The 116,521-nt window shown below is 54.2% G+C and overlaps 1 protein-coding gene across 2 annotated transcripts; it reads left to right on the plus strand.

Moving 5' to 3' along the window:
* The first annotated feature begins 20,240 nt into the window (after positions 1-20,240).
* Positions 20,241-89,718, plus strand: LOC142023880 (dual specificity testis-specific protein kinase 2-like). Of its 2 annotated transcripts, none has more exons than XM_075015292.1 (9): positions 20,241-20,331; positions 50,814-51,010; positions 58,591-58,712; positions 58,859-58,907; positions 59,966-60,115; positions 67,201-67,374; positions 68,484-68,567; positions 80,717-80,803; positions 84,295-89,718. In XM_075015292.1, exons 2-9 carry the CDS (start codon positions 50,825-50,827, stop codon positions 84,394-84,396), a joined length of 954 nt encoding a protein of 317 aa, XP_074871393.1. In that variant the 5' UTR covers positions 20,241-20,331; positions 50,814-50,824; the 3' UTR covers positions 84,397-89,718. The 2 variants fall into 2 exon arrangements, with proteins under 2 accessions (XP_074871393.1, XP_074871392.1); XM_075015291.1 differs by lacking the exon at positions 20,241-20,331 and adding an exon at positions 50,463-50,702.
* Positions 89,719-116,521: the final 26,803 nt, after the last annotated feature.

Below are 116,521 nucleotides of genomic sequence, written 5' to 3' on the forward strand. Positions count from 1 at the left end.
AGCCTGGTGGGGGCAGCACTCGGGGGGCAGCCCCCTGCCTGCTGCTGCCCACTAGGACTGTTGCTTGTGGTAGTGTCACCCCATCCTGCAGCCTGTTGGAGGTGGGGGAGCGCTCTGGGGGCTGACTCCAGCCTCCAGCTGCCTCCACCTGGCCCATCCTTGGGGTGGGTGAGCACTTTGAGGGCTACTCCCAGCTTCCAGCGGTTCCCTCCCTCCTGTTTGGTGAAGCGCTCCAAGGGCTGGCCAGGCTCTGGGGGCTCCCCCCCGCCACATCCAGTGCCCCCTGCAAGCTACAGACAGTCGGGGGGGGGATGGAAACCAGGCACTGGGGGCTGCCCCCCCACCTGCAGACCCCTCCCCACCACAGTATGTAGGCTGTTGAAGTGGGGGCAAGGCCCTGGGGCATGTCCCCAGCCTCCAGTGGCCCCCATTTGGCCTGCAGGCTGTCTGTGTGGGCCGTATGGGGGAACAGCAGTGGCTGGCCCAGAGCCTGTGTAGAGAGACCCAGTGGGAGGCACTAACTGAGCTTGGCTTGGGCTCCTGAGTGCCTGCATAGAGACTGGATTGGAGTGGGGGTGTTGGTAGACCACGGGGTGTGAAATAACAGAGCTGGTTATGGGCCACTGTAAACAAGCAGCTGAACAGGGACCCAAAGTAAAAGCAACAAGTGTAGAGTGTGTCTACACCGCAACTGGGAGCAGGCCCCGCAGCCTGTGTCGACAGACTTGTGTTAGCCAGGCTCGAGCTAGCCTGCCAAAGGTAGTGTAGGAGCCTGAGTGAGTCCCCACGTTAGTGCAGTGTCCACATGGGATGTGGAGGGATGTCTGCCCTGCACAGATTCCTCTGGGGAATTTAAGAGCAGCAGTGAGTCTTGGGGGGCCCTAAGGATGCTTCTGATGCAGGGGAAAAACCTGTGAGATGTGTGGTGTTCCATAAACCTTTCACCCCTTTAAACCAGTTTTGGGCTCTGGCTAAGCACCCACACCTGCTCCTCTGGAAGCCCTCGGCAGATCTCACGGTGAGAATCAGAGTAGGCTTTAAATACCCATATTTTGCTCATATTTTCAGCAGCTGATTCTGGGCCTCCAGCATCTTAACCTTAAACGTCCTTGATGACTATTACCAGGATTGGACATTTTTCCAGGCTGTAACATCAGCCCTGGGAAAGCAACCTGCTGCGTATCATATGTACAGCGCTTAAAGGTGCAGCTTCAGGCCCATACATGGCTCTTGACTTCTTCTTTGGTTTGCCTGCTCAGCATGGCGCACACCTATAGCACTGCACGATATCACCACAATGACAGAGATGGGTTTAATCACAACCACTGCTCCATATTCCCATCTAGATATGACCTTTGTGTCTTAAGCAGTCCTCTGCTGGTAGCTGCTTTTGCTGTCACGCTGTGGGGTTCTCCAATGGGGCCCAGGCTTTAAAGGGATGGTCACTCCACAAGTGAAAGGTGCTGACTATAGGTAAATAAGCACTGCATTCTCCTTAACGAGATGCCTGAGGCATGGCAGCCCCCAATCTCTAAGAGCAAAGAAAACCTTTCCATATTGGAGTTCAAGGTTTTGCTTGCAAAACAAGTTCCATACGTTTAGCATTTGTCAGTCTCCATGAGAATCAAACTGTTTGTTTAGGTCCGACTCATGGGTTGACATTTAAAGCTCCCAGTAGGGCTTGTGTCTGGCTGCAACAATTGTTGCGTTGCTACATCATGTACAATGATATTAAGTCACTCAGCTGTAGATTATGCTGCTGTTGCAAGAATTCGGTCCCAATGGGAAGCCTGAAAATTCACGAGTGTCATAGCCAGTGCCGCAAATGTTTCACAGGAAGGGTTCATCGGTTACAAAATCCATTGAGAACATGCTAAAACCGGACAGTAGTGACAGAACAAAGATAAACCGAGGTTCCGTCTCCACTGAAACGTCATACTTGCATGTCTTTTCCTTCAGCACATCAGTCCCAAGGAGAAATGCTTTGCTTTTAGCTTTATAGAATCACAGAACACTAGAACTGGAAGGGATCTCAAGAGGTCATCGAGTCCCGTACCCTGACCTCACGGCAGGACGAAGCACCATCTAGATCACCAGAATCATAAAACGCTAGGACTGGAAGGGACCTTGAGGGGCCATTGAACCCAGCCCCCTGCCCTCATGGCAGGACCAAGTACTGTCTAAACCATCCCTGATAGACATTTGTCTAACCTGCTCTTAAATATCTCCAGTGATGGAGATTCCACAACCTCCCAATGAGTGATAGCTTCAAAAGGGAGCTGAGTGTCAAGGGGAGATTGTCCAGCTGAGAATTTGAGCCCAGCAGGCTGAAGAACATTGTGTCTTATTTAGTCCCTGAACTATGGAAAGGCTGAGCGGGGTGTTTGTCTCCTCAGGAAGGAGTGGACTCATTTCATAGAATGTTGGCTACAATCCCCAGGCACTAGGCCTGAAGAACTCTGACTCTCAGCTAGTCTGTGGGGAGGGATAGCTGAGTGGTTTGAGTATTAGTCTGCTAAACCCAGTGTCATGAGCTCAATCCTCAAGGTGGCATTTAGAGATTGGGGCAAGGAGGCTGCTTGCCATAAGGGCAGAGGAGTAGACTGGATAACTTCCCAGGGTCCCTTCCAGTCCTAGGAGATGTGTATCTCCAAATATAATTTATTTTTAATCTGCAGCAAGGGAGGTTTAGGCTGGACATTAGGAAAAAGTTCCTAACTGTCAGGGTGGCCAAACACTGGAATAAATTGCCTAGGGAGGTACGCCCCCAGTCACGCTACAAAGATGTCTGCAAGAGAGACCTCAGAGAGGCAGACATTGAGCTGGACAACTGGGAAGAACTAGCAGACGACCGCAGCAGATGGAGGCAGGGGTTACACAAGGGCCTTCAGAAGGGCGAGATGAAGGTCAGACAGCTAGCAGAGGAGAAGCGAGCGCACAGAAAGCACAATAAGGACTTGCCAGACACCTACTACATCTGCAAGAGATGCAGCAAGGACTGTCACTCTCGTGTGGGTCTTCATAGTCACAATAGACGCTGTAAATTAAGTCCTCAATTGAAACTTTAAAGGGCGCGATCCATAGTCTGTGCAGACTGAAGGATGCCCACTGCTAGAGATATTTAAGAACAGGTTAGATAAATGTCTATCAGGGATAGTCCAGACAGTGTTTGGTCCTGCCATGAGGGCAGGGGGCTGGACTTGATGACCTCTCAAGGTCCCTTCCAGTCCTACGTTTCTATGATTCCCCAGCAGAACTGTCCCATCCACAGGATGAGGTGGGGCAGTCATGTCAGGACCCATGCTTTTGGGGACCCACAGTGGCTGCCTCAGCCCTTCTATGGACAGGATGGGGGAGGATTACCTGGTGCCAGGCCCTGGAATTACCAAGGACCGGTGGTTACATGCCACAGGTGCAGCGGCAGAGGGTCACCTTGGGATTGTCCACCCATGAAAATTACAAAAACAACAACATTCAAGACAGATTACACATGATTTAGTGCTGGGGTTGGCAAGCAAATATCAAGAAGAGACATTTTTTTAAATTCATTAAAATGCATTAATTCAAGAGCCTCAATGCAGATGAACAAGAGTGGGTCCTTAATAAATAAGATCAAACTATGCTTTTTTGAACCCGTTTTAAGAACAGTGCACACACAGTGATTTGTAATGCAATACATGTTTACTGCAGACGTTCACTGTTTATCGAAATTAATCAGGGGTTTTTTTGTTTGTTTGTTTTTTACTTTTCAGTTGTAGCATCAGGAGCCACAAAGAAGTACTTAAAGAGCCGCTGGTTGCAGATCTCTGATCGTGTGTAGAGTGTGATGCATTGCCTGGGTTGTCTGATGGTGTGGCTACTGCCTTCTTGGAAATATCAAAGGCACCACTAGAGGGCTCCTTCAATAAAGGACCAGAATTAGTTCGCACTTTGTTTCAGAAGAGGCGCTCACGCTCCTCCTGTGACACTTTTGAACAGTAGAAGTTCATCATGCATGGATGTGTCTAATTATTTTAATAATAACAAAACACAGGGATTAGGGTATCCCAAGTCACTTTACAACCATCAAACCGAAAGCAATGGTACGAAGGCATGTCTAAAAACCCCCATGGGAAAATCAGACCAGATTTCGCTGTCTGATTTTGAGCTGGGAGCGGATTCCAGAGCCACTGATGCGTGGCTGCTCAAAGGCTTCGCTGCTTACAGCATTTCAGGTCACCAGTAGGCATGTGCCCGATAATCAGCCAAGTCAGACTTGAGCGAGCCACTGGGGGCAAGGGGACTGGAAAGAAACACTAGGATGATGAATAGTAACAGAGAGGGAGCCGTGCTAGTCTATATACTATCAAAACAAAAAGCAGTCAAGTAGCACTTTAAAGACTAACAAAATAATTTATTAGGTGAGCTTTCGTGGGACAGACCCACTTCTTCAGACCATAGCCAGACCAGAACAGACTCAATATTTAAGGCACAGAGAACCAAAAACAGTAATCAAGGTGGACAAATCAGAAAAAAAATGATCGAGAGATTTGCTCTGGAGAAGTGGGTCTGTCCCACAAATGCTCACCTAATAAATTATTTTGTTAGTCTTTAAAGTGCTACTTAACTGCTTTTTTGTGTTGATAGGATGATGAAGTAATTAAGTCTTACAAGTGAAGGAAAGGACTTTGATGAGGGTATGAAAATTCATTGGCATCAAATAAAAGGTTTTCAAACAGGAAAGGTGTGCTGGTGCATGGGATGTTTAAGTGCCAATAAGAATTTGAGCTTTTGCATTCAGGAGATCTGAAAAGTCTGATTTGTAAGTTATTGGTAGAGCCTCATTCCAGCACGTTACCACTGGGAACTCTGTTTTGGCAGTAGAAAGGTGCAGTGGGAGGGGAAAAAAAGGGTTATATATATTTATGTGGAGTGGAAGTATAAGCACATTATACGACAAGGGTGATTTGGATTCACAATCAGTTCAACAGTGGGAATTATATTCTGAAGCATTATGCATTGTTGTGTTATAAGGATTATTGACATTTTCTATAAGGTGAGGCCACTACAGCTGCCAGTTAGTTACATGTCTGTGATGAAGACAATAGAACTTGTAAGTTTAGGTTTTGTTAACTGGTATACCTGGCCAAGCGGGAGCCAGCCTAGAGGAACACCACCCTCCCCACCACACACTTCTATCACCTGGGTCCTCCCACCTGGTGTTGCTTGGGTCCTTAGCTCAAATAAGAGTTTTTTTAAGTACAAGGAAAACGTATGTGCTTTAGTTAAATGACCGTATTTTTGAAAAATACAGTTATTTTTATGAAGCTAATTTTTATTTTAGATTTCTTCAAAACTCTTTTCTGTAAGGTTGATTGGGAAGCAATCCTGCTCCAGCTTCATGTTTTTCTTCTTTTTTTTTTGGCTCATCTTCGTTCAGTCTCTTTCAACATTTGCTCAGTTACGTCAGTTTTGAGGATTGTACTTGATTTGGTGATTCTGTCTCTTTTCTCTTTGGTTTTCGGAGAAGCAATCCCATTCCAGGCACATCCTGTTTTCCTGACACAACCAAACCCTGACCTTGCTTTACATTATAATAAGAGGAAGCTGTATACTGAATTTGGTGGTCCTACCTCTTACCATTTAGGAGACATTCTTGATTAGACAAACAAGCTCTCTGAAATATTTAGTAGATTGTAAGCATGCATACAGCCCCGTTGAAGTCAATGGGATTATGCAATGCTTAAACATAAGCACAGGCTGAAGCACTATGCTGGATTTGGGTCTTGCACCGAGGTAGCTGCTATCTGATCAGCAATGACAACTGCCAATAATTGCTTATTTAGTCTCGGCCTTCCTTCTGGTTCTAAAAATAGACAAAATAATCAATACCAGAGGCCCTGTGACGATCACTGCTTAACCAGGCCAGAAAGAGTTATCACTGTCCCCTCCAAAAGCAGGGTGACTAACGTGGCGGGATGTTTTAAGAAAGCAGTCACAATATTCAGGATTTCCCAGAACATGGAAAGTGAGGGGCACAGACAGGAGGGATGACATACTACAAACTCACCACTTGGGGGCAGTGAGCACAGGGAACAGCGCTACAGCTCAATGAGCGCCGGAGGCAGCCGCAGCAGCAGAACACTGGAGACCGGGCTCGCCACCCTGCCGGGGGAGGTAAATGCCCTTCTACCCCAACTGCCATTTCCACCACGCCCACACCATTAGCCCCCAGTCGTATGCATAAATCATATATTTTTTCTTTTTATTTACCAAACGGGGGAAAAACCTTGGTTCGCTTAAATACCTGAGCAACACTGGGGCAGTTTACTAGCAGCACACTAAAAAATTATACAGAAATAAAGGTTTTGTAGAAATTACCTTGGGGGATCTTGCTGTAATATGGTGAGTGAAAAACAATATTCCAAAATATCCCAGTGTCTTCAGAGTTTTCCAGTTAAGTCTTATATATATAGTCTAGTGCTAATGAAACAGGTTTTAGGTAACAATAAACTCCTCTTCATGACACAAAGTTCACAGCAATGTCTTAAACATGTTCATAATTAGTTTCCTGTTGTTTGCAGCCAAGGGCATGCTGGAATATGTAGTCCCTTCCCTGCTCCAGGGCTGGCTCTCTAGGCAGGGAGCTGGACATGGAACTACAGCTTCCAGGGTGCCTTGGGTTCCCCCATCATGCCCTGCAGGGTCCCCCTGCACAGTGCCGCAGAGAGGAAGGTAGAGATACCAGACATGGAAAACACACACACTGTGTACAAGCCTGAGACTGGTCCTATGGCTTAGCCACACTTCAGCAATATGATTGCTCAGAGCTCCAGTACAGTCTTCCCCCACCTTACGAGGGTAACTCATTCCTGAAAAACTCCTCTTAGGGCGAATTCTTGTAAGTCGAATATATAATTACCATTAATTTCAATGGGAAAAAATGTTATGCATTCCTGAGCCCCAAAATTTACACCCATTTACACTAAAACAACACCAAATCCCATTAAAATGAACACAATTACTTCAATAGTTAACATTAGTTATCATAACACAACCTAACAAGGCATTTTCCCTTCATTGATTACTCTGCAATATGTCCGTTTACCTGCAGAGACAGGGGAACGGAAATCGAACAGCGCCTGGGAGGGGGGTGCAAAGCCAGGTAGCTGCCCACAGCTGCAGAAGCGGGGCCGGTGCAAAGAGGCAGGCAGGGCAGAGCAGGGCATGGGGGGGCAGCCTGGCCTGAGCACAGCTTAGGTTAAGTGGGGAGGGGGCAGTGGCAGGGGCTGGCTGTGCAGGGAGCTAGGCAGGCACAGGAGGCCCCCAGTTGGCAAGGGGCGATGCCTCACTCGTGTGGGGCTGCGCGGCGGAGAGGCCCCTCCAGCAGCTGCCGAGGAGCTAAATGCAGAGGAACGCCACAGGTGGCAAGTGGCGCCCGAGGCACAGCTGCGCAGGGCAGGTAGCGGCAGCCCCCTAGCCACCCAGGGAGCGAGCGGCAGGGGTGGGGCCAGGATGGGCTGCCGCCCAGCAGCCACGTCTCGCAGGAGCACCTGAGAGCCTGCGGCCACCGGCTAGGCTGGTATGCACCACTGATGCAGAGCCAAGGCGGAGACCCAGACCAGCCACAGGTAAAGGCTGGGCCAGGGGCTCTGGGAAACCTCCGCTGGGCATGGCAGAGAGACACACTGGCCAGGATGCAGCTGTGGGCAACTGTTGCCTGGAGCTGCAGCCTTGTTCCCGCTACAGGGCGTTCGTGTCCTACTGAGGCACGCAAAATTGAAATCGGTCCTTGTAAATATGAGGAGTGCCTTGTAAGACGAGGTAGGGGTTTTACATCAAACTCCTTGTAAACTTGAATTCTCATAACCCAAATGGGTGTATCTCGGGGTATGACTGTATATGGAGGGAGAAAGGCCAGTTGAGCATCTTTGGGTTAAGCTTAGAAACAGAAGCAACAGAGGCGATGTTATTTTTAGTGTCTGCTATAGGCCCCCAGATCATGTAGATGAGGATTTCTTCAGACAATTAAGAGAAGCTTCCAAATCACAGGTGCTCGTTCTTATGGGAGGCTTTAATCACCCAGACACTTCTTGGGAGACCAATACAGCAGCACACAGACAATCCAGGAAGTTTTTGGAGAATGTTGGGGATAACTTCCTGATACAAGTGCTGAAGGAACCGACCAAGGGCCATGTGCAGCTTGACCGGCTGCTCACAAATAGGGTGAAACTAGTAGGAGAAACAGAAGTGAGTGGCAACCTGGGCTGCAGAGATCATGAGATGGTAGATTTCAGGATTCTGACAAAAGGAAGAAAGGTGAGCAGTAAAATATGGTAGGCAACCAGCTTGGCTTACCAGGGAAATCCTTAGCAAGCTTAAACACAAAAAGGATGCGTATAAGAAGTGGAAACTTTGACAGATAACTAAGGAGGAGTATAAATATATGGCTGGAGAACGCCAGGGATAATCAGGAACGCAAAAGCACAATTGGAACTGCAGCTAGGGAGGAATGTGAAGGGCAACAAGAAGGCCTTCTACAGGTATGTTAACAATAAGAGGGCTATTAGGGAGGGTGTGGGGCCGTTACTGGATGAGGGAGGTAACCTGGTGACAGATGATGTGGGAAACACTGAAGTACTCAATGCTTATTTTTTGCATCAGCCTTCATGGACAAGGTCAGGTCCCCGACTACAGCACTAGGCAATGCAGTATGGGAAGGAGGTGGGCAGCCCTTGGTGGGAAAGAATGGGTTGAAAGCTGTTCAGAAAAGCTAGATGCACACAAATCCATGGGTCTGGATTTAATGAATCCAAGGGTACTGAGGAATTGGCAGATGTAATAGCAAAGCCTTTGGCTATTATCTTTGAAAACTCATGGAGATCAGGAGAGGCCCCGAATGAATGGAAAAAGGCAAATGTAGTGCCTGTCTTTAACAAAGAAAAGGAGGACAATCCAGGGAACTATAGACCAGTCAGCCTTACCTTGGTCCCCAGAAAAAATCATGGAAGGAATCCTCAAGGAATCCATTTTGAAGCACTTGTACAAGGGGAAAGTGTTGAAGAGTAGTCCACATGGATTCACCAAGGGCAAGTCGTGTCTGACCAACCTGAGTAACTTCTATGTTGAGGTAACTCGCTCGGTGGACGTGGGGAAGTCAGTGGATGTGATATAGTTTGACTTTAGCAAAGCTTTTGATACAGTCTCCCACAACATTCTTGCCCATAAGTTAAGGAAGTGTGGATTGGATAGATGGACAGTAAGATGGATAGAAAGCTGGCTCGATGGACGGGTCCAACGAGTAATGATTAATGGCTCTATGTCTGGATGGCAGTCAGTGTCAAACAGAGCACCTCAAGGATCAGTTGTAGGGCCAGAACTGTTTAACATCTTTATTAACGACCTTGATGAAGGGGATGGATTGCATGCTGGATTGCATGCTCAGCAAATTCGCAGGTGACAGTAAATTCGAGGGTCAGGTAGATATATTGGAGGGTAGGGACAGGGTTCAGCGTGACCTAGATAAATTTGAGAATTGGGCCAAAAGAAATTGGATGAGGTTCAACAAGAAATGCAGAGTCCTGCACTTGGGATGGAAGAATCTCTCTCTCTCTCAAGGTCCCTTCCAGTCCTAGTATTCTATGAATCCCAAGCATTGTTACAGGCTAGGGGCCAACTAGCTAAGTAGCACTGCAGCAGAAAAGGACCTGGGGATTACAGTGGACGACAGGCTCGATAGGAGTCAACAGTGTCCTTGTAGCGTATTGGGGTGCATTAGGAAAAGCATTTTCAGCAGAATTTATAGAATTTATTATTCCCCTTTACTCGGCACTGGTGAGGACACATCTGAGTATTGCATCCAGCTCTGGCCCCCCTAGTATAGAAATGATGTGGATGCATTTTTAGAGTGTCCAGCAGAGGGCAACAAAAACAGTTGAGTACATGACCTATGAGGAGAGGCTGAGGGATTGGGGCTCATTTAGTCTGCAGAAGAGGAGACTGAGGGACAATTTGATAGCAGCCTTCAACTTTGTAAAAGTGGGGGGCTCTAAAGAGAATGGAGAGAGACTGTTCTCAGTGGTGACAGATGGCAGAACAAGGAGCAATGGTCTAAAATTACAGAGGAGGAGGTGTAGGCTGGATATTAGAAAAAACTATTTGGAATGCATTTCTGAGAGAGGTGGTGGAATCTCCATCCCTAGAGCTTTTTAAGTCCTGGCTTGACATAGTCCTGGCTGGGATAATTTAGTGGGGGTTGATCCTGCTTTAGGCAGGGGGCTGGACTAGATGATCTCCTGAGGTCCCTTCCAGCCCTAGGATTCTATGTTTCTGTGATTTAGTTGAAGGCTTTGTTGGCCGCAGTTTTGGCCCAGATTTGCAAGGTATTTGAAGGGTATCTTTGATGATTTGGGTCTCAGATCACAACTGTGCCTATGCTAAGCTATTCCCACTAGCTGCAGAGCTCACTGACCTGTCTCATAGATCATGAAAGATGGTGACTGTGGAGCCCGTGGTGCTGTCCAGTTCCACCCCATCAGGAAAAGGAGACTTAGATTAGGTCTACAGTGGACATAGAAGTCGACCGCAGATACACAATTTTAACTATGCCAATTGTGTAGCTAAAATTTATTTATCGGGGGGAAGATCAAAGGGAGCATTTCTCCCTTCAACCTTCCTTATTCCTTGCCTGTTATGAGGGGCACGGGGTGGAGTTTGACCCCTCAGAATGCCATTTTGCAGCACCCATGCTTAGATGGGTGAATGGGCAGTAAACAGCTTTAAGGCCAGGTATCTGGTTCCTATTAAGCACCTTATTTAGTATTCACTTCTAAATATTGCACTTCGCTGTCCTGTGAGCCTGCTTGGAAACCACTTTGCCCATTAGCATCTCTCCCAGCATTTTTGGGGCTGGTAGCTCTGCTCCTTTCATAATTTACTCTCAGAACATCAGAGACTTTTTTCCCCTCCTAATTGAAGTTCTGCAGAGTCCTCACATGAACCGATGTAGTCCCTAGCCCTGAATTAATTTGTCCATCATGGTGTCTTAATAACTGTTGTCCGTCGTACCCTGGAAATTCAATTCCTGGATATAAATGATTGTGTCTTAGCCATTTGATATTTTATAACTGGGACACATTTTTCACATGCAGCCAGGAAACCACAAAGGACAGAGAAGAGCAGAAGGTCAGACACACGCCTGTGCAACCTCACTGAAATCAGTGGTGTTGTGTGTGTGTGAAGGAAGGCAGGAACACTGGACCCAAGGACCTACTGAACATATGAAAATCCACGCCACTCACACAGACAGTTGGCAAGGATGTGTTTGGCCTTATGGATGCAGGTAGCCACTGGAAATCTCACACCACTTCCCCAGTGCAGCAAGGATGTTCCTGGTGCCAGATTCAATACATCTACATTAATACAAGTTGAACCTCTCTAATCTTGCACCCTCGGGACCCAGCTGGGGACGGGGGAGCAAATTTGCTGGACCATGGGAGATCAATATTGTCTAGCAGCATTACCAACATTTCCACCGCTTACTGGGAGCTTAAAAGATATTTAGGGGTAAATTACAGCTAAAGAACAGCCCACAACACCAAGAGCCAGGACAGGTGGCTGTAAACAAAACTTATGGGAAGACAGGAAACTTGGCCACACCCATGATAAGTGGTCGCCCAGCTAACTCTTTTTCTTGGCGGTCACTTGATAATGACTAGGATGTCTTCATGTCATCCTCCTATATGTGAGTCCGTTGATGGCTAATCAGCCCAATTCTAGAGCTGCAGATCTTATCACAGAAGGTGCAGGTTTTAGTAGCTGTTGGAGGGGCACAAGGCAGGTTTCAATGTTCTATTCTTCTTCTCTGCCTGTCCTCGTCTGCGCTGCAGTGGGACCTCTCAAACTGCACCACCCCCTCACAGATTACCACTCTCCACTGGGGACAGTCTTGGGCAAGGTTCTCCCAAGTGTCAACACCGATGCTGCACTTTTTCATGTGTGCCTTCAGCATGTCCTTATATCACTTCCGCTGGCCCCCCACACTCCTGTTTCCTTCCTCCAAGTCAGAAAAGAGAATCTGTTTTGGGAGGTGCTCATGAGACATCCGAGACATTGGCAAACACCAGTCCAATGAAGGTGTTGGTGAATGATAATGGCTTCAATGTTGGTCATGTTTGATTCTTCCAGGACACTAGTGTTCATGTGCCTGTCCTCCCAAGAGATATTTAGGATCCTCCTGAGGCAGTGTTGATGATATTGTTCAAGTGCCTTCAAATGACACTCATATGTTGTCCAGGTTTCACTGCATGGCATACAAGTAGCTTTGCCTTAGGATAGATGTCCCGGTTCTCAAAGACCCTTTGTCTCAGGCGGGTGAAAGCAGAACTTGCACGACTCATACAATGCTGGATTTCTGCATTAATGTCAACTTCAGTGGAAAGATGACTTCCAAGGTGTGGGAAGTGGTCCACATTTTCCAGCAGTTCTCGGTTGACTTCAATAGGCAGTGCATGAGATTGTCCCATAGGTGAAGGTTGGTCTTTTGCATGTTCAGTGTGAGGCTGAGATTCTCGTATGCTTCAGTGAAGGCACTTAAGATGGTCTGAAGGGCTGTGGGACAAAGAGCAACAACCATGTTGTCACCTGCGTACTGGAGCTCCATGATGGAGATCACAGAGGTCTTGCTTTTAGCCTTCAGTCTCCTGAGATTGAAAAGCTTCCTGTTCATTCTATAGACAATCTTCACACCATCTGGAAGCTTGCCATCAACGAGGTGAAGTGTCATAGCGATTAAGATACAGAATAATGATTTGGCAATGACACAGTCTTGCTTGACTCCCATTTTGACCTCAAAGGGATCACTTTGGGATCTGCTTTTGCTCAATACCGTGGCAGCCACATTGTTGTGAAGCAGCCCTAAAATGCTAATGAATTTTTTGGTGCAGCTGATCTTTGAGAGAATGGACCACAGGGTGCAATGATCAACTGAGTCGAAGGCTTTGGTCAGGTCGATGAAACCCATATACAAGGCTTGGTTTTGTTCACAGCATTTTTCTTGCAGTTGCTGGGCAGTGAAAATCATGTCCACTGTTCCTTGAAATGGTCAGAGGCCACACTGCGATTCTGGAAGAATTTCTTCTGAGAGTGGCAGAAGTTGGTTTGCGAGAATTCAAGCTAAGCTTTTCCCTGCTGTTTTAAGTAGGGAGATGCCCTTCTTGAAAAGACTGATGATCAGTGTGTCTCTGAAATCTTGTAGCATCTGCTCTGTGTCCCAGATCTTGAGAATCAGGAGGTGGGGCTGTTTGTGGGACTCTGGCCAGCTCCTTTGAAGACTTTGATGGGGATACCATCTAGTCCAGATGCCTTGCTGCACTTCTTTGCTTTGATGGCAGCTTGGACCTCACTCAAGGTAGGAAGTTTTGCAAGGTTGTCTCTAGGCAGTTGCTGAGGGATTTGGTCAAGGGATTCTAGGATGACAGTGGAGGGGCGGTTCAAGAGCAAATTATAGTGCTCCCTCCAGTGAGAAGCAACGGCTTCATTGTCTTTCAGGAGTTGGGTACCATCCTTTGATCTCTGGGGATTGATTCCATGGTTTCTTGGTCCGTTAACTTTGGTAGCATTGAAGAAACCTCTTGTATCCTTGATGTCTGTGAGATGCTGGAGTTCTTGCGCCTTCTCAGTCCACCACTGGTTTTTCAGAGTCCTTGTTTTATGTTGCACTTCTGCCTTGGCACAAGCTTCTCTCTTCGTTGTGCAACTGATGTCACTTTGCCAGGCCCTAAAGCTTTCCTTTTGGCCTCAATCAAGCAGTTTCCACAATGTTCTCACCAAACTAATCCTGATGCTTCCTGGTCTGGTAGCTAATGGTTTCTCCACAAGCTCCAACAATGGCATTCTTCAATTGACACATGGTGTTCTTCCACATCTTCAGGGTGTACTGTCAGCAGCTTTCTTTGGAGCACTATCTGGAAGTCACTTCATGTGATGGGGTCCTTCAAGCCTGGCACATTGATCTTTCACTGGATCTGTTTCCTCTGAATTCTCTGTTTGGTGACACTCCTAATTGCCATTGTGGATTGAATGAGGTGGTGATCGGTCCAGCAGTCATCAGCACTAGTCCCTGCATGTGTGAGAAGGACATCACACCGATCCCCAGCATGGCTGATGACATAGTCTATGAGGTGCCAGTGCTTCAATTGAGGATGCTGCCTTGAGGCCTTAAATTTGTTTTTCCAGCGGAAGAGGATGTTCACGATGATGAGCTCGTGTTCCACACATTTCATAAGGAGGATCACTCCGCTAGAGTTGCTGTTGCCAACTCCTTCTTTGCCAAGGATGTCTCTGCCAGACACCTAAGAACATAAGAACATAAGAATGGCCATACTGGGTCAGACCAAAGGTCCATCCAGCCCAGTATCCTGTCTGCCGACAGTGGCCAATGCCGGGTGCCCCAGAGAACATAAGAACATAAGAACATAAGAACGGCCATACTGGGTCAGACCAAAGGTCCATCAAGCCCAGCATCCCATCTGCCGACGGTGGCCAATGCCAGGTGCCCCAGAGAAGGAGAACAGAAGACAATGATCAAATGATTTATCTCCTGCCATCCATCTCCTGCCCTTGTTATGAAGGCTAGGGCACCATACTTTATCCCTGGCTAATAGCCATTTATGGACCTAACCTGCAAAAATTTATCAAGCTCTTTTTTAAACCCTAATAGAGTCCTGGCCTTCACAGCCTCCTCGGGCAAGGAGTTCCACAGGTTGACTGTGCGCTGTGTGAAGAAAAATTTCCTTTTATTAGTTTTGAACCTACTACCCATCAATTTCATTTGGTGTCCCCTAGTTCTTGTATTATGGGAAAAGGTAAATAATTTTTCTATATTCACTTTCTCCACACCATTCATGATTTTATATACCTCTATCATATCGCCCCTCAATCGCCTTTTTTCCAAACTGAAAAGTCCCAGTCTCTCTAGCCTCTCCCAATATGGGACCCTTTCCAGGCCCCTAATCATCTTAGTTGCCCTTTTCTGAACCTTTTCTAATGCCAATATATCTTTTTTGAGGTGAGGAGACCACATCTGCACGCAGTACTCGAGATGTGGGCGTACCATAGTTTTATATAGGGGAAGTATGATATCTTTTGTCTTATTATCGATCCCTTTTTTAATAATTCCTAACATCCTATTTGCCTTACTAACTGCCGCTGCACACTGCGTGGATGTCTTCAGAGAACTATCCACTATAACTCCAAGATCCCTTTCCTGATCTGTCGTAGCTAAATTTGACCCCATCATGTAGTACGTGTAATTTGGGTTATTTTTTCCAACATGCATTACCTTACACTTACCCACATTAAATTTCATTTGCCATTTTGCTGCCCAATCACTCAGTTTGCTGAGATCTTTTTGTAGTTCTTCACAATCCCTTTTGCTTTTGACTGTCCTGAACAACTTGGTGTCATCTGCAAACTTTGCCACCTCACTGCTTACCTCATTTTCTAGATCATTGATGAACAAGTTTTCTAGATCATTGATGAACAAGGAGAAGGAGAACAGAAGACAATGATCAAGTGATTTATCTCCTGCCATCCATCTCCTGCCCTTGTACTGAAGGCTAGGGCACCATACTTTACCCCTGGCTAATCGCCATTTATGGACCTAACCTGCAAAAATTTATCGAGCTCTTTTTTAAAGCCTAATAGAGTCCTGGCCTTCACAGCCTCCTCTGGCAAGGAGTTCCACAGGTTGACTGTGCGCTGTGTGAAGAAAACTTTCCTTTCATTAGTTTTGAACCTACTACCCATCAATTTCATTTGGTGTCCCCTAGTTCTTGTATTATGGGAAAAGGTAAATAATTTTTCTATATTCACTTTCTCCACACCATTCATGATTTTATATACCTCTATCATATCGCCCCTCAATCGCCTCTTTTCCAGACTGCATCTCTTCCGACCCTGGCGCTGAAATCCCCCAGAGAATAATCTTGTCTTATTTGGGGATGTCTTTCAGGTCTATGTCCAGCTGGATGTTGAACTCTTCCTTCACATCATCTTCAGCGTTTAGAGGTGGTGCATAAGCACTGATGACAGTTGCCTGTTGGTTTTTGACAAGCTTCAAGCGGAGAGTCAGGAGATGCTCATTGATGCTGACAGGAACTTCAGATAGGCTCTTTGTCAGTTTGGTCTTGATGGCAAATCCTACTCCATGTATTTGTTTTTCTTCCTTCGGGGTTCCTGTCCAGAAAAATGTGTACCTTCCGCCTTCTCTTAGCTGTCCTTCTTCTGGTCTACGCATTTCTGCCAGGGCAGCGATATCAATGTCGAATCATCGCAGCTTGTGGGTGATAATTGCCATGCGTCTTTCAGGTCGCTCTCTGTCTGGATTGTCCATTAGATTCCAAATATTCCATGTTCCAAAGTTTGCTGGTCAATTACCACCACATGGAGGTGAACCCGCTGGACATGGCTATCCAGTCAAGGGGACTGAGGTGGACTATGTTTAGGGCACCTTTTCTAGCTCCCTCCCCATGTGAGGTGAGCACAGCGGATTCTAAATAGGGCTGCTCAGCCATGAATGCAGCAGCCAGACCGTTCTACCACCTCAGTCCTCTAAATGGAACAACCGATACATCCATCCATCGCCTGCATGCTGGTTGATGACTAAGAGCTTCCAGATTTCACAATCCTGCACCCATCCCCTGTCGCCAGTTGCCGTAGAGCTTAAGTTGAGGAGAGCAGCACACAGAGGGAGATGCCCGTGCGTGACCTGTTTTAACGTGCGGGGACTGTTGCACTGTAGCCACCACACAGTTCTTGACAGATAGAAAACTCAGGTCCAATGGCGTGGAGCCCAGGACAACTGGGAGTCTCCTGTCTGCTGCAGCCTTCATCTGCCTTCCCCGCCGTTGCAGCATTACCTTTGCTCTCCTCTGCCTGGTCTGCTGTTGAGGACTTTTAAGGTCGTTCTTTGTTGGGACCTTCCCCCTTGATTTTCCCGCCATGGGTGACCGTGCTGGGGGCATGAGACTCCCTGTGGCTCACTCGCGGGTTCATTGGAACACACAACCCCACTCGCCATGACAAGGTGACGATCTGGAGAATGGGGCCAGCGAACTAAAATGATGCCGGATTACAGACATTGCAGGATGACAGTGTACCAGATTAGAGAGCTTCAACCTATAGTTACCCTTTATTTTAGACACATGTATTTGTCCCCACCATGCCCGTTGCAAAAAGGCGAGTCTAACCCACTCAGAGCCGTACCGTATGGCTTGGCTCCCCTTCCGTGAACGCAGCAACCAACATGAAATAACTATAAATCAATACAACTAAAATAACACTTCACACGTTACTGTTTGCATCGAAGTAGTGCAGAGGCCAGGAGGAGCTGAGAGATTTTGCTAGGAGGCAGGGGCAGCACCCAAACTCTCCCCCTCCACAGCTGTTAGGGTTGGCTGTGGGCCAGATTAAAAGGCTTGGCGGGCCAGACCCAGCCCACAAGCTGGATCTTGCCTGCTCTTGCCCCAGGTAAATCTATGGAGTTTGTTTGTCTCACCGTCTGGTGATGAGCACATTCCACTAGACACAAGAACTGGAGGTATGCTGGTGATTTCACCTCTGTCCTCAGCCCCTTCCATGGACTCGCTATGCACAGCACTCAGGTGTTCGCAGCTGCTGGCACTGATTTATTAGAGATTCTTGGGGAGAGGGTGTGTCAGTGTGTTACAAGCAAGGTAAAAAAGGCCCATTCCTTCCTAGCCAGCTATTCAGCAAACTGGAACAACATCCCTGGGGAAATGTTAAGAGGAAGAAGTTCCAGACACGCCAGTGCCCTGGAACAGCAGTGGGGTAATTACCTAGGCAATCAGAGACTAGTAGGGCGGGATAGAGGTGGAGGGTTTCCTTAGCTTTTGCTGCCCAGAAAAGGCAAAGTGGGGGCACGGAGGATGGAAGGCAGCAGCAGGAGGGAGAGTCACCCAAACACACCGAGATGCATTACGCAGGAGGGTGGGTGCATGGCTTAGTGGATGGCCTTGCATTTCTCTGGCGGGGGGGTGCACTGTATGGCGGGAGCAATGGAAGTGTGTGTGGTTCTGGGTGGGTTATGGCCCTCAGATGGGTGAAGGGGTACAGTGCGGTGGTAGATGCTGAGTATATTGCACTGGAGGCAGATGCACTGGAGGATTGATATATTGCTTCCAGGGATGGCTGCACTGCAGTGCTGGGGGGCAGGGGGAAGAGGCTTGCACAATGGAGGGGCACTGGAGGATGACATGGGCACTGACGGGGAGCTTGTTGCTCTGGGGTGGCTGCATTGCTGTGGTCCGGGACTGGGGCGGCATTGCAGAGTGTGCACATTTCACTGGTTGGGGCTGCTGGGGGCGGGCGGGCGGGAGTACTGGAGGCGGGGGTGCATTGCATGGGCAGGGGGGTGCACATGGAGGATCGGTGTATTGCTATGGAGTGGATGCCTTGCACGGCCAGGGGTGCCGGGGGGGTGGGGTGCCTTCTATTGCCAGGGGTACCCGGGGGGGGCACCTTGCATGGCTGGGGTGCCCGGGGGGTGGGCCACCTTCTATTGCCAGGGGTACCCGGGGGGGGCAACTTGCACGGCCGAGGTGCCCGGGGGGTGGGGTGCCTTCTATTTGCCAGGGGTGCGCGGGGGGGCACCTTGCACGGCTGGGGTGTCTGAGGGGTGGGGCGCCTTCTATTGCCAGGGGTGCGCGGGGGGGCATCTTGCACGGCTGGGGTGTCTTGGGGGTGGGCCGCCTTCTATTGCCAGGGGTACCCGGGGGTGCACCTTGCACGGCCGGGGTGCCCAGGGGGTGGGGCACCTTCTATTGCCAGGGGTACCCGGGGAGAGCAACTTGCACAGCCGGGGTGCCCGGGGGGTGGGGCGCCTTCTATTTGCCAGGGGTGCGCGGGGGGGCACCTTGCACGGCCGGGGTGCCCAGGGGGTGGGGTGCCTTCTATTGCCAGGGGTACCCGGGGGGTGCACCTTGCACGGCTGGGGTGCCGGGGGGTGGGCCGCCTTCTATTGCCAGGGGTACCCGGGGGTGCACCTTGCACGGCCGGGGTGCCCGGGGGGTGGGGTGCCTTCTATTGCCAGGGGTACCTGGGGGGGGGCAACTTGCACAGCCGGGGTGCCCGGGGGGTGGGGCGCCTTCTATTTGCCAGGGGTGCGCGGGGGGGCACCTTGCACGGCCGGGGTGCCCGGGGGGTGGGGTGCCTTCTATTGCCAGGGGTACCCAGGGGGGGCACCTTGCACGGCCCGGGGTGCCGGGGGTGGGGCGCTTTCTATTGCCAGGGGTACCCGGGGGGGTGCACTTTGCACGGCCGGGGTGCCCAGGGGGTGGGGCACCTTCTATTGCCAGGGGTACCCGGGGGGGGCAACTTGCACGGCCGGGGTGCCCGGGGGGGTGGGGCGCCTTCTATTTGCCAGGGGTGCGTGGGGGGGCACCTTGCACGGCTGGGGTGCCGGGGGATGGGGCGCCTTCTATTGCCAGGGGTACCCGGGGGGTGCACCTTGCACGGCCGGGGTGCCGGGGGGTGGGGTGCCTTCGATTGCCAGGGGTACCCGGGGGGGCACCTTGCACGGCCAGGGGTGCCGGGGGGTGGGGCGCCTTCTATTGCCAGGGGTACCCGGGGGGGCACCTTGCACGGCCCGGGGTGCCAGGGGGTGGGGCGCCTTCTATTGCCAGGGGTACCCGGGGGGTGCACCTTGCACGGCCGGGGTGCCGGGGGGTGGGGCGCCTTCTATTGCCAGGGGTACCCGGGGGGGCACCTTGCACGGCCCGGGGTGCCAGGGGGTGGGGCACCTTCTATTGCCAGGGGTACCCGGGGGGGCACCTTGCACGGCCAGGGGTGCCGGGGGGTGGGGCGCCTTCTATTGCCAGGGGTACCCGGGGGGGCACCTTGCACGGCCCGGGGTGCCAGGGGGTGGGGCGCCTTCTATTGCCAGGGGTACCCGGGGGGTGCACCTTGCACGGCCGGGGTGCCGGGGGGTGGGGCGCCTTCTATTGCCAGGGGTACCCGGGGGGGCACCTTGCACGGCCGGGGTGCCGGAGGGGGCTGCCCTGCTGCGGGCCGGGCGGTGCCCGTCGCGCTGCGATGCGATGCGGAGGGAGCCGCGCCGCGCCCAGCCCTCGCCGCCCGCCCGGCGGCAGCAGCAGCAGCAGCAGCAGGAGGAGGAGACAGGCCGGCGCTGCGCTCAGCCCCGCGCTCCCCCCGCTCCCAGCGCCGCCGGGCTCGGCTGCCGCTCGCCTGCTGCTGCCGCCGGCGGGAGATCCCCGGGGAGCGGCGCCTCGGCCTCCGCCCGCCGCCGGCCCGGTCCGGCCCGGCCCGCAGCAGGTGAGTGCGCGTCCGCCGGGCAGGAGGGGCCGGAGGGAGCGGCCGGGAAGGGGCCGGAGCGCGGCGCGCGGGCTCAGCGCCTCCCTCGGGCCGGGGACGCGGCTCCGCCCGCCCGGACCTCCCAGCCCCCGCCTCGGCCCCTCCGGTCCCCTGGGGGGTCCCTCCTGCCCGGCTCCCTGGCCCTGCCCACAGCCCGCCGGGCGCAGGCGGAGCCCGGCCCCAGCCCGGGAAGGGCAGATGCTCCGCACGCCCGCGCCCCTCCCAAGGCTCCACTGAGCAGCAAACCGCGGATCAGCCAACCTGCTGCGGGGCCGTCGGTAGGTTTCAGCGTCAACACGCCCGTGGGCGGCCCTGGGTGGCTCGCACAGCCGGGGGGCGATGGGTCAGATTCAGTCCCGAGGCGTGAAGAGTTCAACGTCCATTGACTTCAGAGGGAGCCCCAACCCCTCCCCCCCATGGTTTGCTGCATTGTTGCGGAGGGCCACTGACTGCAGACAGCAGCTGTCTGGGTGCTGGGGAACCCCGAGGGCAGGACATTTTCTTCTCTCAGATCGAACTTGGCTTCTCTGGCCACTGAGGCATCTGCCAGAGAAACGCCCATGTGCTGGGACTGGCTCGCTCGCTCAGGTCCGGGAACTAGAGGTCACCATGCTAACGACTAGTAGCCAGGCCCTCTCGACAGTCCAGAGAGGCCTGGGCCACTTCCAGCCTTCGAGGCCCCTGGCCATGTTAAAGACACTAAAACGTAACTATTCCCTACCTTCCACCACACACTTGATCCATCCCCAGCGGCTGGTAGTGGTTTGTTTATGTCATCAGCTGGGCTGAGAACGGGTTCGTCACAGTTTAATTTTGTGCCATCAGAACTGACATATTTTTACTAATATTTGTGAACATTTTAACTCTTTAGTATGACAGGTTTTATCTGATATAGATTTTGTGTCTTTTACTGAATCACATCTGCGATTTGCTTAAATTGGCAGCTCTAAACAGAGGTTGGGGGCTGCTTCAGTCTGACAGAGATGCACATAAAAACAAGTTGTGAAACGTCAGATGCCAAAAAATTAACAAACGTCTAAAGCTGAAACCCCTTCGAGCTTGAAGTGAAGGCCAAATGGTCCTCCTGGCTTCCCTGCTGATTGGCTCTGATAGTAGCTGTAAATGCTAACCAGTTGCCCCTGGGCTGGGAAATAGTTGCTCTATAGAAAGATGTGTGTTTCAGCTCTGGATGGAGCAGTCCCTGTACTGAGGCTACACCTGATGGGTGTGCCGTGCGGCTTATTGAATTAATTAATGTTTTAAAAGTACTTATTGAATTAATTAGTGTTTGAAGAGTACTTAAGATCTTTGCCTGGAAGAGGTTCTACAATGGTAACATTTTATTTTTGTCTGTTAAAAGCTGCAGGTGAGTTAGTTCTTCTGCAAACGGGCCTTTGGTCCCAGGGGCTGACTTTGTACTTTCCTACAAAGCCTTCTGAATGGAAGAGAAACTCTGCCAGGGCAAGGCTCAAGAAGCATATTGGGAAAAGGAGGGCCTTGATCCTGTCATTCCAGCACAGCCTGACTGAATTCAGTGAGAGTTGAGCTCATGTTAGGCTGCAGAGGGGGAACACCAGGGATGCTGTCCTGGATTAGGCCAATGGTTCATCTTGCCTAGTATCTCACCTTCAAGAGTGGCCAGTGGCAGCTGCTTCAGGGGAAGGGCTTGAAGCGTTTTCATCGCTGCAGAGAAGGAACAGCTAACAGGAGGGAAAGTGTGTTTGTGAGCCTACGCGAGTAGCTTTGTGCACGGGTGTCCTTTTGCAGCAGAATGCCATTTGTACAATTCCTTTCACTCGAAGTAACTGATTTGCTGCTAATGTTGACTGCAGATCCTGTGTCTCACGCCAATGCACATTTCAGCACCGAAGGGACAAGGAGATTCCTGCACATTTTATTTGTTTGCGGGAAGTTTCCACAGCCCAGCTTGTTTGTGATGGGCAGCTCATCACAGACATGACTCACTGACCTCATTCTGCCGCAGAGGAAAACAGGGCCAAGTGCCCAGTTGATTGTGGTACAAGTGACTGCACATCAGCTACCCCAAATTACTCGGGCAGGAAATTCCAAAATAGGTTTGTGAGTGTTCACCCAGGGCTGATGTTCACTGTCTCAAACCCAGCCTTTCCCACACATCGAAGATGGGAAAACGTGAAGCTGGGACAAACGGACACTGAGCGTGAGGAAGGGGTGAAAGGAAAGAGGATTTTGCCTCTTTATTGCTCGTATTTAATATCTCTATTATGCTAATGTCCAAAGGCCTCAGTCAGGACAGGGCCTCATTGTACTGAACACTGAACAAACACATGGGATACCCTGGTCCCTGCTGAAAGCGCTTGAAATCTAATTTCAGACACAATGCAACAAGTGAGCATAATAAACAGTAGAAAGGAAGGAGAGAAGAGGGAGTGTGGTGGGGCTAAGAAGGAGTGATTCCATGAGATCGCGGTTGCACAGCTTGATTGAATTGCCCTTCCTCTCCTGGGCATGAAACTTGCTCCTCTCCCTTGAGTTGACCCATTTCTGCTTGATGTGTTTCTCCACCCCTTGGGAGGGATTCAAGGCAGAGTCTGACTCCCTCTCTTGCCTCCCAGACATGTCGTCCCTTCATACCTATGTGGAAGGTGATAACTTGTGGGTGTTCCTGGCAGTCACTCTCTGACCTCTCTTGCCCTGGGGGTGTTGTCACCTTCTCCTTGTTTCTTGAGCTCCTGCTCTTTTCCCTGCTCCCTTCTCCCCATCTCTCTGGTTACCCTTCTCTCTACTTCTTCCCCCAGAGTAGGGCAGAGGAGGCAGGATAGGAGGCAGTTGAGAGGAAGATCCCAGCAGAAAAAAACCTCTCTCTCTGGACAGTCACTCGATAACGAGTAGGACGTCTTCATATCACCCTCCTATCTGTGAGTCCATTAGTGGCTGATCAGCCCTATTCTGGAGCTGCAGAGGTTACCACAGAAGGGGCAGGTGTTGGTAGCGGTTGAAGGGGCGCAGGGCAGTTTTTTATGCTCTGTTCTTCTTCTCCACCTCTCCTTGTCTGCACCGCAGCGAGACCTCTCAATCTGCGCCACCCGCTCACGGATTACGGGTCTCCGCAGGCGATGGTCTTGAGCAAGATTCTCCCAGGTGTCGAAGCCAATGTTGCACTTTTTCATGTGTGCCTTCAGCACATCCGTATATCACTTCGGCTGGCCCCCAACGCGCCTCTGTCCTTCCTTCAGCTCAGAAAACAGAATCTGTTGTGGGAGGCGCTGATCAGACACCCAAACCAAGTGACCCGTCCAATGACGTTGGTGATGAATGATAATGGCTTGAGTGCTGGCCATGTTCGACTCTTCCAGGACTTTACTGTTCACGCACCTATACTCCCAAGTGATATTTAGGATTCTCCTGGGGCAGTGTCAATGGCATTGTTCAAGTGCCTTCAAATGATGCGTGTATGTGGTCCAGGTTCCGTATGCGTATAGTAGCATTGGAACAACCACTGCATGGCATACAAGGAACTTTGTCTTTTGATAGATGTCCCAGTTCTCAAAAACCCTTTGTCTCAGGTGGGCGAAAGCAGAACTTGCATGACTCAGACAGTGCTGGATTTCCACATTAATGTCAACTTGAGCAGAAAGATGACTTCCGAGGCATAGGAAGCGCTCCAGATTTTCCCACAGTTGTCCATTGACTTCAACAGGAGGTTCATGAGATTGTCCCATCAGTGAAGGTTGGTGGAGCACCTTGGTCTTTTAGATGTTCACTGTGAGGCCGAGATTCTCGTATGCTTCAGTGAAGGCACTTAATATGGCCTGAAGGGGTGTGGGACAAAGAGCAACAACCATGTTGTCACCTGCGTACTAGAGTTCCACGATCAGGGTTGTGGAGGTCTCGCTTTTAGCCTTCAGTCTCCTGAGATTGAAAAGCTTCCCATTCAGTCCATAGACAATCTTCACACCATCTGGAAGCTTGCCATCAATGAGGTGAAGAGTCATGTTGATGAAAATGCAGAACAGTGATTTGGCAATGACACAGCCTTGCTTGGCTCCTGTTCTGATCGCAAAGGGGTCGCTTTGAGAGCCGTTGTTCATCAGTGTTGTGGCAGTCATGTTGTTGTGAAGCAGCCTCAAGATGCTAATGAATTTTTTGTGGCAGCTAATCCTTGAGAAGATGATCCACAGGGTGCTATGATTGATTGAGTCAAAGGCTTTGGTCAGGTCAATTAAACTCATGTATAAGGCTTGGTTTTGTTCACAGCATTTTTCTTGCAGTCGCTGGGCAGTGAAGATCATGTCCACTGTTCCTCTGAATGATTGGAAGCCCCACTGAGATTCTGGGAGAATTTCTTCTGAGCATAGCAGGAGTCAGTCTGCAAGATTTTGAGCTAAGATGTTCCCTGCTGTTGCATGGAGGGAGATGCTACCATAGTTTCCACCTGACTCGTGCTGAATGAGAGAATTTGCCGGACCACAGGCGATCAATATTGTCTAGCACATTGCCAACACTTCCACTGCTTACTGGGCTCTTAGAAGGCATTTAGAGGTAAAATTACAGCTAACAGCACAGAACACTGAGGGCCAGGACTGGTGGCTACGCACAAAATGTAAGGGACCACAGGAAGCTTGGCCACACCCATGAGAAGTGGTCATCTGGCTCACTAAAAGCATGCCAGATTATGGATATTGCTGGATGAGAGAGTTCCAGATTAGAGAGGTTCGACATGTAACCGTAAGATATGAGCTGATCGTTAATAGATGTGCAATATCAAGCAACTCCGTTACTAACTTGGTTCTCATTTCCTGGGCTCAGCTTATTCTAGGGTGACTCCGTTGACATGAGGTATCAACAGCTCTTCTGATGTCTCTGCACCAAAGAGCTTCAGCCCTGGTAGAAGCATGTGTGACTTTGCTGAGCTGGAGGAGTTGGTCGTTCTTACGTTGGACCTTGATTTGACCCTGAAAGTCGCTTGTCTAGCCTGCTTTGTGGACATCAGCTGATGAAAGCAGAGGAGTGAGTGACCTGGACGATGCTGGTTTTATTTGCAGATTTTTATTGTTGACTCAGTGAAGAGCAACTCAAGATGTATTAACAAGAGTGTTGTGAGCAAGACAAAGGAAGTCATTCTTCTGCTATACTCAGCACTGATTGGGCCTCAACTGGAGTATTCTGTGGCATTTTGGGCCCCATATTTCAAGAAAGAAGTGGAGATATTGGAGAAGGTCCAAAGAAGAGCAGCAAGAATGATGAAATGTCTAGAGAACATGAGCTATGAGGGAAGACTGAAAGAACTGGGCTTGTTTAGTTTTCAAGGAAAAGACTGGGAGGGGACATGACAACGGTTTTCAAGTACCTAAAAGAGGGTTACAAGGAGGAGGGAGAAAAATTGTTCTCCTTGGCCTTTGAGGACAGGACAAGGAGCAATGGGCTTAAACTGCAGCAAGGGAGGTTTAGGTTGGACATTGGGAAGAACTTCCTAACTGTCAGGGTGGTTAAACACTGGAATAAGTTGCCTAGGGAGTCTGTGGAATCTCCATCACTGGAGATACTGAAGAGTAGGTTAGATGGACATCTATCAGGGATGGTCTAGACTAGTGTTTTCCAAACTTACAACATTTGTGTACCCTTTTGGAGACTTTGGCCTTTCGGGTGCACCTCCGATCCCAGTGCTTATCTTCTGATTTTTAGTAATTTATTTTCTGCTGCGTACTTCATGAAATCCTTTCACGTACTACACTTTGGGAAACATGGTCTAGACGGTGCTTGGTTCTGCGTGAGAGCAGGAGACTGGACTCGATGAACTCTCATGGGCCCTTCCAGTTCTAGTGGTGGATGATCGTATCATTCTGTGTTGCTCCCAGTGCCTGAAGGGCTGTGTGCAGGGTTACAGCTGTGCCATAGTCCCCAGGCATCCTGCTCCACGGCTGATTAGAAACATCAAGGACAGCCCAGCTCTGAAAAGTACCTTTGTGAAACTGGCACCTTCTTACCCCTTGTATGTGTCTCCAGCGTGTCTTTGCCCCCAGCCAAGAGGGCCAAAGGACTCTAGCTTGGATGCAGTCACTAAATACCTCAGAGTTGGTGAGGAGGGGCAGAGATAGTCCCTGCCTCAGCCATCAGAGTAAGGCGGTGGGTAGCACTGGACAAGGACTTGGCAGCTGAACCCAAGTCTGTCAACTCTGCCTCTCTTGGTGAGAGTTGGGGCAAGTCGCTTGATAGGAGAACTGCAGAAGCTCAAGAGCCATAGTAAATCTGTGGGACTTGCACTCCAGGTCCTTAAACTCTCTATGCCTCAGCTTCACAGCTGTAGATCAGGGAACAATCCTTTCCTTTCTCCAGCCTTGTGCAGTTCCGTTGGAAGCTCCTCAGGGCAGAGGCTGTCTCTGACCGGGCGTTTGCACAGCACTTAGCACAATGGGGCCTGATCTCAGCACAGGCCTCTGAAAGTCCACCTGCGCTACATTGTGAACTTGAGTGTGTGGGACCTGGGTGTGTGGGCTTGTGTGGCCACGATGCATTGCAGATCTGGGCTTGTGCATCCACACTGCACTGTGCAGAGCTTCTGACTCAGGTTCCCCTGCATCCACACGGGAACATGACAGGGCGTGGACCTGAGTCGCAATGGGATTCAGGGTGTCCTGTGCCCCCCAGCAAAGTCCAAGCACCCAGGTCCTGAACAGAGCCATCTGATTTGTGTGTGGACAGAAGCAGGGCTTGGGCTCAAACCTGAGTCACAGCTGGAGCTGAGAGCGTGATGTAGACATACCCTCAGTGTCCCAGCAATACTTGGAAGACTAGTACCAAGGGAGTGCATCCTGCACCCTCTAGATAGCTCTGGTGTGGCCCCAATTACCCCGGTGGGTGTGACACTCAAACCTCAGCCATTCAGGAGCCAAATTAGCCATTGGCATTATCCAAAGGAGCAGCTGGAGTGTGAACGCAGTGTTGCATTTACTGTCGTTTTCTCTCTGCGTAGGTATATATGAGTCTCACAGCAACTAAGTTAATCACTTGTGCAAGTTGGTGACTTAATTAGTTAATAACACAGTAAAAGTGTGCTGATTGGCTAATTATGAAATCACCCAGTGTTTTTAACATCACAAGCTACACAGAGCCTCAGGAGACACCGTAAAGAGCCACTTGTCACTCAAAAGCCCCAGTCTCAGTATCTCTGCATCTTAGAGTCTTTCATGCATTTATCCTCACAGCATCTCTGTAAGGCAAGGCTGTGCAATTATCCCCAGTGTACAGGCGGGGAACTGAGGCACAGAGAGACTAAAATAACTTGCCCAAGATCGCACAGGGTGGCTGTAGCAGAGCAAAGAGTTGAATCCACCTCACCCAAGTTCTAGGCTAGCACCCAACCCCTTGCCCCCTCTCTCAGCAGTTCATGTGCCCATTGCTCCTGTGAGAAGCTGCCAAAAGGCAAGGCTTCACTCAGCCAGTGTGGGCATAAAGCCACCCCTGGGTGCTAAAGAGTCCCCCAAGGAGCAACCGGCAGGGTCAGAGGTCTGGCATTGGGATTCTGTCTGAGAACTTCTCTGCTTTGCTGATCTGGATCATCACCTTGGCCAGTTCTGGGAAATTCCTTTGTCCAGTTCTCTGGAATTTGCGCTTGTCACTGAGGTTTCTTTATTGCTACTTCACAAAGCTCCTGCTCAAGTTCTGGTGAAGGGCGCTGGGGTAGAGTGCACCACAACTACAAAAGCACATCAGAAGAAATCAGATTATAAACAAAGACTAAAGCCCACCTGTGGCAGTTTTACTTTGCATGGCGCTTTTGAATTGGCTTACTCATTTTTATGACCACTCACTTTATGAGCATTAAACTTCCTACAAACCCTACAAATTACAAAGTCGTAATTGTGTAATTATTAATAGTGATTTTGCTGTTAGTAAGCAGCGCTGCAGCTGCAGACTCATCCCTGTTACTCTTCTTTCTATTTCTTTATTCACTAACTACTGTACGTGTTACTTTCAAGGCCACTTGTGAATTCATGCCCTCCATTAATTAACCCGTTTCCTTACTTCTGTTTTCTTTCATTGCTCACGCAAAGCCTACATCTGGAATCTTGAGTGCTCTCCTATATTACAATCCAGAGTTTTGAAGTTGCATTGTGGGCCCAGAGCTGTCGTCAGAGACACAAGCACAGGGTAGATGTGCGCTTGGCTGTCATGTCAGAGAACAATTAGGAGCGTTTGTGTGAGGGAGCCCTAAATGTGGGCACAAACTGTACAGAGCACTCTTTTATCTTGTTGAATTCAACAGAATTCATTAAGTTCCAGCCCCCATTGTTACAGTGCAAGAATGGGCACTTTGCTTGAGAGGATGAGTTGCATTGTTAGTAAAAAGAGCTTTGAAAATGTGTCTTCTAGTGTTGAAAAACATTTGAAACACAACAGGCTCTGGGAGAGAACTATTTTGCACCGTTGCTTTTTGCAGAGGACATGCTAAGTGGCAGAGTGCTTTCCTTCCCTCACCCCTACTTAGTAGCAGAGGAATTTGCCTAAAAACCGTATCCTTTTTCCTTGCTGAATGTGTGCCCTTCAGCTGCATCTGATCTGAAACCATTTAACTGCCCCAGGAGCCATCGGGTCGACCTGGGAATGAGAATCATCGAAAATCCATGAAACTGCTGTGCTTCGTTCTCCGATTTTCTTTTAAAGATCTGGAAGTGTTCTAGATGGCGATCAACTTTCTGTGCTCATAGTTCAGTTTATCACTGTTGCACTGGGATAGCAAAAGGAAAGGCTCGTGCCTTCACAATTGGGCTGGCAGTTTGCAAGTTTCTGTCAGGTGTAAGCCAGCTAAAGGGTATCCCCCCTCCGGTGTAGGCCAGCTGAAGCCAGGGGGTGTTACACTGAGAATAGCTTAAGCCTTTAAAGTCCTGCCATGGCCTTAGCGGAAGGCTGGTTTGTGGCAATGATGCTCCAGAGCAGAGATCCATTTGCAGCTGGATGTTTTTTCTGGGGAACTATTTTTCCTCTTTTCTCAGTGATGGAAGAACACCCTGTCACACAGGTGTGCTAAATACTGCAAGAACTCAGTCCAAGTGGAGGCTCCTGGGACTGCAGACAGGGCTGGGACTCAGCAGTGGAGGGGTGGAGCTGGCAGCGTGTCCCCAAACGTGTGGAAGGAGAGGCCCTGATTCCCCGGGTGGTTTCAAGGCATGGTCATCACAGGTCTCTGTCAGCACAAAGCCTCGTGAACTGGGTCAGCGTGATGTGCAGTGAAGATCCCAGGAAGGGCGCGGCCCCTCTGCAGCTGCGTGTCAGGTAGCATGCTATGAATGGGCCTTGGCCCTGTTAACCCAAAGCGCTGTCCCTCTCTGCTTGGATGCCCCTGGGCCCAGCACTCTGGGAATAACCATGTGGATCCCGATGGAATCTGCAGGAAGTGGCAGTGAAGGCATCTGAGTCAAACTGCAAACCACCCCCACGCATGGCACTAGCCAGGCCCCTTGCTGGCAGCCTCAGCAGAGAGGCCAAGTGCTGTGTGGGCTGCAGACGGAGCTCCCTGTGTGCCCTCAGGGCCATCCGAGCAGGCCGGAGGGAGGTACATTGGCAGGGCGGTGGGAGGGGAGCCAGCTGCCTGGGCTGTGCCAGCTCTATGAATACACGGAGCTTGTTTCCCCATGGGCTGTTGACCCAGCGCCATTCACCAGCACAAAGTCCACTTCATTCCCGTGAGTGTTTTCCTTCTCTCGGGCATGTTTCACTTGCTGTGACCATGACCTGCCTTTCCTGGCGGCTGGCAGCAGGGCTGGTGCTTTTCTGCCAGCATGTTGCAAGTGGTCTAGCTTAGTGGGAGCATTCACTTGCCTGGGAACCAGCTGAGCCACGGCTCCAGGAGTAAACCTGGTGTGATTCCGACAGGGGGTGACCCGGTTCTGGGACTGAGGGCCTGGAGCAGGTCCCTGGAGCTCCCTCACCATGGCGACCTGGAGTTGGTGAGAGATGGATTTGTACTTTATTCAATAGCTACCCCAAAAATCTGTGGTTGTGAAAGTTTGTGTTTTCTCAAAGGGCTTGTCCATGTGAGGACGTTTTATGTTAACTGAGCGAGTTCCTCCATTCTGGCCTGATGGGGCACTGAGGCACAGACACACTGAGATACTTCATGGCACACAGGGGTTTTTTCCATGGGAGCTGTTCAGCTGATGCACAGTAAATTCACACCCCGTCTTCCTGTGCACTAATGCACCACAGTGACCTGGCCTCCAGGGCTTGTCCGAGGTCACGTACGGCACCGAACCCAATCTGCCAAGTCTCGGGCTAGTGCCTGAACCACTTGATCCAGGCTGGGTTTGAGAACAGCCTATTTTGGGTTATTGTAAGTTGATCTGAAACAGCTTTAAGCAAAACCAAAACAAGTTCAGCAAACTGAAATACAAGTGTGCAAACGGGGGCTTGCATCACGATGGGCTTAATACATTAAGACGTTAAATCCCTGAAGCTTGACTGTGTAGACAGGGCTGAATGCAGAGGAGCCAGTGTTGGGAAGTTTGGATAAAATCCATACAGCCATGGCTGAGTTTAAATTTCGTTCACTCAGATAAGTTCTGTCCTTCTGCAGAAGGGAGAGGCCCTCAGCAGCTCCGGCAGGTTCCTTGAGTAGCTGTTCTTCCCGCAAATGTTTCCCTGTTAAAGGGGACTTGGACAGGGAGGAAGAATTTGGGCTTGTGCCATCGTAGCCGGGAGAACTGTGTGATGGCCAGAGAACTCCTGAAGCTACGAAACCATAAGAAACAAGAGAATGGAGCCTTAGCAACGGATATTTAGCCAGACTGTTGTAACTCGGTGGGGACACCTTTCCAACTGCAGGGTCTAGTCGACAATTGGGAACAGGGCTTCTTTGTTAAAGAGTCAACCTCCTCCCCGCCCAAGGGCGGCTGGTTTGCAGACATGGTGGTGGTGCCCAGAATGCCCAGTGCCCTGAGATGGGGCTTGGGGGAAGGAGGGATGTGGACTCTGTGAGGGAGTTTGGGTGCTGGGTGCAGGCTCAGGGCTGGGGCAGGCGGATTGAGGGGCACGAGGGGTGCAGGCTCTGGGAGGGAGGGATGGGGTTCCTGGCGGGGAGACTCTGGGAGGGGGTTTGGAGGCTTCAGCGGGGGGGCAGTCTGGGGGCCAGACAGGTGAGGGAGAGGGTGCAGGCTGCGGGGTGGGATGTACAATGGGGTGTGTGGGAGTGGATGGAGGTTCCATGCTTGCCTGGGGCCACCCTCTCTGGCAGTGGCTCCTGGGGTGTGAGGGTCTCCGGGTGCTGCTGCCCTACTGCCTCCCCAGGTGCACTCCTCCCCACACGTTGCTTGGCCCCACCTGCCATCTCTGTGCAATTTACAATGCCCTGGGGGGCCAGCACCACCATGGGCAGCACAGTGGCATCATTGGAGATGGCCAGTCTGGTCTGGGGCTTCTGTGTCCAGTGCTGTTTGGAGTTCCCAGGTGCCTGAGTGGCACCCAGACCCAAAGGTTGGTTACAGCAAAGCTGGAGGTGACACCCGATCATTAATTTGCACCAGCCCCTGCTCAGCCAGGTCTTCCCAACTGAGACAATCCAGCAAGCAAGCAACATGGGAGGGGCCTTGTGGGAAGAGGTTTAGCAGGGGGTGGGTCCTCAGGGGTCCAGTTGCCAATAAGAAAGGGGGCAACCCTAAGTCTAGCTAGAGATATATGACGGTTCTGTCTCGGAAGGGGTGTGTGCTAAGGGGCATGTCATCTAAAAAGCGCGAGTACCACTGTGCTAGCCCCCTGAAAGTTGGCTAACCTCTTGCATCACAAGAGGGGCAATGTTATTTCCATCCTGTCTCTCACCACTGGGTGCTTAATGTTCTCGTTGCTCATTAACTTACGCTGGCAGATGCCCCTAGTTTCCAGATGACCTGGGGATGAAATAAACCGGGTGTGAGATGGACATTCGTTTTTAAGAAACGTTCCGGCTCATGTCTGGAGAATTCAAAGGAATCGCCTCCCATTCTTCCCTACACAGCCAGGAAGTAAAATGCATTACTGTCCCATGGCTCATTGAAAATGTGGAGCACTCGATTGGTTGCAGCTACCAGTTTACCCTGCAGCATGACACCACGTGTCTGTTTCTAATCAGATCAGTCTGAAGGACAACTAGCAACACGCCTGAAGAGATCAGATGCTGGAGTTAACCAGCGAAACGGAAGTAAATTTAGGCAGGAGCAGTGCCGGGCCTGATACGAAACGCAAACTGTATCACTATTTAGCCCTTTTGTGCCTAGACTTCGGAGCCCTGTATGGAGAGGTGTTGTCATTCCCATTTGACAGGTTGGGCAGTAGAGCAGAGAAGGGCAGCGACTTGTCCTGCCACAGAGCTGGGGTTGGAACCCAGATTTTTTGATTTTGAGTCTAGTGGTCTATACATGGGCCCATGCTGCTTCACCTGCTTGGCCAGGAGTCTGCAACCTGCGCCTCTACAGCCTCATGCGACTCTGTAAGGACTTCTTTGTGGTTCCCGATGCTGTAATTGCAAAGTGAAAAAAACCTCTCTCCTGATTATTTTCCATATTTTGGTGAACGTCTAAAATCTGAACAGTGAACATCTTGTGTCAAAATAGCAAGTGATACGTGCTCTTGAAAAGTTGGGTAACTCCCCCTTTATTATGTGCAGTGCATTGTGGGATATGTGTGGGGGCTGTTCTTAAAATTGGGGTGACAAAACTATGGTTTGACGTTATTTATTAAGGACCGTCTTGTATTCACATGCATTGCAGCTCTTGAATTATTAAGTTTTTACTGAATTCGAAAAAAATGATTCTTCTTGCTTTTTTGGTTGCTGACCCCTGTGCTATGCTGACAACACTGACCGGGTTAAAATGATGACAGTTACCTTCTAGCAAACGTACTGAATGAGTCTTAGCTAAACAACGGCCAGAGATGGGGGCTGAGATTTTCAAATCTGGGATTGAGGGTTGTGATCTCAGCATCCAACACCCTCCCAAAGCACTGAGTTCCTTATACGGTGTGGTTGCTGAGCCCTTTTGCAGATTCTGGGTCTAATCACTGTCCATGATTACGGGCAAATTATTGTAATCACACCCTGTGCTGCGTTCTCTCCAACAGTTGGAAACAAACGGCTCTGCGATGCTTTAGTATTAAGGAGGCAATGCATTTTTAATAATGATTTATATTTCTGGCTGGAGGGGGTGAGGTAATGATATTCTTGTTATCTTAGCTTTTTGATAATTATCAACCTTTTAGCCTCCTACTCCTTTTTAACACCCACTTGCCTTTGCATTACTTCTGCATTTGTACAGCATATTTAATATAGGTGCAAACCAGGTTTTATATATACTAGTGAAATAATTGCCACATGACATCCATTAAAAGGCTTTACAGACAGAGATGAATATTTCCAGAAGCTCAGAGGCAGGGGCACTCTTCATTTTGTGAGGCAGTAGGGATGCAGCATGTCACAGAAAAGATTCAGCTGCTGCTCTCATTCCTGGCAACTTTACTTTTGTTTTCACTTGTTTTGTTATTTCCCTTAAACTAGAATAATATCAAATGCCAATCAGATTGACAGTATGTAGTTGCTTTTTGTGTATGGAACTTTTTAATGAGGATTATGTACACACATGACATGATTAATAGATCGGGGGTAACTTTCCAAAAGTACCAGGTGCCATTTTCAAAACTAACTTGGGCACTTAAGAGCTCTTAACTCTTACGGGTTGGATTTTGGAAGGTATTTATGTACCTAACAGTGCTGATAGGCATGCAGGGGGAGTCTCACAAATGTCTAGACCTGTAAGTCCCAATCAGTCAGAGGTGGATGCCTATGTGCTTTTGAAAATCCCGCCTGTCTTCATCTCCAGGAGTTTAAAGCCTTTTAAAATTTCATTAACATAGTGTTCAGGTTGCATAGTGGTGTCATCGTCTCCTTGCAAAATATTGAATTGACCTGAACTCAAACTTCTGAAGACCAGGAAATACACTGCAAAATTTGCCTGTGTATCTGTAACTCTCCTCTCCTTCAGAACTGCCCCAGTAAACCCTGATAACCCAAGTAGCTTTACTCTGCCAACCTCACAGCTGCTGAAACTTTCCAAGCTTTTCATCTCCTTTTACAAACCACCCACTCTCACCACAGCGCTCCACATAACCATATTCAAAGAGGAGGAAGAAGAAAATAAAAAAGCCCTGAGATCAGGAAGTCGCCACATGCTCCATCCCTTCTGTAGCGATTTGTAAAATACAGAATTTCCCAAACAACCAATCCAAGGCTTGCCTACTACTAAGTCTCATTTCACAGCCTGGTACCCTCCTTCCCTCAAGCCCTCCTCACCTGGCACAGCGAACATTGTGTAGTAGGCAACATGAAATATGGCACCTTTATGGCGCCAGGGTAGAACAGTTCATATTGGAGGTGATCACTGGAGCAAAGGCATTCATTGGTTCATTCCTTCATACTAGGCAGGCAGCCGTAAAGCAACTGCACAGAAACACCTCAGTTTTTCTCTTGATTGGTGCATATGCCCTGCAATCAAGACTGTGTACTTCCCCTAGCAAAGAAGTGAATATGTTGTTAAATATCATTCACAGGTTGGGTGCCCCAAAGGTTTACTGGGTGCCATGTACTCCCCTGGGAAAAAATGGACTGAGACAATTTTCACAGCCATAGCTTGAGCTCTTGCTCTGCAGCGGGGAAAAACACCTGGAAACTCTTTGAAAATTGGCCATTTTGGAGGGGAATGCTTATGTCTCTAGTACAGGCTGGGACCATCTTTCAGCCTGGGACCTGTCTTTCCAGTTCAGCGTCTTTACTCTTGCATCCAGATGTCTGCTGAGCTGGAGGACAGGGAGAGATGATTTAATTGCCTCTCTTTTATAGTTTCTTCCAGCTTGCTGCACAGATCTTTCTCTTTCCATGGGTTAGTCCACGACCCTGTTGTACGGGCCACCTCTGAGATGTCTCTGGGGTAGCAGATTGTGTGTGGTTGGGCTCTTGATGCTGTCTTGCTATTTTATGGAGACTCCTTTGTTGTAACTGAAAGGCTAGTTTGTATGTTCTCAAGCTCCTAGAACATATAACAGTACTTCAGAACTTCCCAGATCGATCAAGATTCTGGGATGCATTAGCAGGTGTGTTGTGAACAAGACACGAGAAATCATTCTTCCGCTCTACTCTGCGCTGGTTAGGCCTCAGCTGGAATATTGTGTCCAGTTCTGAGCACCCCAATTCAAGAAAGATGTGGAGAAATTAGAGAAGGTCCGGAGAAGAGCAACTAGAAGGTCTGGAGAACATGACTTATGAAGAGAGGCTGAAAGAATTGGGCTTGTTTAGCTTGGAAAAGAGAAGATTGAGGGGGGACATGATAGCGGTTTTCAGGTATCTTAAAGGGTGTCATAAGGAGGAGGGAGAAAACTTGCTCTTCTTGGCCTCTGAGGACAGAACAAGAGGCAATGGGCTTAAGCTGCAGCAAGGGAGGTTTAGGTTGGACATTAGGAAAAAGTTCCTAACTGTCAGGGTGGTCAAGTACTGGAATAAGTTGCCAAGGGAGGCTGTGGAATCTCCCTCGCTGGAGATATTTAAGAACAGATTAGATAGATGTCTATCAGGGATGGTGTAGATAGTGGTCGGTCCTGCCGTCGGGGCAGGGGACTGGACTCGATGGCCTCTCGAGGCCCCTTCCGGTCCTAGTGTTCTATGATTCTATGATCAACAGGATATTAACACTCAGCAGACCCAGACTTCTAAAAGGCTTTCTCACAGCGTATACTTTGTGCAGATCATACCATCGTTATTTCACCAGGGCCAAGAGCAGGTGCCAGGGTGCTACTTCGAGGTGCAGAGTGCCACACCCTCCTGGCAAGCGTTCACGTCTGTTTTTTTCCCCAAAAGTACGTAGATTCCATTTCCCCAGAATGCAGTTGTCACTGATGACATCCAGCAACACAGTTTACTTCTTTTTATTTTGAGGGGGCCTTGTGACTAATTCATCTTTAGTTATGTTAATTGAAGGGTGAGGTCAAACCATCTATGATTCAAGCTGTCACTAGCACATCTCAGCGTAAGAATACAAAGCAGCAGAAGGAACCTGGGGGGATGGTAGGTAACTCAGGAGCCCTTTGATCAAGTCTCTCAAATTTGAATCACTAGCCCAGTGCTGTGCGCTCATTAGCCTAACTTTAAAATGGGTAAAATGGAGGGAATGTTTTCTGGGTGGGGGGGGATATAGCTCAGTGGTTAGAGCATTGGCCTTGTAAACCCAGGGTTGTGAGCTCAGCCCTTAAGGGGGCCATTTAGGTCTCTGGGGAAGTAGACTTAAAAAAAAATCTGTCTGGGAGGGTGCTTGGTCCTGCCGAGAGGTCAGGGACTGGACTTGGTGACCTCTCGAGGTCTCTTCCAGCTCTGTCAGATGGGTATATATCTCCATATTTTTTTTAGGAAAATACACTGCTTTGGTAAAACTCAACAGACTGAAGACAAAGAAAGCAGTCCTGTAGCGCCCTAGGGTGTGTCTAGGTTGCCAAGAATTGTCAGCTGAAGATATGCAAAAGCTTTGTGTAATTTGTGTATCTCCTGCCAACAGTTCTGTCAGGAGAGACTTTCCCAACATTTGGCCCCTCGACATTGGGCCATATGTCGGGAAGACCCCCTCTGCCGACACTTCCATTCTTCCTCGTGAAACGAGGATGAACGGGATGTTGGCAGAAGGCTCCCAGATTGGCAGACTTCTGTTGGGAGACCTCTAGGCTCCTGACAGAAGCCAACAATCTAGATATAGCCTTAAAGTCTAACAATATTATTTATTAGGTGATGCGCTTTCGTGGGAAAGACCCACTTCTTCAGATCTGGAGTATTACTGAGAGAAAAAAGATAGAAAGAAAACTGAGGAATCAGCTAAATGTGGGGAAGAAAGGCGGGAGAGAGAGAATAAAACCTCTGGGAAGTGTCAGTTAAGCTAAGTGGGATGTCTACCATCAATGCAAATGTCGAAGGTGGGGAAATTGTCCTCATAATGAGTAAGATAAATGAGATTTTTGTTGAGTCCACAGTGATAGGTATCAAACTTGAAAACGAATTCTAATTCAGACATCTCCCTTTGTAATCTGGTGTTAAAATCTCGTTGTAATACACACACCATTAAATCATCAGTGGTGTGTCCTGTCAAGTTAAGTGCTCACTGACCAATTCAAGCGTATTAAGATTCCTAATGTCTGATTTGTGTCTGTTCAGTCTCTGGCGAAGGGACTGTCCAATTTGTCCAATGTTCATAGCAGTGGGGCATTGCTGGCACATAATGGCATGTAGCACATGAGTGGAGATGCAGGAATATGAGCCCCTCGTTGTGTGACTGATGTGGTTAGGTCCAGTGATGGTGTGTCTAGTGTAAATATGGGGACAGAACTGGCAACAGGGTTTTTTGCAAGGCAAGGTTCCAGGATTAGTATTTCTGTGTATAGTGTGTGGTTGCTAGTGGGCATTTTCTCGAGGTTGGGTGGCTGTCTGCAGGAAAGAACAGGCCTGTCACCTGGGGCCTGTGAGAGTAAAGAATCATGTTCCAGTAGAGGTTGTAGATGGTCAATAATGCAGTGGAGGGGTTCAAGTTGAGGGCACTAGGTGATGACAAGTGTTGTTCTGTTTTCAACCCCTTTCGGCCTATCTGGAAGCAGCCGGTTTCTGGGTATTTGTCTGGCCCTGTCAATCAGTTTCTTTACTTCTCCCAGTGGGTAGTTTTAAGTTTTACCAATGCCTGTTGGAGATCTTGAAGTTTTTGGTCTCTGTCAGTAGGACAGGAGCAGTCGCAGTTGTTTCTAAGGGCTTGGCTATATACGATATATGTATCCTGGATGGAAACCGAAGGCAACTACGTAAGAATAGTGGTCGGTGGGTTTCTGGTATAGAGTGATATTGATGTGACCATCAGTGATTTGTACTGTAGTGTCCAGGAGATGGACCTCTCATGTGGAATGGTCAACGCTGAGATATATCATAGAATCCTAGGGCTAGAAGGGACCTTAGGGGATCATCTAGTCCAGCCCCCTGCCTAAAACAGGATCAACCCCGACCAAATCATCCCAGCCAGGACTCTGCCAAGCCGGGACTTAAAAACTTCTAGGTATGGAAATTCCACCACCTCTCTAGATAACACATTCCAGTGCTTCACCACCATCCTGGTGAAATAGATTTTCCTAATGTCCAACCTACCCCTCTCCCCCTGTAACTTCAGACCATTGCTCCTTGTTCTGCCATCTGTCACCACTGGGAACAGCCTCTCTCCAACCTCTTTTGAGCCCCCCTTCAGGAAGTTGAAGGCTACTGTCAAATCAACCCTCGCTCTTCTCTTCTGCAAACTAAATAACCCCAATTCCCTCAGCCTCTCCTCATAGGTCATGTGCTCCAGCCCCCTAATCATTTTTGGTGCCTTCTGCTGAACCCGCTCCAATAAACCCACATCCTTTCTATACTGGGGGGCCTGGAACTGGACTCAATACCCTAGATGTGGAATGGAGGGAATAATAACTTCTCTAGATCTGCTGGAAATGCTTCTGCTAATGCACCCTAATATACCATTAGCCTTCTAGGCTACAAGGGCACAGTGTTGACTCACATACAGCCTGTCATCCACTGTAATCCCCAGCTCCTTTTCTGCTGCACTGCTATTTGGCCAGTTGGTTCTCAGCCTGTAATGGATTCTTCCGTCCCAAGTGCAGGACTCTGCACTTGTCCTTGTTGAACCTCATCCAATTTCTTTAGGCCCAACACTCCAGTTTGTCTAGGTCACTCTGGACCCTGTCCCTACCCTCCAATGTATCTACCTCTCCCACTAGCTTAGTGTCATCCGCAAATTTGCAGAGGGTGCAATCTGTCACCTCATCCACTTCACTAGGAAAGATGTTGAACAGTACTGGCCCTAGAACTGATCCTTGGGGCACTATGCTTGAAACTGATCGCCAACCACACATAGAGCCATTGATCACTCCCAGTTGGGCCTGACCATCTAGTCAGCTTTCTGTCCATCTTACAGTTCATGTATCCAATCCATACTTCCTTAACTTATGGGTAAGAATGTTGTGGGAGGCTGTATCAAAAGCTTGCTAAAAATCAACGTATATCACATCCATTGACTTCCCCATGTCCACAGAGCCAGTTACCTCATCGTAGAAGCTAATCAAATTGGTCAGGCATGACCTTGAGAATCCCCTCCATGATTTTTCGAGGGACGGAAGTAAGGCTCATCAGTCTATACTTCCCTTTCACTTTCCTGAGTACTTCCCGGCATTCTCCAGCCATATGTTTATACTCCTCCTTAGTCATCATCCAAGTTTCCACTTCTTATATGCATTCCTTTTGAGTTTGAGCTCACCAGGGATTTTCCTGGTAAGCCAAGCTGGTTGCCTACCATGTTTGCTTTTCTTACTGCACATCGAGGTACTTTGTTCCTGTGCCTTCAATAAGGCTTCTTTAAAAAACTGCCAGTTCTCCTGAGCTCCTTTCCCCTTCCTATTAGTTTCTCAGAGGATCCTGCCCATCTCAAGGGATCAAAGTCTGCTCTTCTGAAATCAAGGGTCTGTATTTTACTGTTTCCTTTTGTCAGAGTCCTGAAATCTACCATCTCATGGTCACTGCAGCCCAGGTCGCCACCCACTTCTATTTCACCCACTAATTTCCTTTTTTCACTAATTTCTATTTCCCTTTTACTGAGCAGCAGGTCAAGGTGTGCATGGCCCTGGTCAGTTCCTTCAGCACTTGTACCAGGAAGTTATCCCCAACATTCTTCAGAAGCTTCCTGGATTGTCTGTGTGCTGCTGTATTGGTCTCCCAAGAAACATCTGGGCGATTAAAGTCTCCCATGAGAGCCAGGGCCTGTGATCTGGAAGCTTCTCTTAGTTGTCTGAAGAAACCCTCATCTTCCTCATACCTGATCTGGTGGTCTATAGCAGACACAAACCACATCATCACTTCTGTTGTTTCCACTTCTAATTTTAACCCAGTGCTTCTCAGCTGGCTTTTCTCTATCCATACACTGGAGCTCTGAGCAATCGTACTGCTCCTTCACATACAGCACAACCCCTCCTCCTTTCCTCCCCTGCCTGTCCTTCCTGAACAGTTTATACCCTTCCATGCCCGTGCTCCAGTCATATGAGTCATGCCACCAAGTCTCTGTTATCCCAATCACCTCATACTTCTTTGACTGCGCCAGGGCCTCTAATTCTTCCTGTTTGTTTCCCAGGCTTCTTGCATTTGTGTACAAACACCTTAGATAATAAGCTGATTAGCCTACTTTCTCCGTTTGAACCAGGGCTCCGCCTTTGTTGTTCCTTCCTTGTTCCCCATTTACCTCAGGGCTTGCGTCACCATCCCCTAACCTAGTTTAAAGCCCTCCTCACTAGGTTTGCAAATCTGCTCGCAAACATTCTCTTTCCTCTCTTCGTTAGGTGGATCATGTCTCTTGCTATCAATCCTTGTTCCTGAAACAGAATCCCATGGTCGACGAAACCAAAGCCCTCTCTCTGACGCCCCCTGCACAGCAACACATTTACTTCCATGATTCCAGGATCTCCAGCTGGACTCCTTCCTTCAAGACGGAGGATGGATGAGGACACCATTTGCGCTCCATATTCCTTGATCTTCCTCCCCAGAGTTGTAAAATCCACAGTGATCTGCTCGAGGTCGTTCTTTGCTGTGTCATTAGTTCCTATGTAGAGAAGTAGGAAGGGGTAATAATCCGCAGGTTTGATGATTTTTGGAACACCCTCTGTCACATCCTGGATTCTAGCTCCTGGTAAGCAGCAAACTTCCCGAGATTCCAGGGCTGGACGGCAGATGGATGACTCTGTCCCTCTTTGGAGGGAGACCCCTGACCACCTCCCGTTTTCTTCTCTTGGGGGGTGGGGATGGTTGTAGAACTTCCAGTCAGTGGGGTCATCTTCTAATCCCTTCCATGAGAGGTCTCTGCCTCAGCATTCTCCACCGTAGCACCCGTGGAAAGAGCTTGAAAGCAGTTGCTTTCCTCCACCAGAACTGGAGGTATCTGAACTGGCTGCCTTCTCTTGGAGGTTCCATGCTGCCAGCTTTCTTCCTTGCTCTGCACTGCCTTCGCTGGCTTCACAACCTGCTGTGCCTGCAGGACTTTTGCGGCCTTCTGTCATGAAACTCTTCACCTCCTCTGATGGACCAGAGAGTTGATGTTTGCACCTCAAGTCCTCTAACCTTCTCTTCCAAGATGGCGAGCACTTTGCACTTGGTACGTACGAAATCCCTTCTGTCTTGTGGGAGGAAGACAAACACAGGACACGCTGTGCAGGTCACACCAGCTGACTTGTCAGTAGACTTGTTACTGTTCATTTTCCCTTTCTCCAGACAATTCCCTCAGACGATATTAGTACCTCCTTGAAGGGCAGAAGAGGAACAAAACTTCAAAAGGCCAAATAATATAGGGCTGCCCCCAGGGAGAACTCCCAGGCAAACTTCCCAGTTAGCAGCCCCAGCTGCTGATGCGCCTGCCGGTCCCTAGTCTCTGGCTTGTGAAGCCTTCCCTCCTACCCCTGGTGAGTCATGGGGGCAGGGGGGAGTGCTCAATTAATCACTCACACACACTAACTGCCATAGTAACTGTGATTGATGGTGGGGTGCAGGATGTTGATTTCAACGACAGGGGTTTGTGAAATCACTCATTGTAAGGCAAGTGTTCCATACCGGAAATCATTCACTCTTACGGCTCTTTCCTGACTGTGAATAAAGATGGGCCTAAACCAGAATTCTCTGACTGTACCTACCACCAGCTTTGGGGGAGTTTGGGTCTGGATCACAATCCAAGGTGAAGTACTGGCTCCAGTGAAGTCAACAATTTTGGACTTCACCCAAGGCTGTATGGCTCAGAGTTAGGTAGGACACTTAGAGGTGTTTAGCCCTTATTTACCATTTTTCCTGTTTTGGTTTCATATATCTGAAAGCTTCTTTAACCAAGAAAAACATATTTGTATTGAAATCAGATGCAAAATACCTCTCAGTGCGAAAGCATAACTTGATTTTCATTTATCTTTCTGTGTGCATAAGGTCTGATGTTGGGTATTGGAGGAAGAACCTTTTTTTTCTTTTTGCATGACTTGAAGGCATCAATCCTGCATTACAGCATTACCTTGGAAAAAGCACAAGCGTAAAATAAAGATGTTAGTCGGCTTTCAGAGACATTTAGGAAAAGCTACTGGTCCACTGGTGTAATTGTGAGATCTGTGGAAACTCAGCCAATCATCTTGCTTAATTTGTATCCTGTAATCCTATTGGTTAAAGTGCTGTAGGGGATGTCCTGGGATTTCCTCACACATGGTAAAAAGCCTGGTTTCCTGAAGTGTAACTTTATCCAAGAGGGAATGGTGTTTTCAGTGCACAGGATGTGGGGTGCCATTATGTCTGTACCATTTTTACAGCCCTTTGCTTACCTGTTTGGGGGAGATACTTTTTGTGACAGGAGAGCAAAATAAGGTATGAATTTTTAATAGTTTGCAAAAGGGCATGGGTGGGCAAGTACAATTTGTGCCAGGCCTGGTAAATTTCCATTCTGATTTTATAAGGCTCAGGAGCGTCTATGTGTCAGAGAGCCAGCACGGGCCAAAAGCTGCTCCCACGTACAGTAGTTCCATTCCCATGCATCCTCGCATAACTCGAATTTCACATAAGTTGGGGTGTGTTTTTTTCCCCAGCGGTACACACACATTCTGCAGCCGGGGAAGCAGTAGGAGCACCTGGTGGTGGGCTAGGTCTGTGGGAAAGGGACAGGGGGGTTAAGCTTTGGGTGGGTTAGGGCTGCAGGGGGGTGGGGGGTAGAGTTGAACCGGAGCCTGGCCACGGGGTGTTTGACCCAGGGCTGCGAGGGCCACAGGGGTTGAGCCAGGGCTGGAGGAGCAGGATTTTGAGTTGCGCCTAAGTCGCGTTAATGCGAGTTAAGCACAACTCAAAATTGTGCATTGTGATGGTTTACTGTGCAACTTGAGTGTAAACCAAGAGTAACCACTGAACCCTCTGTAACCCTCCATACCACGCTCCTCGCCGCAGCAAAACCTCTTCTCGCAACATCTGTCTATCTCTACATTTGTGTCCCTGGTTAACCAATAGGATTACAGTATGCAATACTAACCAATAGGAGTGCAGTATGCAAATTAAATCTTGCCACTCTCAGGGGAGGGAAGGGAGAAGGCACAGAACAATGTGTAGAGTTGGGATGTCCTTCCCCTTCTGTCACAATTAGCTGCTCAAGAATATATCATTTGTAAGGTAGCAGCAGAGTGAGATATGGAGAGAAGAGAAGCCAAGGACTGCAGGGGGTTGGACGCAGGCAGCTGGTTTAGCGATTAGAGCATGGAATTGGGATTCGGGAATCCAGGTTGCACTTCTAATCCCAGCTCTGTCTCTGGCCTCTGGGTGAGCTGCATAGCCTGTATTACTCAGAAGGTCAGACTAGGTGACTGTTGTCGTCCGTTAATCCCAGCTCTGCATCTGGCCTCTGGGTGAGCTGCATAGCCTGTATTACTCAGAAGGTCAGACTAGGTGACTGTCATGGTCCATTCCTGGTTTAAAATCTGTGGCTCTATGAGAGGAGGAAGCAGAAGAGGCAGGAGAGATGAGGAAGGGAGGTCAGATGTGAATCAGAGGGAATCCATCCCTCAAACCCTGCTCAGACATGAGTACTCCTGTGTTTTCCTTGGTGCTCTACACTGCTTTAACTTGGCATCATTGCAAATGCAGAATGGCTAGAAACACATGATTTGTTTCCAAAGGCTAATGCGGCTGTGGCTTCTGAGGGCTCTGACCTCACCCCAGATCTCTGCTTCCATTGCCAGCCTTGGGCGGCTGATTAAACGTTATGAAAACAGCCGCACATGCCTAGAGCTGTGGCCTTGCAGCTGGGCTGGGTTATGTGTACTAGAGCCTTGACAACCGTCCCGCTCCCCGCCGTGACAGGGAATGGAATTGCAGAGGTAGCTAGTGATCTGTGGAGGCAGGGTGCTGTGCAAAAGGCTGGATCCCACACTCCAGCCAGGAAGGTGGCGTGGTGAGAAGGAAGTGTTTACTATGTGGCTGGTACGTGCAATTAAAACCTTCCTCTCCCGGGGCTCCTTAGGAGAGTTCTGGAGGGGGTGAGGAGCAAAGCTGGAGGCGCAGATGGTGCCTGGGTTAAGGCTGAGGACTGAACTGCTGAAGTGCCTCCCACTGGGAGGCTGTGTCAAGCAAGCAGGAGGCTGGCTGGCTGGGGAAGAGCAGGCAGCTATTCTTGTTGGCTGCACTGAATATACTTGCCTCCCCCTCTCCTGCCACAGCACAGCTCCTAGGATCCCAGGTCATCAGTAAGTTCTGCCTCCAGACAGGCAAAAGTGAAGCAAATGGGCTGCCAGCTGGGCGGCAGGCCAGGCTGAGGAAGGTGTCTCTCCTGTCCTCGGCACTGACGTAAATGAGAAGTAGTGTGACACTTCACCCCCATATTTTTATGGAACTGTGTTTTTGAATATGAATATGCATCACTGGAATATGTTTTATGCAAAACAGATCAAGTAACCTATCATCTGTGATCCCCACAGTGTGTCTATTCTTATTTGTGTGTATGTGTCATTCTAGTTAGAACTATGAAGTGTAAACCCACTTATTAATCTAGAATTTCCAGTGAGAGCCATTAGTGGTCCTTAAGGGACTTAATGGCTCAGTGCTCAAGGCAACACTTTGAAAATTATTTTCTTTTTCCTGCAAGCCCAAACTGTGATTAGTCCTAGAAAAACATGTGACTTTGCCACCTGGTATTGGAATCCATCTTGAATTCCCTGGTGATGGGGAGAGTTAAACGGAGGATTCGCACTGCAGGGGAAGCCTATTAAGGGGTGAGAAGCAATCAGCAGAAGTCTTCAGATGGCTTTTGAAAGCTGTCTCCCAACCCTAAGATAATATCAAGAAACTGTGAGACCCAGGCCGGAGAAAAGCTCAGCTCTGACTCCAAAGGGTTTTGCCTGGAATAAGGACTAGGGTGAGAAATATATCAGCACACCAGCTGACAAACACAAGGAGACCTCTGTGATCCAACCTGTCACAAGCACCACTGAACTCAGAGGGTCCACCATGCTGTCAGAGAGAGGAGAATCAAGTCGAATAGGAGGAGAATGGCGCAGAGGGAAAGGCCACATGGTCCATCTCCCAAGATGGAGGGATAAGGACAACAGGCCTTGCTCCCCTCTAGAAAGTGTCCCGGTTACAGCATGGCTCTTAGGCTCCAGAAGTAGTGATGGAACAGCTCTGTGCCTGGCAGGAAAGGTGCCGGGCTGAAGTCCTCTCTCTGTCTGCAGAACCAGCGCATGCTGCCCTGCCAGTGTGCCATAGCCCCTCTGCTGGGCGCGTCATCTAGTGCTAATTACCTCGGTGGAGTTTGCAGTGGGAGCACTCGATCACTAGGAAACGCACCAACACTCACGGGCTCAAATGCTGTTGATTTTTGCTTGTTGTTGACCTGTGCTAGGGTTGGGCCATCGATTGGAGGCTGTATAACCCATGAGCAAACATCTGGCCCATCTGTTGCCCCTACACCTAAGGCCTCTTTGTTCATAACTGCTCAAACATTGGGTTAGTTCACTTCCTGTGAGCGGCAAAAGAGCCCTGGCTGTGACGAAGCTCACAACTAGTAGAGTCCCAGCCTTGTGCAGTACAATTCCTGGTAACAGTGATGTGGGGGAGCTGGCTCTTGTAGGCTGGGCAGTAGCTGTCCCCCTTCCTACCACTAGCAGAGCAGGGCTGGAGCCCTGAGGCTAGCTGGAAGAGAGCCCAGAGCAAGGCTGCTTGAGCTTTTAATGTGCTCAGGATGTTTGCTTCCAGTGTCAGAAGAGGCGGGTGCCAGGTTCTCCCTTTGCACGGTGAAGAGCAGGACGAGCCTGCAGCAGGAGATGGAGGGGTGATTGCTCTGGAGATGTGAATTTAGGGAATAAACCACCGCGGGGGCCTGCAGGAAATGGAAGTACCTGAGTAATGCTGGGAGCTGAGCAGTGTCTTTGCCTTGTGGCTCTTTCAGGGGTGAGGGAGGCAATGGGTGGGTCAGTGTTACACAGGGCTGCTGCCCGAGCCCCTCTGCCCTCACCCCAGAGCTGAGCTCCCCTGCCCACTCCTGTTGTTGTCTCTCTCTCACCCAGGAAACTGCCTCCCCAGCTCTTCACTCAGCTTGCAGGTCATCTGTAGCTGTGTGGAAAGGCATTTGAGGGGCTCTCCCCCTTGGTGTAACTGGCTATGCAGGACTGACCCTCTCCCTCTGGCAGAGCTGTCTTCATGGTAGGGCGGGGCCCAGGCAACCTTCCTCCCTCCACAAGACCCACCTCATCACCCCTAATCTTATAAGACCTTTGGGGGTAAACTACAGCTAAATACCAGCACAGAACATGGAGAGCCAGGACGGGTGGGTGGAAACAAACTTTACGGGACCACAGGAAGCTTGGCCCCACCCGTGATAACTGGTCACCTGGCCAACTAGAATCATGCCGGACCATGGATTTTGCCAGATGAGAGAGTTGTGGATTAGAGAGGTTCAGCCATAGCTGGGAATAGGCATCTCCTTTGCTAGCCCATAGCAGATTAAGCTAAACCACCTAAAGGCACCCTGTAGTGCAGAATAAATAAAAGCCTGTGGGTAATGCATGTTAAATTCACACCCTAGCCTGCTTCGCAGTAGTCTCCCCCCTACAAGCAAGCCTGCGGAGAGCGAACACTGAAAACTGGAGCAATATGGGAGTAAGATGGAGGGCTCTGAGTGCTGCATTGTGGGATATGTCCGGGGAGTAGTGCTGGGCTGAGAAATGGGGGGGGGGGCAGATTTTAACAAGCTGTAACAAACATTGAACCTGCAGCTTTGTAGACAAGGCCGTTCTATGCCTGGGTGACTGAGGCAGGGACAACAAGAAGTCCTGTGGTGCCTTATACACTAACAGATTTTGGAGCATGAGCTTTTGTGGGCAAAGACCCACTTCCTCAGATGCACTCGTGCATCTGAGGAAGTGGGTCTTTGCCCACAAAAGCTCATGCTCCAAAATATCTGTTGGTCTATAAGGCGCCACAGGACTTCTTGTTCTCAAAGATACAGACTAACACAGGGATCCCTCTGATACTGAGGCGAGGACGGCTCTGCTAACGTGGGTCTCATTCTGTTAAGCCGCTCACCACACTTGAGGAAATAATTGCTGTGAATTATTATGTCATGTGTGTTTGGGTGCTATACACAACCCTCGTTTGGGGAGCAAGAGGTTTTCTGTGGGATGCTTGAGTGTCTGACAGGCCTGAGCACTTCCCGAGAAGACGTGTGCAGTGATCTCTGAGGGCCTCGCGCATTTACAAATGTCAGGAACGGCTGCCTTTAACCAGACGGTTCGTCTCGGCCCTCTCGCCCCCAGAGCAGACGCAGCGGCGGGCTCTTCTTTCAGAAACTGGCTCGTTGCACGAAAAGCCGGTCAGACTGGGAGCGTTCCATTTAGTTTTGCTGAACCAGCATGATGACGTCAGAGAGGGCTACCCGCGTTGTGGGATGTTCGGAAAGAAGACGGGGAAGGAAGATATTTAGTGCCAGCTGCTGGTGCGACGTACGGCTGTTTATGTTGTGGTAGCGTCTACCCTTCCGCCACGACCAAGAGCCTGTCGTGCTGCGTGATGCACTGACACCTAACACGAGATGAAGTGTTTATGAGCTCAGTAGACGGATTAGGCAAATAGAAGAGAAAAGGGGCGGAAAAGACGAGAAGGGCGATAGCCAGCACATGGCAAGGGAATGCCGCCATTTAAAGAAATTCTTTGGACGCCCCTTGGTGAAACAGGGGTTAGTGTCGTGGACAAATGTATATTGGTGCACCACAGGGCAGTTCACTACGAAGCATGAGTGTTTCTGTCGCCCTTCTATTAAAAAAAGGAAGTGGCATGACCCAAGCAAGATAACTGGATGGCCCTGGTAACTGCCCATTTCTTGTCCATTTTATAATCCTGATAAAGTCTCGGCTCCAGGGATATCTTGTGGCAATGAGTTCCACGTGTGAATACCACGTTGTTCTTCAAAAACAGTACAGGATGAATATCTCTAGTCTGGCAGCATCTGTAATCCGGCAGGATTTTAGCTCACCGCACGAGCACTTACCAGGGATGTGGCCAAGTTTCCTGTGGTCCCATAAAGTTTGTTTCCAGCCACCAGTCCTGGCTCTCAGTGTTGTGGGCTGTTATTTAGCTGTAATTTACCCCCAAAGGTCTTCTAAGAGCCAAGTCAGCAGCAGGAGCGTTGATAATGTGCTAGACAATACTGACCTCCATCGTCCAGCAAATTCTTTCATTCAGCACTGGTTAGATCCCGAGGGAACTGGACTAGAGTGGTCCAATCTGTGTTTTCTTCTGTTAGTTTTAAATGCTCTGCCCCACATGTCCCGTTGGCCTTGTAAGGTGAAAGAGCGAAGAGGAATACACTTCTACTGCTTCCTAGGTCATACCTCCAGCTCAGCTCCAGTTTCCAGTGATGGTATCGAGGTCAGAATGGACGTAACTTGTTTTCATCCGTGGTGGGCCGTGTGTCACATGATGCTGAAGATGTCTTCTGGCTAATCGTTTTGAGTTCCTAAAGGGGGCAAGATCTGCAGGTGGTTAAATTGGCTTGGCTCCCTGGAGGCTGAGAATCTGGCCTCAAATCAACTTGTTTTCCTGCTCATGTGTCTGACCCCGTTGCTCCTAGTGGAGAACTGAACTCCAGAGGGAGGAACCGTCTGTGTGGGAAGCACCAAGGATACAGCGGAAGGCCCGGAGCCCTGTCATCTGCTCCCACAGGAGCACAGTTTGTAAGTTACAAACTTTCTTCAGAGGGCAAAGAGGCGTTCTCCCCTCCCCCGCACCCTGTGCGGCTCTGCTCCATCGTCGGGTCCTTCCACAGACGCTGATCTGTGCACGCCCAGAATCCTAGGAGGCCTTCAGATAAAAGTTGCCATTTCAAAAAGGCCATTTCCCCCCACCCTACGTGGGCACTAATCTGAGGACAAATGGCCCCATTTATATAAAAAGGAAAAAAAAATCCACCACTTCCCCTGCAGAATAATACAGGGCAGGGACTGAGGGGGGCGCAACAGGCGTTTGCAGCCCCTTGAGGATGCTGCTGGATGACTCCTGCATACAAAGAGGTGATTGATAAACTAGGTCAGCTGGGAGGAGAGGGTACGTGGGAAAGAGCTGAGCAGAGAGGCTCTGAAAGGGAAGCCTTTTCCCGTAAAAGAGACCCCTCCTGGGAGGTCAGATGTGTCCTTGAAGAGAAATCGGTGGCTGTTGTGCTGTCGCACCCAAAGAATGGGACAAATTGTGACTAGGTGGGAGTGGAAAGGGGAACTCTTTTGTGTGCTGTTTGCAGAGCAACCTATCCCTCCAACGATAATGACAGCCCTGAGAAACCCCCGGCTCGCGAGGGTTGTTCTGAGTCGGGGAGTCGGTGCTCCTGGGTTCCATGGCCAGCACTATTGCTGATGCATTTGAGTTCTGGGTCAGTCTGTTCCTTGCTCCAGGGCCCTTTCCAGGCAGCTGACTTCCTCTGCAGCGCACTGGACAGCCCTGGAGGTAATGCAGTTCATGCAGGGGAGGACCTGGGAGCCTGGTCCCCTGGGCTCACCCCTCCTGTGTCACCTGGACGTTCAGGTTGTACAGGCCCTTCTGTCCAGGATACTCCTTCCCTCCTGGGCACTGAGATTCCCACCTCGAAGGTGTTGTACTGATTCCATCAGGCGGGCTGTGTCCCTGCCCCTGAGCCAGTTCTGCCCTGACCTGCTCTCTGGATCTGTGTACGGCAGGAGAAGGAAGAGCTTTGTAATTTCCCAGGCTAGGTGCAGAGTGGAGTCCCCACATGGGGAAACTTTAGGCTTTGCACTTGGTACGTCGGCATGATGCCGACTTGCTCAGTTCTCCCAAGGCTGCTCCCAGTGACAACCTTCCTGAAACCTGTGGTCCAAGTGCCGGGCCAGAGCAATCAGCTTTCCTCTGGGAAAAGCCAGCGCCAAGAGCTGATGAGGCTTTAATAACAACAACAGGAAATGTCCTTCCCCACACCCGCACCATTCCCACCTCAAGAGCAGAGAGCTGGGAGGAGAAAAGCCTGAAGGACGTGTTGCCTGAATCCATCACAGTGAATTGTTTTACCTGCACTGGCAGAGCTGTGGTTGTTCACCAGCTCACGGATTCCTTGATTTCATAAATGCCAAGGCCAGAAGAGACGATTGGGCTCATCCTGTCTGGCTTCCTGTGGAACGCAGGCCAGAGAACATCCCTCACATAATTCCAAGGGCAGACGGTTTAGAAAGCCAGCCGCTCTCCATTTAAAAATCACCAGGGATTAAAGAGTCCCCCACAACTTTTGGTAAATTGCTCCAGTGGTTCTTTACTCTCCTTTCTAGAAATGTACACCTTACTTGCAGTCTGAATTTGTCTCACTTCAGCCTCCATGGCCCAATGTGATTTGTCTCTGCAGCCGTCCCCAGGATGTGCGAGACGGGGCTGATCTCACCGGAGCCTGCCAGCACGACGCAGTACTATGGCGAGTCCTCCGACACCTACTACCATGTTGACCGCTGGCAGAAGCTTCGGACGGCCGTCAGGAAGCTTGAGTTCTGGGAGAACTTCAGTGCGGAGCTGATAGGCAGCGGCTTCTTCTCCAAAGTCTACAAGGTAAAGCATCAGGGGGTTGGGAGACATAGTATGAGATGAGTGTCAGAGGGGGAACTGTGTTAATCTGTCTGCGCAAAAACAACTAGAAGTCCTGTGGCACCTTATAGACTAACAAATTTTTTGAAGCATAAGCTTTTGTGGGCAAAGACCTGCTTCCTCAGATGCATCTGACAAGGCGGGTCTTTGCCATGAAAATTTATGCTCCAAAAATCTGTTAATCTGTAGGGTACCACAGGACTTCGTGTTGTTTTAGCGTGAGATAAGCTGCCCTGGGCTGTGCAGCAGCTGTCAGCATGCAGGATAAATGTGGCCATGTGGAGAACTTCTCCTCCCAACGTCTGTCTTGGCAGGACTCTGCTCTTCTGTCTTACTTGCCAGACTTTCTGCCTCTGAGCTCACCCTGTGAGAGTGCTCGGCGTCCGAGAGGAGAGAAACCTGCTACATTAGAGCTCGGTTCTCCCTCCATAGGGGCTCTGAGGGGGCCGCTTTGGTTTTTGCTGAGGGAGAAAAAGGGGCTGTGCTCAAAGCATGGACCTGGAAGCCAGGAGCTCAGCCCCTGACCAAATCGCTGACTCCCTGGGCATAGGCCTTGAGTTCCCTTTGTTCCCAGGGTGCTCCATCCCCAGCCTTGCCTCATCCCCACCCCTCCTTGGGACTGTGACCTGTCCCCACCTATTCCAACCTCTGCCCAGACTCCCTGCCAGCTCCCTCGCTGCTCTCTGCCCTCCACCAAGTGTCCACACGCCCGCCCCAGCACCCACTGCTTTTTCTGCGGGTGTTCCAGCCCCGGCATGCCCACAAGTCCACGCCTATGTCATGGGGTCACCCCCGGAGAGTCTCTGCTTCTCTTTCTCTGCTTCCCCTAGTTCCTCAGTAGTTGCCAGGAACTCTGAGCTCCTCAGATAAAAGGGGACCCAGAAAGCAGATAAGGATTATGGCTGTGTCCAGGCTTAAAGGTATTTACACTGTGTGCAGATTTGCTGTCAAAAACAAAACCAAAGTGCACAGCGAAAAGGAATCTAAAATTAAATCCCACACGCTTCCCAAAATACCAGCCTCCCACGGCCTCTGGAAGCTCAGCCCACAGGCTCATCTCCTGAGGCATTGTCACAGTGCATTAGACTCTGGGCATGGTGTTATGGCCTGTGGGTCTCCAGTGCAGGCAGCTTGGGATGGGGTATTTCTCTCGCCCAGCCTTAGGGCAGGAATCCCATAGATCACTGCAGGCTGGTCCTTGCTGCCTCCTGAGGTACACATGGGTGATGCCTAGTGACATACCAGTGGGTGATGCGTAGCATCCTACCATTTGGCTACTATTGTATTCTGACTGTAGGAGCATCTGATTCACTTGCAGCATCAGTCACAGCTGAAGTGGGAGGCTATTGGAACAGCTCCGTGTGCAAATTCCCGACTACTGCTCTCCATGTATCACCCCATCCCCCTTCTCCCCAAGACAGAGTGCTCAGAGTGTCTGTGCAGGGGTTGTGGCACGCTTGTGCTTCATTTGGGCCCCCCACCTCTTTCCTAGCTGGCTTCCCTGTCCGCTGCCTTGTGCCCCCGTGCAAACCGCCCTGTAGTTTCCTTAGGACAGGGCTCAAGCTTTCAGCTCCAGGAGGGGAGTTGAAATTTTATTTCAATTGCTATTTTATTTTTGAGTGGCCCCCTCTACTCCCACTCCCCCGAGCGCTGCAGCTCACAGCAGTCTTCGTAAGGGGATGTGGCACATGCATTAGATGGGAACAAATTACCAACGGCTCCAGCAGTTTGGTCAGAGTTGTCATAGTGTGGCTCTTCCTAGCCAGTATGCCGAAGCCAGCATGGGAATAAGACATAACCTCTGGTCTTCTCCATGCAACCAGCTCAATCGGTTGACCTACATGGGTCCAACTCCCAGCTGGTGTGTGTCACTGTTGCTCTGCTGAAGCTAGTGGTAGTTTGCTGATCTGGACCAGCAGGGGCTCTGCCCCTTGGAGATCAGGAAATTTAGTAGTTCATTGGAAGCCTAACTGCATGATGACTGTTCAAGGTGCTGTCTTAGCTTACGTCCATCACCGTGGTACCTGGCGCAGCGTCTGTGTGAAGTTTTGGTGGCTTTCGTTTCGAGAGGGATAGGGACGGAGGAGAGGAGAAGCAGAGAGGCCCACTTTTAAAGGTTATCTCCGGCTCAAATGGCACAATAGCTCTTTTCAAGCCTGTACAATGCCTGCCCCACTTCCTACTGGGGCCTTGGGGGAGTAATCACTCACGCGCACCTACACGGAGTGCCTCTTCTCTCTCTCCTCTGCCTTTCTTTAGCAAATTGCCGTAGTAACCATTGCTGCTTCTATAGTGCATGACATTTTCAGTCTGTCCCGCTGCTGAATGGGATTCCAGCAGTAGGCAGGCTGGAGACACACAGCTTGAATAGAAATACTCTGGCTTTTATTAAGAAAATATACAAAAAATAAAGGCTGAATGAGAGGCCTGAGTTCAGAGAGTCGGAATGCAGCGAAGGACAGGGCCTGGCTGCAGCCCTTCACTGGGGCTTGACTTTGGCTGGAGACTGGAGCTTGATGGTTACTAAGCAGGCTGATTTATTGGCCTTCCCAGTTCCCTGTAGGTCTGGTGGTCTCCTTGGGCCCTGTGTCCTGTAACTGTGGCAAGTTGAGTAGTTGCTGTCCTCCAGAGAGCTTTACACGCATTAATGCAGCCTCACAACACTGAAAACATATGTTGCTGGTGTGGTCACTGACATGGTGTCTGTAACGACCATGTCTCCACCGCTTTGTCTCGTTTAGGTCTCCTTTGTGCACAGCAAGGTATGTACGAAGCACGACTTGGTTTGGGTTTAGCACAAGGCCAGCTTGCGACATCTGGGTTTCCTCCCCCACTTTGTCCTTGTCTCATCCTGTGACCTGGGAACAAGTCCCTTTCCCCGCTGCATACCTCAGTTTCCCTATTTGTGACATGATGTTCAGGCATTCGGGCTCAGGGTGCATGTGAGCCTCAGCTCATGAAGAGCTATCTAGTATTTTAAAATTCCACAGTGGTGCCCAGTTAAGGGCAAAGCCACTGATGGATTTTTCCTGATTGGGGTTTTAGGCATAACTGGAGATAAGACTTTGAACGTCTATAGCTCCTTTTATCTAAGGACCTCAAACTAATTAGGCTTCACAGCTCACTGTCATCCTCCTCCTTTTTGATGGGCAGAGTTTAAACTTCATTCTCTGTCTCCTGACTTAGGCCCAGCACAAGGCCCTTATCACTTTTCAGCTCATGTCATGAAAGCCCAGGAGGTGCTTTTCCATCCCTCTGAGCCTCAGGCTGCCGCAGGGCAGAACAGGACCCCTGCATAAATTCAGAGCTGTAAGCAGTGCTGGCTAGGTGACTGGGGAGAGCTCAGTGCTCCAACCATGTCCTCAACCCACCTGGGAATGTCCCCACCGCTAGGTGGTGGAGAGCAGAGGGCATAGAGCTACCTATGCTGGCTGCGTACCACATGGGGATTTCCCTTATGTCAGGAGAGTCCATGGAAGCTGGTTATGGCAACTCTCCTTGCCCTTTAGGATCTGGCCCATGGAAAGGCAAAAGCTGACTGATGTCCTGGTCTCCTCCGTCTTGGGGACTTGGATTCACATTTAGGGCAAGATCTCAGTCAAAAGCAGATCTGGTGGTATCATGTCGGTTGTTGCCTTCTGCATTTCCACCTTGAGAACGCCTACCCTGCAGCTTACACTAATGATGTGTGTAACCGGATTGTCAGGCAGAAGGGAAGGGAAAGGGAAAGGAGAGTCATGTTGCTGAGCAATAAATCAGCTGAGCAAAGAGCCAGCTGTGACCCAAGTGGGGAGGGCAGGGCCGTGGAATCTCTTCTTTATCATTGTTATGAAGGCAGCCCGGACCCAGGCTTGAAGAAGGAGAGAGGGGGAGGAGGCAGGAAATGAAAAATGAACGGCAGTGGAGATGGTACCTGCTTAGTAAGCACTGCATTGTAGTGCTGAGAGCAAAACCTTGCTTTTTAATGAAGGGTGATATCAGCGAGAAACCGGATCCCTGGCGACTCACCCTGTGCCAGCAGTTCTGAAAGGCTCCTCAGCACTTCTGCATCCCGGTGAAGTGCGCGATGTGTGTCCAGGAGACTTGGGTAGCTTGGCCAGCCCAATGCGCCTGTCTAGGGCGGGTGGGTGAGGAGGAGGCTGCTCGGAAGCCGGGATGAGGTGTGCTGTGGCCTGTCTCCAGAAGTGGTGCACAGGCGTGGAAGATAATTGGCACCTTTGTCAGTTTTGCACAGAATTTGTATAATGGGTCCCCACATTTGTCTCCAGCTGCAGTTTGTCGGCACTCTAACAAGCTAATAAGCCTCCCCAGAACTCTCTGCTTGCACTTCCGAAAGCTTTTTAGAACTTGCGGCTTGTGTATCTAAGAATCCCCCCGTGCCAGCTGACAACGGATTCACTGTATTTCAGCAACTCCAGTGAGCCCTAACCAACTCATTACACCCAACACACTCTTTTCATAGAGTTTAGCCAGAAGCCATCGTGCAGAGTATCAAACGAAGGACAGAAACACACCGGTCTCCAATATAATTATCTACATGAACCCTCCAGGAGGCATTACCTGAACCTATTGACGCTATGCATCAAGTTGAATACAGCAGAGTGGGCAAACAGGGCAAACAGGACTTCCAGATAGAAGCAGGTCTGTGCAGCTATGCCTGGCTCCATATAAATGAAGCATTGTGAGCTAAATACAATGGGAGTTGCAAGTGGAATTGACAAATTAACGTGTTAGCATACCAGAGAGCCAGCAACGGGAGTCCTGTTTGGGGGTGAGTCAGAGGCTTACTGGACTATAAGAGGAAGGGAAAAGAAGCCTTTTAGTATCGATTTACGGATAAACCCCTTGAAGGGCCTGGCGGAATCACGACAGTCTGGACCGTGCTGACTATAAACCAGCAAGCTCTGCTGAAAGGGTTTCAGGTGAGAACTTGCCTTAGGTGAGAGGAACTTGGAGGAGTGGGTCACCCCCGTGCTTTAGTTGCAGCTCTTCCCTTTCATGTTGTTCCGCACTCACTGGAATCGGCGGATTCTGTTCTTTGTTGACAAACTTTTTTTTTCATTGTGAATCGCTTACAGCCTTGTATTGTTACACAGGCCCTATCCTGACTTGCAGCCTTCCTGCCGTTGCCCGCTATCTCCCTGGGACAGGTTAGCTGGTGATGACTATGCATGTCCAATGATGGGGCTGGACACTGCAGTGGGATGTTTCTGGAGCATTCAGTGATTGGGGTACACCTGATGTTGACCTGCGAAGTGCACTAGGGCTGGCAGAGATCTGAGGAGAGAGCTGCAATCCAGGCACAGACGCACAGCTGCCGCAAGATAGGCCCTCTCGCTCTGGAGGCAGGGGCATAACAAGATCACCCCCAAGCCTGGGTGCCCCAAGAAGGTGACACACAACTGTGGACATCTCAGATGCCTTCTACCCCTTTTGCACAGCCACAGGTTTTGGGAACGCCCCCCCGCCCCATCTGCAGAGCAAAATGCCATTCACACTGTGTGTGTCAGGGCCGTCTGTGCTGCTTGGTCACCACGTGCCTCAGGAGACTGGTTGGGGTGAACCAGGCTAGGACACCAGAAAGTCAAGGTCCAGTGCCCGGGAAGGTTAAATCCAAGCAGCAGAGTTAAGGTCAAGCCAGGCTCAGGAGCCAGAGCTTAGGGTCTGCAGCAAGTAGATGGTCTGCATCCTTGCTCAGACATCTCTCCATGATGGCTGCTGCTAGGGGCGCTGCTGGGTGGCACAGCACATCCCACAGTGCTTATCTTCACAGGTCCTCTACCAGAAACTCAGCGTACACTTCACGTGCGGATGTGGAAGTGTTGGCAGCCCAAAACCCCCCGAGTCCGAGGTTCTTACAGTGCATCAGCACTGTCTGAATCCTCCAGTGAGGGCGCATGGAATAATAATGCACATTGTGAAGTTTGGTTAGAGATTAGCAAACCCCTTCTTTGCACTCCATTTAAACACAGAGCCCGAGTTCTTCCTGTCGGCGTATTGGGTATTTGAGTGCATTGTTCTCAGAAGGCAGCAGGATCAGAGTGAACTTTGCCCCATGGCTAATTTACCTGGCAGCCCCAGTTATAATTAGCACTCCTCGCTCAGTCTGAACTGGACTGACGTGAGTCCCTTTGTTCAGTCCACCTGCTGCTTGGGGCTGGTAACCTTATCTGTAAGATAGCACCGGCAGGTAGACGTATCAAACGTGACGTTTGGGAGCATTGATTGGTGTCCTTCTGTGCTTAATGGTTCTGTCCTTTGAACAAATGACCAACGGGAAGAAAGTTAAACAGTGTGCCTGGGTTTACCCTGAGAGCCCCAGCCGTAACTTCAAGAGACTGATTAAGGCCGTACCAGCTGATTCCTCCACCTGACGGTCACCTTGGTTAAAAATAAAACACGAAAGGGACACTTGGCCAGAGGTCGGGTTCAGCAAGAAATGGTATTTTTGGGAGTTCTAAAGTTTTCTTGTCTTGAATCACAATGAAAGGTTTCAAGCTGAAAAGCTGGGGTCCTGAAGGATGGTTTGTGGGTATTTTTTTCTTTGGATCCCCCCTTTAAACATTTGATTTCAAGAATCTTGACATGTTTTGTTTCAATTTTGGCCTTTTTTCTGTTTTTTCTGTTTTAAACCTTTTAAAAACATCAAAATTAGATTTTGAAATGACAGGTCGTTTCAAACCAGAAAACCAGGGTGGTTTGTGTTAAAAATGTCAAAACAAAATATGTGGACAATTTGGAAATGTTTTCTCTTTTCGAGGTGGGACAAGTTTGGAACTCGGCTTTGTCAAGTGAACGGTTCCGGTTTTGACAAATCGACACTTTTCGACAAAAATGAGTTTGTCAAGAAATTCCCCCGCTGATAGCGTCAGCTGTCTGTTCTGCGACTCGTGTCCCCAGCTCAGGATTTAGGCAGACCGCTGGCCATGACACTAGATAGCCGTCTCTAGAACCCACCAAGATCCACCAGGTCCAGCAGCCTTAATGAACCCTTTGTGTTCACCACAGTCAAGCCCCGTCTTTGCCATTGGGGGCAATAGATATCCTTGCTAAAAATGCCTGAGAGAGGGCGTGTCTTTGCTAAGTGGCAGATCAGTCCGGTCAGGAATGATCTTCCAGGGTTCAGTTTCACGCGTCTGGTAGAGCCAAACAAAATTGAACCATCTGGTGTCGGCAGTCGGCCTCTGTACTCCTCAAGGTCACCAGCAGTAGGGGAGGCTGGCAGGAGAGTTTCTCCCTCTGTGAGGACAGCCAGGCAGGTTGATTGCAGATAATCGGTTCTAGCTACGCAATGGCCTTAGCTAGAGTTGCATATCTACAGTTGGCTTTAATGGCTCATGTAAACCTGGCCTCAGTGATGCTTTGTGACCTTTTTGCAGTATCTTACTCTGATGCAAAGCTGGTGTGACTATGTGTCACGTGTTAGACCCCAAGGCAGGAGGGGACCAGGCTTGGGTGTGTGGTGTCGGGAAGGGTTCCCTTTCCTCTGGGGGCCCGGCATATGCTAAATGCCTCTCACTGGGTTGTCCCTCGTGTTGCTCCAGGTGACTCAGAATGGGACCTGCAAAGTGATGGTGGTGAAAATCTACAAGAATTATGTGGACCAGGAGGTGATTGTGCGTGAGATCAGCCTGCTGCAAAAGCTCTCCCACCCGAACATTGTCAGGTGTGTGGTGCCGCAAGAGAGGCAGTGGCCGAGATGGGCCCGGCCCAGGCTTTTAAGTCAAGAGCCGCAATTACAATCGCTGCATCTTTCAAGTCGTCTTGTGCTAGGGAAGAAACCTAACGCTGAGCTTTTGTCTTGGCTTGTAGGTACCTCGGGATCTGCGTGAAGGACGAGAAGCTGTACCCAATTCTGGAGGTAAAGGCTTGTTGCTAGGACATGTCTTGCTTTTAATTGTGTGAGGGCAGTCAGGGTCCGAGGGGGTGAACTCGTGCGGTCGCACTCTCCACAGGAGACACGGTTGTGCAACGTGCACGTGACCCACACTGTTGCACGATGGTCACTGTCCCTCTCCGGCGGCTGGGACATACCTAGATGTCCCCTGGTCTCCTATGGACTTTGAGCTAAAGGAGCTGGTCTTTAGTGGTAGTAGGAGGCACTCATGCCTTCAGCGGCTGGGTTCTGTCCCGACACATGGATGGGGTTGCGTGGGGATTTCATAAGGTGTTTTCTCTGCAGGGATGACGACAGAAAGCAGTGTCTGTTTGGAGTGTGAATTAGTGAGGCAGAGACTGGGGCAAGAGCTGGACCAAAACTGTCAGAATACCCTTGAGGGGCTGAGGGAGGCCAGTGCTGGCTCAGCAAGGAGGGGAATTAGAGCAGGTGCCTGAAGGCAATAGAAGCCCTGCAGCGTTTCCCAGCACTAACCTCAGACATGATGAGCATGCCACTTTCAGAAGGGCCCTGGTGTGCTAGGCTAGGTCATGGTCCAGCTGCATCAGCACAGGCAGGAGAGGGAAGATTGCATGGCAGCTGCCACGCACCGGGCCTGACTCCACTCGGGTGCCGAGTGCCAGGCTGAAATTCACTTGTTCCGGTTTAAATTACACAGCCAGCATCACAGCTGCAGTTCCTCCAGGTACTGCAGACTGGGAGGCCCTGGAGCGGGTATGGAGTGCTGGGTCTGCAGGGGTTAATCTGGTGCTGCTGCTTTCCCGGCGTGCTGCGGGTTGTAATTCTGCACTGCTCAGCCCTGATTTCCTTCGGTTGCAGTACTCCCTGTGGTGGAAATCTCTTGGCTTGCACCACAAGCCATTATTCTCTTTCAGTGGGAGTGTTGGCCCGGCCCCCGTTGCTGCCCTGATCAGGGACCTGCTGCAGGACTCACCAGCATCAAGAGAGAGGGGCTGATGAGATGGGTTTCCCTGGCTTTGCAGAGCCTCTGTTCACCCCGTCCCTGCTTGTCTCTGTTCCAGTATGTTAACGGTGGGTGCCTGGAAGAGCTGCTGGCCAGTAAGGATATCACTCTCACCTGGAAGGAGAAGGTGGAGTTGGCTTCTGACATCTCCAGGGGGATGATCTACTTACACTCCAAGAACATCTACCACCGGGATCTCAACTCCAAGGTAGGCTGCACCCAGAGGGGGGCATTCAGCATCTCCAGCAAAGGGCTAGGCCTGTGTACCTCTTACTCAGATGGTCAAGGCATCATATATGTCCTACTTGAGCCCTGTGGGCTCAAGTGGGACATATATATATGGCGCCTTGGCCATATGCCGATCTTCTTGATCATGTGCCTTGGCCCCATGCTGATCTTCTGCATGGGGGTGAGTTGCGAAAGCTTCCTTCACTGTCGTTATGGTACCTTTGTTACGTACTGGGCAGGAGGTACAGGAAGAATGAAAAATAGACTCCTCAAAGCACGGTGGTGGTCAGAAAAGCAAATCGGGCAGAAAAGGATGTATTGGGATTCCATCTTTTTCTCCCACCAGGTCTGTGAGGGGGACCCTGCCCAGCTGGCAAATCAAACCCAGGGCTCTGTCTCGAGCACTGCAAAGGAAAATAGAGAGACACTGATAACAGGGAGGGACCAGATGCAGTGAGTTATGTTGGCCTGACTTACTTGACTCAAACCCTTGGACTCCGGGTAGAGCACACGTCATTTACAAGTCTCCTCCACTTCACTCTGTCTCAGGACAAAACTTCTAGCTGGCCCCAGGAGTACCCCAGTTGTTGCCCTTCAGTCTCAGTAGATCTTCTCCACATTGTGTGAGGTCTTCCTCCACTGCGTTTTCCTTGTGGGTTCCATGTGAGAGCTCGACAGGTTCTGCTGGATGGTGGTTTTCTGAGACTGTGGCCCAGCCACCCCCACTTTCTTCTCTTGAGTTGAACATCAAGTGGAGCTTATCCTGCTCTGTTCCAAAGCTCTTCATTTGTGACCATGTCCTGCCATTTGAAGTGAAGGACGTACCTCAGGCATCTGTCTATGAATGTGATTTGAAGACTTTTTTTGTTGCCCTGGGCCCGCTTAGATGGGTAACCTGTGCTTCCATGGCGTGATACTCTGTCCCCCTCCGGGGACTGACAGCATGGAGGCTCATGAGCTGCTCGCGGTCTTGGCTGATGGAGTGGGCTGTTTTAGCTCAGGTTCTACAGCAGAGGTGCCTGAACTGTGGGGCGTGCCCAGGGGGCACAGAGGAGCAGTCGGGGAGATGGGCAGAGTGAGGGGTCAAGTTGTAGTAAGAGACCCTGAGTCATAAGCCCTTGTATCAGAGGCCTGGCAACAGGCAGGATCTGCTCACAGAGTTTGGCAAGAAATACACATTTCTAAGAAGTATTTGTGGAATGCTCCCGTCAGGGTGGAGAGCCTATGGCCTGCAACTTGCCTGGATCCAGCCTGCGAGGCCCCCCACCCCCAAAGAGGGGCGTCCACGCTGATGCTCGAGCCCTGCAGCCCCCGTGAGGCTGGAGCACAAGCCAAGCTCTCTCACCGCTGCAAGTGCATTTAAAAATCATGAGCCTAGAGCTGAACTGTCTCTGGTACCTGGTTCATCTGCTCTGCCTACCAGACCACGTCCCCTCTGATTTACAGCAGGGAGCGACATCAGCTGCAGGTCTGACCTCGAACCCAGATCTGACCACAGGCCGCTGAGCTTTTACTGAAGCAGCTCCCATGATCCTCTGCTGCTGAAGCTAGTGATGTGCTGGCTGGTACATTCATTCCTCACTGAATGAGCACTTTACTTAGGAGTACTCGCTAAAACGAGGGACACATATACCTACCTCTGCTCACTGGGTGAGTGAATTCCCCCGGCTCATACGAGCCTTAGCCCACTCCCTGCAGAGCCAACCGGCCACAGCCTGAACCCCCGCCAGCCCCACAGCCCCAACCTCCCATAGCCTGAACCCCTGCCAGCCCCACAGCTCCAACCCGCCACAGCCTGAACCCCCCGCCAGCCCCACAGCTCCAACCTGCCACAGCCTGAACCCCTGCCAGCCCCACAGCCCCAACTCGCCACAGCCTGAACCCCTGCCAGCCCCACAGCCCCAACCCGCCACAGCCTGAACCCCCGCCAGCCCCACAGCCTCAACCCGCCACAGCCTGAACCCCTGCCAGCCCCACAGCCCCAACCCACCACAGCCTGAACCCCTGCCAGCCCCACAGCTCCAACCGGCCACAGCCTGAACCCCTGCCAGCCCCACAGCCCCAACCCGCCACAGCCTGAACCCCTGCCAGCCCCACAGCCCCAACCCGCCACAGCCTGAACCCCTGCCAGCCCCACAGCCCCAACCCACCACAGCCTGAACCTCTGCCAGCCCCACAGCCCCAACCCGCCACAGCCTGAACCCCCGCCAGCCCCACAGCCCCAACCTCCCACAGCCTGAACCCCTGCCATCCCCACAGCTCCAACCCACCACAGCCTGAACCCCCCGCCAGCCCCACAGCCCCAACCTCCCACAGCCTGAACCCCTGCCAGCCCCACAGCTCCAACCTGCCACAGCCTGAACCCCTGCCAGCCCCACAGCTCCAACCCGCCACAGCCTGAACCCCTGCCAGCCCCACAGCCCCAACTCGCCACAGCCTGAACCCCTGCCAGCCCCACAGCCCCAACCCGCCACAGCCTGAGCCCCTGCCAGCCCCACAGCTCCAACCCGCCACAGCCTGAACCCCTGCCAGCCCCACAGCTCCAACCCGCCACAGCCTGAACCCCTGCCAGCCCCACAGCTCCAACCCGCCACAGCCTGAACCCCTGCCAGCCCCACAGCCCCAACCTCCCACAGCCTGAACCCCTGCCAGCCCCACAGCTCCAACCTGCCACATCCTGAACCCCTGCCAGCCCCACAGCCCCAACCTCCCACAGCCTGAACCCCTTTCTGCCCTGCAGCCCCAACCCACCACAGCTTGACCCCCCCCTACCAGCCCCACAGACCCAACCTGCCACAGCCTGAACCCCTTTCCTCCCTGCAGCCCCAACCCGCCACAGCCTGACCCCCCCCGCCAGCCCCACAGCCCCAACCTGCCACAGTCTGAACCCCCCGCCAGCCCCACAGCCCCAACCTCCCACAGCCTGAACCCCTGCCAGCCCCACAGCTCCAACCTGCCACATCCTGAACCCCTGCCAGCCGCACAGCCCCAACCCGCCACAGCCTGAACCCCTTTCCTCCCTGCAGCCCCAACCCACCACAGCCTGACCCCCGCACCAGCCCCACAGCCCCAACCTGCCACAGCCTGAACCCCTGCCAGCCCCACAGACCCAACCCGCCACAACCTGAACCCCCGCCAGCCCCACAGCCCCAATCTGTCACAGCCTGACCCCCCCCGCCAGCCCCACAGCCCCAACCTGCCACAGCCTGAACACCTGCGCCAGCCCCACAGCCCCAACCTGCCACAGCCTGAACCCCCCCCGCCAGCCCCACAGACCCAACCCGCCACAGCCTGACCCCCCCGCCAGCCCCACAGCCCCAACCTGCCACAGCCTTACCCCCCCGCTAGCCGCACAGCCCCAACCTGCCACAGCCTGAACCCCTGCGCCAGCCCCACAGACCCAACCTGCCACAGCCTGAACACCCCCCGCCAGCCCCACAGACCCAACCCGCCACAGCCTGAACCCCTGCCAGCCCCACAGACCCAACCCGCCACAACCTGAACCCCCGCCAGCCCTACAGACCCAACCTGCCACAGCCCGAACCCCTGCCAGCCCCACAGCCCCAACCCGCCACAGCCTGAACCCCCGCCAGCCCCACAGACCCAACCTGCCACAGTCTGAACCCCTGTCAGCCCCACAGCCCCAACCTGCCATAGACTGACCCCCCCGCAGCCCCAACCCGCCACAGCCTGACCCACCCGCACCGGCCCCACAGCCCCAACCCGCCACAGCCTGACCCCCCCGCCTTCCCCACAAACTGACCCCCCCACCTTCCCCGCAGCCCCAACCCACCACATACTGGCCAGCCCCCCAGCCCCAACCCGCCACAGCCTGATCCCCCTGCCTTCCCCACAGCCCCAACCCGTCGCAGCCTGACCCCTGTGCCAGCCCCACAGACCCAACCTGCCAACAGGTTTTAACCCTCCCTTTCACTCTTGGCACCAAACTGCCCCCAGCCTTTAACCCTCCTCAACCCCCTGCCAAACCCAAGGTTCACCTTTCAAAAGCAGCACCACCTGCGGCCACTCGTTCTCCAAGTTACGAGCACTTGGAACGAATCAGAGACTTGTACATGTATGTTAATGGGAATGTAGTGTCCCTCTTCAGAGTTTTCACCTATGAGCAGAAAGTTGGGAGCCGATTGTGCTCGTAGGGCGAGGGATGAGTGTCCTGTGTCCTGACTCCGCCGCTGACCTTCCATGAACTGCTCAGTGGTACCATGAAATATGGATGGATTTTGGCTGGGTGGAAGCCTGTCACTCACTACCAGCCTGAGGACTCTCAGTCCAGGAGGCTCGTTTGCCTTCATTATCCCTGCAGCTGTTTGTCCAGCTTAATCACCAGCCATCAGAACACACACTCCAGTGGAGACCAGCATGGCTAACAGGTTCAGATGGAGTCTGGCTTTCCTTGCTGATGTCCTAGAAAATCCATTAAAATGCATTTCCCCCTAAATGTATCCAGCTGTTGCATTAACTCACCACAACGTCGGAGCCAGCCTGGTCCTGCCCAGAAACTCCGTGTGTGTTTTGGAATGTCACTGCACATCGTGTGCGTCTCCCTGCAGTTGTTTGGGCCTGATATGAATGCCTCCCTTCGCTGCGGTGCTGACCCCGAGGGGATGGGAGGGTGGGGCAGGGAGGCGAGGCAGGCGTGAGATCTGCTTGCTAGTGCGATCCAGCCATCTGAACCAGTTGTTATTTTGCTTTTTCCAAACCCACCTTACATGAATTAGACTCTGGGGGCAAAGCCCTGTAGAACTCGGCAGTGATTAAACCGATAGGTTTCTGCAGGAATAAATAGGGATCTGTAGGAATTATTCCCCAATGCCTAATAGAAACTGATCCCCTTCCTAGAGGTTGCACAAACCATTCGATAGCAGGGATATCGTTCACTGATGAGTTGTGCCACGAGTCCCAAAAAATCCTATAGAAATGTACACATATACATACATCCACTGTGCAATTAGAAAACCCCAGAGCAGGCATGCCAGGGCTCCAGATCCTATTATATCCACTCCCCTGGCAAAGTTCAGTTGGCGGAGGAGAGATCCTTTTGCCAGATCATTTCCTCTATTTAAGAACAATGAACAAGGCTTCAATTTTAAATGCCTGATTTCCATCGACATAAAAGGGATTTGCACCTGCCTCTCCCTTAGGTGGCCTTGAAACTCTCAGCCCAAACCTCTCACATGGCTGGGGGTCACTACTACTAAAAATGAGCCTTTCAGCTTCCTGTAGAAGCAGCAAATGCCAGGCCCTAGTTTCCCAGGTAATTGCTGTGCGCTGTCAAACTAGTGAGCTACAAGTAAGGCCCTTTGAGTCTGGGTTTTATTTTGTTTAAACTTTCCCAGGAATTTGCTGGAGTTTGCTACAAACAGTAAAAAACAGGAATGTTGGTGGAAAAAATTGAACTCCCCACTTTTCTGGGTACCAGAGACTCTGGGGCTCGGGGAGAGCTGGTGAAAACTGGGCAGAGAGCATCCTCTGAGAATCTGCTCGAGGGAAAGAAAGATGTTGCCTTTAAAATACTTGCCTACTGGAAAGAGACAGAGTTGAATGCCTCGCCCACCCCTCCTGAAACAGGCAGAGGGAACTCCTTAGGGGAAAGAATGTTGCGTAAGCTTGAAAACATCCTCTGGGCCCTGAGGCCGTGCTGAAGGGCCGGGACCTGGAGGAAGGCGAAACGCTGCACCCCTTAATTACCAGCCTCTCTGCTGATCAGAGCCCCTGCCGATCCCAGCCGAGCCATGCCGGAGGGCTGAGATGAGCAGGGGGCTCACACAGGGTCTGTCACTCCATTATGAGCCCATGATCTCTGGACACACAACTGCCTCGTCTGCCCGTCTCTCTGTAGCTATAGCTACCCACGCCAAACAGGGTCAGCGGACCTGAGCTGCTTCTGGCTAGTCCCTGTGAGGCACATGGGGATCTATAGTGGGGCTCTCAGCACCCAGGTCATAGCAGGAATGGGGTCTCCCCTCTCCGGGGGCTTCCTTCTGGGGTCTGGATGGAGCAGGGAAGGTCTCACTGCCATTGTTTGCGGGTTCACAGAGGAGTTGCAGTTGCAATAGCTGGGTTATGGCCCCTGGGCAGCACAGGGCCCCATGGCTTCCGCCCGCGCTTGCTGTAGGAGACCGTTCCCCTGCGTGAGGGGAGGAGTGATTCTTTCCACTGAATAAATAAACTCATCTGTTCATTTACTCCTCTGCTCATCTCTTCCATCCCACGGTGTCCTCTGGGCTTGGAGGGGTGAGGGGGTAGGGATGGAGGTGCAAGGATGCATGTTCCCCCTCACTCTTGGGCTGACAGGGTGTCTGTCTCACACCCACGCTAAGGCTGTTTGAAGTAGACTGCCCAGGTGGCTGCAGGTATGAGAGAAGTGGGCCTTGAGCCCTTCCCCCACTCACGCTGTTCTCCTGCAGAATGGCTCCTTTCCTGCTGGGGGAAGCTTGAGAGAAACACAAAAGCCGTGTGCAGAGAGGGGTGGTGGTGCAGGACCTGTGCCTGGCCTATTGGCCATGGCTTCCCCATCTCTGCAGCCCTCTCCAGGGCACTCGGAATGGGTTTAGGACGGCTGTGAGGGATCTGAGCCTGTCTCCTGGGGAGGGGTAAGCCCTAAACAGAGCATTCTGACAGGAGAGGCAGTCTGGGCTAATGGTTTGAACAGGAAGTTGAAGGAAGCGGGGCCTGGGAGCTGTTCCTCTGCCATTGACTCACTGCGCAACCTTGGGCAAGTCACTTAAAACGCTCTTGCTTCAATTTCTCGTTGGACGAGGACAGCCCCTCTGGGGGTGGTGAGGGTCAGCTCATGTCTGTCCGGTGCTGCTCGGAGCTATGGCTGGAACTGGTCATTGGAAAGCTCCATCCTGCACGCGTCACCCAAAAACACTCCATCCCCACTGCAACCCTCCATGGAAATGGGCACCTGGGGCCTCCCTCCCCAGCTCGGCTGAATGCGGGGGAGGTGTGCCTGGGAAGGGGGTGGTGTTGGGGTGGAGGTGGAGGCTCAGCTGAGGGGTGCGTGGAACTTTCAGACGAGCAGGCCTGTGGGACTCGTTTCAGAACTGCCTCATTCGCGTCACCCAGCGAGGCCGGGAAGCTTTGGTGACGGATTTTGGCCTGGCCAGGGAGGTCGTGGAGCTGCCTGTGAAGAACCCGGAGAGGAAGCTGTCCCTGGTGGGCTCGGCCTTCTGGATGGCGCCTGAAATGCTGCGGGGGGAGCCGTACGACAGGAAGGTACGGTACTGCCTCCCTGCCCTGCGGGTGTCCACCAGGCCCAGGTCAGGTCCCGCCTGTGGCTCTGCAGAGCCTCCCACGCAATCAGTACTGTCAGCTCCTCTTCCAGAGAGTGACTCCATGGCCTTGAGTTTGTGGTCTGTGGCTGGTTTGCTCCACACCAGTGGGGTCCGGGGCCTGGGTGAGCGTCACCAGGCATGGTGAGGCTTCTGGCCAGACCCTCCAGCATGAGGGCAAACAACTTGGGCTAGAGACTCTTTCTACCTTGGGTTAGGTGGAACAGGAAAGCTCTGTTTCCCATCACGAGCTCTGCTCTACCTTCCTTCACCCCAACTCTGCTCTCTCCAGCAAGGCGTGGGGGCATGCAAGCTGGCTGTGTAAGTTCCTTTGGAGCTGAGAGGTTCTGAGGCTTGGCTGGCCTGGCTAGATTGTGACTGTTTGCAGTACATAGTCTCCCTGCTTTGGAGAAAGAGATGGTGACGTTTCTGTTGAAGAAAACAGTTGAGAAGGCTGCTTGGTTACTATAGGGCTGTGTAACTGCTGTGATCTCTCTGCTCTGGGTGTTTATGTGCATGCCACTATACAGGTGCCAGCAACACTGAATGAAGCTTTAGGGACATGAAGAGAAGGAGAACATCGTATTGCAGTTACTTACGTAAGAATGAGCTGCAGACACTGGGGTGAACAGCCCAACCTCTTGCAGCGTTTTGGGCGTTTGTCTAAACGACCCGTTGTAGAAATTACTTTGGGGCCTGCCTATCCAGGAGGTCAGGCTACAAGGGCCCCCTAGGTCTTGGTATCTATGGAAGAGGTGTCACTGGGTCTTTGCCATGTGCACTGAGTTCACCCTGTCCCCCCACCCGCAGCATTTTATATTGGCTGAAACACAGCACCTCTTGCGATTCCCTGTGTTGTACGTTAAAAGGAAGCCAGCAGCATGGTGAATGCCAGCAGACAGCGAGCGGCAAGGGACTGTTCTCTTGTAACGCATTTCCCTGGACCGGAGAGACCCTTGCTTTGGGGTGAGCTCAGCTCAGGATCTCTCTGACTGCCCTGCTCTCTCATGCACCAGAGTCCCACTCACTCCATCTTTCTGCCCCCTCTTGCAGGTGGACGTGTTCTCGTTTGGCATAGTCCTGTGCGAAATACTGGGCAGAATTCCCGCTGACCCGGAAGTGCTTCCCAGGACGCAGGTAGCTATTACTGCAGCCCAAGTCTCCCCACATGCCCGGAAGTTGTTCGGTGCCTGTGGCTTGTTTAACTCTATGGAGCATTGGCTTGCACTCCCAAAAGTGCACACACCCTGCACTCCCCCTGCTCACGCTGATTAAAATGTTCCAGTGGGGTTTGCTGTGCTAGGATGGTAGTTTGGTCAGCCAATGTCATTTAGTTGCGTGGAAAGCCATCAGCTTTGATCAGATGAAGCTGCTTTTCTGAAATGCCATTTCCCACCCCCCCCGGGGTTTTCATCTCAGCCCTCTGCGAGACATTCCCTTTTGCACGCACGTCTCCCTTCTAAGTCGCACCGTTCGCTCAGAGCCCTGCGATTCATTCCATCACGATATTTCGATCATTGTCACCAGGGTGGGTGCTTGGTTTGCATTTTAAAACGATGGCACCGTTTGTTTCAACGTGGCCCAACCAGAAATGCTACAAAGTTTGTTTCTATTCCCACGGCCTTGTCCAGCCCAATGTGGCAGTGTTGGACCTTCCCCTGGGGTGGAAATGCCCCCCCCAAGCAGCTCTGCTTCTCGGAGAGAGAAGGACGGAAAGAACTGGGAAGAGCCTGAGGCTGTGTGCACAAGAGGAAGGGAATCCCTCCAAAAAGTGGTGCGTCTGGGGATACAGAACCATTGAGAGGCTGCAAAGGGCTGCAAAGGGCTGAGCTCATGCTGCAAGCCTGGAGCTCACATTGCCAGCGAGGGCTCAGCACCTCCCAGGATGGAGCCCACTGATTGGCTGCTACTTATTCATCTCCATCTTAGATACCGAAAGACGGTGGGCCCCATCACCATGGTAACTCAGCACCTCAGGCTGTTGGCTGCATTAGTCATCGCCCTGCCCCCATGCACTAGGGCAGTGTTGTCATCCCCACTGATAGACAGGAGCTCAGGTAGCCCGAGATTAAGAGCCAGGTTTCGAAGGTGCCTGAAGGTGCAGGTGCCCACCTGCTGGGAATGGCAGAAGCTTCTGTCTGGGAATGAGGAACTTAAAAGAACATTCGGCCCCCGCGCCCGCCCCAGGCCTATCCGCACAGGAGAGCGGAAGCCCAGCCCAGCCCAGCCCAGTGACACAGGAGGTTTGGAGCAGAGCAGGGGTTTGAACCGGATGTCACCTGACGCCTCACCCTGGCCACTGGAGGCCCATTCCTTGCAGTTTGTGAAACCCTTTCGGGCCGGTCGCACGAGAGGGCCAGTGTTGCGGGGGGGTCTCGGGAGTCTTATCCTGGCTCCCCGGCTCCCCGGCCAATCGGTGGTATTTGCGAAGGGCCTTTGCCTGGCACCTCGGTGGGCTCACCCGGCCGTGCAGCGGCTCCGGCAGAGGGGCGCAGCTTCATACCTGCAGCAGCACTGCGAGCTCCCCTGCTGAGGGGCGCGAAGCCTGGTCTGTGTCCCGGCGTCGCTGCACCACCTCTCCTCCTCCTCCCTGGGGCCACATTTCACTGCTGCGCAAGCCTCAGGGCAAACTAGGGCCCAGGTGCCGGATCTGGCCCCCCAGGCCAATGGATCCCGCCCGCAGGCTGAGCGGGAACCTCGGCCAGGCAGGCTTGTGCCTGTCCCGCTCCCACGGGCCCTCAGAAAATCTGGCTGCGGCGCCTCTTCATCTGTGAACAGCTGTGGGCCCCGGGGAGAGAGGGTAGAGGCACCGGGTGCTGCCCCCCAGCACAATCTTGCAGCTCCTTTTGGCTGGTTTTCCAGCCTCCCTCCCGGACCCCGCTCCCCTGCTGCACCCCAATCCCTTCCCCCATCCCCCTGCTGCACCCCACCTCCCTCCCAGACCCCGCTCCCCTGCTGCACCCCAGTCCCTTCCCCCATCCCCCTGCTGCACCCCACCTCCCTCCCAGACCCCGCTCCCCTGCTGCACCCCAGTCCCTTCCCCCATCCCCCTGCTGCACCCCACCTCCCTCCCAGACCCCGCTGCCCTGCTGCACCCCAGTCCCTTCCACCATCCCCCTGCTGCACCCACCTCCCTCCCGGACCCCGCTGCCCTGCTGCACCCCAATCCCTTCCCCCATCCCCCTGCTGCATCCCACCTCCCTCCCAGACCCCGCTCCACTGCTGCTGCACCCCAGTCCCTTCCCCCATCCCCCTGCTGCACCCCACCTCCCTCCCGGACCCCGCTGCCCTGCTGCACCCCAGTCCCTTCCACCATCCCCCTGCTGCACCCACCTCCCTCCCGGACCCCGCTGCCCTGCTGCACCCCAATCCCTTCCCCCATCCCCCTGCTGCACCCCACCTCCCTCCCAGACCCCGCTCCCCTGCTGCATCCCAGTCCCTTCCCCCATCCCCCTGCTGCATCCCACCTCCCTCCCAGACCCCACTGCCCTGCTGCACCCCAGTCCCTTCCCCCATCCCCCTGCTGCACCCCACCTCCCTCCCAGACCCCGCTGCCCTGCTGCACCCCAATCCCTTCCCCCATCCCCCTGCTGCATCCCACCTCCCTCCCAGACCCCGCTGCCCTGCTGCACCCCAATCCCTTCCCCCATCCCCCTGCTGCATCCCACCTCCCTCCCAGACCCCGCTCCCCTGCTGCACCCCAGTCCCTTCCCCCATCCCCCTGCTGCATCCCACCTCCCTCCCAGACCCCGCTCCCCTGCTGCACCCCAGTCCCTTCCCCCATCCCCCTGCTGCACCCCACCTCCCTCCCAGACCCCGCTGCCCTGCTGCACCCCAGTAACTTCCCCCATCCCCCTGCTGCACCCCACCTCCCTCCCAGACCCCGCTCCCCTGCTGCATCCCAATCCCTTCCCCCATTCCCCTGCTGCACCCCACCTCCTTCCCGGACCCCGCTCCCCTGCTGCATCCCAGTCCCTTCCCCCATCCCCCTGCTGCACCCCACCTCCCTCCCAGACCCCGCTCCCCTGCTGCACCCCAATCCCTTCCCCCATCCCCCTGCTGCATCCCACCTCCCTCCCAGACCCCGCTCCCCTGCTGCATCCCAGTCCCTTCCCCCATCCCCCTGCTGCATCCCACCTCCCTCCCAGACCCCGCTGCCCTGCTGCACCCCAATCCCTTCCCCCATCCCCCTGCTGCATCCCACCTCCCTCCCAGACCCCGCTCCCCTGCTGCATCCCAGTCCCTTCCCCCATCCCCCTGCTGCATCCCACCTCCCTCCCAGACCCCGCTCCCCTGCTGCACCCCAGTCCTTCCCCCATCCCCCTGCTGCACCCACCTCCCTCCCGGACCCCGCTGCCCTGCTGCACCCCAGTCCCTTCCCCCATCCCCCTGCTGCACCCCACCTCCCTCCCAGACCCCGCTCCCCTGCTGCATCCCAATCCCTTCCCCCATCCCCCTGCTGCATCCCACCTCCCTCCCACACCCCGCTGCCCTGCTGCACCCCAGTCCCTTCCCCCATCCCCCTGCTGCATCCCACCTCCCTCCCGGACCCTGCTCCCCTGCTGCACCCCAGTCCCTTCCCCCATCCCCCTGCTGCATCCCACCTCCCTCCCACACCCCGCTGCCCTGCTGCACCCCAGTCCCTTCCACCATCCCCCTGCTGCATCCCACCTCCCTCCCAGACCCCGCTGCCCTGCTGCACCCCACCTCCCTCCCAGACCCCACTGCCCTGCTGCACCCCAGTCCCTTCCACCATCCCCCTGCTGCACCCCACCTCCCTCCCAGACCCCGCTCCCCTGCTGCATCCCAGTCCCTTCCCCCATCCCCCTGCTGCACCCCACCTCCCTCCCAGACCCCGCTCCCCTGCTGCATCCCAATCCCTTCCCCCATCCCCCTGCTGCACCCCACCTCCCTCCCAGACCCCGCTCCCCTGCTGCATCCCAGTCCCTTCCCCCATCCCCCTGCTGCACCCACCTCCCTACCGGACCCCGCTCCCCTGCTGCACCCCAGTCCCTTCCCCCATCCCCCTGCTGCACCCCACCTCCCTCCCAGACCCCGCTCCCCTGCTGCACCCCAGTCCCTTCCCCCATCCCCCTGCTGCACCCCACCTCCCTCCCAGACCCCGCTCCCCTGCTGCACCCCAGTCCCTTCCACCATCCCCCTGCTGCACCCACCTCCCTCCCAGACCCCGCTGCCCTGCTGCACCCCAGTCCCTTCCCCCATCCCCCTGCTGCACCCCACCTCCCTCCCAGACCCCGCTCCCCTGCTGCACCCCAGTCCCTTCCACCATCCCCCTGCTGCATCCCACCTCCTTCTCAGACCCCGCTCCCCTGCTGCACCCCAGTCCCTTCCCCCATCCCCCTGCTGCATCCCACCTCCTTCTCAGACCCCGCTCCCCTGCTGCACCCCAGTCCCTTCCCCCGTCCCCCTTCTGCACCCCACCTCCCTCCCAGACCCCGCTCCCCTGCTGCACCCCAGTCCCTTCCCCCATCCCCCTGCTGCATCCCACCTCCCTCCCAGACCCCGCTGCCCTGCTGCACCCCAGTCCCTTCCCCCATCCCCCTGCTGCACCCCACCTCCCTCCCAGACCCCGCTCCCCTGCTGCACCCCAGTCCCTTCCACCATCCCCCTGCTGCACCCACCTCCCTCCCAGACCCCACTGCCCTGCTGCACCCCAGTCCCTTCCCCCATCCCCCTGCTGCATCCCACCTCCCTCCCAGACCCCGCTCCCCTGCTGCACCCCAGTCCCTTCCCCCATCCCCCTGCTGCACCCCACCTCCCTCCCAGACCCCGCTGCCCTGCTGCACCCCAGTCCCTTCCCCCATCCCCCTGCTGCACCCCACCTCCCTCCCAGACCCCACTGCCCTGCTGCACCCCAGTCCCTTCCCCCATCCCCCTGCTGCACCCCACCTCCCTCCCAGACCCCGCTGCCCTGCTGCACCCCAGTCCCTTCCCCCATCCCCCTGCTGCACCCCACCTCCCTCCCAGACCCCGCTCCCCTGCTGCATCCCAGTCCCTTCCCCCATCCCCCTGCTGCACCCCACCTCCTTCCCGGACCCCGCTGCCCTGCTGCACCCCAGTCCCTTCCCCCATCCCCCTGCTGCACCCCACCTCCCTCCCAGACCCCGCTCCCCTGCTGCACCCCAGTCCCTTCCCCCATCCCCCTGCTGCACCCCACCTCCCTCCCGGACCCCGCTGCCCTGCTGCACCCCAGTCCCTTCCACCATCCCCCTGCTGCACCCACCTCCCTCCCGGACCCCGCTGCCCTGCTGCACCCCAGTCCCTTCCCCCATCCCCCTGCTGCATCCCACCTCCCTCCCGGACCCCGCTGCCCTGCTGCACCCCAGTCCCTTCCCCCATCCCCCTGCTGCACCCCACCTCCCTCCCGGACCCCGCTGCCCTGCTGCACCCCAGTCCCTTCCACCATCCCCCTGCTGCACCCACCTCCCTACCGGACCCCGCTGCCCTGCTGCACCCCAATCCCTTCCCCCATCCCCCTGCTGCACCCCACCTCCCTCCCAGACCCCGCTCCCCTGCTGCATCCCAGTCCCTTCCCCCATCCCCCTGCTGCATCCCACCTCCCTCCCAGACCCCACTGCCCTGCTGCACCCCAGTCCCTTCCCCCATCCCCCTGCTGCACCCCACCTCCCTCCCAGACCCCGCTCCCCTGCTGCACCCCAATCCCTTCCCCCATCCCCCTGCTGCACCCCACCTCCCTCCCAGACCCCGCTCCCCTGCTGCACCCCAGTCCCTTCCCCATCCCCCTGCTGCATCCCACCTCCCTCCCAGACCCCGCTCCCCTGCTGCACCCCAGTCCCTTCCCCCATCCCCCTGCTGCACCCACCTCCCTCCCGGACCCCGCTCCCCTGCTGCTGCACCCCAGTCCCTTCCCCCATCCCCCTGCTGCACCCCACCTCCCTCCCAGACCCCGCTCCCCTGCTGCAACCCAGTCCCTTCCCCCATCCCCCTGCTGCACCCCACCTCCCTCCCAGACCCCGCTCCCCTGCTGCACCCCAGTCCCTTCCCCCATCCCCCTGCTGCACCCCACCTCCCTCCCAGACCCCGCTCCCCTGCTGCAACCCAGTCCCTTCCCCCATCCCCCTGCTGCACCCCACCTCCCTCCCAGACCCCGCTCCCCTGCTGCACCCCAGTCCCTTCCCCCATCCCCCTGCTGCACCCCACCTCCCTCCCACACCCCACTTCCCTGCTGCACCCCACTTCCCTCCCACACCCCGCTCCCCTGCTGCACCCCACTTCCCTCCCACACCCCACTTCCCTGCTGCACCCCACTTCCCTCCCACACCCCACTTCCCTGCTGCACCCCACCTCCCTCCCAGACCCCGCTCCCCTGCTGCAACCCAGTCCCTTCCCCCATCCCCCTGCTGCACCCCACCTCCCTCCCAGACCCCGCTCCCCTGCTGCACCCCAGTCCCTTCCCCCATCCCCCTGCTGCACCCACCTCCCTCCCAGACCCCGCTCCCCTGCTGCAACCCAGTCCCTTCCCCCATCCCCCTGCTGCATCCACCTCCCTCCCGGACCCCGCTCCCCTGCTGCATCCCAGTCCCTTCCCCCATCCCCCTGCTGCACCCCACCTCCCTCCCAGACCCCGCTCCCCTGCTGCACCCCAATCCCTTCCCCCATCCCCCTGCTGCACCCCACCTCCCTCCCAGACCCCGCTCCCCTGCTGCAACCCAGTCCCTTCCCCCATCCCCCTGCTGCATCCACCTCCCTCCCGGACCCCACTCCCCTGCTGCACCCCAGTCCCTTCCCCCATCCCCCTGCTGCATCCCACCTCCCTCCCAGACCCCGCTCCCCTGCTGCACCCCAGTCCCTTCCCCCATCCCCCTGCTGCACCCCACCTCCCTCCCAGACCCCGCTCCCCTGCTGCACCCCAATCCCTTCCCCCATCCCCCTGATGCACCCCACCTCCCTCCCAGACCCCGCTCCCCTGCTGCATCCCAATCCCTTCCCCCATCCCCCTGCTGCACCCCACCTCCCTCCCAGACCCCGCTCCCCTGCTGCATCCCAATCCCTTCCCCCATCCCCCTGCTGCACCCCACCTCCTTCCCAGACCCCGCTCCCCTGCTGCATCCCAGTCCCTTCCCCCATCCCCCTGCTGCACCCCACCTCCCTCCCAGACCCCGCTCCCCTGCTGCATCCCAGTCCCTTCCCCCATCCCCCTGCTGCACCCAACCTCCCTCCCAGACCCCGCTCCCCTGCTGCACCCCAGTCCCTTCCCCCATCCCCCTGCTGCACCCCACCTCCCTCCCAGACCCCGCTCCCCTGCTGCATCCCAGTCCCTTCCCCCATCCCCCTGCTGCACACCACCTTCCTCCCAGACCCCGCTCCCCTGCTGCACCCCAGTCCCTTCCCCCATCCCCCTGCTGCACCCCACCTCCCTCCCAGACCCCGCTCCCCTGCTGCATCCCAGTCCCTTCCCCCATCCCCCTGCTGCACACCACCTCCCTCCCAGACCCCGCTCCCCTGCTGCACCCCAGGCCCTTCCCCCATCCCCCTGCTGCACCCCACCTCCCTCCCGGACCCCGCTCCCCTGCTGCATCCCAGTCCCTTCCCCCATCCCCCTGCTGCATCCCACCTCCCTCCCGGACCCTGCTCCCCTGCTGCACCCCAGTCCCTTCCCCCATCCCCCTGCTGCACCCCACCTCCCTCCCGGACCCCGCTGCCCTGCTGCACCCCAGTCCCTTCCCCCATCCCCCTGCTGCACCCCACCTCCCTCCCAGACCCCGCTGCCCTGCTGCACCCCAGTCCCTTCCCCCATCCCCCTGCTGCATCCCACCTCCCTCCCAGACCCCGCTCCCCTGCTGCACCCCAGTCCCTTCCCCCATCCCCCTGCTGCACCCCACCTCCCTCCCAGACCCCGCTCCCCTGCTGCACCCCAGTCCCTTCCCCCATCCCCCTGCTGCATCCCACCTCCCTCCCGGACCCCGCTCCCCTGCTGCACCCCAGTCCCTTCCCCCATCCCCCTGCTGCACCCCACCTCCCTCCCAGACCCCGCTCCCCTGCTGCACCCCAGTCCCTTCCCCCATCCCCCTGCTGCATCCCACCTCCCTCCCAGACCCCGCTCCCCTGCTGCACCCCAGGCCCTTCCCCCATCCCCCTGCTGCACCCCACCTCCCTCCCGGACCCCGCTCCCCTGCTGCATCCCAGTCCCTTCCCCCATCCCCCTGCTGCATCCCACCTCCCTCCCGGACCCTGCTCCCCTGCTGCACCCCAGTCCCTTCCCCCATCCCCCTGCTGCACCCCACCTCCCTCCCGGACCCCGCTGCCCTGCTGCACCCCAGTCCCTTCCCCCATCCCCCTGCTGCACCCCACCTCCCTCCCAGACCCCGCTGCCCTGCTGCACCCCAGTCCCTTCCCCCATCCCCCTGCTGCATCCCACCTCCCTCCCAGACCCCGCTCCCCTGCTGCACCCCAGTCCCTTCCCCCATCCCCCTGCTGCACCCCACCTCCCTCCCAGACCCCGCTCCCCTGCTGCACCCCAGTCCCTTCCCCCATCCCCCTGCTGCACCCCACCTCCCTCCCAGACCCCGCTCCCCTGCTGCACCCCAGTCCCTTCCCCCATCCCCCTGCTGCACCCCACCTCCCTCCCGGACCCCGCTGCCCTGCTGCATCCCAGTCCCTTCCCCCATCCCCCTGCTGCATCCCACCTCCTTCCCGGACCCCGCTGCCCTGCTGCACCCCAGTCCCTTCCCCCATCCCCCTGCTCCACCCCACCTCCCTCCCAGACCCCGCTCCCCTGCTGCAGCCTAATCCCTTCCCCCGTCCCCCTTCTGCACCCCACCTCCCTCCCAGACCCCGCTCCCCTGCTGCACCCCAGTCCCTTCCCCCCTCCCCCTGCTGCACCCCACCTCCCTCCCAGACCCCGCTCCCCTGCTGCACCCCAGTCCCTTCCCCCCTCCCCCTGCTGCACCCCACCTCCCTCCCAGACCCCGCTCCCCTGCTGCACCCCAGTCCCTTCCCCCCTCCCCCTGCTGCACCCCACCTCCCTCCCAGACCCCGCTCCCCTGCTGCACCCCAATCTCTTCCCCCATCCCCCTACTGCATCCCACCTCCCTCCCAGACCCCGCTCCCCTGCTGCACCCCAATCCCTTCCCCCATCCCCCTGCTGCACCCCACCTCCCTCCCGGACCCCGCTGCCCTGCTGCACCCCAGTAACTTCCCCCAGCCCCCTTCTGCACTCCACCTCCCTACGAGACCCCACCCCTCCACTGCACCCCAGTCCCTTCCCCTATGCCCCTTCTGCACCCAACCTCCCTCCCAGACCCCACTCCCCTGCTGCACCCCAATCTCTTCCCCCATCCCCCTACTGCACCCCACCTCCCTCCCAGACCCCGCTCCCCTGCTGCACCCCAATCCTTACCCCCATCCCCCTGCTGCATCCCACCTCCCTCCCACACCCCGCTCCCCTGCTGCACCCCAATCCCTTCCCCCATCCCCCTGCTGCACCCCACCTCCTTCCCGGACCCCGCTGCCCTGCTGCACCCCAGTAACTTCCCCCAGCCCCCTTCTGCACTCCACCTCCCTACGAGACCCCACCCCTCCACTGCACCCCAGTCCCTTCCCCTATGCCCCTTCTGCACCCAACCTCCCTCCCAGACCCCGCTCCCCTGCTGCACCCCAATCTCTTCCCCCATCCCCCTGCTGCACCCCACCTCCCTCCCAGACCCCGCTCCCCTGCTGCACCCCAATCCTTACCCCCATCCCCCTGCTGCACCCAACCTCCCTCCCAGACCCCACTCTCCTACTGCACCCCAGTCCCTTCCCCCATCCCCCTGCTGCACCCCACCTCCCTCCCGGACCCCGCTCCCCTGCTCCACCCCAATCCCTTCCCCCATCCCCCTGCTGCACCCCACCTCCCTCCCGGACCCCGCTGCCCTGCTGCACCCAATCCCTTCCCCCATCCCCCTGCTGCATCCCACCTCCCTCCCAGACCCCGCTCCCCTGCTGCACCCCAGTCCCTTCCCCCCTCCCCCTGCTGCACCCCACCTCCCTCTCAGACCCCGCTGCCCTGCTGCACCCCAGTAACTTCCCCCAGCCCGCTTCTGCACTCCACCTCCCTACGAGACCCCACCCCTCCACTGCACCCCAGTCCCTTCCCCTATGCCCCTTCTGCACCCAACCTCCCTCCCAGACCCCACTCTCCTACTGCACCCCAATCCCTTCCCCATCCCCCTGCTGCACCCCACCTCCCTTCTGGACCCCGCTCCCCTGCTGCACCCCAGTCCCTTCCCCCATCCCCCTGCTGCACCCCACCTCCCTCCCAGACCCCGCTCCCCTGCTGCACCCCAGTCCCTTCCCCCATCCCCCTGCTGCACCCCACCTCCTTCCCGGACCCCGCTGCCCTGCTGCACCCCAGTCCCTTCCCCCATCCCCCTGCTGCACCCCACCTCCCTCCCAGACCCCGCTCCCCTGCTGCACCCCAGTCCCTTCCCCCATCCCCCTGCTGCACCCACCTCCCTCCCAGACCCCGCTCCCCTGCTGCACCCCAGTCCCTTCCCCCATCCCCCTGCTGCACCCACCTCCCTCCCAGACCCCGCTCCCCTGCTGCACCCCAGTCCCTTCCCCCATCCCCCTGCTGCATCCCACCTCCCTCCCAGACCCCGCTCCCCTGCTGCACCCCAATCCCTTCCCCCATCCCCCTGCTGCATCCCACCTCCCTCCCAGACCCCGCTCCCCTGCTGCATCCCAGTCCCTTCCCCCATCCCCCTGCTGCATCCCACCTCCCTCCCAGACCCCGCTCCCCTGCTGCACCCCAATCCCTTCCCCCATCCCCCTGCTGCACCCCACCTCCCTCCCAGACCCCGCTCCCCTGCTGCATCCCAATCCCTTCCCCCATCCCCCTGCTGCACCCCACCTCCCTCCCAGACCCCGTTGCCCTGCTGCACCCCAGTCCCTTCCCCCATCCCCCTGCTGCACCCCACCTCCCTCCCAGACCCCGTTGCCCTGCTGCACCCCAGTCCCTTCCCCCATCCCCCTGCTACACCCCACCTCCCTCCCAGACCCCGCTCCCCTGCTGCACCCCAGTCCCTTCCCCCATCCCCCTGCTGCACCCAACGTCACTCCCAGACCCCACTTCCCTGCAGCACCCCAGTCCCTTCCCCCATCCCCCTGCTGCATCCCACCTCCCTCCCAGACCCCGCTCCCCTGCTGCACCCCAGTCCCTTCCCCCATCCCCCTGCTGCATCCCACCTCCCTCCCAGACCCCGCTCCCCTGCTGCACCCCAGTCCTTCCCCCATCCCCCTGCTGCATCCCACCTCCCTCCCGGACCCTGCTCCCCTGCTGCACCCCAGTCCCTTCCCCCATCCCCCTGCTGCATCCCACCTCCCTCCCAGACCCCACTCCCCTGCTGCACCCCAGTCCTTCCCCCATCCCCCTGCTGCACCCCACCTCCCTCCCAGACCCCGCTGCCCTGCTGCACCCCAGTCCCTTCCCCCATCCCCCTGCTGCATCCCACCTCCCTCCCAGACCCCACTCCCCTGCTGCACCCCAGTCCCTTCCCCCATCCCCCTGCTGCATCCCACCTCCCTCCCAGACCCCGCTCCCCTGCTGCACCCCAGTCCCTTCCCCCATCCCCCTGCTGCACCCCACCTCCCTCCCAGACCCCGCTCCCCTGCTGCACCCCAGTCCCTTCCCCCATCCCCCTGCTGCACCCAACCTCACTCCCAGACCCCGCTGCCCTGCTGCACCCCAGTCCCTTCCCCCATCCCCCTGCTGCATCCCACCTCCCTCCCAGACCCCGCTCCCCTGCTGCACCCCAGTCCCTTCCCCCATCCCCCTGCTGCACCCCACCTCCCTCCCAGACCCCGCTCCCCTGCTGCACCCCAGTCCCTTCCCCCATCCCCCTGCTGCACCCAACCTCACTCCCAGACCCCGCTGCCCTGCTGCACCCCAATCCCTTCCCCCATCCCCCTTCTGCACCCCACCTCCTTCTCAGACCTCGCCCCTCCTCCATTAATGTCAGAAGAAGAAGAATGTGGACCTTGACCACTTACTGAATTCTTGGAGCGCCTCCCCCCATCACAAGTGATTGTTCACCCCCGACTTAGAGGGAGATTGTTACACCCTAAGGTTCCTTGTCCTTGGTCAGCTGCCTGCAGAGAGCCATATCCTGAGCCCTGCAGTTGTCCTGGGGGGGGGGAGGTCACAATCCCATCCCCCCAGCTTTCTCCCATGGGTGCAAAGCAGTTGCTCACAACCCACATACCCCCCCAGTCAGACCATCCCCTCACCTACCAGTGACCCCATATCTCTTTGTCTCCACCAGGATTACGGCCTGGACGTGGCGGCTTTCCAAGGAATGATCAGCGACTGTCCCAAGCGGGTTTTGGACCTTGCCACTAGCTGCTGTCGGGTGGGTTTCTCCCCTGGGTTTCTTTCTCTTCCCCTCAGCTGTCACGTCTCACTTGCTGTGTATGAGAACTGTGGCAGCTGAACCTGAGCCTTTCTCCCAGCCCTCTACTCCCCCAGTGACAGGGAGACTCGGGTACCTGGCAGCAGTGGTAGGTTTTATCCTCCATGTTCTCAAAGTGTGGGATGGGACCCCAAGTGACCTGTGTTAATGGGCTCCCCAGGGCTGGTGTTAGACTTACTGGGGCCCCAGCCAGAGCCTCATGAGCCAGGCCCAAAGGTGGCAGCCCTGGGTGTTGGGGCTCAGGTTACAGGCCCTCCTGCCTGGGGCTGAAACCCAGGGGCTGTGGCTCCGCTCCTGGGGTGGTGGGGATCAGCCTGAGGTGGCCCCTCGCTGGGTTGTGTGGTAATTTTTGTTGGCCGAAGGGGGCTGTGGTACAATGACGTTTACGCCCCCGATGTAGATTAGCCACCACAGAGAGCGCTTCACCCATGTGTGACAACAGCAGAGTCCTGACCAGACTGGAGAGAAGCTGGCCATGCCGAGAGGAATTTGTGTCCGGGGTCTCGTTGTAAAGCTTGCCCTCCGCATCAAGTGGTTCAGCGAATCATAGTCACAGAGGTGGAAGGGACCTCAGGAGGTCATCTAGTCCAGCCCCCTGCTTCCATTGGGCTTGTTTAGTTTGGAAAAGAGAAGACTGATGGGGGGACATGATAGCGGTTATCAGGTATCTAAAAGGGTGTCATGAGGAGGAGGGAGAAAACTTGTTCTCCTTGGCCTCTGAGGACAGGACAAGGAGCAACGGGCTTAAACTGCAGCAAGGGAGGTTTAGGTTGGACATTAGGAAAAAGGTCCTAACTGTCAGGGTGGTCAAACAGTGGAATAAATTGCCAAGGGAGGTGGTGGAATCTCCATCTCTGGAGATATTTGAGAGCAGGTTAGATAAATGTCTGTCAGGGATGGTCTAGACAGTACTTGGTCCTGCCATGAGGGCAGGGGGCTGGACTCAATGGCCTCTCGAGGTCCCTTCCAGTCCTAAGCTGCGTCTACACGTGCACGCTACTTCGAAGTAGCGGCAGTAACTTCGAAATAGCGCCCGTCACGTCTACACGTGTTGGGCGCTATTTCGAAGTTGAAATCGACGTTAGGCGGCGAGACGTCGAAGTCGCTAACCCCATGAGGGGATGGGAATAGCGCCCTACTTCGACGTTCAACATCGAAGTAGGGACGTGTAGACGATCCGCGTCCCGCAACATCGAAATAGCGGGGTCCTCCATGGCGGCCATCAGCTGGGGGGTTGAGAGATACTCTCTCTCCAGCCCTTGCGGGGCTCTGTGGTCACCGTGGGCAGCAGCCCTTAGCCCAGGGCTTCTGGCTGCTGCTGCTGCAGCTGGGGGTCCGTGCTGCATATACAGGGTCTGCAACTAGTTGTTGGCTCTGTGTATCTTGCACTGTTTAATGAAAGTGTGTCTGGGAGGGGCCCTTTAAGGGAGCGACTTGCTGTTGAGTCCGCCCCGTGACCCTGTCTGCAGCTGTGCCTGGCATCCCTATTTCGATGTGTGCTACTTTGGCGTGTAGACGTTCCCTCGCTGTGCCTATTTCGATGTTGGGCTGAGCAACGTCGAAGTTGAACATCGACGTTGCCAGCCCTGGAGGACGTGTAGACGTTATTCATCGAAATAGCCTATTTCGATGTCGCAACATCGAAATAAGCTATTTCGAAGTTGGGTGCACGTGTAGACGTAGCCCTAGTGTTCTATGATTAACCCCCACTAAGTCATCCCAGCCAGGACCTTGTCAAGCCAGGACTTAAAAACCTCTAGGGATGGAGAATCCAACACCTCTCTAGGCAACAGATTCCAGTGCTTCAGCACCCTCCTGGGGAAGTAGTTTTTCCTAATGTCCAACCTACTCCTCTCCTCCTGTAACTTCAGACCATTGCTCCTTGTTCTGCCATCTGTCACCACTGAGTTTGTTTCGTTTAGAAAAGAGAAGACTGGGAGGGGACATGATAGTGGTTTTCAAACACCCGTGGAACTCACAGGCAGCAAATGAACAGAAGCTGCAACAACAGTTCTCATGGTGTTGGTAGTTTGTTCCAGAATCGAAACGGTGGATTGGAGTGGTTGCCAGTTGCTGTGTCTCTGAGGCCGACCTGAGGAGGGGGGTGTTGCAGGTGGCTCTCAGAGAGCATGTCTGTGCCGGCCGAGGCGGAGAGCCTTCCTGCAGGCCTCGTGCCGCGCGACACTTCAGAAGGAAAAGCCAGGAGCCGTTCCCTTGCTGACACAAAGCGCTTGCACAAGGAGATGCATCTGGAGGAATTCAGCAGGGAGTGAGGGAAGGAGCTTTCCAAAGCCACAGAGATGCTCAACTCACACTGACAGGAACTGGGGGCACTTCCTTGCTTTGTGGCTTTGGAAATCTTCCCTTCAAGTCTTCTGGCTGTGCTCAGTTTGGGTTTGATGCTGGTCCAGGTCCCTAGAGGTACTAGGCACCTAACTCCCTTTGGTGTCAATGAGAATTAGGAGCCTCCTGCGAGGATCTGGGCTTCTGTGCAAGAATAGTTTCAGCCCTAGAAGCAGGAGTGACCTGATTCTTCTCTGTGCAGAGGAGGGGGCTTGCACAACCCGCCTTCGGGTGCCGCCAGGGCCTAGCTCAGCCACTCAGCCCCAGCCACTGCAGTGCCAGGAGCAGCATCACTGGCACCTCTGCTGCCGTGGCAGGGGCACCGCCTTAGTAGCCTGCAGGCCGTGTCCCACTACTCTTCCTGATGCCAGCCTTGGAACATCCCCTCTCCCTGGGCTTTGCCAGCTCCTTCGCGCTGCGCCAATTGTGCACAGGGCTGCAGCGTGGGCGTGAGTTCCCCTCGAAGAGCCTGGGAGCAAAGGGGGGAGCCCCGGTGCCAGGCAGGTGCAGGAGAGAGGAGAACCTGGAGAGCCTGAAATCATGTCCCTCCCCATGACCACCACCATGCAAATGCCAATGTCCACTGGGTCCAGCCTCCAGGGGCAGGTGCAGTGATCCTGCAAACACACTCCAGGCAGACTGGAGGGGCAGGTGGGCTTGGTCCTGTGTGAACGTGATGCAGCTGCTGAGAAGTTATGCCTGCCAAGGAGCCCGGAGGGGACAGCATGGCTGGGAGGGAGGGACGTGGTGGTAGCCGCATCTCAGACACCCTCACTCCATACTCCTTCGGGACCCTGCTGCCTTGCAGATAACGAGGCAGAGGGTCTTGGGACTTCCCAACGCAGCATCCAGGGCTGTGTCTAGCACCTCCTCTGACTTGTGTCCACAAGTTGCTTCCCTGCACACGTGCCCTGAAGTACAGCCCTGTGCCCCTGTGCTCCTTGCGGGGGTGTGCAGGGTCAAGTCCCTGGTCAGGTCTGCAGCTTTGATGGTCCACCAGCATAGCTGGGAGTCCCCAGCCCTGTTGTCCCCATGTCCCCTCCCAGCAGGAAGTTCCCTTCAGCCTCTCGTGCCTTCTCCCCCCTCAGGTGGAGGCATTCAAGAGGCCCTCTTTCTCCGAGCTGCTGGACGACCTGGAAGATGTAGCTGAGAGTCTGGAGGCTACAAAAGACAATCAGGCATCTGGATGACTGCTCAGGCTGGGCAGAGCCCTGACGGAGTCGGACTCAAACTGTAAATTACCTGTACATCAGAGAGCAAGCGAGGAGAAAGGGAGCAAGGGCAAATGAGCCAAGGAACGCCCTGGTCTTTATTTACTTGTCTTCTCGTTCTCCCCTAGAATGCGTGGCTTGAAAAAAGCAAAGGGGGATTTCCAAGGGTTGTTTTCTAGCGCAGGTTTTTAACAGAAATCATTCTGACACTGAGCAGCCTTTGCTTGGTCGGTTTGGATCAATTTTTTAAAGCAGAAGATTCTAATTTCTGATGTAAATACAGCAGGTGGGGAAGTGGGGTAATCGAATCTCTGCTGGGGACGCCCAGAATAGAAGTGTGGCTTTCTCCCTGCCTCTTCCCCATAGTCCTGCTGGTGTCTCAGCCTTCTGGACTTCCCCGGAGCCCTCGCTGGAGGCCGTGGGTTTGGCGTTTTTAGCAGGGAGGGGCGGCATGGCGGTCTGTGAGCCAGGAAAGTCGCCTTACACTACATAGCCTTAAAACCGACCTCCAGTAGCCTAGAGAGCAGGTTGTGTTCCAGCCTGTCTCTGGCCACGTGGCCTTCCTAGAACCATCTCGGCATCCACGCGCTGGGGGTCTGCGTAGCCAGAGGGTGATGTTCTGGGGAGCCCGATTGGCTGCTGGGGAAGGTAAAATCGCCTGATTGGGGATAATTCCACTTTTAATTTAAAAAGTGAAACTAATGAAGCGGCACACAGCAGGGAGGCAAGTGGCGGCACCGGTGTGTCGGTGCAGCAGAGGGGCTTGCCGTGTAACCGGCGTGCCCATACCCACAGAGAGGGGGCTCACTGTGTTACAGGCAAGCCTGTACCCTCCTTGCCTGCTGCAGGAGTGTCCTTGCTCTGGTACAGCCGGTGCCAGGCTGTCTGGGTTCAGTCCCATGGCTCACATGCCCCCAAGACTCCTGTGCCAGGGTCGCACACCAAACAAACCCATCCCGGCCAGCTCCGTTGGTGTTACTGCTCACTGGCAAGGGGGCTGGGAAATAGCCTAGTCACAGGTGGCAGCCCCGGGTTGGCAAGTAAGTGGGATAATGCTGACCGCCTCCACCCAGGGGCAATCCTTGCAGTTCCTGGCCATGTTCGGGGGATGTTGCCCATTGTAGCAGTGTCATGACACACCCACGGGGCCCTGGAGCGTGAGCTCTGCAAGGCAGGCAGTCGGGAGTGGGTTTCTGCTGGAAACACACCGGCTGGTATATTGGAGTTGGGACCCTGGCCTTGGTTGCGTTGGGGTCAGCATCACTGTTCTGGGTCCCTCCCCAGCTCCCCGATAGCCTGGTTCAGACCCTGGCACCCTAAACCCCTCATAGGGTTCTGCCTTCGCCTATTAAAGACAACCTGCTCGCCAAACGGAACCCCAAGTTTCCCAGCAGATCTGAGCCTCACCCAGGGGATCCCCCTTTCGTGGTTATGCCAGCCCAGCGCTTCCTTGGGAGCGCTCTCACCTCCACAAAGCGCCGAGGCTCTGACTGCAGTTTATGACCTAATGTTGCTGGGCAGAGAGGCCGGCCATGGGACTGGCCATGGCAGTGCAGTTCTGCAAACAGAAGGTGCTGCGTAGGGTGGTGAATCCCATTGACTGATTAGTTGGGGACGAGGTCCCTCTGTGTAGAGGTCTTGGCATAGCAAAGCAGCTTCTCTGCACCCCAGGCAGTGAGCGCTTTTGGCCCAGGAGGGCTTTGCACAAGCTGAGGTCCTGTGGCAGCGTGGGGTGCATGAGGTCTGATGTAGGGGCTTCAGAGAGGAAATGCAGACTGTGCCAATCATCTACCTGCTGTGCAAGGCCACTTCCTGGCACGTGGGTCTTTGCGTGTGACACCGCTGACCCCCCTCCCAGGGCGCCGGGTCCAGGGATCGAAGGGCTAACGTGCTTTGCAGGTGCTCAGGTCTAAGAGGTGCTGTATGTTCTTCGGGGATCTGATCCGGCAGCAGGAGGTTCAGTGCAGTCAGGGAAGAGTGGAGGAGTGGGGGCAGCTGAGGTGGCATTCGGGGCAGAGAGGGGAGGGATTAATTAGCAGTAGCAGAACCCTTTTTCCAAAGTAAACTTAAAGAAGGCAAGTGGTAAGTCCAGCATCTAATAGGATCTCGGCTTCTTCTTACACACGAAAAGGTCTTGTGTACCAGAGATTTCTGCGCAGCAGGGCTAGCTCTGCCACTGGTTTACAGCGGTATGCTCCTATCGAACTTCCTGGAGTTACACCAGCTTCCTGTGGCTGAAACTCCTGGCCCCAGACCGTAAGCCCTTTGGGGCAGGGACCTCTGTACAGTCATCCCGGGCACAGAGCCATTTCTTATTGTCTCTCTCACGCAGTTTGTAACGGTCCTGACGAAGGTTTGGAAATGATGTCCCATGCAGGCTGTGACAATGCAACACTTCAAATGCTGGTAGATTATGTACCCTGTGAAATACAAACAGCCATGTGGGAAGAGGCCATGGATGCCTGTACAAGTGAACCTCTGTAGTGTTAAAGAACAGAGTAGTGATGGTTTTGCATTCTCTCAAGGGGCTGCAAGGAATTGGAGGTCTGCAAGGAATATACTTAATGCAGCCAAGGAGCACCGCGCAGCGAGAGATTTACCAGTTCAGTCATGTTTCTGGAAGATTATTTGTTGCTCCGTTTACCTCTGTATTGCTGTCATGGTTTTGCATTTGTGATGAATTTACACACACAGGACTTCTTGCTCAAGAGTTACAAAATATTCAGCAAATATGGATCTCCGCACAGTGAGCTCCATGGAGTGGAGCAGAGGGCTGAGGTTCTCTAATCTGCCTGGGAGGGAGAGGGATGCTCTTTGGCTCACTTCCCAACTTGGAGTCTCTGTACCTGCTGCGTGGAAGTCACAGAGCTTGTATGTTACTGCCTGGCCTTGCAAACGGCATTGATGTGGGCTGTGTGTCTTCAGTGGGAGACAGGCATGGCCTGCGTCTCAGTGGCGTGCCGGGGAGTAGGAGGTGAATGACCATGTTTGAACTGAGCTGGGAAAAGGTGAGAAAGGAGGAGACCTGCTGAGGAGTCTTCCTGCCCTCTTTGGCCAGCCAGGCCTTACCATCTGTTACTGGGAGGCTGGGGAGGCGCCTCTGACTCTCTTGAAGGCCAAGGGTGGTGACATCATGGAGCAAGACCCATGGCCCAGACCAATGTCAATGCGTAACGTCCATTGGCTTCAGCAGGAGCAGGACGCAGACCTCAGTGAGGGACATTGGAAAGCTCAGAATGATGTAGGGCCTGATCCAAAGCCCTCTGAAGTCATTGGGCGAGAGTCTTATGGAGCATAGGACTGGAAGGGACCTCCTGGGGCATGGCAGCCAGTCACCTGCTTTGCAGGTCACCCTCCTCCCCCATATCATCCCTCCTGTGAACTTCTCCAGCTCCAGGTAAAACCACTGAGGGCGTTTGCCCCATGCTGCTGCTGCTTCTGCTGCGCCCGAGCCTTGCTCCTCAGATGGGCAGGAGCCTTCTGCTGAGCTCCAGCCCCTTGTACTCCTGGACAGTTCCTCCCCATCTGCTCTTGCGCCAAAATTGTCCTGTGGCTTTGCAAGTTCTTCTCCCTCCTGGGGACTTTCCCCCACCGCCTCCCACGTGCCTGTTGGCTTTAGAGGGATTGGAGCAGGCCCGGGCTTGCTTTGAGGTCATTAGAGGAGACCCTCCTCCCCCTTGCACCTGCAATCCCAGGGGCAGGAGTGCACTTGTAACGGTGTGGAAGACAGGCCCCTGTGGGCTGAAACGAGTTTGAGCCCTGCTGATTGGGAGAGCTGAGGGCGTGGGGACAGGCCGGCTTCTGAAGGGGCAGGTTGCAATTTCCAAATGTCTGCGTAGGATTTAGTGCCCAAGTCCCACTGTGGAGGCCTCACCTGGTAGGTTGGGCAGGTCTGAAGCAGAAGGAGAGGTGGGTTACTCTGTAGTATTTGGCTTGGCTCAGTGTCCCTGCAGGGAGTGAGCTGGATTCTTACACCCATAGCCTTGTCTCCCAGAACAACCTCCTGGGTCCCATCTCAGGGAGTCTGCCCCTTCAGTCCCTCCAGGGGCCGCTTGCCGTTGGCTGACTGCTCTGGGGGCTCAAAGGGAGCCAGCTCTCCAGTATTCAGGGCAACCCCAACCGATCCCAGCCAGTCCCCAGACACTGAAACGGAGACCAGAGGGGGAATAGAAGCAGGGATGCGAACGGTTTGCTGGAAAGCTTCAGGCTAAACAGCTGAGGCTTAATGGCTAACTGGTGGGAGCTGGTACAGCCCTCCCCACCCACTGCAGGCAGAGGGTTGCTCCAGCCTCACATGGCCTACTGCAGCTGAGGGGCGCTCCAGCCCAGCCAGAGCAACCCCTGTTCATGGCAGCCCCCATCCCACCCCACCCCAGTTTAATCGGTTAACCAGTTAAACTTAACATTTCATCCGGTAACTAATTAAACGGGATTTTACATCCCGAACTGGGAGCGAAAGGGACAGATCTGTTACTGCAGGGTAACCAGCACCAAGTCAAAGCGGTGAAATTTAGGAAGTAGAACAGAACTGCGAAGTGAATGAAAACATTGCTGAAGGTCAGATAAGGTGTTATTGGCTGTGTGACACAGCTTGATCTGAACAGGGAGGACATCTGCAAAGGGCCACGTTTTGTGCCCACTGGGGCAGTATGAAGCAAAGCTGTCTAGCTGGTGTCACTGGCTGGGTGAGCCAGGCAGGTGTGGAGCGCAGCGCAATAGAGTAGCTCTGTCTGTGGCTAGGCGCTGGCAAGGAGCCAGTTCTGGGGAGTGGGACGAGGGCGAAGGTGATGCGATGGAGCCAGGTCCTTCCTAGGCAACAGATGAAATTGTGGATCTGCGATGTCACTGGTAGTTGTGAGCTGCAGTCAAGAGCTAAATAAAGCTGGAGGTGAGCCAGCACCAACTCCCTGCTTCTGAACACCCCAAAAGCTGGGGGATGCCCAGCCCAGATGTGAGCAGACTTTGGGGTCTGACTCTCTAGGAAGCAGCTTTGGACCCCCCCCATCCCGCTCAGTACTTGAACTGGGCAGCCTGGAGATTGGCTTCAGAAATAAGGGAGTCACGATGCTGGGTGGGGGGGGTGGGGCTGCGTGGCACTTGAGAGTGAATTACTCACCTCCCAGTCACCGTTAATCAATCACAGGCTCAGCAGAAGCCTTCTCCTCTGGCTCCCTTTCTCTCTGCTTTGATGGGCACTCCACCCCACAGAAGGGGCCGGGCGTGGTGTGGGGAGTGTACGGTGTGCATCTCAGCAGCGGGGTTCTTCTACATGATGTGCTTTTTAAAAAAATACCATTTTGGAATAAAGTTCGGTGCTTCGTTCCCGCCTCAGTCCTCGGCTCATGTGTGTTTTGTTCTCCTGGGTCTGTTGAGCAGTGTCACAGAAAGTCTGTGCGGTGCCACTCAGAAGCAACGGTGGCATCTACATAGATCGTTCAGGCTGCATTTAGCTGCGTAATAGACGTAAGTTTTTTGTTAAATTGCACTTGCAACACGCTTTTAATGGCGCAATGATGGGAGCCTCCGCTGGTCATCCGTCTGCACTGGGGTCAGCTGACCTGCAAGAGAGCCGACCTTTTGCTTTAAGTGTAGGATGGTGGTGGAAGATCAAGAAAACAGCACGCAACATGCCGAGAAAAATCAAATGTACCATTGCGCCCTGGCTGATCCGAAGGGACCCAGCGTCAGTGAAATGATTTCCCTTCGCAGTCACATTCATCTTCGATGCCTTCTGACTCACGCATGGCAAACAGCGCCACTGATTGCGTTGCGGATGCTGCCCTCTCACAAGAACAGCCTGTGTAGTCAGAGGAGAAGGTGGTTTGCTTTGCAGCAAGTTTACGGACTTACTGGCTTCTCCTGTCCCCAGCCAAAACTGAGGTGGAGCGGAGGTGTCTGGCAGCCCCTGGACACAACTTCTCCACCACCCCCGGCCCATGAGAAACATTGTTTGTGCTCGGTGGGGAGGACCATGATTTTAAAGCACCTGATTCTCAGTTACCACTAGTGCAGTAAGGTGAAGTAGTAGTGAAAGGAGTTTACAGCCTGTTGCCAGAAGTGTGCAAAGAAGCCCTTGTGTAAATGAGCATCAGGCCCTACAATGTGGAAGCCTAAAAGTCGGTTCCGAAATCCATATTAGCCAGTGGTGGATTAGCCCGTGGGCCTATGGGAACTGTGGCCAGGGGCCCTGGCCAACTGTGGAGCCACAGGGAGGTGAGGCGGGGAGAGCCCCCACACACCAACCTCATGCCCCAGCAGAAGCTCACAGGCAACCCCTGTGCCCAGCTCTGCTCCTCAGCAGAAGCACTGGGAAGGGTGGGAGGAGCCCGCTGCAGCCACAAGGTGGGAGCTCTGGCTTCCAGCGGGGGCCTCAAGGCAGGGAGCTTTCACCTCACTGCAGCCTGGGGCCATGCAGGGGCGGGCGTTTCTCCTGTCTTGGGGCTGCAGTGTGTGCGTGTGAAGAAAGCAGCAGACACGTTGTGGGGCTGCAGGCTGGGGGGGACCCTGAACAGAACAGGGGTGAGGCCTTGGGGAAGTGGCTTTGCCCCTTTCTCCCGCAGGTGGAGGGCTGGAATGGGGGCGGGGGCAGGACTGCAGGCAGAGAGGAGCCCCCGCTTGCGCTAGCCAGAACCCCAGGGAATCTTTATCTGCCTCTGTATTTGGACACCTCAGTGCAGGCAGGAGTAACCTGGGAAGCAAAGGAAGAAAACGCCTTGGAGGGTTTCGGATCTGTTTCTTGACGATACCACATCTGGGCGTATGGCACTTAACTGTTTCCCTGCCGTCGCAGAGGCCTTGGGAATTGGCACGCCCTAGTCCCCCTGTTCTCTGCCTGTGGCACCTATTAGTCTGGTCTCTGGTGGGCTGTGATCCGAGCTTGAATTCCAGTGGAGCGTTTCCCATCGGAGGGGCTGTGACTTGGGCCTTCTGCGCCGCGGGTTGGGAAACATTTATGGGTGCTCCACTCCAGACAGCTCCAGCTGTGGCCTGGCCTGGTTGGACCCCTTTGGTTTGGTTTCACAGAATCACAGAATCCCAGGGCTGGAAGGGACCTCAGGAGGTCATCTAGTCCAGCTCCCTGCTTCAAGCAGGATCAACCCCAACTAAGTCATCCCAGCTTCAGCAGTTGGGTTTGATGGTGGGGCGGGAGCAAGCAGCCCGCAATGTGCAGGAGCTCAGACTAGCCTGGTGGCTCCTTTGGGATCCTTTGCAAAGCCGTCAAGCGCCCGGGAGCTCCCATGAGGCTCCTGTTTGGCAGAAGCTTGGCCTAGATTGGAAAGCTGGCCCCACCGGGGTTCTCGCATTGCAGCGAGGCCCAGCAGCTGACATGTCGGCGGGAATCACGCCGACAGGGATGCTCCGGGGTTGCAGTTAGTGAAACCCTTCGTTAACACTGGTTACAATCAGTGAGTCCATCCCCAGAGCGTGCCTCCCTGCTGCCGGTGTGCAGAGCTGGCCACGCTGAGCACCAACCCTGAATCTCTGCAGTGCAGTGGCTGGAACTGCAGGCTTGGCCCAGCATTTGTTACCTGCACGTTCTGGTGCGTGCAGCTCTGTCCGGTGTGGGTACTTCTGCCCCACCCCAGGAGACCTGGGAGCAGCTCTTAGCAGCAGGAAACTTGGGCTGAACATCAAGCAGCTCTTGTACCAGTGGAGCCATGGGCAGCGGTGGAAGCTCACCTAGGATAACGCACCACCAGACTCACCCTTGGGGAGGATGGAACAAGCCCGGGATGGGGTAACACCCCTCTGGACACAGGAAATTTATTCCCAGTGCCGGAGGCTCACCAGAGCACGACCATCTCTGAAGCCAGCCCAGCCCATTCGCATTAGGGAAGGGTCCTGCCCAGGGAGCTCACAGGCTGACTTGGGGCACCTGTCCTCTGGAAGGGGGCTGAGCCCAGCCACTGATTCCCTGGCAGGCGCTCCAAATGTGTTTCAAACCCTGGTAAACCACAGAGCAGACGGTGCTGGCGAGACTCCGAAGCACGGCCCAGTAGCCGGCTGTCGAGCAGCCCGGGCCCAAGCCCACCGCTGCTGCCTTTAGGTGGAGTTTAATCAGCCCCTAACGAAGCAAGTTGTACCTTACGTGAGCCCCTTATTCCAGACCACTGCTGCTCAGGCGCACACCAAGCCTGAGCCTGGAAAATGGGGACTCGTGATTAGGGTTCCCTCTAATTTAGGGTGACCGTATCTCCCCATCCCAAATATGGGACAGGGAGGTATGGAGGGAGGAGTGGCTCCTCCTGGCTGTACCAAGCTCCAGGAAGCTGGCACACTCCTTCTCCCTGCCCCAGGGGGTAGCAGCTGTGGGTGCCCCCACCCCTAGCCCCAGGAAAGTGGCAGCCGCGGGTGCTCCCCACCCGGAGCCCCAGGAAAGCAGCCGCCACCCCCCCCCCCAACCCCCAAGGGCCTACATACAGGACAATTTGTGCCTTTGAAAAAATAAGTTGGGCCTCCTTTTTGGCATCCCAAATACGGGACTGTCCCACCCCAGACAGGACGGCTGGTCACCCAGCTCTGCTTTCTTCCAGCTCTGTGTAGAATAAATGCTCTTACGTGCGCCGAGGTGTGTGTGTGTGAGTGTGCCCCACTGAAAGAAACACGCTGCTGGCTGCGGCCACTCTGCTAACCCACTGGGCAGCCCTGGAAGCTCCTGAGCAGCCACCCAAGCACTCAGCTTTCAGGGAGCACTGCTCAGGAGCTCAGGAGGAGGCTTTGCAGGGGGACAAGAGGTGGGAAGTTCCACGTTATGACCAGCCGAGGGGAGCTGGGACCCAGCACCTTCCAAGGCCCATGGAAATCAGTGTCTCTGCATAGTGACAGAGAGGGAGCTGCAGTGATTCTGTAGTCAGCGAGGCCTGGGACTTTGCTGTGAAAATGACCAAGTAGCGCCTTGGTCCTGAGCCTGTTGTGGAGCAGAGCAGCTGCACCTTGCACTCAGTGTCTGTGTTCTCGGTTCTCTGCAGACACCTACTCACCCACCTCCCTGGAGCAGCCCCGCTCTCTGGCTTCCCAAGCTGGGGCGATCCTGGCCGAATTAGAGCATTGTTGCTTTTAAACAATCTACATGCGCATTTGTAAATGTTACCACTGGGCTCGTGGCGCATCGCAGAAGCTGCGTTCTTGGGCAGCTGCCCAGGACAGACTCAGGTGCCAACCAGCCGATTAGCAGAGCATCCCCGGCCACTCCCAGTGGGCATCGTGTGTTTCTATTGGTGGGGCACATAATAAAAAATTTGCTCTGCCTGTGGATGGAAAGCCCAGGGTGGGGGTGGGGGGCGCTGGAGGGGATTCTCAGAACCCTGCAAATGGCAGGAATTAAAAGCGCAGTCGGCCTCGCCCTGTGCGGCCCGTCGTGCGGAAGGGGAGAAAGGTGAGAAAAAGGGAACGAACCATCGACTGTGCCAGGTTTGTTGCAGCCCTAGTCAGGACAGACCACAAGCACCGAAATCAACGGCTGGTCAGCCTGTGTGTGCACTGAAGCCGTACTTCAGTGCTGAGAAGAAGAGAGACGGGTGCAAGCATGCGTTGCCTTCTGCTGGGCATTAGCGATGGCAGCTGCAGCCAAGGGGCCCTCTATATTTTTTAATCCCTGGGCAGAATAAATTTTATTACGTGCACCAAGGCATGGGTGAATGTGCACCACCAATGGAAACACAGGCTGCCGGCTGTGGGTGTTCTGCCCACCAGCTGGGAAGTACCTGACTCGCTCTTGGGCGGCCGCCCAACGGTCCAGCTCACCGGGAACTCTGGTTGCAGCCCTTATTGAGTAACCACCACGAGAGCTGAGGACAGGTTGGCGACTCGGTTCCGTGTTGCTTGTGCTGTGCAGCCTTCCTCTTGTAACTGCCCTCAGGCTGCCTCCTCTTCCCCCTTGTGTCAGGTCTGCCCTGGGACTGCACACTGGTGCAGAAGCCCTCTCGTCCGTGTTTGTGCATCGCTGGTGCTCCTGTAAGAGCAACGCAATTAAGTCGGCTTTGGGACGTGGTTGGTCCTTCGCAGCTCAGTGGTCCATCCCCATCACTCCTAACGCTGAACGAGTGTCGCTGTATCTCATTCTACTGCGCCAAATCCTGGGTCCTGCAAATTAACAGAGGAATTCTACTGTAAAAACTGGCTGGAAGGGAACTGCTGCCCTCTGCTGCGCTCGCCAGGATTCACAACCAGCTGGACTTGTTTTCAAGTGCTGTGAAGGGTCTTGGACCTGCAAGGGAGGTGAGCAAGAGGGATGGGCCAGGCACAGAGAGTATCTTAAATTGAGGGGGCTCCTGCGTCTAGCTTCCTTCTCTTCTAACCTGTACCTCTGCCGGGTGGTGGGTGATGCAGGCAGCTGAAGCTGCATTAGTTCAGTGATCATGGACAATTTGCCTGTTAACGGATTTAACGAACAAGAAGTAACGTGTAAAACAAAGCCAGTGCCAGCTCCTGCACTCTGGACTGGATGGATTCTGTGTCTGCCCACCAGCTGGTTGCTTTACACTTCCTGGAGACACTTCTATAGAGCCCAGGAGCCTTCCTGGTACGTGAGATTGCTGGCAAAGAAGCAGCTGGGCGTGCTGGGTCTAGGCCAGTACAGGACATGGCAGTCAGTTACACTCTAATCCCATGTGCTCTGCAGATGGTTTGCTCCGTTCCTGAAGGTCACTAGGTTTGTAATCACCTGCCTGTTCCCAAGCGGCCGGCACCCACCCGCTACTCCCTTCCACCGTCTTTCAACACTTCAGCTATTGCACATTCAGGGGTTTATCAGCTCTTGGGGTGAGAGCTTGCTGCCATCACTACCGCCCGGGGTTACCAGGCTCTGCAGAATCAGCTTCTCAAGTACTTGTGTGCTATTGTTTGCATTGCACAGGCACCCTAGACAAAACCCAGGCCCAGTGCTAGGTGCTGTACAAATACAGCATGAAAGATGGTTCCCACCTCAGATTGTTTGCAAGCTGAGTTTATGACCAGAGACAAACAGAAGGGGGAGCACAAAAGGAACAAGAAGAATATATTCATCAGGGATATGACCAGCAACCTCTGTGCTAGACCACAAAACTGGTCCACATCACTCTTACTGGGGAGAAATAATACTAATAATAGATAATTGAGTAGGTTCTATGCGCATATAACATGAAAAGGTGCCCCAAAGAGCTTATGATCTACATATATGCCTGGAGGGGGTACAGCTGACAGTAGGTAAGCAAGAGCCAGCAATACGACCATTACTAGCTTAGTAAGCAGTTTGCAGACACCTGCAAAATCACCAGTCTCCTTCCAAGGTCCCAGCATCTGTGAATCAACTCTTCTTAGCTTAGAGACATCTAATAGTAATCACAGGAGCGTCACACAGTTACGCCAATGTCAGATCAGTCCCCACATCTTTGCTACTTTCCAGTGGATTCAGAAAAGCCCCACCTTTACCCTTTGAGCCTGAGCTACCCCAGGCCTGATCCTGGGCTCATGGAGAACAAGTGAAAACAAAAAAGCAGTCAAGTAGCACTTGAAAAATAGCTTATTAGGTGAGCTTTCCTGTGACAGGCCCACTTCTTCAGCCCATAGCCAGACCAGACCAGACTCAACATTTAAGACACAGAGAACGAAAAACAGTAAGCAAGGAGAACAAATCAGAAAAAAATGATCAAGGTGAGCAAATCAGCGAGTGGAGGGGTAGAAGGGGGTGGGGGAGTGTGTCAAGAATTAAATTAAGCCAAGTATGCAAATGAGCCCCTATAGTGACCCAGAAAATCCCCATCCCGGTTCAAACCATGTGTTAATGTGCTGAATTTGAATATAAAGGCCAGCTCAACTGTCTGCCTTTCCATAGTGGTGTGAAAATTTTTCTTCAATAACACGCAAACTCTTAAGTCATTAACAGAATGGCCCACTCCATTAAAATGTTGACTAACTGATTTTCTGTCCCATGAAAGTTCACCTAATAAATTATTTTGTTAGTCTTTAAAGTGCTACTTGACTGCTTTTTCGTTTTGATCGTATATAGACTAGCACGGCTCCCTCTCTGTTACAGGAGAAAAAGAGGTTTGCTACGTTTGCATTGCATGAGCTGGGGATTGGAAGCCAGAAGCAAAGCACCCATATGTCACTGGAAGAAATGCAGTGACACCTGATGGCCATAGAGAGGCAGCTCTGTCGGGGGGGGGGGGGGGGCGCGCGGGGGAGGGTTAACCGGCACCAGTGTCTTGAGAGGGTTTTGTAAAGACCTTTGCGAAAAGTTTTGCAACAACAAAACTCCCGCTGACTTCATCGCATCTGGGATGTCACCTCAGCCTGGGCATGCACCATTTTCCCACCTTTACTGGGACATGTAAGTGCACACCCAACTCAAGTTCCAACTTTAAAGCTTCTTGTCTCCCATGGGGCTAATCCCCTGATCCTCCTGGAGCTCCAGCTACCTCCTAAGCTTGAAACATTTTAAAGTAGGTAATGGACCAGATTTTGCCCTCAGTGACGCGGGCACCACCTCATTGGCAGCGTGCAACTGCTGCTCCAGGACTCCAAAGTGCCCCCACTAGCGCCTCTGGCAACCGGCAGAGGGGGCAATTTAAACCCCACGTCATGGAGAAACATTTGTGCAACTCCACTGCTTCCACAGCAGGTTTCGTGTCTCAGGCGCGAATCTGCCAGGGGTGCACAAAATCAAAACAAAAAGCAGTCAAGTAGCACTTCAAAGACTAGCAAAATAGCTTATTAGGTGAGCTTTCATGGGACAGACCCACTTCTTCAGACCATAGCCAGACCAGAAGAGACTCAATATTTAAGGCACAGAGAACCAAAAACAGTAAGCAAGGAGGACAAATCAGAAAAAAATGATCAAGGTGAGCAAATCAGAGAGTTGCTGGGGGGAGGTCAAGAATTAGATTAAGCCAAGTATGCAGACGAGCCCCTGTAGTGACTCAGGAAATTCTCACGAAAGCTCATCACCTAATAAACTATTTTGCTAGTCTTTAAAGTGCTACTTGACTGCTTTTTGTTTTGATAGTGTATAGACTAGCACGGCTCCCTCTCTGTTGCTGCACAAAATGGGTGTCTGCTGTGGTGCACGTTGGACTCAGCAACATTTTTATTGCCGTGGTTTAAAAACACCCTGGGTGCAAAACAGCAAAACCCACATGGCTGCGTGATTAGAGCTGCACCTTTGAATTCTCTCCTGTTCTTCCAAAGGTGGCAGCTCTCACGCTAATGTTACTGCCCTTTGCATTGCCCTCTGCACTCACCAGGGTACATGAAAGCAGACTGCAGTTCAGGCACTCTAGTAGACTGGCTGATTAGTCCGGCTGTAGAGCAGTGGGCCCCAAACTTTTGAGGGTTTGCCCCTGCACCCCACCCTGTGCGTGCCTCTCCTGCCCTCCTCCACCAAGTCTCCATTATTCCAATCAAATCATAGTTCTTTGACTGTGTCAAGACTTCCAATTCTTCCTGCTCGTTTCCCAAGCTTCTGAGCCACCTTAGATAACTAGCCATTTGTCCTACTTTCTCGGTGCAAACCAGGGTCCTCCTCTGTTCCACCTTCCTCCTTGGGTTTATTCCTGATACCTCACTTCTCCTCTTACCTTGGAGCTTAGGTTGCTGTCCCCTGAGGAATGGCATTTAAAGGTCTCCTCGCTGGGTTTGCAAGCTGGCCTGCAAAGATGCTCTTTCCTCTTTTCATTGGGTGGATCCCGTCTCTTCCTAGCAATCACGGTGCCCGGAACATCACCCCATGGTCAAAGGGTCCAAAGACTGGACCTTTTCCTTCAACGGGGAGATGGATAAGAGCCCAGCTTGTGCCTCAAACTCCTCCATCCTACTTCCCATTGCCACATAGTCTGCAGTGACCCACTCAGGGCCATTCTTGGCAGCGTTGTTGGTTCCCGCATGGAGAGGCAGGAAGGGGTAGAGGTCTGAGGTCTGAGGTCTTGATCAGTCTCTGAAGACACTTGGTCACATCCTGAATTGTAGCTCCAGGCAAGCAGCACACTTCTCCGGTTCCCCATCAGGTCCCTGCGGGATTCAGGCTGCTTTTCTGATGCCGGGGTTGCAGTCTGCTGCCCCTTTCTCCCTTAGGTCAGGATCCTCAATGCGACCATCGCGTGGCCACTGCTGCCCAGGCTGCACTCGCATCGACTTCCCCTGCCAATTCTCCCCACCTGTGAGCCGCAGGCACAGCTGAGCCCGGCCCCCAGAAGCAGACCAGTGCACTTCCCAGAGAAGTTCATTGCTAAGGGCCCCAGCAAATTCACACTCCATTTTGGTCAATTTCCCCATTCAAAGGGGCCAGGAGATCCCACTCGCCCTCGAGGGGCTGGTCCAGGGGCAATTCCCCTCGTGACCCCGCTGGTTTGTGTGTGTGTTGGGGGGGGGTGTTGCACCCACCTGTTTTGACAACACCTCCGTCAGGCTCAGCTGCTGGGTGCGTTGTCATTCTTGGGTAGCTCCTGTGCCCCCGGCGCCCTCCAAAGGGCTCTGCTCTCTCTGGGCCTGTTCAGCTGCTGCTGGCGGGGCCAGTGACAGCAAGGGATCGAACACCCAGAGCAGACAGGTGCTCTGCAGACCCTGCCCCAGCAATGCCACCGGCTACGTACTGCTGGAGCTCCTGGCATTCTGGCTCAGCAAGTTTGCGGATGACCCTAAGCTAGGGGGAGAGGTAGATACGCAGGAGGGTAGGGACAGGGTCCAGACTGACTTAGACAAATTGGAAGACTGGGCTGCAAGAAATCTGATGAGGTTCAATAAGGGCAAGTGCAGAGTCCTGCACTTGGGCCGGAAGATTCCCAAGCATTGTTACAGGCTGGGGTCCGACTGGCTCAGTAGTAGTTCTACAGAAAAGGACCTGGGAGTTGTAGTGGACAAGAAGCTGGACATGAGTCAACAATGTGTCAACAGTGTTGTAGCCAAGAAGGCTAATGGCATATTAGGTGGCATCAAGAGGAGCGTTGCCAGTAGATCCAGAGAAGTGATTGTTCCTCTTTATTCGGCTTTGGTGAGGCTGCATCTGGAGTACTGTGTCCAGTTCTGGGCCCCCAATTATAGGAAGGACGTGGATACACTGGAGAGGGTCCAGTGGAAGGCAACCAAAATAATTATGGGGCTGGAGCATGTGACTTACGAAGAAAGGTTGAGGGAATTGGAACTGTTTAGTCTGCAGAAGAGAAGACTGAGGGGGGACTTGATAACAGCCTTCAACTTACTGAAGGGAGGCTGCAAAGAGGCTGGAGAGAGGCTGTTCACAGTGGTCACAGATGGCAGAACACGGAACAATGGTCTCAAGTTGCAGTTGGGAAGGTCCAGGTTGAACATTAGGAAAAACGTGTTCACTAGGAGGGTCGTGTAGCACTGGAATGGTCTCCCCAGGGAAGTAGTGGAGTCTCCATCCCTGCGGGTGTTTAAGTCTTGGCTCAACAAAGCCCTGGCTGGGCTGATCTGATGGGTTTGGTCCTGCTTAGAGCAGGGGGCTGGGCTCGATGGCTTTTTTAGGTCTCTTCCAGCTCTATTGTTCTATGATGCTATGTGGCAAATGAGGATCAGGCCCACAGCTATTTCTTGGTATGCTGATGTGATGGAGTGGTGGGGTGAGAGTCAGGCTGGATGTGTGTGACAGGCAGAGCAGCTCCCAGCAGCTCAGGATGACCCCTGGGGCTGTAACTTGAGCTGGCGGGTAACACCTCTGCCCTGAACACAGAGCACGGAGGAGCTGAGTGGGGTTTCGTGGTTGGAAACAGGGAGGAGAGAGAGGGAAGGCAGCCAGCCTGTGCCGAGGGGAGGCTACACCCCAGCTGGGGCACCCCTCGGGCTCCTCTCCCCAGGACGGGTTGGAGTGACTGGCTCTGCCAGCTGCACTGACCCCTGTGCCATGCTTTGCCTTTGTCGCCTGACAAACGCCTCGTTCTACCCGCTGAGCGAGAGTCACTCCTGCCTGCGGCCGGGGTGCAGCACCCCAGAACGCCCTGACAGCTGGCTACTCGGTGCTGTGATTAGGACAGGCGCTAGAGGGCACCCACTGCACAGCGTGCATATGCCCCCACTGTCCAGGGCTGCGTCCCCACCCTGGCAAACAATCGAGGGCCTGAGCAGAGCAAAGGGCTGCTTTGCAAGAGGCTGAGCGGCTCTCCTCAGGGCTGGGTCAGCGCCCTCCTGAGCAGGTGTGAGACCCAGCGTCCCGCTAACCATTCCCACCCCTCAGCAGAGGGAACTTCACAATGTGCCCCAATGTCCCCTTCCGATTGCTGCACCTAGCGATGTGCCTGTGGTGGTTGGAGCCAAGGGGGTCTGAGAGCAGGAGGGGGCTCGGGCCCAGGGCTGCGGAACAGGGGTGTGAGGTCGCTGGCTAGGGGTGTAGGGGTGGATCCAGGGTGCAGGGCCAGGCCTGGGAGGAAGGAGGCGACACAGAGGGGGTGAGGGCTCAGCTGGGGTGCAGGCTATAGCATGGGGCTGGGTTGGGGGCGGGGGGAGGAAGGTGCTCTGAGCCCCACCCACCTTGCTGCCCCCCCCCCGCAGCAGCACCTGGACTGGCAGGGGGCGAGAGGGGGGACCCCTGGGGCTGGGGCTGCAGGACAGGTGCCTCCTCCAGCCGGTTTCAGCCAGGGCCAGGCTGCACTGGCAGCTCTGGGGCCAGACTGCCCCAGGCACAGCAGGGTTCAGCCCACCCTAGCAGGTCTAGGGCTGGGCTGCTTTGGCCTCACCTGAGCTGGGGCCAGGGCAGGTGCTGCTCAGGGCAGAGCTGCAGCCTGGTGCAGGTGTGCTCATCTTACAGGGAACTCAGGAGCGAGGCCAGCCTCCAGCTCGACCCCTGAGGGGAGCGATTCAGAGGTGGGTGAGCACGAATGGCTGTGTACATGCAGGGTGCACCCACGCGCGGGGGGAGAGACACTGGCAGAGCAGGTGCCGGGTCTCAGCTGAACATGCAGAAATGTCCAGCCCGGCTGGAACGAATCGGGCTCGCCTGCTGGCGGTGCACCCGGGTTATAAGGCCGTGCGCCAGGCCCCTCTCACCCCGGCAGGCTGCAAAGGGTGGTGCAGCAGCTCAGCCTGCCCGAGGGGACTGGCTGGGCGCCCGGGTTTCAGCTGCCGGATCTGGTGCCTCAGGTGTTTACAGGTGAGGACAGCTGTGAAAGCTCAGGCCAGAACTCACAGCCAGCGCTGGGGTGGGGGGTGGGGTGGAGCAGTGCGCCTCCTCTCCCTGGGCCCCAGCACACGTGAAATCCCCCAGGGCCTCGCGCACAGGTCTGGCTGGCGCTACCCCAGGCTGGTGGGATATGTGGGCGCAGATGAAAGCGCATCACCCCACAAATCGTTTTGTCCGGCTGTGAAGTGCGGCTGGGCTGCGTCTTTGTTTCGACAGAATACAGCCTAGCCCGGCCAGCGCTCTGTTACGCTTCGCGATACAAGCGTTGTCTGACCTCACGGGGCCGTGTCCAGCCGTACAAGTGAGATCGGGACAGGCCGCAACTCAGCAGCACGTGATAAAACCTAACACGCCCCAGCTGTGACAGCCCTGGGGCCCAGGTAAGCCAGGAAGAGTCCAGCGGCGTTTGCCAGTGCCCAGCTGAGACGCGGGGAAGCGTGGCACGAACTGGCACCTGGTGCTCTGCCAGTCTGCCCAACGTGTGCCTCTGTGTGTACATGTCTAGCCCCGGTGTGGCTCTGTGTGTGCCTGTGTGTGTACAGCATGTGGGACTATAAGCAGGGGGTGGCGGGGGCCACCAGCCACCATGGGCCCAGGGCAAGGTAATGGTAGGGCCTAGGGCAGAAAGGGCGGGGCCTAGAGCAGAATGGGCGGGGCTTAGGGCAGAATGGGCGGGGCCAAGGGCAGTCAGTCCTGACCCACATCAGTGCTGTGGCATTTCAAAGGGGCCCTGGGGCAATTGTCCCTGTCCCCCCGCGTCAGCAGGCCAGACTACGAGGGCACACAGTAGGAGTGTGTACACGGATGTACCGTATATGAGTTATTCATATTCTTACACCGTCCTCCGAAGCGGATGGTGCTGAGCCCAGCCAGGACCCTGGGCTATCTGGAGTCCGGTCAGATGCAGCCTGGCAGTCCCTGGACCTGGTGTGGATGGGAAGCTGCAGCTCTTAGGGCTGAACCAACACTTGGCAATGGACCAAACCAGCTATTCTGGGATAACTATTGGCTGATCCGCCACCACCCCAACTCACACCGGAGCCTTGGCGGTGCCCTGCGCAGCGTGAGGACAGCTTGTTACTCCTGTCCAGAGGCAGGCACAGGTCCGCCCTACGTTCTGGACCTTGTCCAGACCCTGGAGAAATCGCTCCCAGATGCAGCTGTGGGCCAGGCGAGCCCTCGGCTCCCAAACTGGCTCGAGAGAAGGGGCAGCTAGAGCCCACCTGCCTCCTTCCCCAGGTACCTCCCTCTCACTCAGCTGGCAAGAGCAGCTGCCCTGGCCAATGTAAGCGAAGGTCTGGGACTCGCATGCTGTCTGCATGGAGAGAGGAAATTCACACACGCTTCTCAGCGGCCGCTCCCGCCTGGCCCAGAATAGGCTCCTGGGCTGCAGCCCTGATGTAATTGCCCGAATTTTGAAACTGCTTCGTCAGCTGAGTTCCCATGAGCACCGTTTCCACGCCCTCGTTAGTGCGGGGAATCAATGGGCCCCTTGTTTCCCCTCGGTCGTGAACGAAGGGGCATTTTGTTTGTTAGAGTCATGCCGCTGACCCCATCTTCCGCTAGCCCGGAGGAACTGAAAAGAGCTGGGACTGTTTCCTCTCTGCTTCCTGATCTGCACCCGCCAGTCACAAGTGATGCTGTGGTCGTGGCTGGCGGCGGCTCCAGGCCTTGGAAATGCAGAGCTCAGGCAGACATCGCAGGGAGGCTTTTGGCAAGGCCAGAGGCTGCGCCCAGCCAGCAGGCCAGACCTGGGGCAGTCCTGCCCACAGGTGGAAATGGGGGAGCGAGGCTACAGCTTCCCCTCCTTAGCCAAAGTGGGATGCGGCCCCTCCGGGCACGGCCAGCGAGCAGCTGGGGGTAAGGCCGGCTCTGACCAGCGCAGGGATGCTGCAGGAGCAGCCGCTCTGACAGGGCTGTGGCCTGGGGCGAGCTGAGCTCACCTCTGGTTAATGTCATTGATCAGCATCAGAGCCCCTCGTCCCCACCAGACTCCCACTGGCTGGCACGCTGCCTGCTCCCCCTCAGCACCGGCACTGGCCCGTCCCCAGGCTGGGCCCCTTCAGCAGCAAAGGGCCACACAAACCAGCGGCAGCCGGAGCCCAGACGGCAGCTGGGCTGTGGCTGCCGTGAGCCAGCCTTGGCCCACTCCGGCCAGGGAAGCGAGGAGGCCCAACTGGTCCTGCTCAGCCCATCACCCTTGGCCAGAGCCTGTGCTTCCCACCCCTGCCCCACGCTCCCGGGGCCCTGTGCCACAGGCCTCTTCCCAGAGCCGGTGTCTCGGCTCCCCGGAGCCCTACGTGCCAGGCTAACGACTGATGAAGGACGCGCCCAGGAACTGTGGCAAGTGAGTCACTGGCTTTGACACCACAGCGCCCGGGGTGACCCAGGCTGCTACTCCTGCCACTGTCGCCCAAGAACAGCAGCAAGATAGCTGCATGGTGTGTGCAGGGCTCCCAGCCGCACCGAGCTGCGCTGCAGTGCCTCTGGGCAAGCTCCCTTGCCGGCTTCGCTGAGTCCTGGGCTCTCTTTGTAGCTGAGTCCAGCTCCCCCTGGTCCCCGAGGGCTCGTGGGAATTTTGCAGTAATCCCAGGCTGCTCAGACGGATTGGCGACTGCACAGCTGGACATCTCTGTGCAGCCCCACAGCGGCGCTGGCTCCTCCATCACTGGGACAAGGTAGAAATGCAAAACCGCCCGCCTTGGCAGTGCTCTGAGCGTGCCCAGGCCCCAGACGCAAGCCAGTGTCTCCAGGGCGACGCGTCTGTCCGACCCGCTCGGCGCGGGTCAGGAACGAGGATTGGGAGAGGATGGTGTTCACTACGTAGGTGGCTCAGCTGGGCTATCAGAGAGTCCCTGCCCTGCCTGGTTTGAAACAAGGGCTGGAATCCAGGTCTCTTCATCCCGTAACGTACTTAACTTAAACGCTTGTTCTCCGAACGGAGCACAGGTCGTCACCAATTCACTCAGGACAAAACTTCTATCAGACTCCAGGAGTCCCCAGCTGCTGTCCTTCAGTCTCAGCAGGTCTTCTCCACATTGTCTGACGTCGTCCTCCCTAACGTTTTCCCTGCAGGTTCCATGTGAGCGCTTGATGGGATCTGCTGGGTGATGGTTTTCTGAGTGTGGCCCAGCCACCCCCACTTCCTTCTCTTGATTTGACCATCAAGCGCTTCTTGTCCTGCTCTGCTCCAAAGCTCCTCATTTGTGACCCAGTCTTGCCAGTTGACGTGCAGGATGCACCTCTGGCATCTGCCTATGCATGTCTGTAGCTTGTGATTTGAAGACTTTTTAGTGCGCCGGGTCTCACTTCCGTACGAGAGCCGACTCTGCACGTGTGTGTGCAAGATCTGCAGTTTCATCTAGGCAGATATTATTTGTGAACTCCCTATGGGACAGACAGGCTTGGATGCAGCTGTCACTTTCCCCACCCTGGCACCGATATCCTTGTCTGTTCCTCCATCTCTGCCCATAACTCCCCCAGGTGGGTGAACTGCTCCGCACCTTCCAGGAGGGGACTGCTACATGCGGTGTGAGTGTCCTAGCTTCTGGGCTACAGAGTCAGGTGGCCCCACAGGACCAGCAGCCAGCCAGAGGCTGCTAAAGGGGATCAGGAGGGAGGATCTGCCTGGCGCCCACCCACAGGCCTTGGGAATCCCAGCCTGACTGCTGCTGTCGGGCTTCGGTGCAGTGTTTCTGGGCCCAAGGACTTGCTGAGTGAGCTACACCTGAATGGCTTGAGGCCTGAACATCAGCGCAGGGGCTTTGTTTGCGCACAACCCCTAACCGCCCCTCCGTGTGCCTGCGTGAAGGCTGTGTACATGTCACGGCCTCGTACTATTTTCAGCTACTGCAACAGCATATTAATTTTGCATGGCCTTCAGTGCCCGTGCCAACGGGGTGCCGTTCTGTGGAACGACCGCAAGCTTAGCAAACGGCAGCAAATCATTGGAAACCGTTCGTCAGCCACAAGAAAAGTTTCTCCTCTGCTGAAAAAGAAAAAAAATTATTCCTGAAGGGCAGAAACTTTCCTGGGCTTTTGAGCTTAAAGCAGAATGCTCTCCTAGTTCAGGTGAAAAATATGGAACATAGGGGAGCAAACTTTTTACGTCAGGCTCCGCTTTTCGCCCCTGCAAGTGGCAGGGTCCCCCCAGGTTCCCCTGCAATCTGTCTAATGTAATCCAAACTGATGGAAATTTCAGTTATGGTCACGTAAAAACCTCCTTTCAGCCGGTGTAGGAAAGTAAGTCCAGAATGTAAAAACGTTCCCAATCCATCTAGCAAAGTGGCTCCACAGACATACCAACAGTAACACATTTCGACATTTGTAATGAGCTGGTGCTCCAGCCCTTTGGACAATGTCATGCCCCCACACCCGCCGCTTTGCACATGCCTGGAGCACGTGATGAAATCTCTCCGCTGAAGCGTAAGGGCCTGGGTCAGATGGAGCTTCCGAGGCCTTACGTCAGCCGCGCTCGCTGAAAACTAAACTGAAAAGCGAATCCGTAGAAGCCGCTGAACAACGACACGGGCTGGCCACAAGTGAGCGGCTGGGGCACGGACTCTGCCTCACGTGTGCGGTTGGCCAGTCTGCGGCGAACCTTCAGCGCGTGAGCGAGTTATGCCCTCGTCTGCCCCGTGGTCATTTGGCAGCGTGCGGGGGTTTTAGGGCCACAGCCTGGGCCCAGCTTTTGTCCTTAGCTGTTGGGCGACAGGGAAAAGACGCTCTTGCTGCGAGAGGCTTTGGCCGGGCCTTCTGCCACCCCTCCAGAGCACACTGCGTGGGAGGGCTGTGGTGGAACTTATTTAACGAGCCACTTGACAGAATGGGCAGGGGGCTTCTCCCTGGAGAACGGCCTCTCCCGAGCGGTGTGGTGCGGCTGGCTGGCAAAGGAGGCCCCCCCCCCCCCGTGTCTCAGGACTATTGCAAGTCACACTCTGCAGCTGCTTTTCTGGCTCCCTAACCCGTGGCCACCCCCTCCCTGCCCATGACCCAGTGGTAAGGCTTTTTTATAACACCCAAGCGTAAGGAGTCGCCCCCTCTTAAACCTGTCACATGCTGGAGCGTGTGCCCTCTCCTAGTGCTGGGGCCCCCAGCCCAGCCCAGCCTCTGACTGAGAAATGTCTGCAATGGACAGAGGCACAAACCACGGCGGTAATGAACAGCACTCAGCTGCATGCGGCGGGGAGGGCGAGGGAGCTGTCGCACCCCAGCCGTGCGGTGCCCCCCGCTGCAGTTCATGAGCATTGTTGGGTTACAAACAGATGGCTGAAGTTAGAACATGGGTCACTGATATGGGGCAGTAACAGGGTCAATGGAATTACAAGTGCCATCGCCAGCCACCCTAGCGAGAGCCTGTCGAGTCACTGACTGGCCTGCACCACAAGGTCCATTACGCCTCTCCGGATCCCTGCACCACCCAGCTCCGACTTAAGGCTCACGCAGCCGGGCAAACAGGGGACATACTTATTCCAATTTTTAATGCTTCACTTTGGACAGCTTTGTGGCCTGTTTAGGGAAAGACGACAGATGAAATCCGTTGCTGTGCAGCCCGCACAAATGGGGCTTTGTGTTGTACTGGCCTTGAGCTGCACCACAGCCATTGTGCACGTGAGTTTCACCAGCGGTTGCTTTCCTGGGGCAAGAACTTCAATTGTGCGAGCTGAGATTTTACATTTCAATGCCAATCAGATCCTACCGGGGTGAGTCAGCCAGTTAGGGGACAGAAACAATCCTCTGGCGCTTGTGTGACTTCAGAGGGGTAACTTCAAATTCTGAATAATTAACTTCTGCTGGGAGTAAACAGCTAGCCTGGGAGACGCCCTTGAGGCATTTCCAAAACAAGGAGCACCTTCATGGCCATTTGGACCTTCTTGGGGCACCCACAGAGGGGAAACAAACTTGGAATTAGGGCAGGTCAAACATTCATGAAGTCGGACAAAATCTGGAAGCCAAATGATCACTATTTCAAATTACCATGTGTAATCCCCACTTCTGCTTCCCTCCCCCAGACCGGTCAATCCAGCCAAGAGCGGTCGAGCAAAAATGTCCAAACATTGGAGCTCCATCCAGGAAGGGCCTGGGGGGAAGTCCCTAAATGTAGCACAAATTTCGGTCTCTTCTTTGGACCAGCTAGGTTAAGCCAGTGCCTCCCCGCCCCACTTTGCTTCAATGAGCACTTCTGGCAGTGGTTCTCCCTGAGCATTCCATCAGTTCTCAGCTGCCTATGGTTGTGTGCAAATCCCCCTGGAAGAGCGTTAGCACAGTCCCAAACAGGTCCGACGTCAGCCCTCATTGTGGTACTCAACACAGGCATGATGTTATCTCGTCCAGTGGTGCAGCTGTGGCTTGGAATGCCTTGCCAGTGACATCTCTCTAGCAGCCGTCGGCCCCTCTCATGAGCTTAGGTTCACCTGGGAGCCTGTGTTTCCCACTGACAACACCCAGGGATCACCAACAGACCCCCATCGGTTATTCCACAAGTTTCTGGCACAGGACAGCTCCAGGGTGGCACTAGTAAAATAGTGTGGCTGGAAGAGGAAGGCCTCCACCTGGTGGTCATGAACAGTGATGGCTTCCAAGCATAGCAACACCCGTGTGTTGGCAAAGCCACAATCAGAGCAACAGAGACTGGAAACATTTCTCATTTGCTCCGCTGACTCTTATGCCAGGTCCCAGCCCTCCTTATCTTCTGCGGTTCCTCTCTGGAAGGCAGGAACTTGCACAGCTTGCTCAGAGCGCATGCAGAATTAACCCTCCTGGCTCGGCTCATTCCAGTTTCGGATGAAGCCCAATGAATTCATCGTCGGTTTCTCTTTTACAGGCCCAGGGATCCCAAGGCGAAATGTTTGTAATTGTTCCCCTCCGGCGCGTCTCTCTTTCCAGGGCAAACAGAAGCTCAGAGCAGTTACAAGCTTCTCTTTAGACCAGAGGTGACGCGTGGACTTGGCCGCAGACCTGGTTTCTCTACCGAGGCTGTCAGTCAATATTGGTCCTTCCAGCACATCCCAGCTTCAGGAGACAAACGGGCTGACGCACGCACCTGGATTCTTTTCCACAAACAGTTTTACTCTTTTGCTATTTTTAAGCAGGTTCCTAGGGAGACGACATCAGAGGGAGTCGACCTGGAAACAGGCTGTGGTCCTTGGGCAGCAAGTGGCTCCAGAGGACGTCCCACCAGGTTCTCAGGCATGGCCGTTTCCCTGGCAGGGGCGTGGGAAATGCAGCCTGGTGCTTACAGCTGCCATAGCAGGTGGGCCATGGAGTCCTTTGGCTGGATCTGCGGTGTTGCAGGTTTATGTAGGGTGGAGAGTCCCAGCTGAGAGTAATCGTGGCCCTGCTGATGGCAGCTGCTGCAGCATGTCAAACTGCAGCTGACACAATGGGATTCTCTTATCCAGGTGACAGGCCCAAGTATCTTCACTGACTTCGATGCAGTTACCCTGGAGTTACTCTGGTGTCACTGGGGGCAGAACGTGGCCCAGGAGCGTCTAGCGGGGCAGAGGCTGAGCACCGGAACGCCTTCGTTCGCGAGAGCAAAAGGGCACAAATGAGCAGACCGCCCGGTCTCCAGTGGAGTGCAGGAGGGTGCAGCAAAGCCGTAGAATGATGGGCACGCGGCCACGCCCAACGATGAGCAAACCAGGCTGGCACTGGGGCGCACCAAGGTGGGGGCTGAAAGCCAAGATGCTCCTCCGGCATCCGATGGCCCAGCCCCAGGTCCCGGAGCCAGGCCCAGGGCAGTGCTGAAAACTCAGCTCAGCAATAGGAAACCTCAGTGATGGGGGCCATGCTTCCCCACGTCCTTCTCCAGCTGACGTCTGCCGGGCTGTCACTGATGTGCTGGCCCTGCCCTGGGATAGGAGCTAAGTGCTCTGTAGGATTTGCAGCCTAGTTCCTTGCTAGTCTGGCTCCTTGAACCGCCCCCCCAGCCCCGCATTCACTGGCAGCATTAGCGGCCCCTATCCAGATGGGAGAGGTGGCCAGAGGTGATGGGGACAGCTGCACTTCTGGAAGCATTGCAATTCTCAGGTCGAAGCAACGGCCCCACGCTGGGGCTACCTGAGCAGCCCACTCCGTGCTCGGTGTGACAGGCTAGCTTCCCCAGGGACGCCCCTTCTGAACTGGGGGTGACCAACAACCTCCCCCATCCCAAACAGCATGTGCAGGCAGGGCTCCCAGACCTGCACCCCTGGCTGGCTGGGCTAAGAGACCCTGGTGTGGTCCAGAGCAGTGCCGGTGGAGGGGCCTCTGAGGAGTGCGGTGGGACTGGGAGGGGCAGAGCAGGGTGGGGAGAGGAGGAGTGGGAGCAGGGCCTGAATGACAGAGGGGGTTGCCCCAGGCCCCTCCCCTCCTTTGGGATGGCCCTGTGCCCTCCAGGATCTCCTTCGCAGATTGGGGAAACTGAGGCAGGGAGCAGTGCTGTGACGACTCTGGGTCACATATGGAATCAGAGGCAGCAGCAGGTCCCTTATGCCCAGTTCTGATCTGGAGCGTGTCACTCCGCCCCAGGCACTCTCCAAGGACGCAAAGCCCCAGCTGCTACCAGCAGGGAACGGCACTGACAGTTGTAACTAGGCCCTTCCACAGAGCAAGCCAGCCCCAGGCTGCAGTCCCGCTGACCTCCCCTGAGGGCTCCCAAGGCCCCTGCAGTATTGCCTAGGCCCTGGGCTCACCCTGGCTTGGTTTTCTCTGAAGCTGGATTTCATCCCATGAGGCAAGAGATGGGGGCGCCTGCACCCGAGTTCATCTGCTCTGAAAACGGAGCTGAACAACCCTCCCACGGCCATCCCGGGCAGCTTCTCCTGTCCCCCCCCCGCTGGGCTCAAAGCCACCCTGCATTCCCCAGCAGGGCTGTATTGTACAGCTCAGTGCTCACGTCCGGCCCATGCAGCCAGCCCCACCCGCCCTTCCCCACATGCTTCAGGTTCGTTATTTCGGATTCCGTCATCGGCTGTAAACGGAACCCTACTTTCCGAAGCCCCGGCCAAGCCTTGGGGCAGGCAGCAGAGCAAAGATAGCTCCACTACCCTGCCGTCCCAGGCCGAGCCCAGTGCTTGATGAAAGCACAGCCTCAGGTGGAGGCCAGCTGCGGAGGGATGTGTAACAGCTCCTGCTGCACAAATGCTCTTTGGCTGGGTTTGGGTTGCTCTGGTAACGAAGAAACACAAAGCTCGCCTTGGAGGCCGGAACTCAGCTTGAGTAATGGCACCAGCCAATGCTGAGGAAAGGCTTTGTAAAGCTACGTGCCCTCAGGCCGCCCCGAGAGCCCCCAAACCTGAGTCATGTTTCCCTAGGGCCTGAGCGGGGCAGCAGCTGTGTTCCCAGGGACCCGGCAACAAGCCAGCGGGAAGCAGCGCCAGGCATCCCAGCCCGGAAGAGGAGGCAAAGACAGGAGGGAGCAGGAGATCATAGAATCATAGAACAATGGAGCTGGAAGAGACCTAAAAATGCCATCGAGTCCAGCCCCCTGCTCTAAGCAGGACCAAACCCATCAGATCAGCCCAGCCAGGGCTTTGCCGAGCCGAGACTTAAACACCTGCAGGGATGGAGACTCCACTACTTCCCTGGGTCGACCATTCCAGTGCTTCACCACCCTCCGAGTGAAAAAGTTTTTCCTAATGTTCAACCTGGACCTTCCCAACTGCAACTTGAGACCATTGTTCTGTGTTCTGCCATCTGTGACCACTGTGAACAGCCTCTCTCCAGCCTCTTTGCAACCTCCCTTCAATACGTTGAAGGCTGTTATCAAGTCCCCCCTCAGTCTTCTCTTCTGCAGACTAAACAGTCCCAATTCCCTCAACCTTTCTTCATAAGTCATATACTCCAGCCCCCTAATTATTTTGGTCACCCTCTGCTGGACCCTCTCCAGTGCATCCACATCCGTCCTATAGATATGGGCCCAGAACAGTACTCCAGGTGCGGCCTCACCAAAGCCATATAAAGAGGAATAATCACTTCTCTGGATCTACTGGTAACGCTCCTCTTGATGCAACCTGATATGCCATTAGCTTTTTTGGCTACAACGGCACACTGTTGACGCATGTCCAGCTTCCCGTCCACTGCAACTCCCAGATCCTTTTCTGCAAAACTACTACCGAGCCAGTCGGACCCCAGCCTGTAACAATGCTTGGGATTCTTCCAGCCCAAGTGCAGGACTCTGCAACTTGCCCTTATTGAACCGCATCAGATTTCTTGCAGCCCAGTCTTCCAATTTGTCTAAGTCAGTCTGGACCCTGTCCCTACCCTCCTGTGTATCTACCTCTCCCCCTAGCTTAGGGTCATCCGCAAACTTGCCGAAGGTGCAATCCAACCCCTCATCCAGGTCATTGATAAATACATTGAACAGAACAGGACCCAGAACCAAACCTTGGGGCACTCCACTAGAAACCGACCGCCATCCCAACATCGAGTCGTTGATCACTAGCCTCTGGGCCCGACCTTCTAGCCAGCTTTCTATCCATCTTACCGTCCATTTATCCAATCCACATTCCTTTAACTTGCCGACAAGACTATTGTGGGAGACCGTATCAAAAGCTTTGCTAAAGTCAAGATAAATCACATCCATTGATTTTCCCCTATCCACAGAACCAGTTATCTCATTGTAGAAACTAATCAGATTGGTCAGGCATGACTTGCCCTTCATGAATCCATGCTGGCTATTCCTGATCACTCTCCCCTCCTCCAAGTGCCTCAAAATGACTTCCTCGCGGAGCCCCTCCATGATCTTTCCAGGGACTGATGTAAGACTGACCGGCCTATAGTTCCCTGGATCATCCTTCTTCCCTTTTTTAAAGATGGGCACTACATTTGCCTTTTTCCAATCATCTGAGATCTCTCCCGATCTCCACGACTTTTCAAAGATAATGGCCAAGGGCTCGTCAACAACATACACCAACTCCCTCAGAACCCTCAGGTGAATTAGGTCCGGGCCCATCGATTTATGGACATTTAGCTTTTTTAGATAGCTCCTAACCTGTTCTTTCTCCACCAAAGGCTGTCCACCGTCATCCCACAGTGCATCACTTATCGCATTAGTCTGGGAGCTGTCTTTGTCCGTGAAGACAGAGGCAAAGAAAAAATTAAGTACTTCAGCTTTCCCTACATCATCTATCACTGGGTTACCTCCCTCATCCAGGAGGGGCCCCATGCCCTCTCTGATCACCTTCTTCTTGGTAACATGCCTGGACTTTTCTTGCTATCTTTCACATTCCTCGCGAGTCGAGACTCCACTTGCGCTTTTGCCTTCCTGATAACTGCCCTACATTCTCGAGCTGTACGTTTGTACCCCTCCCTAGACATCTGTCCAAGTTTCCACTTTTTGTAAGCTCCCTTTTTATGCCTAAGTTTTCCAAGGATTTCCCAATTAAGCCAGTCTGGTCTCCTACCATATTTACTTCTCTTGCTGCGCATCAGGACAGTTTCTTTCTGAGCCTTCAATAGGGCTTCCTTAAAATACTGCCAGTTTTCCTGGACTCCTTTTCCCTTCATGGTAGCATCCCAGGGGATTCTGCCCGTCAGGTTCCTAAAGGAGTCAAAGTCTGCTTTTCTGAAGTCCAAGGTGTGTAATTTGCTGCTCTCTTTCCTTCCTTTGGTCAGGATCCTGAAGTCTACCATCTCATGATCACTGCTTCCCAGGTTGTCCCCCACCTCTACCTTCCCTATTAGTTCCTCCCTGTTTGTAAGCAGCAGGTTGAGCCGCACACGACCTCTGGTCGGGTTCTTCAGCACTTGTACCAAGAAGTGATCCCCAACATTCTCCAGAAATTTCCTGGATTGCTTGTGTACCGCCGTATTGGTCTCCCAACAGATGTCAGGGTAATTGAAGTCCCCCGCAATAGCGAGAGCCTGTAATGCGGAAACTTCTCTCAGTTGTCCAAAAAAAGCCTCATCTACCTCATCATCCTGATTTGGTGGCCTGTAGCAGACACCAACCACCACATCTCCAGCGCTTCCTACACCACTAAGCTTGACCCAGAGATTCTCAACAGGCTTGTCCCCCTCTGTGTACTGGAGTTCCAAGCAATCATAGTGCTCTCTTACATACAGTGCAACCCCTCCTCCTTTTCTCCCTTCCCTGTTCTTCCTGAACAGTTTATACCCTTTCATGGCAGCGCTCCAGTCATGAGCGTCATCCCACCAAGTCTCTGTTATTCCAATCAAGTCATAGTTCTTGGACTGGGCCAGGGCTTCTAATTCCTCCTGCTTGTTACCCAGGCTTCTGGCATTGTTGTACAAACACCTTAGATAACCAGTCGATCTCCCCGCCCTCTCTGCTCGAACCACGGGTCCACTTTTGTTGTACATTCCTCTTTGCATTTCTTTCTGGCCTCCAAGTTCCTTTCTACCCACAGGGTATCAGTCACTGTCCCCCAGCAAACCTAGTTTAAAGCTCTCCTCACTAAGTTTGCAGGCCTACTTGCGAAAATGCTCCTTCCTCTCTTGGTTAGGTGGACCCCAACTCTTCCCAATAATCCTTGTGTCCAGAACAGCGTCCCACGATCGAAGAATCCAAAGCCCTCTCTCCGGCACCACCTGCGTAACCATGCATTGACTTCCTCTTTCCGGCACCACCTGCGTAACCCTGCATTTACTCCCTCAGTTCGACGGTCCCTACCCAGCCCTTTCCCTTCCACAGGAAGGATGGACGAGAACACCACTTGCGCTCCAAATTCTTTGACCCTTCTTCCCAGCAGCACATAATCCGCAGTAACCCGCTCAAGGTCATTCTTGGCCGTATCCTTAGTTCCGACATGCAGAAGCAGGAACGGGTGGTATTCCGAAGGCTTGAGCAGTTTTGTACGGCTCTCAGTCACATCCTGAATTCGAGCTCCTGGTGAACAGCACACCTCATGAGACTGCAGGTCCGGTCGGCCAATGGATGGTTCAGTCCCTCTTAGGAAGGAGTCCCCTACCACCACCACCCATCTTTTTCTTCTGGGGGTGGTGGTCATTGAACCCCCATGTGATGGGGTTTGGGGTCCCCCAAGCTCTGCACCCCATCTGCAGGCAGGAGTGACTCTCACTCGGCAGAACAGCGGGTTTATTAGCCGACAGGACACAGCATTGTACAGAGGAGTCAGTACCTCAGGCAGAGACAGCCAGTCCAATCCATGCCGGGGAGAGGAGGCCCCGAGGGGCCCCCAGAGCCAGGGCCTTGTCCCCTCCTTGGTCTCGCTCTCTCCCAGCCCAGACTAACTACTTCCCAACTCCCAGTTCCAATTCAAACCCCTCAGGCTCCACCTCCTCCTTTGTCTCCAGTACAAAGGTGTTACCTGGTCGTCAAGGTTACCCTCAGCAGGACACCCACACCCTCTGTGAGCCACTCACACACACACAGGTATCCCCCACTCCATCACACCCCACCCCTAGGACTACACATCCCCTGTCCTGCAGTAGAAGCAGTTCTCTTGCGATTTTCTTCCTGTGAGGCTCCTTCCAAAGCATTCACCACCACAGAACCAGTGGAGAGAGCCTGAAAGTGATAACTTATCTCTGTATCAATGGGGGGCTCATGTACCGGCCTTCTTTTTCTTCTAGAAGTTACATGCTGCCAGTTCTCCGCTTCATCCCTTACCGCCCTGCCCGGATCTGCCGCCTGCCGTGCTTGCAAGATTAAATGCTCCCTTCTGTCAAGGAAATCCTCATCCTCCCTGATTGAATAGTAACAGAGAGGAAGCCGTGCTAGTCTATACACTATCAAAACAAAAAGCAGTCAAGTAGCACTTTAAAGACTAGCAAAATAGTTTATTAGGTGATGAGCTTTCGTGGGACAGACCCACTTCTTCAGACCATAGCCAGACCAGAACAGACTCAATATTTAAGGCACAGCGAACCAAAAACAGTAAGCAAGGAGGACAAATCAGAAAAAGATAATCAAGGTGAGCAAATCAGAGAGTCGGGGGGGGGATCAAGCATTAGATTGAGCCAAGTATGCAGACGAGCCCCTATAGTGACTCATAAAGTTCCCATCACGATTTAAACCATGTGTTAATGTGCCGAATTTGAATATAACAGTCAGCTCATCCACTTCTCTCTCTAAAACAGTGCGATAATTTCTCTTCAGTAACACACATACCTTGAGGTCATTGACAGAATGCCCCATTCCATTAAAATGTTGACTACCTGGTTTGTGGCTCTGGAGTGTTTTGATGTCTGTTGGGTGCCCGTTGACCCTTTGTCTAAGGGGGTCAGAAGTCTGTCCAATATATAAAGCATCTGGGCATTGTTGGCACATGATGGCATATATGATGTTAGTAGAGGAGCATGAGAAAGTGCCCGTGATTCTGTGAGTAACCTGGTTAGGTCCAGTGATGGTATTTCCAGAGAAGATATGTGGACAAAGCTGGCAGCGGGCTTTGTTGCAGGGAAAGGTTCCAGGACTGGTGTTCCTGGGGTATAGACTGTGGCTGTTAGTGAGGATCCTCATGAGGCTGGGAGGTTGTCTGTAGGAGAGAACAGGCCTGTCACCCTGATTGAGCGCAGGGTCAACACTTGAGCCTCCAGTCCGCTAATTTTTTCTTCTAAAATGGAGACCAGCTTGCGCTTAGTGCAGCCGAAATCCCTTCTTTCCTCAGGGCGGAAGACAAACATGGCACATCCTGAGCAGCTGGAGCCAGGAGCCCGGTGCTGAATGTTACGTGGCTGCCTGGCACTACTCCGACCTCGGGGAGTTCGGCGCTGCCCGGGGAAAAGACCCGGCGTCCCTATGGGCACTCGCTGAGCGGGCACATCACTGGCAAAGGGCTGGAGCCTGTCACTCTTCACACTGCTGCAGCGACCCGCACATGGGCCAGGAGCACTGGACGCTCTTCTCAACAGCTGGCAACAAAGCCCCCTGTTGACTTCCGATGCTGAGTCCCAGCCTGCCGCAAGCCGTGACTGGCACCAGGCAGAAACTCCGGGGGCCTGTGTTCATGTGGGGAGTGGGGAGAGGCCAGGGGGCCTGTCAGGTCACGGGGGATGTTTGGGCAATTCCCAGGAGGTCTCTGCATCTCA

This window comes from Carettochelys insculpta, chromosome 21 (assembly GCF_033958435.1).
Source record: "Carettochelys insculpta isolate YL-2023 chromosome 21, ASM3395843v1, whole genome shotgun sequence".
NCBI classification, from domain to species: domain Eukaryota; kingdom Metazoa; phylum Chordata; order Testudines; family Carettochelyidae; genus Carettochelys; species Carettochelys insculpta.

Coding starts and splice junctions, on each gene's coding strand:
- LOC142023880 (XM_075015292.1), top strand. CDS start 50,825: ATGTGCGAGACGGGGCTGATCTCACCGGAGCCTGCCAGCACGACGCAG. Junction 51,011..58,590: donor TCTTCTCCAAAGTCTACAAG/GTAAAGCATCAG, acceptor GTGTTGCTCCAG/GTGACTCAGAATGGGACCTG. Junction 58,713..58,858: donor TCCCACCCGAACATTGTCAG/GTGTGTGGTGCC, acceptor CTTGGCTTGTAG/GTACCTCGGGATCTGCGTGA.